A 144,179-nucleotide genomic window follows, 5' to 3' on the forward strand; every position below is an offset into this window, starting at 1 on the left:
GGATTTATCTTGGAAGAGATTAGTGTTTCCTAGAGACTATCATTCTAGGTTTGATGAAACACTTTCTCCCCACCAGTGGCCAGGATCTGAAAAGGATTTATCTTGAAAGAGATGAAAGCTTCAATGCATGGTTTTCTTTTCCACTCCCTTTTCCAAAGCCAAACTATCTTGGGGTTTTCATTTTCCATATCTAACACCTAGCACTGAAAAAAAAAAATCACTGTAAAACTCAGGGCCTTAATATGTACACCTGAGCTTTCACTTTAGTAGCTACATGTGTTCTACGCTTGTCTCTAGATTTGAAAATTTAGAAATGGTCTCTGGCACTGGAGTTTTTTAATCCTTAATTTGGTTGTTATCCTAATGTTCTTGTTTTTTTTTTTTTTTTTAATTCTATTCTTACAGATTTATCTGACATTTTCAAGTGAAATAACAGAGGCAAATGTCTGAAAAACACTAGGAAACAAATGTCTGAGAAATTCTTCTCTTGGAATGGTGAATAAATAAAACAATGTCCAATGAGGATGTTGAAAGAGAAATAAGAGACCAACACTAGGAGGTTTTTGACATTTTTCTCCTTCCACACATATGGTTCACTCTAATTACATCTTAATTAGATCTTTAAAATAATTTAATGCTTGTTTAACCTGATTTTGGTGACCTAACTGTAGCTTAAGTTCACTGAGAAATTGAAAGGCCCTTTAGATTTGGATGTCTGCTTTTTTTTTTTCTTTAAATAAGGTATTATAATTTCATAACTCCAAGACTATAGAACTGTTTGCTTAGGTTTCTCAGGACTTATACTTCAAGCCCAAACACTCTCCACATCTTTGGTGCTAATTTTTATGTTTTCTATTTACCAGTGATTTTTATAGGTAAAAATATCAAAATATTTTTACATTTACAGCTTCAAAGTAGCCCAAGTAAGTATCTATTTAAACTGCAACAACAAATCATTTTCAACCAAAATAGATGTTTTCTCTTCAAAGCAAATAGGCAGGTGTTTTTTAAAAAAATAAATTATGCAATTAGAATTTTATTTAAAACGTGTTGGCTGGGCATCAGAGTCTATTATATATTTTTTCATCTAATCCAAAATTCATCCCCTTTCCTGTTTTTTTTTCTCTTTAAAAATTTTTTTTGGTTATATATGATAGTAGAATGTATTTTGACATATTGTACATACATGGAATATAACTTCCCATTTTTGTGGTTGTACATGATCTGGAGTTACACTGGTTGTGTATTCATGTATGCCCTTTCTTGGTTTATAGGAGATGATCCTTTCCTTCCCTGTTCTGACTTACATGTTTGGTGAGGGAGGATTAAGTGAATCATAAGCAAGTCTCCTGGCTTGCCTGGATTTTACTACTCTGGCTTTGCCATTTTTGGTAAAGATCCACCTCTAATCATGAAGGAATTAAACTTAGATTACTTTAGAGGTGACTAAATTTGTGCAGTCACCCAAAGGTAAGTGGAATGGGAAAGAGAAATACATTTAAGAAGATCACTAATAGGACCAGAAGGAAATAAAATGGTACTAATGGGTTAGAAAATATAACAAATACCTGTTGAATTTATAAAAAAAAAAAAGGTGCCATCTAGTAAATCCATAAAAGATTTTCCTTTACTGAGAACTTCTTGACACCCATTAATAATCATACTTTTTTTTTCTCCCTGTCTTTATCTACAGGTCAAAGTTCCAAACATTGGAGTGTCTGACTCCTCCAAAGGGGCAGAATTGGCATTTTCCTTTGGTAGCTTTCTCCCAAAGGGCAGGGGCTGGAGATGTAGCTCGGCATACAGTGCTTTCCTAGCCTGAGCAAGGCTCTGAGTTTAATCCCCAGCACGGAAGGAAGGAAGGAAGGAAGGAAGGAAGGAAGGAAGGGAGGGAGGGAGGGAGGGAGGGAGGAAATAATGAATCCCAGATACAGATGCCATTGTGACATCAATGTCTGCATCTCTAATACAGTTATTGCCCTTACATGTTGTAGTTTAATCCTGCCAGGGCTTCCATTTAGGCTAAACAAATTCTTGCCACTAATTCAGGAGTATACAACGTTAAAGAAGCCCTGAAGACCCCATGGATCCAGCCCATCAGGAAAGATTTATCCTTCTTTTAAAAGGATATTTCCTTTTATGGTTGGAAAGGATGGTAGGCATTGGAAGAGCTGTTCATGCTGATCTAGCTATGAAGCACTTCACAGAGTATAGGAAGAAAAATTTCACTCTTCTAAGCTACCCTTGTGCTAGGAGTTGAATCCAGGCAAGCATTCAACCACTGAATTTCACCCTAAGCTAAAATAGTCTTGAAAAATGATGACTGAGACCTGAACTTCTCATGGGCATCTGCAAACTTTTAAAGAGGTGAAAATACTCCTTTCAAGTACATCACACCCTGTAGCTTTGGAACTATCCGTTTTCCCAAGTCTGGTTGGTTTGAGTTTTAGCTTAAGGTAATTGCTAATGGAAAACCAGTTTTCAATCTGCCATTTCCCCACCCTTCTCAAATATCTTCCCTGTCACCCTTTATATTTCCAAAGATTAAACAACAAAAAAAGATACAATCATTAGTTTGCTGTATCTATCCCAGAGATTTTAGATTTGTTTTGAATAGGGGGGAATACATGAATTTAGGCCATTGGTTTATGCTGAGGAGTCATTGGGTTATGATAATTTTCTCATAATAATCAGAGAGTAGAGTGAATTTTAACAGGACCATCCAGAGGCTAGTTGGTGGTGGACTGAAGTTGCAAAATCTTTTCTGCTGTTAATCAGATTTTGATATTTTTCTAGTTGCCACCTCTTCCAGAATCTTAAGAGGAAGTTAGCAACCCTCAGATAATTAATGGTCTTAAAAATAACAATCAATTATTGAGAACCCCTTGCTTTAATTCTCCCTTATCTCTGTATTTGTAATTTTTTAAAAACTTTTCTTCAAATTTTAGGTCAAAACTATACTTTAAAATAGGCAGATTCCCAGGATATATAAAGAACTCAAAAACCGTAACACCAAAACAAACAAACAAACAAAAAACCCAACCAATAAATGGACTAAAGAACTGGACAGACAATTCACAGAAGAAGAAATACAACTGATCAACAAACAGATGAAAAAATGTCTGTCATCTCTAGCGATTAGAGAAATACAAATTAAAACTACACTGAGTTTTCATCTCACTCCAGTCAGAATGGCAATTATCAAGAATATAAGCAATAATAAATGTTGGCAAGGGTGGAAAAAGGCACACTCATACATTGCTGGTGGGAATGCAAATTGGTGCAACCACTTTGGAAAGCAGTATGGAGATTCCTCAGAAAACTTGGAATGGAAGCACAATTTGACCCAGTTATCCCACTCCTTGGTTTATACCCAAATGACTTAATATCGGCATACTACAGTGATTTAGCTATATCAATGTTTATAGCAGCTCAACTCACAATAGCTAAACTATGGAACCAACCTAGGCGCTCTTCAACAGATGAATGGATAAAGAAAATATGGTACACCTACACAATGGAATATTACTCAGCCTTAAAGAAGAATGAAATTATGACCTTTGCAGGTAAATGGATGGAGTTGGAGAATGTCATGCTAAGTGAAATAAGCCAACCCCCAAAAAACAAAGGTCAAATGTTTTTTCTGATAAGCTGATGCTGATCCACAGTGGGGATGGGGTAGGGAAGAATGAAGGAATTTTAGATTATGCAGAGGGGAGTGAAGGGAGGGGTGGGGCAGTGGGGATGGGAAAGACAGTAGAATGAGACAGACATTACCCTTTATACATGTATGATTACACTACTTGTGTGACTTAGCACCACATACAGCAAGAGGAATGAGAAGTTATGATCCATTTGTGTACAATGTGTCAAAATGTATTCTACTGTCATGTATAACTCATTAGAATAAATAATAAAATGAATAAAAGCACTACAGTTAACAAAAAAATTCCAACACTTAAAAATAACTAAATATTGAAGAGATGGAAATGCTAATTACCCTGTTTTGATTATTGTACATTTTATACAGGTATTGAATTACCATAGGTACCCCATAAAGATGTACAAATGTCTCAATTTTTTAGAAAACCTTATGTGAACTCATCATCTATAAGAAAACCCTCACCAAGCAACAAGAGAAAGACTCCTAAGGAAATCATTCCTTATGTTTTCTACCTTTCTTTCTCTTCTCTTTTCTAATAGAATTTGTTACGTTCTAATATGTTATTAGTGTATTATATTTATTATCTGTCTCTCCTGTCTCGTGCCTCACATAGAAGAAATACTTTATGAGCCCAAGAATTTTTTTTTGTCAAATTAATTGTTATATCCCCATACTAGAGCAGAGTTCAACATTCAATAGATATTTGTTGGATGGAAAAAAAATAGGATCCAAAATGTGAGGAAATAAAATAATTATCAATTTACATTCACTGAGTCACTAAATCTGTTGTTAATTCAAATGTTTTTAATCTTCAACATGCTCCAGGAAGTTCCACAATAATGTCTAAAGTATTACATTATCCTAGTTTCTCAAGGATTTTTCTCCAGAAGTTTATTAATGAATCAATTGTTAATAAACATGAATATTCTTACATGGAAAAATAAAAAATAATGATAAAGTAGGCAGATTCTAGGTTCTAGTCCAAAATTGGTAATTACACGAGTAGACAATGTCATTATCTGAGGGAAATATAGAGTTCGTCTCTTCTACTTTTAACTTCTCAAAATAATCTTTCTTTCTTTCTTTCTTTCTTTCTTTCTTTGTGGTGCTGGGGATCGAACCCAGGGCCTTAGTGCTTGCAAGCACTCTACCAACTGAGCTATCTCCCCCAGCCCTAACTTCTCAAAATAGTCTTAAATAAAATTTTGAGCTTTGATTCTAAACTTTTTTTTTTAATTGTTTATTTATTTATTTATTTATTGCGGTACTGGGGATTGAACTCAGGGTCTTGTGTTTGTGAGGCAAGCACTCTACCAGCTGAGCTATCTCCCCAGCCCTCTAAACTTTTAAAATGTGTGCAGTTGGAAGATGTTAAAAGTTAATTACTAGTTTTTGACCTTGGTTGATCAGTTGATGGTGGGCTCAGAACTAGTGGTATGTGGGGGCTCTTCTTGGCAGATTGAAGAGTTGTCACTCTAGTTTATAATATTAATAGCTCCTCCCCCAAGTTAATTATTTTAAAATTTGAATTCAAGTTTCAAATTATTACACCAACCAAAGAAATATGTGTGTGTGTACATCTCTACCTATGGGATGTGGGGTTCATATAAGATTTTACAGAGAGGTTTATTTTAAAACAAAACACAACACAGTGAGGGAAGAAAAAGACTTTTTAAAATATCATCAAGTAACTACATGGGAATCATAATCTGGAAAATTGCCTATGGAAATTTGATACAATGCTCATTCACATTCCAGTTGATAAACCTCTTGACTATATAAACAACCTTAAGAATTAGTGACTAAGGCTGAGGTTGTAGCTCAGTGGTAGACCACTGGCCTAGCACATGTGAGACACTGTTTTGGTCCTCGGATTCTCATATAAATAAATAAAATAAAGGTCCATTAGCAACTAAAAACATATTTATTTATTTATTGGGAGGTGGGTACCTGGGATTGAACTCAGGGGCACTCCACCACTAAGCCACATCCCCAGCCCTATTGTGTATTTCATTTAGAGACAGGGTCTCACTGAGTTGCTTAGCACTTTGCTTTTGCTGAAGCTGGCTTCAAACTCGCAATCCTACTGCCTTGGCCTCCCAAGCCGCTGGGATTACAAGCTTTACCACTGTGCCTGCCTAAAAAATAAAATAAAATAAAAGAATTAGTGATTATTACAGCTATTTTACATAATCTCTAATCATCTGTTAAGTGTAACAAAATTTTCTCTTTTGTTCAATCCACATTTTTACTTAAAAATTAAAGATTTCTTAACATTTGGTTCTGTTTTTGATCATTTATACAATTTTACATATATTTATCAAAGAATGCTGGATTTTCTGAATTTTGGGAAACTTTCGATACTACTTTTAGCTTTCTCTTATCCATGCCTGAAATAAGAGCCAAGCAACCCCAAGCCATATTCTCTGGGGAGCAGCTTTTAGAATTCATTTCATCATTAAATAGGATATAAAAGAATAAAGAAAGGATCCAAGTATATTGTTCTTTTGTCTATGTCACAGTCCTAGCCTTAAAGAATCTGAAACTCAAAACGTTGTTGATGTGAATTAATCGGCAGAGATAAGTAAATTTCTGATGAGATAAAGTTTACATAGTGGAAGATGAAACAAATTTATGATCAAAGTTTACGACTCTAAGAACAAAGAGGAAGTGGAAGTAACATTTTGAGAAAGCATAAAGATAAGATTGATATATATATATTGAACCCGGCGCGATCCCGCATGCCTCTACTCCTAGCAACTTGGAGGCTAAGGCAAGAGGCTGGTGAGTTCAAAGCCAACCTCAGCAATTTAGAGAGCCCCTAAGCAATTTAGCAAGACCCTGTCTCTAAATAAAACATAAAAATATATAAAAAGAGCTGGAATGTGGCCCAGGGGTTAAGCGCCCCTATTTCACCATTAATACTATTTGCATAGGGTATAATCCACAGTTTTTGAGTAAAATGAATATACAACTGGGTTATCAGAGGCACTTTGGGGCTGGTCACAAGGGATGCCGAAGTTTTTGAAGCTTAAGAGAAGCTGTCAATTACAAAGAGCAGAATATTCGTGCGTGTTATTCTCCATTCTCCTAACAACTCTATAAAAATACTCATTTATTTACTATTTTTACCTAATTTGATACGAGGCGGGACGGAGGGGGGCACCTCAGTTATGTAAAAGCAACATTTTGTGATCATTTAAGTTGGAAGCCCAGCTTTCAGGGAGCCTCTGGTTCCCTGGAGGACCTGGGGTAAAGAAACAAATTCTGTCGAGTTTAACTCTGGGTATTCTCGGATTGCCAGGCAAATTACACACAGTAGGTAGTTTATTCTCCCCGGTTAAGAAAAGAACGGGAAAGGCGGTCGTTGGGGGAAAGGAATTTTGAAAGTTCTTTTATGAGAACGGCAAATGCTATCGGGAAGTTTTGAAGATTTAAACGTCACTCCAGATCGGATGACAATGCTTTTGGAAGGTAAAAGCACACCTCCCCGCCACCCGAGACGGTTAAGCTCTCCAGCCTTCGGCCGCTGGGCGGTGAGTGGCAGCCTGGCGGGAGGACCCCGGCCCGCCGCGCCGTCCCACAATGCCCCGCTCGCGCCACCCCAAGGGCGGAGAGGAAGGACCGCTGCCGGGGCAGGCGTCCGCCGAGAGCGCCGAGCGCTGCGCATGCGCACTGACCCCGGCGGGCCCTAGCAACCGGAGCAGTGACAGTAGCAACCGCCGGAATGGTGAGTACCCTCCGGGCCTCCTAGCCAAAGCTGAGATGTGGTTGGGACTGGAAAAGGGTGACTGTGGAGCGTCAAGGGCGACGGGGTCCTCGAACAGCGGAAGGGAGTCGATAGCGGATGTTGGCTCCGTGGAGTCCGAGGCCTGAGGCGAAAGGAGAGCCCTGGCAACGGGTGGTCTGGGGTGAAGGCGGCCTGGGGCTGGTTGGAAGTTGGGTTAAGTAGAGGGCCCCCCCTCCGGGCCCCCCGCAGAAGAACAGGGAGGGCGAAAAGCGGGAAGTTCTTGGGAAAAAAGGATTAGAGTGCGAAAGATTTTGGGAAGGGGAATGTGGATGAAGATAGCTTTTTACATAGCAGTAATTTTAATTCCCCACCCCCTGGTGAGACGGAGGGGGCGCGGGCTGGTTACCAGAGGGGTCCGTGTAACGCCGATCCGCAGCAGTATCCATAACCTGTGAGGTACCACAGTGCCCTCCGAATGACTCTAAATGCAGTTATTAGGTAACGCTGATGGAACATACTAGGGCAGTGTAGCTCAGATTTCAGTATGCATAAGTTTGAGCTTGTTGGAATGCATATTGTGAATTTTTAATATGATTGGGTGTTCAGGAATGTGTATTTCAACAGTGCATCTCAAGTGATTCTAAAATTGGGGAGTGTCCCACTACACTTAGAGAAATCATTCTGCCTTCGGCTTAAACTTTACCAGCGGTTTTGTCCAATCAGAGATTTTATGAAGTAATGATTTTGTCTAGTGATGCTTCTCAGCTCCTAAAGTGTGCACTGCTTTGCTTACCTACTTGGTAATTCCAGCTAGTAGTTTGAAAAGGTTTATATGTGATTGTCCTGCTGGATGGAGATGTTGATGAAAAAGTATTGGGACTGGGAGTATAATTCAGGGGTAGAGTTTACCTAGTATGTGTGAATCCTTGGGTTCCTTCCCCAGCACCAGGAGATAGAAAGATAGATAGATAGACATAAATACAGGCCCACATAGTATTTTTAAAAAAAAAATTTAAGTAGCTTAAAAAGATAGTTGTAGCTCGGTGGTCCACGCTTGCCTTGCACGTGTGAGGCACTGGGTTTGTTCCTCAGTACCACATGCAAATAAATAAAATAAAGGTATTGTGTTCAACTAAAACTAAAAAAAATTTTTTTAAAGATAATATTTCACATTAAAACTTCTGACTTCTCTAAAAAATGTTTCAACATTGGACATATTTTTTCACATTTTAGTATTATTGAAATACAGTATCTCATAATTGGCAACATCTTTTCTTTCTTAATGGTACATGAAACAAAGGTGTTAAAATTAGTGGAATTTTGTACTTAAAGAAATACGATGTTAGGATAATTCGTTTCCCCAAATCCCATCAGCCAAGAGTTGTCTGCAGCCAAGTAGAAGTTATGTTCTTTACATGGGCTCTACCCTTACCGGCCCAGGTTTATCAATTAATGATATCCATTTGGTCCTTTAGGAATTTGAGTTTTTGACTCCTACTACCTATTAAGGGAAACCAGTGTTTGGTAAAAACTTTTATTGCCATCGTAGACAACTAGATTGCTTCTCTTTTTACAATGTTGTGAAAGTGTTCTTTATGTGTCTTTTTATGAGCTCATGCATGCAAGGATTTCTCTGGGAAATACAGCTAGGAGTGGATTGCTCAGTCATAGGGTTTATGCATACTTAATTTCCCTAGGCACAGTCACTCTGCTTTCCAGAATGACTGGAACAATTTTTACTTTCTCCAGCGAAGAAATGTTTTTCTCTGCATTCTTACCAACTTTCTCACTTTTATTAATCTGCAAATGTATCTTAGTGTCTAGTTGTTTTACTTTTGAGTTTTTCTGATTTTCAGTGAGTTCAAACACCTCTTAATATTACCTAGGTTTTAGTTTCTGTGAATTGTCTGTTTATATTTTTGACAATTTTTCCATTTTTATTTGTAAAATTTAGGATTTCCTTGTGTATGCTAAATGCTATAATAGTCTTTCATTGCTTTCAAGTGGAAGATATCTTCTCATAATTTTACTGTTAACTTTATCAGTGGTGTTCTGCACTTGCTGATTGTGTTTACTTTAATACTTACCAGTTTATTCTATTGGGTTTCCTTTACAGATTATCATCTCCACATGGTAACAGTTTAATTTCCTCCTTTTAATCATTCCACTTTGTATTTCTTTTGTTATAACATTTATTAAGATCTCTCAAACCATAGTAAACAGTAGCAGTGATAATGTGCATCCTTGATGTTTTTGGGACCTTGAAGGGAATATTTTTAATGTCACCTTTTCAGTTAGGCCCATTTTGGCTACCTTATTTAAAATAAATACCCTCCACATACACATATACTTTCTGATACCCCTTACCAAGCTCAGAGTTTTTTTTTTTAAATCTGATAATTTGTTATCTTCTAATATATTACACAATTTATTTGTAAGTACTTAATTTCCTTTTGTCCCCTTTAGCAGATATAAGTTTCATGAAGGAAGGAATCTTTGTTTAATTCAGCATGTCAAAGACACATAAAAGAATGCTTGGCACGTAGTAGATACTCACAGAATAGTTGCTGAAATAAATGAATTTCTCCAAGTATGGTGTTGCAGATTTTTGCTATATAACTTTTATCAAGTAGGAATTTCCCTTTAATTGTGAGCTAAAATTTAATATCAGATATAGAAATTTATCAAGTGTTTTCTACACTTATTGAAATAAACATGATTTTCCACTTTAACCCATTAATTATTTACACATTGAAATTTTTCTGTTATGCTCTTTGTGCTTTTGAGATAAACTATTCCTCTTGATCATGGTCATTGTACATCATTAACTTTGGAGAGATCTAATATTATCCAGACTTTCCAAATCTGTGTTGAAAAGTAAAGAGGACTCTTTATGTAGTTATGCCATCAAGGTTATACTAGCCTCAAAATAAGTTGGCAGCTTTCCCTCTTTCTCTGGGTTCTGAAGCAACTTGTATAACAAGGAATATTCCTTGAAAGCTTGTTACAGTTCACTTGTAAAACCATCTAGACTTGGAGCTTTAGGGAAGAAGGTTGAGGGTAAATCTCTTTGATTATCATTTTTTAAAATTTTTAGTTATAGATAGACACAATACCTTTATTTTATTTATTTATTTTTATGTGGTGCTCAAACCCAGTGCCTCGCTCATGCTAGGAAAGCACGTTACTACACTAAGCTACAACCCCAGCCCTGTTTATCATTTTAATGTTTGCAATAGTATTGTTCTATTCAAAGTTTCTGATTTTTTCATGTGACAGTTTTCACATTTTTATGTTTTTCTAGAAATGAATACTTCATCTAGGTTTTAAAACTATTGCAAATTTTGCTTATTTTAAAAATCTCTGTGATATCTAGTTATTTCCCCTTATTCATTTTGTATTTTAAATTTCTATGTATCTTATTTTTGCCTAGTCTTGCTTGCAAGAGATTTTAAGAACCAACGTTTAGTTTTGTTACTCTTTCCCCTCCTGTTCTGCTTTTCATTGACTTCTTTCTTTGTATTTCTTCTTTGGGTTTGCAATATGTACTTTAAAAAAATGTCTTAAGTACTTATTAGCTCACTTTTTTTCTATCTCTTGTTTTGTGATAAATGCATTTGAAAATACAGATTTCTTCCCTAGTGCAGTATTCCTCAAATTTGAATTTTTTTTGTCTTTTAGTTTTCCTTTGGATACACAGGTTATTTATTATACAACATGTCTTTACTTTCTAGAAACAGTGGTATCTTCAAAAACTTTTGATATTGCTTTTGATATTGCTTCAAAAACTTTTGATAGTCCTCTTTTTTAATGAACTTCTGTAGTAATTCATTAAGGACATCTTCATGTGCCTTCAAAGTTTTAAATATATTGAATTGAATCTAAGATGTTGATTATAAGGCACACTATTTTATCTTATAGTAATAAAAATACATTGAAATTGAACTATGACAATTTTTTTATCTTTTAGAATTTTTATTTTGTGCTTATTGATGGAATTCTTTTAAAAAGACTTAGACATGTAGATTTTTATCATGTCATCCTTTGCAAACATGAAAAGGAGTATATGTGTATGAAATAAAATTGTTAATATTTTTATAAAATTTTGCCATTGTCATCTGACCACAGCAATTGTAAATTGTTCCTGATTGTAAGATGCACGCAAATTTCAATATTAAAATGTAAAAGAAGATGTAGATTTTGGAATCAGTGAAATAAGATATGTTTTAATATCAAGTGTTGAAAGTTATATATTTTTTGTAAATCAAATGGAAGTGAAATGAATGAGTATTACATAGTGATTTCCTTATTTTTTTAAAGAGGTCTATAAAGAAATCATTAAAAATACCCTCTACCTATGAAGTCTCAAAGAAAGATATTAATCCTTTTAAAGGTAGAAGCCAAGCTAATGATTATTGCATGAAAATTGAATCAATAAATCACACCAATAAAAACAGCCTGTTTGTTCTTCTTCCTCTTCTTTTTTTTCTTTTTCTTTTCTTTTTTATTTCTTTTAAGGCAAAAGCAACAACAATCAAGGAAGCCCTAGCCAGATGGGTAAGTATATGAGTTTTTCCTTCTTTTGGAAGCCATACAAGGAAAGTTTGGATAGTTATTTAAATCCGACCATTCAATACAAGGTATCCTTGTGATATTGGAACTGTTCAGCTATCTTGTCTGTGATAGTGGATACATGAACTTATACAGGTGATAAAATTGTTTGGAAGTAATACAAAGATACAAACACATGTTCACTCATACATGTAAGTGAGTACTAGTAAATTTGGGAAAATCTAAAATTGATATATTGTATCAATAGCAATACCTTAGTTACGATAGCGGTAATATTCTGGTCAAACTATACATGGGATCAATCTATTTTGTTTTGTTTTGCTTTTGTGGTGCTGGGGAATCAAACCCAGGGCCTCGTGCATTCTAGGCAAGTGCTGTTTTATTAAACTGCACCCCTCAAATATCTTAACAGAAATTTCAGTGAAAAAATTCTGACCACTGGAAAGTATGAATATGAAAAGGCTGATTCACTTATTGCTATAAAATGGCTGGAACCTTTGTGTTATAGTCCATTTTCTTTTCCAGTTTTATCAGTCATTTTCAAGTAATAGAGTAGTAAATGCAACGGATTGTCTAGGCTTTAATCAGATGATAGTTTTAGCCTGTTGGAGGTTAGAACAGAGACAGCGGAGGTTAGAACAGAGACAGCCAATATAGATCAATGTAAATCACACATGAACAACTGAAAATACATGCAGTAAAAACACTTAAGTATGTAGTAACATTAGAGGGGAAAATATATTGTAAAAAACATGCCTTATATATAAACCATAAGTGTATCAATCAGCTTTTCATTACTGTGACCAAAATACCTGACAAGAACAACTTGAAAGAAGAAAAGATTATTTTGGGTTTATGGTGTCAAAGATTCAGTTCAAGGTTGGTCAATTCCATTGCACTGGGCCCAAAGTGAGGCAGAACATCATGGCAGAAAGGCATAATGGAAGAAAGCTGCTCAACTCTTGGCAACCAGGAAGCACAGCAGGAGAGCCAGGGACAAAATATAATCCCCAAAGGCATGCTCTAATGAAATGCTTCCTCCAAGCCGCCCTCACTGCCTACATAATCCACCCAGTAGTCTACTGAAATTATTAATCCATAAAATGGATTTAAATCCATTGATATTTACAGTTCTCATAATCTGATCTTTCCCCTCTGAGCATTCCTGAATTAACTAACATGAGCCTTTTAACAGTGAGTATTTTGAATATTAATGTTCTATAGTTTGAATATTATGTCAGCATTTATAGATAGTATTTCCATAGAGTACAAAGATGGCACCTTAATTTCTGTGCCCAGGGACAACTTATTTGTCTGTGCTATGTAGTTTGTTACATAACAAGGTACTCTTTACTCTTGTAGTTTGGCTTTGGAAAAAAGTCTTCTAGAAGATTTGGTGTCTAGGAAAAATAAGCAAAAGTAGATAAAATAATGAAATATTTGAATTCTTATTTTAATGCTTATAAATTTATTTTAATATTTTATTTGTTTGGTTAAATATTTAATAAGATATGTTTTGTTAGAGATAAAAAGTATGAGAAGACTCATATTTGGTTTTCTTGGATTAAATTTTAGGATTTTTATCTTATTTACTTAAAATAACTAGTGATTTGTTTCAGTTTATAGATTCCATTTCTAGTTTACTTTATGGTCATCAGTCTTTGATGTTAAGATTCCATCAACTTCACTTTTTCAATGCTTTTTTCACATTAATTTTTAACATTTAAAAGTGCTCTTAATTGGCACACAATTGTACATATTTATGGGATACAATGTGACATTTTGATATATGTATGTAATGTAGAATCATCGATTCAAGGTAATTAGCATATCCACCACCTCAAACATTTATCATTCATTTGTGCTAAGAATATTCAAAATCCTTTCTTATAGTTATTTTGAAATATATAATAAATTATCATTAGCTATAGTCACCCAACTGTGACTTATTCCTCCTATCTAACTGTAGGTTTGTACCTGTTAACCAAACCTCTCCCTGTACTTCCCTCCCCCTTACTCTTCCCAGCCTCTGGTAACCACTATTCTACTGTGGACTTCTATGAGATCAACTTTTTTAGCTTCCATAAATGGGTGAGGACCTGCAGTATTGTCTTTCTGTTCCTGTAACATTTCACTTAAAATGAATGAGTCCTCCTGGCTCATCTGTGTTGCCACAATGGCAATCTGTCATTTGTTGAAGATCTATAGGGTTTCAGTTTCCTTTCCTCTAACCTACAAATGTGCAACACAAAAATACTGAGTAGATGTATGTTAGATCTCCTTTCAATGGATTGTATATTTTCTGTTGTTGATGTGTGATGAGTTGATTTTTTTTAAACGATCCTCTTTTGTATGTTACATTTCACAAGGTTACAGAAAACACAGGAGGGCAAAGGAAATGGTCCCTGAGCTTCAAGTTATGTCTGAGAGAGAGAACTAACTCTAGGTTAATGAGGTGCTTGGAAAATATCAATAGGCAGCTTGTACTGGTAATTAAATTTTAAATTGTGTGCGTAATACTGAAATTAAATACTAAGATAGGATTTAGTGAATTAGAGTGGAACAGATAGCTTTGATCTCAGCTGTGTAGTAAAGAGAATATCTTTAAAATTTCTTAGTATTTAGGGTTCTAACTCAGGCTGAAATAAGTATAGAAAAAAAGAAGATGAAAGAATCTTACAAGTCTGAATCTGATATTTAAGAAGAGGTCTTTTGGTGACAAGGAATTCTTTTTAGGAAAAAGTTTTTGTTTACTAATTGATAGGCATTAAAAGATTTTTTTAGTTATATGTGACACAATACCTTTATTTAATTAATTTATTTATTTTATGTGGTGCTGAGATTGAACCCAGTGCCTCACATGTGCTAGGCAAGCGCTCTACCACTGAACCACCACCTCAACCCCTGATAGACTTTTTATTTGTACTGGGAATTGAACCCAAGGACCTTACCACTCAGCTATATTTCCAGTCCTTTTTTATTTTTCATTTTGAGACAGGATCTTGCTAAGTTGCTGAGGTCTCATTAAGTCACTGAGGCTGACCTCAAACTTGAAATCCTCCTGCCTCAGCCTCCCAAGTTGCTAGCATTACAGGCATGTGCCTCTGCATCTGGAAATAGGTAGACAAAGGATTTTAAATAAAACAAAAATATAAGTTATTTTCTTTTTTCCTTATTTCCTTTCACTAGGGACCTGACAGTTATCTGATTGAGCCATGTAAAAGCCTGGTTTTTAGGGTCAGCATGTACATGGTCCAGTAAGTGATGAATAATTATAAAATAGTTATTAAAGTTCTAAAAATTGTCTTGAAGTAAACCTTGAAAGTCCTTTGGAAATTTTTCCTCTTTTGTTTTACATCATAACCAGGGATCATTTTGTTCCAAATTAACTTTTCTCATAGGAAGAGAAAACTGGTCAGAGGCCATCTGAAACCAAAGAGATAAAACTTTATGCCCAGATTCCCCCAATAGAGAAGATGGATGCATCCTTGTCCACACTTGCTAATTGCGAGTAAGTTCTCTTTTTTCATCCTTCTAGTGTTGCTATTTAGTTTTCCTTCTTTTTCTTAAACACACTAGAATATATTTGTTTTCTGTGATTTTCATATTTTTGTTTGTTTATTGAAATTCTTGCTTTGGGGAGGCTAACTGTGAAAGATTACTGGATTATAGGATTATTAATGGAATGATACTGAACTGTTCAGTATTTTTCAATACAGTTTTTATATTATGTTTGGAAATAGAAAATTCCTAATTTTTTGGAAGAAACTAAACAACAGAATCAACTATTACTCTGCCATTTGAGTTGACTACTCTTTTTGTAAAATTATCAAAGTTAGAACTGCAATTTTTTACTGATTACCCAAGAGATACCCATTTTAAAAAAAACCTAAAATTACATTTCAAAACATCCAGGAAATATAAAGAACAAAAACTTTTAACATCAACCTAAATTGCAGTATCTTGTGAAACCAATGTTAGCATTTTGATATAGTCTTCTAATTGTTTCCCCCCAGTACTAGGGATTGAACCCAGGGGTCAGGGGTACTCTTCCACTGAGCTATATCCCCCCAGCCCTTCTCATTCTTATTTTGAGACAGGGTCTCACTAAATTGCCAAGACTGGCCTTGAAGTTTTGTTTTTTCTGCATCAGCCTCCTTATTAGCTGGAGTATGTGCCACCACACCAGGCTAATTAAAAAAAAAAAATTCTAATTGGGATCAAATTATACTTATTTTGTAATCCTGTTTCCCATGACTTCAATTATCAGACCTATGTTAATTTCTTTTAACTTATTTTCTAAATATTCTACTCACTGTAGTATGCTGATTTTAAGTCCTTTGGTTATAGGCCAAGGAGTGGGATAGCTGGGTCAAATGGTGGTTCCATACCAAGTTTTCTAAGGAATCTCCACACTGCTTTCCAGAGTGCCTGCACCAATTTGCAACCCCACCAGCAATGTATGAATGTACCTTTTTCCCCTCATCCTCTTCAGCACCTATTGTTGCTTGTATTCTTGATAATCGCCATTCTAATTGGGATAAGATGAAATCTTAGCATAGTTTTGATTTGCATTTCCTTTATTACTAGAGATGTTGAACATGTTTTTATATATCTGTTGATTGCTTGTAGATCTTCTTCTGTTAAGTGTCAGCTCATTTCCTTAGCCCATTTATTGATTGGGTTATTTGTATTCTCAGTGTAAAGTTTTTTGCGTTCTTTATAAATTCTGCAGCATACTACAGTGATGCAGCCACATCAGTGTTGATAGCAGCTCGATTCATAATAGCTAGATACCCTTCAATAGATGAATGGATAAAAAAAAACTGTGGTATATATATACAATGGAATATTATTCAGCCATAAAGAAGAATAAAATTATGGTGTTTGCAGGTAAATGGATGGAGTTAGAGAATATCATGCTAAGTGAAATAAGCCAATCCCAAAAAACCAAAGGCTGAATGTTTTCTCTTGATAAGTGGATGATGATACCTAACAGCGGGGGAGGGGGCATGGGAAGAATGTAGGAAAGATGGATGTGTAGAGGGAAATGAGAGGTGGGCAGGGGGAAGGAAAGATAATGGAATGAGACAAACATCATTACCCTATGTACATGTAACAGTGTGTCTACTTCCTGTACAGCCAGAGTAATGAAAGTTGTACCCCATTTGTGTACAATGAATCAAAAAATAATAAAAAAAGGGAAAAAAGTCCATGTAAAAATAAATAAATAAATATTCTACTCCATTTTTAGCAGGATTGTATGCTAATTTGAGGTAGTTATGCAGTGCCACCTCATGTTTTCAGACCCCAGTGTCTCCTGTCAGGGCCCTGAAGTATCTGAAAAGTTCTTTCTGCCTTCTTCATGGTGTTTCTCTAAGTGGGATTCCTTCACCACATGTACTTTCTGCAGGAGATAAGCTCCATCCCAATTTTATAAAATCAGACTACTAATGAAATCTAAGAATCTCTACAGTAGGCAGTTGGGTGGTTCTTGGACACATAATTGTGAACACATATTTGTGAACACATTTGTAATATTCCTCATATCTATCTTTGGGATTAAAGGGAAAAGCAAATATGTACTTACTGTGTGCAGTTCATTCATTGTGATGAAAACATATGGGCTTACATAAAAATCTACCTGGGATTCTATTTTGGCTTCTAGGATGATCTTTTTTGTCATTAAACCACCCAAAAGGTAAACAAACTAGAGAAGATCTTGTACCCTATGCAAAAACCTTCAGAAACCATTTAGAAAGAGTTAACTTGTTCATATTTTTGCTGACAATCTCTTTGAGAAAGCTGCCTAAAAAGGATTTAAAGAATTATTTTCCAATAATATTCCTAGATTTAAAGGCACTTTGTTTATCATTGGTAGGTCTCAGGAATGGGGGTTAATTAGAATATGTACAGATTTGGTGAAAACTATATAGTAATTACTTTTGCTATTTCAAACAGATAAAAAAATGAATAATTCCTCTTCAAGTCAAATATGAGGGTAAGACACATGTTCTAGCATCAAACTTACCTGGATTTTAATTTTGGACCTGCCACTTTGTGGCCAGGTAATATTGGGGAAATTGCTTAACACCTTTGTATCTCAGTTTCATTTGTAAAATGTGGATAATAATAATATTTATTTCAGAAAATTGTGATTATTAAAATAATACATGTAAATTGCTTAGAATAATAGTGGGCACACATTAAATGTTCAACAAAATTAACCTTTATTATTATATGTTTTGCATGAAATTTCTAAGATACTAAACATTTTAATCATGGAAGAATGTATAACTATGTTCCCTTTAAAAACTTTGTTTTCATATAATTAAAATATATGTAGAAAAATATATGCAAACTATTAAAAGTATGCATCTCTAGGGAGCGTGTACCAATTAGGATTACATATGACATTACATTTTTTTAATAGACATTTCCTAAAGATTTAACACATGAAAAAATGTATCTTTACAAATGCATAAACAGTTCTGTTTTGGTGGGTTGGGTTTTGTTTTGTTTTATTGAAGTTGTATGAAATATATTGTTTTGCAAGATGGTTTTTGAATTCAACTTATATCATGGACATCTTCACAAGTCATTATCTGTCTTTTTTTTTTTTTTTTTTTCCAGTGCTGGGGATTGAACCCAGGGCCTTGTGCTTGCAAGGCAAGCACTCTACCAGCTGAGCTTTCTCCCCAGCCCCTTACAAGTCAATATCTATAGCTCAAAATCATTTTTTTAGTATCAGCATAGTATTTTGTTATCTATTACAAAGTTGACAGACTTTTTTAGGTTTTTTTGCTATTATAATCATATAACAAATAATCTAGTTTGTATATCTTTTGGCATTCATCTTTGTATTCTAGTAGGAATGTATTCCTAGCAGTAAAATACTGGGTCAAAGAACACATGCATTAAAAATTTTAATAGATAACATCAAACTGCCTCAAAAAGATTTTTTAAATTTCCTACGATGAGTGCGTATTAACATTTATAATCAAAGGGGGGGGATAATTTCAAAAACAAATTAATTCCATGACTGAATGTGGGAAAAGAATTCAATGTAAAAAAGCGAATTATTTAAATATTATGTTCTATGGGAACTACTATTGAGGAATAATTTTTAATATACTATTTAAGTTCTTCATGTTAATTCAAGTTTTTTCTTTGTTCTTTTGAAGGAAGCTTTCACTGTCTACAAACTGCATTGAAAAAATTGCCAACCTGAATGGCTTAAGTAAGTGATCCACAGTAACAGATGGTTCTTGAATTTTCTAGTTGTTGGGATAAACATTCCAGAGACACTGTAATTCTAGAGGCTGGCACCTGTTTCTTTGTTTCTTTCTTTCCTTTTTTTGTTTTTGGTTTTTTGGTTTGTTGGATTTTTTGTTGTTGTTGTTTTTTTGTTTTTTTTTTTTGGTTTTTGTTTTGCTTTTGGTGCTGGGGATTGAACCCAGAGGTACTTTACCACTAAGCCACATCCCCAATCCTTTTTTACTTTTATTTTGAGACATGTTCTCACTAAGTTGCATAGGGCCTCCCTAAGATGCTGAGGCTGTCCTCAAACTTGCAATCCTCCTGCTTCAGCCTCCCAGGTCACTGGGATTACAGGCATGAGCTCATCTGGCATGGCACGTGTTTTAGCCACAGTAATTGTCAGATGACAAAATGTAAAACCATGTATCTTAAGTTTGATTATCCAAAGAAAATGACACTTGTACATTTTAATAATCTTTTAACATTTTTATAAAGTCATACTTGAAATACTTTAAATAGAAAATCAGATTTTTGTTGTGTATTTATTTCTTTGTTTAGATTTGTCTTGTGTGTATTTCAAACTTGTTATATTTTAAATGAAATCCCTCACCATCTCTTTTTTCCTCCTGGTTTCTTATTCTTGTTAATGACATCTCCACCTTCTCAGTTCCCAAGGCCTCTGACTCTCAATTAGTTTACAATTGCTGCCACAACTTGATGACTTAAAACAACAGAAAGTTATTTGCTCACAGTTTGGGAGGTCAAAAACCTACAATAAGTTTCATTGGCCCAAATATCATAAGCCACATTCCATAAGAAGCTTTAGGTGGAAATCTTTTTCTTGCCTCCTCCATTTTCTTTTTTTTCCCCCTTCCTTCTCTTCTCTTTTTTCTTTTCTCCCCTCCCTTCCCCACTCTCTCTTTTTTTTTTTTTTTTTTTTAAGTACTGGGATTGAACCCTGGGGTGCTCTACCACTGAGCTACTTTTCAGTCATTTTTATTTTTTGTTTTGAGACAGGATCTTGCTGAGTTGCCCAGGCAACCTGCCCCTCCTAACTCAACCTCCAGAGTAGTTGGGCCTCTTCCATTTTTAAATTTTTCTCTTTTTTCCACATTTTTTTTTTACTGGTACATTATAGTTGTACATAATTTGTACATGCACACAATTTAACAGTATAATTTGGCCAATATCATTCCCTAATATTTTCCCTTTCCCTCCTCTTCTCCCTCTCCCTGGTCCCTTTTCTCTATTCTACTTATGTTCCTTTAATTTTCATGAGATCTGCCACTCTCCACCATTCTTTTCCTTTTTCCTCACTAGTCTCCACATATGAGAGAAAACATATGATCCTTTACCTTCTAAATTAGGCTTATTTTGCTTAACCGAAGGTTCTCAAGTTCCATCCATTTTCCTGCAAATGACATAATTTCATTTTTCTTTATGACCCTCTTTCCATTTTCTTGGCTTCTGACTACATCACTCCAATCTCTGCCATCACACTGACTTCTCCCATTCTGTCTGTGTCAGATCAAATCTCTGCCTCCCTCTTGTGAGGACACATGTGATTGCATTTAGGCCACACCCAGATACTGAGGACAATTTTCCCATCTTAAGGTCCTTAATTTAATCGTATCTACAAAGTACCTTTTTGCCATTTATGGTAACATTCGCAGATCCTAGGGATTAAGGTATAACTATCTTTGGGAGAATCATTATTTAGTTCTTCTCTCTCTCTCATATTCTCTCTTTTCTTCATTTAAAGCATATACCCAATTCATCACTAAGTCCTATTAATTCTACTCTTCGAAGGAACTTTCAAATAATTTGTTGCTTTTCCTTTTCAAGGAGCCACAACTTGAATTTAGAACCTCATTAGCTTCCCCTTAGATCATGTTTATCAAACATTTTTACCACTTTCTGCAGTAAGACATATATATATAAATTTATTATATACTCATATGAATATACATACCAAATATATACATACACATCTAAACTGGAATAGAGTTTACAAAACAATATGAACCCTTATAGCATAGGGTCCAGTATGTATTTTTTTAATTTGATTTTTTTCTTAATGTTGACCACAACCAAGTTGATTTTAGAACTCATTAATGGATCATTTCCCATAGTTAGGAAAAAACTACCTTATGAATTTTGTGATGACTCCTAATCGATCTCCTTTTCTTCTTTCTGTTGTTCATTTAAACTTTATCACCGATACGAGAGTTTTCTTTCTAAAAATATTATTTTTGCCAGATGTGATGGTGCATGCCTGCAATCCCAGCAGCTCAGAAGACTGAGGCAGGAGGATTACAAGTTCAAAGCCAGCCTCAGCAGTTTAGCAAGGTGCTAAGCAACTTAGTGAGACCCTGTCTCAGAATAAAAATATAAAAAGGGCTGGGTATGATATGGTTAAGTACCCCTGGGTTCAGTCCTCAGTACCAAAAATAAATAAAAAATAAAAATATTATTTTTATATCATTTTCCTAGATCCAAGACCTGTTAATGGTTCTCCTTTGCTTAGTGAAAGCCTAATGTCCTTTATTTTTGGGTACCAGGGATTGAACCCAGGGGCATTTAACCACTAAGCCACATCTGAAGTTCTTTTTTGTATTTTATTTAGAGACAGGGTCTTGCTGAGTTGAGTAGGGTCACACTAAGTTGCTGAGGCTGGCTTTGAAATCAGATCCTCCTGCCTCAACCTTTTGAGTTACTGGAATTACAGACATGCACCACCACACCCCACAAAGACCTAACGTCTTAATGTCGAAAGTCATCTAAAAATTTGTACCCCCCAAAAAAAATTTTTAAAAACTTATAGCACTCTATTCACTCCCAACATACCATTCTTTTATTATGACTTTGTGTATTTATTAATGCAGTGCTTTTCATGGAGAGCAGCCCCCTCCTATAATAGGAAAATCCTATAAGAAATAAAGATTAAGAATGCCACATTCAAATGTTACTTCCCTTTCTAAAAAACCTCCGTAATTTCCATCGTCATAATTAGTTCTTCTTTGAGAATATTTATAGTAGTCTACCTTGGCTTATACTAATAGTTATCCACTTCATATAATTCTTGTGAAGATTAAATGAGTTAGGAGGCAGGCATGGTGGTGCATGCCTGAAGTCCCAGCAGCTTGGGAGACTGAGGCAGGAGGATCTCGAGTTCAAAGTCAGCCTCCGCAAAAACGAGGCACTAAGCAACTCGGTGACACCCTGTCTTTAAATAAAATACGAACTAGGGCTGGGGATGTGGCTTAGTAGTTAAGTGCCCCTTAGTTTAATCCCCAGTACCCACTCCCACCAAAATGAGTTAGGATACATGAAGTACTTAGAATTGCGCCTGGTTCAGATGAAATTCTCAATAACTATTAGTCACTATTATAGTTGGGAATATGTTTTACTCTTTAGATAGTGAGCTTCTTGAGGGCATGCATCACATATTATTAATCTTTTCTATTCCAGACCCCTTCCCCAATAATACCTTTCTTTCTCAAAGTTAGCACTCCAGGGGCTATAAAGTTTTAGGGTGCTTGTCTACTCTGTGAAAGACCTTGAGTTCAATCCTGAGCACCACCCCACCAACACAAAAAAAAAAAAAAAAAAGAAGAAAGAAAATCAAAGTTGGCATTCCATATTTTTACAGTACTGGAGGGGGAAGTGTTAACTATTATCTTAGAGTGGACTTAAAATGACTCCCCCATTCTAATTTTTTTGCTGACTTGTTAAAAAATTTAGGAGATTTCATTTTATTTTCTGCCTCAATTTCTTTTAATTTAAGTAATTTGCTTGAGTCTACTTTGAAACATATATTATGATGATTATATGCTTTTCATTTCATAAAAATATGACTATGTTAACAGTGAAAAGGGTGACCTTCTACGTGGGATTGGCAATGGTTTTTGACTCATATTCTAACTTTGGTCATTTGGTGTGTGACTCGCAGGAAAATTATATTAAGACGAATCCCCAGCCAAGCATAGTGGTGCACACTTGTAATCCCAGCAACTTGGGGGACTGAGATAGGAGGATCACAAGTTCAAAACCAGCTTCAGCAACTTGGCAAGGCCCTAAGCAACTTAGTGAAACCCTGCCTCAAAATAAAAAATAGAAAAGGGGCTTGGGGCTGGGCACGGTGGCACGTACCTGTAATCTCAGTGCCTCAGGAGGCTGAGGCAGGAGGATTCCAAGTTCAAAGCCAACCTCAGGAATTTAGTGAGGCTTTAGTCAACTCAGTGAAACTCTGTCTCAAGATAAAAAATAAAAAAGGACTGGGTATGTGGCTCAGTGGTTAAGTGCCCCCAGGTTCAATCCCTGGTATAAATAATTAAATAGATAGGTAGATAGATAGATAGATAGATAGATAGATAGATAGATAGATAGATAGATAGATAAATCCATCCCAAAACTCAGTGGAAAAGGGTACCTTGATCAATTACTGATGTCTGCTATAGACAGAATGAAAGAATATAGGCATTTGTTACACTTGACTCATCTCCCTTTCGTTGTATGTGTAATATAAATAGTACTTCCTTATTCTATGGCTAGGAAATACATTTTATCTGTGACTATGAAGCAAAGAGAAGCCAACATATCCCTATGAAAGACTGAATTTATGTCTCTAGCTTGCCTGTTACCTCCATCCTTTCATGAACACAATAATTTACCTATTATGTTATGGCATAAAGGTCTGAAATACATAGATATCCTATTAACAGGTGGTTTATAGGGAAGAATAACCATAAGGATAATTTATTGTACCAAAACTGTGACTGGAAAACTGTATAACATGACTATATCCACAACTATGACTAAAAAACTATATATTGTAAGTATTAATAATCTCATATTAAAGATTGGAAATTAAGTTTTGTTTTCTTGTATCTTTGGTAAAACAAACAAAAACCTATACTCTTCCAGGTTACAGACAGACAAAACTTGAAAGCACTGTTTTGATTTCCATCAAGACCTTGTATGAAGAAAACAACAGTGTTTTCCTTCTAGTGGTACCTTACTTATGCAGCATATAAAATATGGAAAATACATAATTGTGTTAACATTAGAACATTTAGTCTATTAATTTTGATACCATAATTTACCTTTCACCTTCTTGGCAATACCTAAGATCTTTTGAGCCCTTCATTACCATTTTATGTGCATTTTAAAAAGAGTTTTATATATTAAGTTAAATATCTTGAAGTTGCATTTATTTTCTCCAGTGACCTCATCAATCAGTTTTTGGGGTGGTACTGGGAGTTGAACCCAGAGGCACTTAACCACTGAGCCTCTCATCCCCTGCCCTTTTTTACATTTTGTTTAGACACAGGGTCTTGCTAAGTTGCTTAGGGCCTCACTAAGTTGCTAAGGCCGGCTTTCAACTTGCAGTCCTCCTGCCTCAGCCTGCCTGGTCACTGGGATCACAGGTGTGTGCCACTGCACCCAGCTCTCTTTCCTCTTTGAAGCACTTTCAGTATTGGGTTTCTGTTCCACCATATCCTCCTGATTTTCTTCTGTCTTTCTGGCCTCCCAGTTTCATGTCCCCAGCTTTTAAATATTGCAGTGCTGCCATATTCAGTTCTTGAATCTTTTCTCTTTGTTCTCCTCACTTGCTCCCCAGATTATTTCTTCCAGGGTCATGGCTTTACCACCTATATGCAAATGGCTCCCAGATTTAAATCTCTAGTCCTGAGGTCTTCTCTGTACTCTAGGTTCACACATTTAGTTGCCTGAATTCCACTGAATGTCTAATAGACATCTCATACCTTAACATGAGCAGCTGGGATTATAGGCGTGCACCACCGCACTCAGTGATAATTTCTTTACTCTTTTATATCCCCTATACGACCTATTATTTCTCTCATTTCATGTCCTGTTACTCTCTTCCTTCGTTCTCTCAGGTAGTTTCTTGGGTCTTGTGAACATTTCTGATGTGGTTCTCTTGCAGAGCCTTTTCACTTAAAGTTCTTTGTTTCACTTCCTTTGGGTATTTGTTTAGAAGTGACTCTCTATCAAAATGTCAGCTGCTCCCTACCCTGTCATTTCATTCCTTTTATCTGCATATCTCCTTTTTCCTTCATACTGCTTATACCTTATACACTTTCTTATTTTATTGTCTGCCCAACATTAGCTTCAGGACAGCAGGAATTTTTATTACTTGCTGTAATATTGTGAGTGCTTATCGTTCCTGGCACAGTTTGAAAACTATGTATTGAACCAACACTTTTTTGAATAACATCTTTCTTTTCCTTATTATTATTTTTTATGGTGCTGGGGATGGAACTCAGGGCCTCGTGGATACTAGACATGTGTGCTACCACTGAGCTATATCCCCAGCCCTTAATATGCTTCTGATTCTTCATGAAATAACTAAAGAGAGAATTGTCATTTTCTATATCAAGAAGTTTTAAGGAATAATTTGTTATGTAAATCACAAATTCATAATTACATGGGGTATATTAGTTTGTGAAAGTTTCCAATACAAAGTCCTAGAGACTGTGTGGCTTAAACAACAGAAATTTATTTTTTCTTAATTCCAGAGCCTAGAAGTCTGAGATCAGCGTTTCAACAGAGTTAATATCTTCTGAGGCCTCTTTCTTTGACTTATAGAGGGCTCTTGGCTTGGCTTCTCCCTCTGTCTTCACATGGTTTTCCTCTGTATCTGTGATCCAGTTTCCTCTTCTTATAATGATACCAGTCATATTGGATTGGGGCTTACCTGAATGAACTCATTTTACCTCAGTTATCTCCTTATAGGTCCTATCTCCAAATACATTCTAAGGTAACTGGGAGATAGAAGCTACACATAAGAATTTTGAAGGGGATACAATTTAGTCCATAACATGTTGTCTTATTTCAGTGGTTAAGCCATTTTACATGAATTAGATCCTTCTTAAAATACCTTGTTCTGAAAGTTCAATGCTTCTCAAGAGAGTTTAAAATAATTTATTAAGTTAAATAAATTAAAACCCAAATTGTATGTGCCTGATGTACACACATTATTTATTGTATATGTTCCATAAATTAGGCATTTTACTGAATACTTTAGATAATTGTATCATTTAATATATGTATTCTTATGATACTTACATTCTCACATATTTGGTGAGACTGAGATTCAAAGACGTTTGTGTACCTAGAGAGTTGCAAAGTAATTCAATCTGTGTTCTTACCATTGAATTGTTTACATTACAGAATAGTGCATCCATCAGAATCATCTGCAGTGTCCCAATATAGTTACTGCTAGCCACATAGAGCAATTAAGCACTTGGAATGTGGCCAATGTGACCAAGAAACTAAAATTTTAATTAAATTTTAATTTTAATTAATTTTAATTAAATAGCCATATTTGGGTAGTGACTACCACATTAAATAAGAAGTTTAATTTGTAAGTAATTTTGTATTATTTATACAAAAGTACTCACAGTACTTTCTTGAAACAGAAGTGAGGTTTCCTGTATTTTACTAGAAATCTTTTTTTTTTTTTAATTTGGAAAAATAACATACACACATGGTTTTATTCAGATGGTTCAAAAGAGATTACAATGATACGATGAAAAGTAAGTCTTTTTCTGACCAGAGACTCTCATTTCCTTCCTAAAGGCAACCATTATTTCTATTTTCTTTTTTCTCTTCCCATAGTTATATCAACAACAACAACAACAGCAACAACATCACCAAAAAGCCCAGAAACATCCTTTTAAAAAATAAAAACAGGCATTTTCTTTTTAATCAAAACACAATTTTATTATTTAAAATATTGAAAAGCAAAAGATTTTTAAATACTAAATTTATTTCATTTCTCTTCTAATATTTCATGGAATAAAGGGAAACTTTTTTTTTTTTCTTTTCTCTTTTTGGAGTACTGGGGATTGAACCCAGTGACACTCTACCAATAAGCAACATCCCAACCTTTTTTGTTTTATTTTGAGACAGGGTCTTGCTAAATTGTCCAGACTGACCTTGAACTTGGGATCCTCCTGCCTCAGCCTCTCAAGTAACTGGCATCACAGGCGTGCACCACTGCCCAGCTTGTAAGGGGGAACTATACATAAATAATGTGTTTCTGTTTTCCCTTGTGACTTCTGATACTATATATTCATATATATTTGAAACATATATGCTCCCAAAATTAAAGTTAACCTCTTCTTTACTTTTATCTTTAACATTTTACCAGCCAGCAATTTAATATCAGGCATTCCAAATACCCCATCAGTTTTAATTGTAATATGAGCATGATGTGACGTTATGGTTATTGCAGTGCTTACCTTAGAAAAATTAATGTTACTCTGTACTTGATTACCTATTTTTATTAATAGCCTTTTTGCTCATCAAATGAGGTTATTCATTATATAAAACTTATTAAAGCTTTATTATACTAGATTTACAACAATTGTATAATTTGATTCTCATGAACAAAATGCTTTCTTCTTTTCCACTACAGAAAACTTGAGGATATTGTCTTTAGGAAGAAACAACATAAAGAACTTAAATGGACTGGTAGGTTGCTATTTATTACTTTAAAAAAGGCACACGCTTTTTTTTTATTATAAAAATGTCAATTGCAGAAGCTTTGCAGAGTAAAAAAAACAAGTTAAAAATATCTGTAAACCACTGACAATTTAAACACTGCTAACATTTTTATTTATGTCTTTTTGTCTCTTTTTCTGTCCTTCAGTGGGTATGTAGATAATGAAATTGTACTGTACATATTGTTTTGCAGCTCCCTTTTCACTTAATATGTAGAATTGACTTTCCCATTTCATTTGTTCAACAAATTCATTCAACATATTTCTCAAATGCCTACTTGAAGCCAGGCACTGATTAAGGCATTAGAGGTACAGCAGATTATAAAATGGTCCTTGTTCTCATAGAACTTACATTATATTTGAGGGAGATATACAAAGAGCTAATTGTATAATGTATCAGCTGGTAATGAATAAATAAAAATGAGGCATAAGAGAAGATGGAATGATGCAAGTCCTCTCTGTGGAAGTGAGATATAGACTGTAAAACTACAGAGCTGACCAAGGAGCAAGAACACCAGGCTGAGAAGGCAGTAGGTGTTAACATTCTAATTATACCCTCCCTTTTTATATTTTTATGGTGCTGGGATCAAACCCAGGACCTTGCACATGTTAGGAAATGCTGCACCACTGAGCTACACCCCAGCCCAGCTTGATATTCTGTTTTATTGATGTATCATAATTCATTTAAATCAGTTACTTATTATGTAGTTTATTTCTAATTTGGGGTTGTTATAATCAATTCTGTTATGAGTCTCCTTTTAGCTATATTATTGCACACATCCATGAATAATTCCTTTGATAAATTCCTTGAAATGAAATTGCTGGGTCAAAAGGTATGAATTTCTTTTAAGTGTCTTTTTTTTTGCTGGGGGGCGGATATCAGAGATTGAATTTAGGGGCACTCAACCACTGAGCCACATCCTCAGCTCTATTTTGTATTTTTCTTTGGAGACAGGGTCTCATTGAATTGCTTAGTGCCTCGCCAATGCTAAGGCTAGCTTTGAACTCGAGATCCTCCTGTCTCAGCCTCCCAAGCTGCTGGGATTACAGGCGTGTGCACTGTGCTCGGCTCTTTTAAGGCTTTTGTGATATATATCAAGTTGCCCTTTGTAAAGTTAGTAACAGTTTATATTCCTACCAGTAACGTTTGAGGTTTTCCATTTCCTGGTATCAACATTAGGCATTTATATTTTTTTCTTTTTGACAATATGTTTTATTTTTTTATTTACTGATTATTTCAGCTTCCTTCCAAAGAACAGATGAAACAATATTATGAAAATAGGCAATTTTTGGAAAGATAAAACTTCTTTCTTTTTTTGTATCTGTTCCCCAAAGGATAATATTTTTAGAAAAGTGTTTGTTGTTAAATAATTCATAAACATTCTAAATTTTTTTTTTTTACTTCTGCCCTCTCACCTCTACCAGTAAGTCTAGTTTGTGCTTTATAAGGGACAGTAGTGGGTTGAAACTGCGGTGCTTTCCATCAGTAATCCCTCAAAGTCAGACAGGCCAAAGTGGTCGTTCCCCATGCAGGAACAGTTTACCACCTGAATAGCAGTCAGTTTTCAGAGGTACAATTTTGGAATTTTCTTGGATTTATTAGCCAGTCTCTGAATTATATTTCCACTTCTGTGGGTTTATTTACCCACATAAAGTATTACTAATAATTTTTAAAATGCTCAGAAATTCTTCAGAATTAAATTCTGGAATTAAGTCAAAGAAATTTCTTTCCCCAAACAATAACCAACAGTTGAATTATTTGCTTTCTAATTGGATTGATGAGTAAAATTCTTAATGATCTGTAAAAAAAATAAAATTGTTTTTCTGGAGGGGTTGTTCTAAGTAGATTGGTAAATTTAAGGATATTTACTTTCCATTGTTTAAGTCTTAGGTGGCAAAAATTTCAAATGTAGAGACATTATTCATAGAGGGTAAAATATTAAATTATAGTATAGAAAATTAGAATTTATTGTATTTCAGCCTAAACAGTACCTTGAATTATCAATAAAGGAAGAGTTTGTAATAAATGTATCCCATAATTTTTAGGATCCATATGGTAGATGCTCAGATATTTGCCAGGTATTTCCCCCAGGTATTTGCCAAATCCCAGATTCTCAAGTATTGCTACAGTATGTAATTTCTTCCATGAAATGTAATAAATACCTACAGACAAAAAGTTTTAAAACACAAAGTTTTAGAAATACAGAATTAAAAGCATTATGGAGATAGTCTCTGGCGGAGCCATCACTTGTATAAATTTCTTCACTTTGTATACTCCTATCAATAACACCCAACACTTGGTTCTCTTTCCAGGATGTATCAGGCATATTTGTGGGCTGTGTGTGTGTGTCCAAAAACTTTAATTGTTATGTGTAAACTAAAGAGAAATAAAAATGCATAAGGGTACAGATGCCAGACTTGAAATAGGTTCACATACTAGCTGAATCATGCATCCAGACACATTTTAATAGCTGACTGAGTAAACTACAAATGATTAGTATGTGAAATGTGAAATTTTAAATTGAAGGAAAGTGGTTCATTTCAGACTACTTAAGAAAACTGACTATTAAGACACATTATAAACCCATTTGTATATATGATCTGGCCTTTGCCTTCCTTTCTGGTCTTATTTCATAGAGTTCTTCTAGTTTGTAATCTGTAGCCACAGGCCATATTTCATTTCCTTGACCTTGATAAGTTCATTCCTACCTGGGGAACTTCGTACTTGCTGTTCCCTTTGCCTTTAAAACTCTGTTACCATGAATTTCCACTATTTTGACTCCTCCTTAACCTTAATTTTTCAGCTCAGCTGTCACCTTCTTACAGGTGACCCATCCACCCTACCTCCCTATATCTAAAGAAACTTCTAGAGAGCAACTCTTAGGTCTTACAATTTATTTTTTATCTTATTCATTATTATCTGAAATTCATTGTTCTCTTTTTCTCCCTCTCATATATATAGCCCCACCAATGATCTCATCAGTTTTTTTCATCATTATCTATTATAGTGCTTGACACATATAATAGGCACTCTATAAATGTATATTGACTCAATGTTTTATTAAAATTCTATAACTAGTACTTAAGTTTAAATCTTAATATAAAAACAATATGTGTTCATTATAAAAATAAATAATTCATAAATATATGAAATATAATGTGGAAGTCATTCTTCTTGAATTTCCCTACCACCCCAATTAGGTCTATGAGATAACAGAAATAAAATTGTGAACTTTAAATTTTTTCTGAACACAGAAAAGTAAATAGATATCTGTATGTGCATGTACATATGTGTATATATTTATATATGTTATATTGTTTATAGTACTAATATACAAGATATGTTTTTCTGTAATTTTGCTTTTTTAAAAAATATCTTTTAAAATATTTTTTCTAGTTGTAGATGGACATAATACCTTTATTTATTTATTTATTTTTATTCAGTTTTACATTTTTATCCAACAGTACATCAGGAATATCTTCATGTCAATACATGCAGATTTAATGCATACTTTTTAATAGTTGTATATTTTTCCACAGTATTAATATACAAAAATGTCTTTAACTGTGTTCATGTATCATTTAATGATGGGGATATGTTCTGAGAAATGCATTGTTTAGTTGTGCAAACATCATAAAGTGTATGTATACAAAACCTAGATGGTATAGCCTACTATAAGCTTAAACTATATAGTATATACTGTCATGTATGGTTTGTCATTAACTAAAACATTACTACATGCCACATATCTGTATTCCTTTAATACTGGACATTTAGATTATTTCCAAATTTTTTTTTTTTTTGCTATTACAAATCATGCTGCATTTAACATCTTTGCACATATATCCTTCAACAGTTATTCAAGTGTTTACATAGAGTTTTAAAAGTAGAAACACTAATGATGTTTTGTGCATTTAAATTTTTCTCTTATTTATTTATGCATGCAGTCCTGAGGATTGAACCAGGGAGTGCTTTACCATTGAATTACATCCCTAGTCCTTTTAATTTTTTTATTTTGAGGCAATTTCTTGGTAAATTGCCAAGGTTAGTCTTTAATTTACCACCCTACTGCGTCAGCCTCCCAAGTCACTGGAATTACCGGCATGTGCTACTGAGCCCAGCTTGTTCATTTATATTTTTGATAGGTATCCAAATTATTCCCACATGCTTGTGCTAGTTTATACTTCCATTGGTGGTATACAGATGAGGATTATCTTCTCCACCCTCAGTGTTATTAGGTACTATTTATATGTTTAATATTTGCCAATATGATAGACAAAAATGGATTATTATGGGAGTTTTTCCCATTTTAAAAAATTAATTTTAAATGATACATAAAATTGTATATATTAATGGTGTACCATGTAATGTTTCAATACATGTATACTAAAGAATGGATTTTCTCTATGTAGAAACTTGTAATAAAACTATGCTCCAAAAGGATAAACAAGTAAAGAAAAAAGAAAAGTTACAAATCCTGTGTCCATTTCAGATATATACTCTTCAGGTTTGTCCATAAACACTGCAGAGGTGTTGTTTCAATTTGTATTATCCAGTCAGTTATAACTTTATGTAGGTATTTGAACTTTATATGTATTTCAACTTTGCATTTTATATGTTGATCATTTATGTTTTCTCTTTTGGAAATTGATCAAATATACTTTTTTCCCATTATTCTGCTGGCTTTATTCTGTGCATTCTTTGATATTTCTAATAATTAGCCATTTTGTGAAATATTGTTTGATTTGTCAGTGCAGCTACCATTTTTTAACTTTGTAGCAAGGTCTTTACATGCATTATCTCATTTTCAAATTCACAAGTAGATAATGTAATTATCATTTTAAGATATAGAAACTTGAGTTTTGACAGTGATGTAAAACACCCAAATATAGTGAGCATACATTCTTAAAACACTGTTGCTGAAACAAAGTAGTTTGTCAATAGTTATCATAATCTTAAATGTTTATTTACTTTGTTCCAACTATTCTGTATTTAGGAGTTCTTTATATTCACATATATGGACCAAGGTGGTAGACCAAGAACATGCATTGAGATATAGCTTGGGCAAAATATTGAAACAATCTAAGTGTTCATCAGTAGTGGACTAGCTAAATAAATAAATACTATGCATAGAGGGAAAACTGAGGTAGAACTTACCTGTATATGCTGAAAATGAATAATTTTCAAGATATACTATTAAGTGGGAAAAAAGCAAAGTATATTTACATATACATATATTTGCCTAGAATATTTTTGGTGATAGTTGTTACCTTTAGAGAAGGAGCTGAGGTTATGGGATAAGAAAATAACTTTCCATTTTATATTTGTTTGCACTGATGTGTTTTTTAAAATCTTCTATTACTCTTTGCCTTTAAAAAACAAATTATTACCCCCCTCAAAAAATACAATTAGTATTTGTACATCCGCTTTTATAGCAGCAACATTCACAAAAGCTGAAAGGTAGAAGCAATCCAGTGTCCATTGACAGATGAATGAATAAACCCCCCCAAGGAAAGAAAGATAAGATTATGAAGGAGGGGAGAACAGGAGGAAAGGTGAGGCGCAGCAAAGGGAAGAAGCAGAGGACTTCAGCCAAGATAGTCAAACCCAGGCAATCTGATTGCTGCTTCCACACCGTACTTCAATGCAGTTTTGAAACTATTGAATGTATTTTCTTAGTTTGGCAGTATGAACCTTGCTATCTAGAATTTTAAAGTTTTTATTAGTCAAATTGTTGTGATGTTGGTGTTTTGTATCTTATATAGAAAGTCCTAGCTACTTCTAGATTGTACAAAGTCTTATATTTTCTTTGTCTTGTTCTTTTTCTTCTTGTAGTACTGGGAATCAAACCTGGGGTCTTGTACATACTAGGCAAGAACTTTACCACTGAGCTACATTGCCATCCCTGTTTTAAAAAGTTTTTGCTTTTAATCCATCAGGAGTTTTTTTTCTTTTCTTTTCTTTTTTTTTTTTTTTTTTGAGTTGTAGATGGACAGAATGCCTTTATTTGTTTATTTTATGTGGTGCTGAGGATATAACCCAGTGCCTCACACATGCTAGGCAAGCACTCTGCCACTAAGCTACAGACCCAACCCCTGGAGTTTATTTTTACATGTGTTCAGGCATCAAAACTTTTTTTTTTCTCTCTAAACAATTATCTATTTATTGAAAAGCCTCCTTTGCCCACTATCTGGAAATGCCAACTGCTAAATTCTTGTATGTGCATGGGTAGGTTCCTTGACAGTCAGTTCTGTTTGTTGTTCCTTCTGTATATTTCAACTCCAGTATCATGCTGTTGTAATTTTCTTTAGCTTTAGAATATTTTTGGTATGTATTGGGACAAGTTCTCTTTCCTTTTTCAAAGTGTTTATGGGTTTTCTTCATCATTTACTCTTCAGAGAAATTTGAGAATCAGTTTATCAAGTTCGTGAACATAAATTCCTATTAGAATTCTTAGTAGAAATGAATGAAATTTATAGATTGATTTGAAGAGACTTTATATCTTTGTAATAATGAATCTTCCCTTACATGAAGATTTTTTCTGATTTATTGTTATTCAGTAGAATTTTTATTGGTGCATAGTAATTACACAAAATGTTGGGTTTTGTTGTATCATATTCATATGCACATGACATATTTCAGTCAATTTCATTCTCAGTACCTCCCTTGCCCTTCCCCAATTCTTGTTTTTTTTTTTTTTCCCTACTGTGGTCTCCCTTCTGTTTTCATGAGATCCATTTTTTTCCTTTTTCTCTTTAGCTTTCGCATATGAGAGAAAAATAATGACTTTCCGAGCCTGACTTAATTTCACTTAACATGATGCTTTCCGGTTCCATCAATTTTCCTACAAATGACATAATTTTGTTATTCTTTATGGCCGAATAAAACTTGATTTTTTGTGTTTATTTATATGTGTATATATATATATATATATATATATATATTGCATTTTCTTATGCATTCATCTGTTGTTGAACACCTGGTTGGCTCCATAACTTGACTGTTTTGAATTGTGCTACTATAAATATGGGTATGCATATATCTTTATAGTATATTGACTTTAATTCTTTTGGATAAATACCAAGGAGTGGTATAACTGGATCATTTGGTGGTTCCATTCCTGGTCCTTTGAGAAACTTCATACTGACTTCCACAGTGGCTATACTAATTTACATTCCAACAGTTTGTAAGTAGAGTTCCCCATCCCCTGCATCCTTGACATCATTTACTGGTATTTGTACTTGATGATTACCTTGCTAATTGGATTGAGATGAAATCTCAGTGTAGTTTTGATTTGTATTTCTCTAGCTATGTTTAATATTTTTTCATATAATTGTTGGCCATTTATATTTCTTTTGAGAAGTATCCTTTAGCAGAATTTTATCATTTTAATTCCTATAAATCCTTGTTCATTTATTGAACAAAAATGTATTCCTGGGCAATTTATAGTTTTGTTGCTATGACTAATAAGGTAATTTCTCTGTAACAACCAGCACTACTAATAATGATAACAATAATAATAATAATAATAATAATAATAATAAACTTCAAATGAATAAACAAAGCACTGAAGACATCTTCAAAACTTAGCCTATCTAGAATTCCTATCCTATCTTATTCTGTTCTGTTCTATCTGAAATTGATTTAATTTTTAAGTAAAGCTTGTTGCAGTAAATAAGTAAAGAAAGCAAACTCAGCAAATTGCCAATTTGGAGAATTAATCAAATTGGGAAACTTTTGGATTTCTTTACCTGTACTTGTAAAATTACACTAAATAAGTGGCAGACCCCAGAATTGAACTTAATTTTTTTTTCCTTTTGGTTTTGGTCCTCACACATGCTAAGTGCACCCTCTGCACATGAGCCTGAGCCAGTATGTTTTTAGTCTTTTTTTCTGCTGCCTCACACTTTATAAGTTGGAAACAAGAATGATGGGGATCCAGGACAATGAAAATGTATGTGATAAAATTTAGATGATCTTAAAACTAATTCTTCTCCTCCAAAAGATTTATGTGATACAGTAATTAGATCATTTAGGAAATGTCAGAATACTACTCCAGAGTGCTTGGTTAAATCACAAATTTGTGATATAAGAATGCTAAGATAGGGCTGGGAATATAGCTCGGTTGGTAGAGTGTTTGCCCCACAAGCACAAAGCCCTGGGTTCAAATCCCCAGCACCACAAAAAAAAAAAAAGAATGCTAAGATAGACTGATTTAAAATTTTCTTTTACTTTAAGAGTATTGTTACTTCTACTTGAAAAATTGAAACTAAGATGAAATACAGGGTTTGGGATAACACACAGAGCTTCCTCAGTGCACCCCATTCTCAAGTTTTTCCCCAAGCTCCACCATTATGGAAAATACATTAAGGTATATTTATTCTCTCTATAGTCTTTTTTTTGTTGTTTTCTTTTTTGCTGTCCTAGGGATTGAACCTGGGGTATTATACCACTGAGTTTCATCACCAGCCCCTTTTTTGTACTTTGAGACAGCCTGTGAAGTTGCTGCAGCTGGCCTTGAACTTGCAATCCTCCTTCCTCAGGTTCCTGAGTAGCTAGGATTACAGGCATGCACCACTTACCCAGCTACTCCATAGTCTTTAAAGGGACAGTTGCTGGGGCATAGACCTGGGGTCCACATTGTAGACACTGCCATGAGGATGTGGGTAAATTTGGAGGGGGATAAGAAGGGATGGAGAATCTAATTGATTCTGTCTTCACTTTTTTGGTTTTTTTAAAGGAAAAAATTCACTTTTCTGAAGTCTATAAAAGAAAATCTTTGTGCAACTAGTGATTATATCTATAAAGTTTGAGAGGCAGTGTGATAGAACCTTTTTAAAATTTTTTGTTCTTTTTAATTATACATGACAGTGGAATATATTTTGACATATCATACATACATGGAGTATAACTGCCCGTTCTTGTGGTTGTACATGATGTGAAGTTACACTGGTTGTGTATTCATATATGAACATAGGAAAGTTATGTCTGATTAATTCTACCTTTCCTATTCCCATTCCCCCTCCCTTCCCTTCATTCACCTTTACTTAATCCAATGTACTTCTAATCTTCTTCCTGCCCCCATTGTGTGTTAGCATCCGCATTTCAGAGAGAATGTTCAGCCTTTGGTTTTGGGGATTGACTTATTTTACTTAGCATGATAGTCTCTAGTTCCGTCCATACCAACACATGCCATAATTTTGTTCTTCTTTTTGGCTGAGTACTATTCCATTGTGTACATATACTACATTTTATTTATCCATCTGTTGAAGGGCACCTAGGTTGGTTCCATAGCTTAGCTGTTGTGAATTGAGCTGCTATCAACATTTATGTGGCCACTATATTATGCTGATTTTAAGTACTTTGAGTATATACCAAGGAGTGGAATAACTGGGTCAAATGGTAGTTCCATGTTTTCTAAGGAATCTCCAAATTACTTTCCATAGTGGTTGTGCCACTTTGCAGTCCTACCAGCAATGTATGGGTGTACATTTTTCCCCACATCCTCGCCAACATTTATTGTTACTTGTATTCTTGATAATTGCCTTTCTGACGGGAGTGAGATAAAATCTCAGTATAGTTTTAATTTGCATTGCTCTAATTGCTAGAGATGTTGAACATTTTTTTACATTTTTTTTTTTACTATTCCTGTTTCTTCTGTGAAGTGTCTGTTCAATTCCTTTGCCCATTTAATGATTGAGTTGTTTGGTTTTTGTTGTTTGATCTTTTGAGTCCTTTAACTATCCTAGAGATTAATGTTCTATCTGAGGTGCAGGTGGTAAAGATTTTCTCCCATTCTGTAGGCTCTCTCTTCATGTTCTTGATTGTTTCCTTTGCTGCGAAGAGCTTTTTAGTTTGAATTCATCTCATTCATTGATTCTTGATTTACTTCTTTGCTTTAGGAGTCTTGTTGAGGAAGTTGGTTCCTAAGCTGACATGATGGAAATTTGTGCTGCTTTTTCTTCTAGGAGGTGCAGGGTCTCTGGTCTAATGCCTAAGTCCTTGATCCATTTAGAGTTGAGTTTTGTGCAGGGTGAGAGAGAGGGGTTTAATTTCCTTTTGCTACATATGGATTTTCAGTTTTCCCAGCACCATTTATTGAAGAGGCTATCTTTTCTCCAATATATGTTTATGTGATATAACCTTATACTATAATAGAAAGACCAAGAGTTTAAAGTTGAATTTTATATGCCAAATAGATAAGATGAGTTGATGGATGGGTAGAGTTGATAGGACAAGTATAGCAAATTGCTTACAGTGAATATGTAGTATTGGATATGTGGGCATTTAATATAAAATTCTTTCAACTTTTTTATGTTTATAATTTTCCATAAAAGTGTTAAAAAACCTGAATTTTAGAGCTAGGTGTACTACTTAATATCAGTATAATCTTATAAAAAGCCATGATAAAAATCAAATAATTTGCCTTGTCTTATTTAAATGTTACTAGGACCAAATTAATCTATAGGAGAATATCATGAAACTATATTATGCAATAAAGTGATCAAATATTGCCATTTTTCTCCTTTTGGTGATTTCAGTAAGTTATTCTTGTTAAAGAATATTTTGTAAGTTTTTGCTCAATGAATCAATCAGAAGGAAGAATTCAAATCAGTTTGAAGAGGGGAAGAGAATGTTCTGCTTCATTCCCTCAATGAAAAAAGAACTTCCACACAAGAGTCAGTGTCAGCTGTCCTACAAGTGAACGGGTGGGAACAGGTGGACAGGCAGGTCTTAGTGCTCTTTGAAAGCCATTATCTGTTTCTAAGGAAGGAGGCAGGAAAAAAAATAAGGTTAAAAATAAGCATGTAAATAAGATTGCTTTCTCTTTCAGGAAGCAGTAGGGGACACGTTAGAGGAATTGTGGATCTCCTATAATTTTATTGAGAAGTTGAAAGGGATCCATGTAATGAAGAAATTGAAGATTCTGTATATGTCTAATAACCTGGTGAAAGACTGGGGTAAGCGGAGAGTGACTCTTTGCCAACCTTCTACCTCCTGTTTATAGAAAATACTCAACTGGGAAAAAGGCAAATGGGATTTCTAAGCACAGATATAGTTACAGGAGTTCCTGTATAGGAAATAGCTATTGGAATTCCTAATTTTTAAAGGCAAAAATATCTATTTAAATATTTACTTAAAATGAATATAATTGGGAAGATTGTGGTCCTATTAATCATGAAAAAATTGTTGTCCAAGGGCTGAAGGAACCAATTTAAACAATTCTTGAGTAGAAGACTGATTGGTCTATACCTATATGCTTTGCTTTTTTATTGTATGCTATTCATTTGTCATGTGATAAATCTGTTAGAAGTAATGAACCATGCTAAACTCACGGCACAGTTGAATATGGACATTTATCTCTTCCCTCAAGGAGTTTACCGCTTAGTGGGGAAAAATTATTTATAAGTCAATAATTATAAAACTGACAAATTCTGCAGTAAAGATTTGAATTAGTTGCTTTAAGAACTCAAAAATGAGGGTATAGGTAAAGATAAAAAGGCAGTTGAGCTTGGCCTACACTGATTCAGCACAGCATAGACAAGACTGTCATGAGATCAATTTGTTCTTCTTTTCAGTCTGATCCTCCTCTCCTCCTCTTTTTTTTTTTATAATGTATTTATTTTGATTCATTATATATTTTTTATATAATTTCCTCCTCTTCTTATCTCACCCTTAGGCTAGCATTAAAGATAGAAAGTCTCCTTCATCCCTCCCATCCTATAATGTCTTCAGAGAATAATTTCATTATAGTAAGATTTCCCTAACCTTCTTCAAAATCTTAAACAACTTATTGTCCTGAATAGTCACAAATTGAGGGTTAGTGATTGGAATTCAGTCTTCAAAATTGTAACAGTAAAACTTAACCATTTTAACATGGAAAATGTGCTTTGTACTTGTAGCTGAATTTGTGAAGCTGGCAGAACTGCCGTGCCTTGAAGACCTGGTGTTTGTCGGCAACCCCTTGGAAGAAAAACATTCTGCTGAGGGCAACTGGATTGAAGAGGCAACCAAGAGAGTGCCCAGACTGAAAAAGCTGGATGGTGAGTAGTCCTGGGCTGGTTTGGAAATGCTTTACAGGTATAAAAATGGAATGTTTGGTATGGGACCACGACAAGGAGTCAAACTAAAGAAAATGATAGGTCGTCAGCTAGGCATGGTGGTGCACACCTCTAATCCTATAAGGTAGTCAGGAGATTGAGGTAGGGGATCGAAAATTTGAGACCAGCCTAGGGAACTTAGTGAGATCCTATTTCAAAACATAAATGGCTGGGGATATAGCTAAGTGGTAAAGCACCCCTGGGTTCAGTCCCCCCAGGACCACGAAAAAGAAAATGATAGGTCATCCCTAATCTTCAAGACCATTTCTGTCCATATGAAATTCAGTGGTTCAGTTTTAGGCCAGGGTGAGATGAAAAACTCGCTAGGATATTTACACTGGTATGAGATCAGCCTTAGACTAAAAGCTTATAAGAAAGCTAAGTGTATTCTAAAGTTACAAAAGTATTATTTGTGGAATGATTAGACCTAAGTGATAAGTAGCAGTTTTTTCATAGTTGGGTCAGAGATTTAATGTTCTGTCTTACGTCCCACTACCCAATTTTAGTTTCTGGTCCCTAAGATCCATGTTAATATTAGTTGATATTCCTGACTAACTGGGTCAAGTTCAGACTTCACCACTTAATAGCTTTTGTGACATTGTACTCATTAATTAATCTCACCAAACCTTGTTCATTTATGTTATAAAAACTGGAGAATGGTAATAATACCACTAGCAATCATTTTAGAATATATATCTGGGCTGGGGATATAGCTCAGTTGGTAGAGTGCTTGCCTTGCAAGCACAAGGCCCTGGGTTCAATCCCCAGCACCGCAAAAAAAAAAAAAAAAAAAAAAAAAAAAAAACGAAGAATATATAGTATATAGTATTATAATGAGGACTAAATTAAATAATCAATTTTAAACATTGTGCTTAATACAAAGTAGTATTCAAAAATTATCATTATTGTAATCACTTTAAAAGATTTTAATAATCCCAAAATTCAAATATATGAGAAATATTTCAATATAAATTAACTTCATTTTGACTTTGAACATCTCCTCCCCAATTCACTTAACTGGACCATTCAGAAATTTAGTCTTTCTTTTTTCAAATTTTTATTTATTTATTTTTTTTAATTTCAAACATCTTTTATGTTCTTTTTTGTTGTTTGTGCTATTTAGATATACATGATAACAGACTGCATTTTGAGTCATTGTACACAAATGGGGTACAACTTTTCATTTCTCTGGACGTACACAATGTAGTTACACCATTCATGTAATCTTACATGTGCACAGGGTAATGTAGTCTGTTATTCTTAAGGTCTCTGGACCTGGAATTATGCCATCATAATAGAACAAGGTCATGGGAAGCATGGTCCTATGTAAATTGTCCCCAAAGGTTACTATCAAGATATCTATTTGTCCCAATTCCCAAGGCCCTTTCAGAACTCATTCTGACTGCTCCCTGCCACATCCATGCTTCTCTTGGGTTATGGAAATGCCTTTTTGAGAATGAAAAAAGGATTCACGGCCATAGGATTATCTCCTAAGATAAAACAAACAATACCTTCTGGGTTTATCTCCTTCCAGTGGTGCTATCAGGAAGCAGGGCCAGGATTCCTACTGTACCATAACCCTAAGGGCTTTCTCTCTTCTGCCACCCCCAGAAAATATCTTTCTAGTTTGGGAAAAATCATCATCCCCTCCTTCTCCACATTATTCTCTATCTTCTCACAAATAGTATTTTCTTGGTGTCTTCTGTAGCTTTTCAAAGACAAAACCAGCATATCTTTTTTCCGCTCTCCATACTCCCCATGAACAGACAGGCACAAAGCTGACTAGACTGCCATTTTGTGAATGAAAGGGAAATACCCAGAAGAAAAGAATAAGTAATATCCAACACACAGCAGTGGTAGTGGTGGTGACCACCATCATCATAGGGAGCCTGAGAATGTTTTAGAGGTTCTGATACATGTATAGAGCTTTTGTAGACAATACCAGTTTTCCAAAGTTTCATTACTATCCAGGAGGGTTTGAGCACTCTAGCTGTTCCATCCTCTCACTAGCCTTTGGTATTGTCTGTATTCTTTGCTTTATTTTTTTAAAGATTCCTCAGTTTTGAGTATAAGCAAGAGAAGAGGACCAAAAATAGGCAAATTAGTGATCATGACCATTTCTGTTCTGGTCTCCCCTCTTTGGTTCAGGATAGACCAAGATGATTCCTCTGGGACTGTTCAGAGTGGCCTAAGGTCATTATTTGGTTCCAAAAGCACAACATGGCTTAGTCTATTCAGGATCTACATGAGGGGTTCTGTTTCATTTTTAAGTGAAGGGGTTCATTTCCCTTGTGCAATTCTGAAGGAAATAAAGGCAAATGATTTCAAATTGTTTCTAGAGTCCAACCAGAGTTTTCTTTTTTTCTAAATACATTTGTCCAATGCTCAGTACTCAAACATTTTATTCACCCCAACTTACTGTGGCAGTTGTTCTTAAACAGAACTGCATCCCTGTGGACACTTAAGGACACTTAAGAATCTCTAGGAAGACAGTGAAGGAAAAGTGTACAACTTGATAAGTTTTCAAATGTCTACGAAACCATCACCATCACCATCACCATAGTTTCCCTACTGAACTTGTGGCTCAGCCTCAAAAGTTTCTTTGTGCCTCATTATAATCCTTTGCTCCTGCTCCTGACTGTCACCCCTCCCAAGATAATCACTGATCTATTTCATGTCTCTTTAGATCAGTTTGTGTTTTCTAGAGTTTTATGTTAATAGAACCATACAGAATATTCTTTTTTTTCCCATCTAGATACACACCTAGGGGTAAAATATCAAAGGTAGTAGATTACTTCTCGGGAGATAAAGGAATAATCAGAAAGAAGCTAATAGACTTTTAAGATACTAGTAATGTTTTAATTCCTAAATTCTTTAAATTTTTATACTGTATTTTTGTGAATATTTGCAATTAAAAAATAAAAAGTAGTAGAGTGTGTGCTTAGCATGTGCATGGCCCTGGTTTTGATTCCCAGCACCAAAATAAAAACAAAAAAAAGATAATGTTCTCTCTCTCTCTCTCTCTCTCTCTCTCTCTCTCTCTCTGTGTGTGTGTGTGTGTGTGTGTGTGTGCGTGTGCATGTGTATTTTCCTGGGAACTGAACTGAGGGACTCATAGAGGAGAGGCACTAGAGCTGGTTCCCCCCCCCCCGCCCCCAGAGACACAGACAACAAAGGTTTAGGAAAGCAGACAAATTCAAGGGAAAATAGGGAGAATGTGGCCTATCTCGAGAGTGAGAAACTTTTGAGGTAAAGCAAGGAATACACATTCAAGGGAGAGACAGCCTAGAGCTGGTGCTTAATTTAGGGTGAGGTTTAAATGGGAGGAGAGTTGGAAAGTGCAGAATTTGTTGCCAAGAGTCTAGAGGTGAGCATGCAAGATGAGTTTAAGAGACGGAAAGTTGATCAGTTTAGTTGGTGTAAATGGTAAATGGCTCACGAGTTAAGAATGAATAGTTGACTGGGGTCAGATAGCAACTTTAAATCCTAGAACTTGAAAGGGGTAACCCTTGGCCCACTGAGGGCCTGCAGATATGCTTTGTTTTCTCTGCAGTGGTTCTGTTCTGTTCTGTTCTATTCTGTTTTTTGTTTTTTGTTTTTTTAACTTCAATGTTGTTTAATTGGGGAAATTCACACAAATATTCAGATTTCTGGCAACAGCAAAAGTGCATATATTTGTTAAAAAGAAAAATATGTCTTTGTATTTAACATAGAAAGTTGTTATCTTGTTTCTCTGTAGCTACTTGTAGTCATTTTTATTTGCAACTCTGCATTTAGGGCACCGAATATTCTAAGTGTTTTTTAATCTACTTGTGTATTCTTCTGAGAACCTTTCTAGAGAATTTGAAACTTGAGGTTATTTTATAAAATTATTTTTTATTACAGCACATTTCATATCATCTCAGACCTCTTCAAGAAAATATTTTTATTTAGAATTTTAACAATCTGTTGAAAATGACCAGAAATAATATTCTTTTCCATTTTAGGTACTCCAGTAATTAAAGAGGATGAGGAAGAAGAAAATTAATGCCATATTTTCCACTTTGTGTTAACTTATTTAAATGTAATGAGAACAATAGATAAGTTTTGTATAATTGTCTATTTTAAAGATTTTGTGTGGGGCAAAAGGTTCTTAAGATAAAACAAATCTCTCCCTTCCATCTTTTTTTAAAACCTATTCAGTGTTGCTTCCCCTAACCAGTGACATCAACTTTATATAGTCTAGTTCTCTTTTTCAAAACTATAAATTTTCCATCTTTGTCTTTAGTCCCAGTTATACATTACATGGCCCCATCTACTGAAATTTGTAGACCAGTCATTTTTAATAGCAAAGGAACAAATGTTCTTTATTCAATCTGTTTAGTATTCTTAAGCCAGGCATTTTTAAAAATGTACTTCTGAATCTGTAGAAGGTCCATCTCCTTACAACCCTGAAGCTCGAACGTATCATGCCTTCAGTTTAGAAGGCAGCATTGTGATGGGAAGAGTTCCTCATAGAACTGCAGCACAGCCCTGGAACCAAGACTCCAAAGTCCCAATTGGAAACGCCATGGTGAAAAAGGGAAAATTCATATCTTGGAGGCCTTCTAGCTCATGTTATATTTACTTACTTGTTTTTCCAAAAATGTGTATATTGTCAACTGGAATTTATATACATGACCACTTGCATAATCAGTCATTCTGTGATCAAGGTCAGTGGTTAAAATGGCTCTCATGATCACTTCTTTGACCAGTAATGTGGCCATGTTACTCAGGTAGGCCTGGCCTTAGGCACACTTTTTGGTTTATAGTTCTTTATGTGTTTAAAGCAGTGGTCAGTAGTCCTAGCCTAAATATCGACCATTGATATATGTCAAAATTTGTCCCAGTTAATTGGTATAATGACCCCCATTGTTACAGTTATAAGGGTATAGACTTAAAGATTGAATTTGATATCTCAATAAAATGAAGCTTAGTATGTCAGATATATTTTTTGAGAAGTTCTAGGTTAAACAGCTTATAAAGTGTATTATGTAAGTGACTGTAGAGGGAAAAGAGATGTTTCAGTATGGGATCCCAGGCAAATGGTAGTATGTTTGAGGATTGCCTTCTATGTGAAGCATTGTATGTGACTTAACCTCAAAATTACAAAGCAATAGTTAGATTCAGAAATTAGAAGTTATCATGTAAGAAAAAAATTCTTTCTGGAAAATGCAAGACATTGTCAGTAACCAGATGAAATCCATAGCAGGCCATGACCAAATCACTAGATTACAGAAAAGAAGTCAGGGGCCCCCTGCCAAATTGTGCCTAAAGTCTCTCAACTGGAGACTATTAATTCTTGTTTCCCCATCTACTTATGTGATTTTACTTAGATGAAATCACAATGAAAAAGGGGAGATACTTTTTTTTAAAGTAATTGAATAAGTAGTTCTAGGTTTCAGAAATTTACTGTTACCATTTAAGTAGGAATTACTTGGTTTCTCTAAGAGTCACTCTGATCAAAAAGGGACCACTGCTTTGACAATCAACTCTAAATCCAAACAAGAAGAACACGTCTAACAATTTTTTAGCTCCTTTTAGCTCTTCCTTTCAATTTTATAGGAAGAAACCTTTACTCTGATTGGCTTATACATGCAAAGTCTTTGGCATTTCTTTTATGAACCAGACACAATGAACCTTCATTCTGCTTGGTGATGTTTAAAGCCTATAAGCTGAGAAGGAAAACCATCTTTTTCATTTGTAGTTTGCACTTCACTCAGTAGGCAATCTCGAGGCCATGTTGCTATATTTGGGTGTATTTTCTAAAGGTTACTGTGGAAGTGAACCTAATAGGAAATGGATGACTTTGTATTGAATTTGTGAAATGGCTTACAGTTTTAGTGTTTGGTTTTTGTGAATTCTGTAATACAGGAATTAATTTTCCCTTATCCTTGTCTTTCAATCACTGGTTGATATCATAGAAATGTAAGGTGCTTTTTCCATTTCACACAAAATTCATATTCAGTTCTACTCACCAAGTATTTCAATGACTTTTGTGCATCCCTGTTCCTGGAATTAAAGCCAGAATTCATGCAACTAGAAAATGGAAGTTTGGTTGTATAAAGAAGTTCAGGATATTCTCTCAAATCATTCCTTAAATCATCCCTTACTGAAGCAAATTTAGTTGATATTAAATGCCTTTGGTTTTATGCCTCTGAGATTAGATATTTGACCTATTTGGAACAGATGCTCTCTGTGCTTCTCCATTAATGAATCGTTTAAATTTCTTTAAATGATGATAGAGCTCTGGAATAGTCCAGTATTTTAATTTTTCACAGTAAATTTTATTTTATCCTACCAATGATTTCAACTTTTCTACTTTCCCTAATTCTAAGCTTATGACTTACTTGTCAGATTGTGAAATATTTTTATGTTCTATTTATAGGAGTTTATTCCTTTAAACTAGAGATTCTCAGTCTGGCCACTGTTTCCATTTTGGCCTAGATAATTCATTGTTCTGGGTGGCCTCTACAAGATAGAGACCAGGAGCGCCCCTTCCCAGTTGTGACAAAAAAAAATATGTCTCCAGACATTGCTGTCTGGCCTCTGGGCAAAAAGTGGGAAGACATTCTCCTTTGGTTAAGAACCAGTGCTATTTGCTTCTGGTTCCTTTTGTCAAGGGTCCATTTATTTTTCACTCAAAGCCACGTGCCACTGGAATTGTTATATGAGAGAATATGCTGTATTTAATAATCATGGGGGAAGGAAAAGGCCAGTAATGTTTTCCATTTTTGTAATGCTCATTTTCATAAGTTTCACATAGTATTAGAAACTCAGGGCTGGAAGGTTCAACTTATCTTTTTTCAGCAGGGTTTCAACTTTTATTTCTTAGCATTCTTGCTTATTAAAGACAGTGATTATTAACCTACCTCTCTGTTACTATCAACTGAATCCAACAACTTCACTTTGTCTCTAAAGTTTAATAGTTTGCATATACTTTAGAAAATGGATCATTCATTGCCTAATAATGTGCAAAGTTTTGAGACTATGATCATCATTAAATACAGAAAAATACTATGTAAAAATTTATCATGAAAATTAGCTTGCATAAACATTGATTTTGAGTGTGACCAGAAGAAGGTCTGCTCATGATAACTGGTCAATTACTTGGTATGTTTACTGGATCCGTTCCATGAGAAAAGGTGGTAGAAGACATTTAAATATGGTCCTTGAGTCAGATTTTCCACTTGAATCAGTATTTCTGACACTTTTGGCCAGTGGTCTGAAAGCAGAATAAGGAGGCATGAGAAATGAATCTTGACTATTGGCTGATTCTCAGAGTTGGTAATATGTAAATAGAGTTGGAATCTTCTATCTGGGTATGTCTTAGGAATAAATGGAAAAGCATAGGGCCAGCCCAGAAAGGTTGTATTTAATCAATCACTTTTAAAAATTGGAGAGAAGTGTCAAAGCATTGATCTTGAGTAGTCAGTGCCTCTCTGACTGCAGTCAGATCATTAGTTCACTAAGACCTTATACATTATAAGTATTGGTAAAAGGAGAAAACTGCAAAACTGCTAGTTATCCTTTACCAGAAATTAATGCCTTTGAATTTGGCACACACTTTCTTTAATTGGGGTATTTAATGTATCTCTAAATAATGAAATAAGATTCAGTGTAGCAGAGTTGGTGCTGCTGCAGACACAGCTAACTTGACCACATTCCTTAGTCTTTATTCCAGCATGTCTTACTGCTTTTTGTTTAATTATAAAGTAGGCAAAATTTCAAAAATTAAGAATTATATTTCAAAACCACTGAACTTTTAGAAATATCATATCTGTATCTTTATTCCTACCTACTTGTTAATCAGTGAATATAAAGGAAGAACTAGACTTAGTTTTAATCCTCTTCTAACCTAAGATAAATTGGTAAAACTTTACTCAACACTTGAAGTCCACAATTGGATTCTAGTTTAATATCCCATATTGGGCAGGTTAGAGGGAACTAACCAACCAAATTATGATCTAGCAAATTTAACTTGGGGGTGGGAGAGAATAAACTATTTTTCAATAGATTTGCACTTTAAAATTATGAACTGGATGTTAGTGGAAAGTACTTCCAAAGGGCAGATGGGTAAATACCTAACCTGTACATAGAGAAGAGAATCAAACCTCACCTTTGCTCATTCTAAGTCCACATGAGCAGTTGCTGTCTATCTGTATAGTCAGTCAGGATTTCCCAGTTTCCCTGCTTGGGTCACCTTTCATGTCTGCTATATCTGAGATCATCCCTCTGAGGATATGTCAAGTAGTTCTGCTCAGATAGAAACTTTGTGAGTTATCTTTCCCACATCTAGTTTTTAAAAATTAATTTAGATGTTGACGAAATTAAGTTGTGGCAAAATTTCATGAGTGGGAAGCTCCTTGCTTCTTTGATCAGTAAGGAGTAGCTAGCTGCCTCTGAGGTGCTCCTGCCTCGAGGGATCACTCCTATCAAAAGATGGGTGAATAGGAGGCTAAAGAGACTACAAATAGCCAGCTACTTCTCCCGGTTATCCGTTATGAGTGTGAGCATCATTCCAGACTTCGGCTTCTAGAAGCCACTCCATTCTGAAGAACATTTTGACATCTATTAATACTCCAGTAATAATATTTTATACATAGGAGTTTTGTAGCATGATTTTGACTAAACTTATTGTGTGTTAAATTATTTAGAAATATTGAGTTTCTGAATGTTATTTTGTGAGACTTGTTTTAAAATAGTAATAAATTGTGTTATTTTATAAATAGTGTCTTTGTTATGTGATCATTAATTTTAGCTATTTGGAGCAACAGTGTGAACTTCCTATGATACTCACTTCGGAAGAAATTCAGCCTCTGGATGACATAGTCCAGGCAGCTTGTGGATTGGGTGTGTGGGTGGGTGGGACAGCAAGAAGAATAAGAGGAGGAAAAGGAAGAGAGAGAGTGACTGTCTCATTTCTTCATGCATAATTTTTTTCTAGTCATTTACTACCAGTGATAACCTCCTTTCCCAGGTTAATTAATCTTTCATCATCTCAAATTATTTGGCTCCTGGAACGAGTGCTTCTGGGGAGAGCAAATTACTGCTGCAATTGACAGTTCCTAGCCCTTGCCGTACTTCCAGAAGTGCACAAAGCAAAGCTCAAGATGAGATGCCAAGTCCAACCAGCAACATCAGTAACATTATACGTTTTGCCAGCACATATTCTGTGCTATCAGCCAAAATATAATTTTGATCACAGAATAGATGGTAGCACAGGCTGTATCTCCTATTCCATAGTTCTTTGGTTATGAGGATTTTTGAAAATTTGTTCTAATTAGTTACACATGACAGTAGAATGCATTTTGGCACATCATACATAAATGGAGTATAACTTCTCATTCTTCTGGTTGTATACAATGTAGGCTTACACAGGTCATGTAACCATAAATGCATAGGTAATAATGTCCCATTCATTCTATTATCATTCCTATCCCCATATCCCCTTCTCCTCCCTTTACTGCCCTCTAATGCAAAGTAATGAGGTTCTTGCTGCTCTCCTTTCTTAAAAATTTCTGAGCCTATAGTCCATATCATAAACCACAGCTTATTATTTTTGATTGTTTCTTAGAACAAAGGATGGGCATCTAGGATCCTGACATTATTTTATATGTGTATTGCATTAAATATGTACATGTGCACATGTAGACACAAACAATTGTTACATATAATTAAAAAAAACAGAAGTCAGAACTTTCCTCAAAGAATGTAATTGATTTTGCAGCTATAAAAAGGAGACAGCTATAAAAAGGTGTAGCACGTGGTAAAACAATTGCCTAGAATGTGTGAGGCCCTGGGTGTGAGGCCATGTTTGATCCCCAGCACTTAAGAAAAAAAAAAAAAAAAAAAGTGAGCAATAGTATATAACCCCAATGTACACACAGGCATAGAGGAATGCTCATAACATATTGGGTGAAAAATGAAAAACCTCCACTTTTAAAAATGTAATACATAGGGCTGGGGAGATAGCTCAGTTGGTACAGTGTTTGCCTCACAAGCACAAGGCCCTGGGTTCAATCCCCAGCGCTGCAAAAAAAAAGTAATAAATACATGTGTACAGATTGGGAATGTGGTTGGTTGCCATGTGGTAACAGGATGTGTGTATAAAGGTGTGTGAAAAGGGGGTGGAAGACTGGCATAGTGGTATCCTAGTAGAGTGGAAGACCTGCACAATGAGTACTGAGCAGGAGCAGGGAGGTAATGAAGTGTGATACCAATGGGAATGGTGGGGAAAGGAGTCTGGTAGGTAGGAGCAGGGGGACACACAAGTGCTGTGGGGTAAGTGAAGACATGCGAATCTGTTGAGGGGGATGGGGACATAAAAAGGTGATGTTTGAGAGAGGAGGAGTGACAGGGAGGATCTGGATGTGATGTGGCAAGTGAAGACCTAAGTTCCAGAAAAATCTGGAAAAATACCAATAATTCCATGCCATATGAATGTCATGTGAGTCAGCTATAATTTTAAAACCTTATTAAGGGAAACCCCACAGAACACAACATTTGCATTGTTACTTCTGAATTTATTAAGAATCTCGTGGACGGACACCACACCTGCAGTCACGGGAACCCCTACAGCCAAATAAACATGTTTTTAAGCCTTTTATTTTTTATATCTTCTAGGTATAAAATGGCTGCTGTAAAAATTCACTTTCCATGGGTGTGATGACTTATAGTTATTTCTTCAAACAATTTTAATTGTAAAGTGACTTTAAAAGGGAGAAAAAACATTACCAGATAACCTCCTAAATTTCATTTCAGAATTTTCTAGAATTCTGTGTTAATACATTACTTATAACTATTAACCTTCTAACATTTGCCTTGAAGAAAACATGTAAAACCATGCTATTTGAGGTCACATAGTAATCAAGGTTAGACTTTTATGATATAGGGCAAAGTTTTCATAAAAAAATACGTATACCTTAGTTACACTGAAAATTTTTATGCATGTCAGAAAAAATGAGAAATCCATAGAATTTTTAAATTATTTTATTTGTATACATCTATTTGATAACTTCAACTTGGAACACTTAGAATCAGCATGAACAAGAATTATTTCATAACAAAGACCAGAAGTGGAGGAATGGGTTATTCATACCAACCTCCCCATGCGATTTATCTCATATGGTGAAAAACTGATTTACACAGCTCCGTTACTGCAGTATTTTCCAAACACCCCATTTTGTAGTCTCAGAATACTTTTCAATTAAACTGATCTGATGCCAAAAGATGAGAAATAAGAAATCTGCATTGTAAAGCTGAGCAATATCAATGAATAAATTCACATTTCTTTCCATTAATATAAATCAGGAGCAATTTGCAGTAAACACAAACTATTCACGATATTAGTAACAAATATAACAGTTCACATTTTTACTGAACACTTCCCATGAGCCAGGCCTTGCACTAAACATCTGAACATGCAATTTCACATTGATCTCGATAGGAAGTGTCACAGGTTCACGTTTTTTCACAACTGACGATGATGCCACGATGACAGCTTGCACCAAGCATTGTGTCCAAGCCTTTCCCTGGCATTTGAGCCAGCATGACCCACTTGTATCATTGCTGCAGCTCACAGTGCTCGCTTGCACAATTTTACGGATGTTACATGGGTATGCAGGCCTGACTCCCCCACCCGCCCCACCCACCCCCGGGGGGAAAAACAAAAATGTCTAAGTCTTCACTACTCAGAGACACGCCTGAAGACCGCACAGGTATAACGAAAGCAGCTGTGATCTAGGTCTGCACTACAGCCCCTCTCCTGAGACTCAGAAGTGCCCCTCCAGGCCTAACTGCAGTAGAGCGGCCTCAGCCTCCTCCTCCTCCTCCTTGGCCTCCTCCTCGCGGATCTGCACCAGCAACTGGAAGAGGTTAGGGGCCGGCCCTTCCGCAGCCCCGGTCAGCCACAGCTGCCTCCGGATGGCCCCGCTGTGGTTGGCCCCGGCAATGACCTGCTCCAGGCGGGCCTGGTTCACGTTATCTTTATCAATGGCCCCCTTCTCCACCACCTTCTGCAGCAGAGGCTCCAGACGAATGACATAAGCAGATAACTTTTCTCCGGGGTTCTGGTAAGTGTTCAGAAATCTGACCTGCGCATCCCTAGAGCTCTCCACGCTTCCAAACACCTGCTCAAGAGCCTTCAGGCATTCCGCGGTGGTTATGGCAGGGTTGTTGGTCTTGAGGATGCGAATGACATCAGCGGCGGGGCCTCTCAGACTCTCCATCAACCGCCGCCTCTTTTCTACATCAGACACCTGCCACTCCTCTATCACCTCATTAGTGTGCTCCAGCCACGGATCAAAGGTCTCCTCTCCAGGCCCCGGGATGTCCCTCCCCGAGAACAGCGTCAGCTTCTTGTACCATATGGACTCAACAAGAGGCTGAATAACATTATCCAAAATGTAGTTGAGCATCTCTGCCGGCATTTCTGGGCCTGGGGCGGGAACAGGGTTCTGAAACCCAAGGACACGGGCAACATCTTGCACGGTCCACCCTTCTCTAGCTAGAAAAAGGTGCAACCTTTCTAAAAACTCAGCATCGGAAGTGGGGGGCTTAAAGACCACCTTCCAAACTCCTCCTTTACCCGGCATCTCCCTGGGGATCGCGGCGTAATCAACCGCACCAGTGAGCTCTAACAAGGCTGCTTTCGCATTTTCTTCCCTCCAGAACATTCTCCCAAGTACTCGATAGGGTACCTGAGGCATCGCAGCCTGGAGGGTCTCTTCGATTTCAGCCTCATCACAGTTTACTGGGATCCCCCAGACCAGCAGGGCTCTCTGGGAGTTCACGTCCATCCCCCTGCACCAGTCTTCCAACAGTGTCATCGCCATTTCCCCAACTACCAAGGGCGCCAATTCTACAAATATGGATTAGACTGGCTCACCGTACTCTGCGATTCAGAACAATGCGACACACCCTCCAAGCAGGTCAGAGGGCGACAAGCTTCACGCAATCACAATTAACAATGGCACCAAAGTCCTGCTCTCTCCCCTTTTCAGCCCCCAAAGTCAGACGGCGGGTCCGCGCAGCTGGGTCTCGGGCGCTCAGTCAGTCACGCGGCGATCGCCATCTTGCGTCTCGGGCTGGGGTCCGCAGCCTGCAGCCGGGGCGTCGCGTCGTTGCAGTGCAGAAGGCGAGAAGCGAGGGCGGGAGTCGAAGGCACGAGCCTCAGGGCCGGAGATCGCCTGGTGCGCTCGCAGGGCGTGGCCGCTCCTCCTGCAGCCGGGGCGGCTGGGCGCTCACTGCAGCTCCCGAAGTCAACCGGACGTTCGCGGTCGAAGCCTGGCCTTCAGGCGGACCAGGAGCCGTTCCTTGGTAGACAGCGGGAGAGACAATCCGCGGTTGCAGCGGTGGCAGCCGGGTCAGCCGGAGAGTGGCGACTTCGCGGGCACGGGGCCCCCCCTGGGCCGCGAGGACTGAGGACCGAAGCAGCAGAGGCGCGGGAAGGACAGAGGAAAGAGACTGGAGGCAGCGGAGGCAAGGGCGGCCAGAGGTGGCCCAGTGCCGGGGCCACAGCAGCTGCAACGGCTCTGGCGCAGCGCGGGAGGTGGTGCGTCCTCCCCGCAACCTGCCGCGGCGTTACTGCCGCAGTGGAAGGCGGGGCCCGCCAGCTAACGCCTTGCGCCCCGCCCCCATCGCCCCCGCGGCGGTGCTCCCGCCAGTGTAGTCATGGCAACCGTGTCCAGACGACGCGAGACCCTAGCGCTCCCGCAGGTCGAATGGTTACTATGGTGCCAGCTAGGGGCTCTGGCATTCCATTCTCTGATGGCGCATTTCCTTTTTCATATTTTCAAGATTCTTTTTACAGTAAACAAATACTGCTAAGCGCCGTGTTTAAAAAGTAATAATATGATTTTGGAGTGGAATTAGATGCTAATGTTTTTAAAATGCTTGTATCACGGTGGACTTGTCTTCTCAGGTTGCTCATTCATCCTATGCAGTCTGCTTGCTGCATATAAAAATATTCTTCATCACCCCAGCTTCCAAGTACCCGCTAGCAACATTCTGCATCCTTATATTTCGTTTCATCCCAATGAAACGAAAACGTTGTAGTATGCCACCTTTATGTTGATGTGTTAATCATTAACTTAAGGCTTCTTGTCTAAATTTTTGTAAAAAGATCCAGCTTTCTGTCTACTCATCCATCATGGTAGCCAGGTAAACCGTGTTATTTCTCCTGTCCTGGCCTTTTGGACAATGCACTGGCAAAACAGAATACTTATGGCTCAAAAATGTTGAGTGATCTCCATTCAAACAAAACAAGCCTACTTACATCAACCCCAGATGGTGCAAGTGCCCCTAAAACAAACAAACAAACAAACAACCAGCATTCAACTCTGAATTTTTAAAACCTTATTTAATAAAAGGTTTAAAGATACAGAAGAACATTCAAAAGTAAATAAGTTACATAGGTACATTACAATCACATCAGCAAGATTCTCTTTAGTGTATTAATTTTTTATAAAAAGCACACAAAAAATAAAATCTTCAGTCTGGTCTATCACAACTGTACAGCAAAAGAGGTAATATTTATATATATATATGTACACTATTTTAATATGTAACAGTCTTTTTAAAAAAGGGTGCCACAGGCAGCAAACACACAAAAGGCAGTGTCTGATCATTTTTGTTTCAAAATAAAAGGAATATACTTATTTATATGCTACTAAAATTTTTGTACAATAATTACAAACTATCAAGGCTATTCCTGTGCTCTGTCCCCTCCAACAAGGCCTTCAATTTAGAGACAAATAAGGAAAAGGTGAAATAGCTGCAAATTGTTAGAGGCAAATATTAACACAGCCAAATATGGGGTGGACACAAATGTTTTATAAAAATATGCATACTTCCTATAAACCTAAGGAGTTAGGCTTGCCAGTCTGGTAATAAATAACATCCCAGAAAAGGGAGCCCCATTGAAAACATTTAAACAGCTGAGGCTTGAATATGTGTTGTATTCCTCCTTCATCTTAACATCTGGCACGTGAGAAGAAAGAGGAGAGGTCACTGAGGCATTTAAATATAGGCGATCCCTTTAAACATAAGCAGCACAAGACCTCTGTGCCAGGGGTGGAGGTTGGATGGCAGAGGGGCAGGTGTGTACCTTAGCTGTGAGGGGGGCTGCTGAAGGCATGGATGACAGTAATGATGGCACTGTCTCCTTGGATGGGTAAGAGACCTCAGAAATGGTCTGGAACACAGGCACTAGGTCAGTTTCACGCCCTTAGCTGAATGCTGATGGAAGCTGGGAGATGGATCTGGAGAGATGGTATGGGGAGGACACTTACAAAATTGGAGGTGTTTGTCACTTAAACTTCTTAAAGCAAAGCTCTGAATAGGAGGGGAAAACAGCAACAAAAGATAAGCCTAACATGTTCACAGGGAGAAAGCACCATTAAGGGTATACCTATGCCAGCTTCTATGTTTGACCAACTTTATTGACAGGTCATTCACCACAACTGCATCTGCCCTCTAAACATTTCTATTTTCACACTGCATTCTAGTTACAAATGTATACTGAAGCATGGACCCTCCTGAAATAGAGAGTCTGGTAGGATTAATACCAAGAGATACCATCTTGATTTTCCCTGGCTACATTTGCCTGTTCTCATTTCTGTGAGCTTAGAATAGAATCACTTTCTTATTAAAAGAGACTTCCAAGTACTAGATGTTTCCACTGAACAGAAGTCTCATGTGACTGAAGGTTTCTGTTGTTGAATGTTCATATAGGGGCCTGAAACCAAGTATGGTTTAAAAAGAACAAACCATGGAAAACTTAAGTAGCACTTTGGGGCTAAGCTATGAAGGCACTCATTATAGAAGTGATTTAGAAGAGAGCCTTACTTTGCTGCCCTCCTGCTTCTAGAGGGTACACCAGATTTTTGCAATCTTGGGACTTTTAGTAAACTAATGAGGAAACTGGAGATCTAGGTAGTTGTCCAGGAGTCTGAGGGAAAATAATTTTGTTACTCCTGTAGCTGGGGTTCTATAGAACCATATTAACATATGAATGATGTGAAAAATACCTGATAGTGCATAGTTAAAGCAAAACTCCCTCCTCTCCATTTCTAGTTACTGGTGTGATGACTTTAGCCTATCTCCTAAAGAGGCGCAGAATGAATCCTGTTTAGATCTTTCCTAGTATGTTATTCTGTGATACACACATTCACTTGGAATTTCTTTTGCACAACTGAAGTTGGGTAATGAGATCAGAAAAATAACTTAGGCCCCCTATGGGAATGGCAAGTGAAGGAGCCTCCAGAACCTTCTGGTCTTTTCACTTCAGTGATTCCATGCCAAATATGGCTTCTTCAAACCAGAATACAGGCCTGGTAAACAATACTAGAATTCTGACCTCCTGCCAGCTCCCTCAGGCAATTTGAAAGTACAGAAGGGTAAGCAACAAGAACTGCCTTTGATCTCCCTCACTCCTGCCTGTCTCTGTGTGGCTTTGGTGACACCCTCCTCTTTTCCACCCTCTCTCAATGCTACTATCATTTCTATTGGCAAAAGCTTCCAGGGCAACAAGATGAAGAACCCTAGGGCCTTGGGGTGGAGATAGGGATGTCAAGAAGGTGCCATGTTTTGGGATAAATGCACTTGGGCCTCTTCAACGCATGAGGCCCCTGGTCCCTGAGAGGATGTCAAAAATTAAATATTAAGAATAAATAAATAGCTCCCAAATGACACAAGTCAAGGAATGAAGGCTCCTGTTCAATCTAGTTAGGAGACCTCCCCCTCCCAGGGAAGGATCCAGAAATCTCCAGAGTGCAGGACTAGGGGCTGGGCTGTGGACATCAACACTGGGTGGGGTGCAGCGGGGTTAGGTGGCAACTGCTGAGGACAGGAGAGGCAAGCTGGGAGCTGGCACCAAGGAGGAGCAGGCTGGGCCTCTCCAGACCTGCTTGAGGCTAAGCTCCTGCAGCAGCCTCCAGGGCCCCAAGGTATTTGGCAAAAAGGAGAAAAGCAGGAAGAGCCAGGCTTGTCGGAAGGCCCTGGGGCCTAGCCCTGCAGCTTCCAGGCTCTGTACAATTCCCTTCCCCAAGCTGAGGGCAGGGACAGGACGTTGGCTCCTTTCCCAAATGTTTGAGAAAACTTTGCAGACCCCGCAGGGCTGCTGGCAAGCAGCAGAGGGATAGTACCTGTCCGCAGCTTTGCTCCGGGAGGAGGCAACCTGAAGACAGGGTCACTGGAGCAGCTCAGGCCTGGGCACTGCTGTGCAAGGTGTCAGGCCACCACACTCCCTCCAAGGAAGTCCCTTTATCTGGGGTTTGAGACAAGGCAGCCTTCCAGGTCCTCTGGGGAGGGGAAATAATGCTGCAACGGGGGTGAGCTTGTGCTTGGCTCCGCGGTGGCTTCCTGGAGACCGAGGAGGAGGGGGAGGCAAAGAGGAGGCAAGAGACTGTGCGGCAGCAGAGGCAGCAGAGATGTGAGGCAGCTGCAGAGCCGCCCCCGGGGACCCGACTCTCACAGCTGCAGGGAAGCGGGACAACTTCCGACAGACTGAATGCAAAGAGAACTGGATCCTGCAGCCCTTAACACTGCTCCTGGGGCCTTTATAAAGAAAGAGCCATTTATTTCACTGTCTCATTTGTATTGTTGACACAAGTCCACGTGACCCTCTCCTCGATCCCTCTGGAGGTTTGAGGGCGCAGGAGGCCCGGGCCCAGGAAGAGGGGCTGGTGGCCGCTCAGCCCTTCTCGCCCGCGCCGCTCTCCTCCCGCAGCGCCTGCTGGTGCGGAGCGGCGGCGGCGGCGGCCGCGGCCTCCTTCTCCCTCAGCCTGAGCGCCGCAGCCTTCTTCTCCTGCTCCGCGTGGCTCTTCATGTGCGCGCTGCGGCTCTTCACCTTGTAAAACACCCTGCAAGGCGGAGGGGCTCAGGTAAGGGGACAGTCCTTCCCGCGGCTCCCCAGGAGAGGGCTGTGGCGCACCCTGCTTCCGGGACTTGCGGCCGCATCGTCCCCACCCATGGCGCCACTCTCAGCTGGACCACTCCTCAGTAGCTCCCCCTGAAAGCTGCTCAGTGACGTCACTGCCCTGGAAACTCGCTGAGCCAATCAGAGGACAAGCCGAAAGCTCCCAGAAGCTTCCCCCAACCCACTTCTGCCCCGCCCCCTCGGCTCATCACCTGGCCAGGTCCCCATGTGGCTGCGCTGGCCATCTTACCTGCCACATTTTTTACAAGGGAAAGTGTTCTCCTGATTCTGCGTCTTATTAAATGTCTCTGTTTTTTTCTTCTTTTCCGAAAAAGACAATGCCCTTCGTGACTTCCCTGGCCCCTCCCTTGGCTTCTCCGAAGCCTGGCCACCGGCAGACTCAGGGGCGTTGGACTCGTGGCTCCGGAGGATGAGAACGTCATTGGCCTGGAGAGAAGTCAAAGAGTTGAGTGATGTGGGGGAAGCACAGATCTGTAATTTTGGTATCTCAGGGAACAGAAGGCCCTTAAAGTTCATATACTCCTGCCAAATAGTTCCTAGTACCCCCTTGAGTCTTTCCAGTGACAGGACACTTACCGCCTCCCCAGGAGCCCACGGGTCTTGGGTGGCCTCTAGCTCTATTGTTTACAAAATTCCTGGTATAGTAATTCCATATGGTAGTTCTTAGTTGCTAAGAACTTCTTGATGCTTCTGACTGGGGATCTTGGTATCTCAATTAATGAAGCCTGTGTTCATGGTTTCTGTCATTTAGTTCATTCATGCCTTTATGCCATAAAAGATATGCAGGCCCGGATGATGTGCCAGGTGCTGGGGACACAGAAGTTGACAGGAGCCCCTGCCCTCAGAGAGCTCCTAGGCTAATGGAAGGGACAGATATGTAGCTTGCTGGCTGAGGACAACAGGGCATGGCAAACAATGAACAGAAGGGAAGAACAGAAGAGAAGACAGGTGTCAGAGAGCACAGGACATGTGGTGCAGACCTGGAGGAGGTGCTGCTGCTCTGGGTCCTGGGTGGGGAACCCCAAATGGCCATCTGAAGTGATAATATGTGCCCTGGGTAGACCCTCAGAGGACAGTATTCACAAAATCAGCAGAATTCAACAGGGCATAGACAGAGCACAGTTCCTGGTGCAGGAAGAGCCAAGCTCAGAAAGGAGTAAACAGTTGTGTTTAGTTGGTGGTATCCTGCAAAGATACATGCACAAAAAAATCCCCATCCCTTCTGCTTTGGGAGAGCTTTCTCTAACAAGGGCAGCTCTGGCCTTATGTCTTGCTCTTGGCCTGTGGCATGGTGGACAAAGCATTACACTAGAAGTTCAAGGACCTGGAGTGTGACCTCAGGCAAGTCACTTGGATCTCTGAATCTGAGTCTCCCATCTGCAGGGTGAGGCTCAAGGCTTTGTGGGGTTATTGTGAGACATTAGTGAGACAATGGAAATGGAAACACTTTGCAGAGAACACCTGTGAAGGGCAGTAATTGTTACTGCCCTTGTCTCAGCTCCATTTCAGACATGTTTGTCAGGCGGGTGGCCCTCTAGGGGGAACCCTGTTGAGCTACAGATCATGAATGCTTTCTCAGTGTCCCACCAACCTAAGGGTTCTCACAAAGCCATTTCCCCCAAATCTCAGATACAGAAACAGTATAATGTAAAAATAGCAGAACAGAGGCAGGACACATACTAGCTGTATTATCTTGGGCCTCACCTTCCTCATTTATAAAACAGGATTAATAATAGTCCCCACCCTGCAGGGTTATAAGGATTAAATGAAGAGACAGCACAAAGTACTCTGTGCACTTGCTGTTGCTATGATGATGAGGATTACCACCGTGTTCCTGCTCTGCCCTCCTTCCCACACCCCCAGGCCCAGCTCCAGCCCTCCTGGCCCTGGGCTCAGGGAGTGGACATGGAGTCACACTTACCGCCTCATTGGCCTGTAGTGTCTGCGTGGCTTTGACGGCAGCTGCCCGCCGGCTGCGCTCTCGCCCCTCTTCCTGCTCCCCCTTCTCATGGATTTCTGGTACCTCTTCCTCCCCCTCCTTCCTGGGCTCCTTCACCTCCCTCTTGGGCTCCAGCCTCTCTTCACTTGGGGACTCTCTTCTGGGAGGAAGCACCCTTGGGAATTTCTGGGAAGTCTAAGGAGGACAAGAATGAGCTCAGTTACACTACAGTAGTGCACTGATTCTGACCTAGCCAGGGATCACGAGTCCCTACTTGTCCTGCTGGTCTGGCCTGGTCTAGCCCAGTGCCCCCTCCTGTGCTAGACTCTGTCACAGGTCACAGCCCTCCCATGACTAGTCTGCCTGCCGACAGAAGTGGGTCTTGATACCTGGGAGCCCTCAGGGTGAAACTGAGCCCTTGAGATTGAGCCGGAGACAGGACATGCCAATACCCACAGGCCATCTGACCTCCTGGACAGACACCCAGAAGACACATCCTTGGACACAGTGGTCTGGTGAGTCAGGCAGGAGCCATAAGCTCCAATCCCAAACTATCTTTGTAACACTTTCTATATCTCCACTCCCTTTCCATCTGCAAAATGGGGACCAAACCACTCCTTGACTTAGAACAGCGTGTTACCCCGTGTGCACTTGTAACCTCAAGATGATACAGGTGAATACACAGACATAAAATTAAATAACATTCCCTTTTCAATTCTTTTTCAATCCTGGTTAGGTCAAGGACAAAGTCTGCAGTTGGTGTTAATGTGTCGCTTTACACTTCTCTAGACCTGACAATCTCATTCACAGAGTTCAGGCCCCGGTGTCAGAACCCTGGCAGGTGACAGCATCTAGCTAAAATTCAGTAAGTATTTGGTTTTCATATGTTTATTTTTACCAGTACCTTCTATTTATGGGAAGCGGTACTGGTTTTCTATTTATGATTATGATAGAAAGCTTCCCTTTTATTTGAGCAAAAAATTACTTGAGTTAAAGAAAATATTGAGTAACAGCACAAGTGGTATGTGGACATGACAAAATAGCAATGGTGACACACAGTAGGATGCAGATAGAGCAGAAATCATAAAGGGTGTGCAAGAGCTACTAATGTTCTGGAAACATTGTTAGAGGTCTGCTATGTAGAGACACTAAGTGCTAGTGGTATAAATACCATGGAAAAATTCAGTGTTCCATCGATAGCATGTGTCATTACTATGGCCCCAGCATTCTAGAGAGGAGAACCCTAAGGTCCAGGGCCTGGGACATCAGCTCCTGGGGGCTGTCAGGGACCCTGCTTTCCTCTGTCCATCCTCCACTCTCTCCCTAGAGAGCTTGACCTCAAACTCCCAGTTCAGTCCTGGTCCCAGACCCAGACCCAGACACAGACAGGTCCTAGGCAGCCAAGGCTGGGAAAGGAGTCACCTTAATATCCACTTCAACCTCCTCCTGGGCCGACCTCTCATCGCTTGCATCCACGTCCCCAAAAGTGAGAGTTCCATTGCGGCCAATTTTCACCTGCTTCTTGTAGGTGTAGTAAAACTCCACACACTGGGCCACAGTCTTGGTCTGGATCTGGTTTGAAGTCAAAATTGAGGTCAGAGTCTGCTGGTTTGGCTTACCTGCACGGGGAGAATCCAGCCTTTCTCATACCTGCAAGTCCCCCTTCACCTTAGGCCAAAAACTAAACCCAGGAAATACAAGCATTTCTCCAATGCCTGCTCTGCAACAAACCCCTGACCAGTGCGATTAACCATGCTTCAGCACTATTTGTAACAAATAAAGTTATAAATAATAGGACAACACCGGAACCACTGGAGAATTTGACTGTGGCTTGCATATTAGAGAGTATCATTATGTCTGTAGAAATTCCTTGTGAGTATTTATGATACTGTGGTTTTATTGGAAAATAATTTTCAGGAGATACATCTGAAATTTGCTGAGTATTGTGAAGGATATTCATAACCTATAGCTTACTTTTTAACAAAAAGTAAGGGGGATTGAGCAGGGGATTGAAAAGGGGCTCTTTACCATAAACAAGCTACATTTGGTTGGAGACAGGGTCTTGCTCTATTGCCCAGGCTGACCTTGCACTTGTGATCCTCCTGCCTTAGCTTCCCAAGTCACTGGGATTATGGGCGTGTGCCACCCATGCCTGGCTGAGTAATTTAATTTTAGTGATTAGCAAAAATAGATAAAGGAATAGAAAATAGTTATGCATGTATGTGGTATATATGTTTATATGTAGACACAGAGGGAGAAAGCAAATGGGGCCAATGCTAACAACTAATAAATCCAAGTGGGGCATTAATGGATGCTTATTGTACTGTTCTTTCATTTTTTTCTATCAAAAGCCTGGGCCTGGGCATCATCCACATCCAAGCCAGCCCCAATTCAGCAACACAGACCCCCTTCATCGATTCAGATAAACTATTTCACTCCTCTCCAGGGAGCAATGACTGACAAGTGAGGTAGAGAAATGCCCCACTGTCCTGTGTGGGGCTGGACTTGAGGAAAACTAACCAGTAAGCCCTGGAAAATCTGAAGAGAATCAGAAGGCCCAAGTTTTGCTCCTAACTCACCACCAAAAGGCAGTGTGACCGCAGGCAAGTCATTCACCTTTCTAATTTATTTTTCACGTGTAAATAGTTAAGTGGGGTGAGACTAAACAATCTCCAGGAACCTCCCAAACTCTGAAATTCTAACTTTCCCATTTCATAAATGATTCGGCCACTGAGTTTGGATTTTGGACTGCTTTCCCCTTAGGGGCTATTTTGTCTAGCATTCCCCCAAGATCCCAGACTGTTCAGTCACTATGGAGCTGGAAGCTTCTGTCTAGAGAGCCCAGGGGGCCAGCAGGGGCCTCTGGGCCTGAAGATGAAACAGACGTGCTTCAGCTCACAGGAATGGCTAAGTCACACATTTATCAATTAGACTGTTTATACTTTTCCTGACAATTCTCTCTGATCATTTGTGTGATTATTGATCTGCTCTTTTCAACAGGCATTAGGGGTTAATGAATTTCAGGGGCACGTGCTTCCTGGCAATATTGCCCAATTAGGGGTCAGAGTGTTATAAAGCACAGCCAATGATGGTCCTCTTAATAGGGCCCTGGTAGCACTCATCAGCCCTTTGTCCAATCCCCAGGGCCATCCCTGACATGATCCTCCAACCTAAGAGGAACAGCACAGTCTTGGACACTCTTTTCTCTTGCCAATCCAAACAACCCACTCTCTCCACGACCCAGATTTTGTGAGAGGAGACCGAAAAAGACATAATTCCTTGGATTAGCGAAGCACTCTACTCTTCCAGAAGAACATGGACAAAATAATCTAGGGAACCTAGGCATGGTCAGCCGAATTACTGGAAGGAAGCCCAGGGTCAGACAGGAAGTAGGCAGAGGACCCCAGGTCAACGACACAAGCACTTGCTGGTTCTTAGTTCCCCACCCAGTAGAGTGGCTTCCTTCCCATATTCTCTTGGGGAATGGCTCACTTCTGCTAGCAACCTTCATTCCCATCTGGTCTCCCTCCTATTTTAAGTCTAACACCAGGCCCTCCTCTGGACTGAGACCCCAGAGCATGGCCACACCACCCCAAGGTAAGAAAGAGGATGTAGAACCAACAAAGCAGAGAGGCCAGATCTTCTCCCCTTGTATTGCTCATAAAATTGTCTCCAAGGCTACTTAATGGCATTGATCTGACTACTTTTTAAAGAGGACATCAGCAACTAAAGGCCCCCAATGGTAGAAAGAGTCTCAAAATCAGGCAGGCCACTCCTGGCCTTAACCAACCCTACAATACAGCCCCAGCTTACCAGCTTCTGCACTAGAAAGAAATCCTTCTTGTAGATGGCAATGCCCTTGTTGAACAGCTTCCTCTCAGCCATCTTCCACTGGTCAGAGCCTGAAGGGCGAAGAGGGAGCCAGTGGTGAGGTGGGCAGGACCGCAAGCACCATGGGGTGACTAACCAACCGAAAAGCGAGGGGCCATCCACATACAGTCTCTGCAGGCATTCAGAGCGGCCTCCATATCCTGCTGGCCACTTGCTACCAGTTGCCTGGAGCTTTGCTCATGAAATGAGAACATTGTGATGAGGACTAAGTGACAAAATGCAGGTGAGACCCTTAGTGCTCTGCCCGGTGCAGATAAAAGTGACACTAATAGGAATCAATAACAATGGCTGCTAGAGTTACACATGGTTTGGCCAGTGTCCCTCTTAAAGTACAATGCCAGAATGAGACATGTACTCCAAGGGCCATCGGAGTTCCAGGTACCTGAGGCCACGTTAGATGACACTCCCTATTCCTGTCCCTTGTACCGGTGACTTGGGCCTTTTTGCCAGGATGGGTTTCCACCAGCCCAACCTCTTCAACTTTCCCTCTAGGGCATAAGAAGCCACTCAAGAGCTACCCTGGCTTTGGTATCAGTTCCTTTCCTTTGGTTAACCCTCTCCACTTCCCTACCCCCACCCCTGGTAGTGACTCAGCACTAAGCAGGGCCCCGGGGAAGCTGGAGACCCCTGGAGGTTCCTGGTCATGTTCCCCCGCCCCCGAGCGAGGCCCACCTGTGTAGTGATAAGTTGCCAGTGGGTGGTTGTGGGGCCGCAGGGGCTTCTTCAATAGCAGCTTATTCAGCGTCTCCTGGAGGGGAAGTGAGGTTATGGTCAGGACCCTGGCAGCAGTCTCAGTGATGGACTGAGAATCCTAGGCCTGGCAAAATGTAAAAGGCCACCTGAGGCCTCTGAGTAGCGTGGGGCTTACTCTTGTCCCCCTTAACCATGGAGGGGCAAGAGGTACCGGAGGGTGGTGAAGTCATGGAGTTGGGGCTCCTCAGGGCCCCTTCAGGGAACTGTGGCTTCCAAGGCAAGCAACATGGACAGAGAAGGCCCTCAGGGGCAGTCCTGCCTGAGAGTGGGGACCCACTGACCTAGAATCAGGGGATTGGGGTGGACAAGAGGACCCTGCCCACCCAAATCTTGAGTTTGGAAGTGGGGGTGACTTGAGCCAACCCCCTACCACCGTTTCCTCTATCAGAGCCTCCAGCTTGCCTCAAATCAGCATTCCAGAAGACCCAGCCTCTGGGCAGCAGACTCAGATCCGTGCCAACCTCCCTGAGGGACCTTCCCTGGACCAATGGTGCTGTCTTACCAGGATGTCTCCCCTGGACTCGTGCAGGTAATGCAGGGCCAGTTCCTGGTTGGTGCCGGCACCAGGGAAAATGCTGGAGCAGGCAGCCGTCAGCAGGTCTTCCACTGGATTCATGGAAGGTGGGGAGGAGGAGAGGAAATCACGCTCAGGGCTGGGCCTGACCAGGCCTGGCCTAGGCCCATCTGCCCACCAACCTGCCTCAGCCTGTTTACTCCCGGGTCCCTCCTCACCTTGCCTCTGCTTCTCCCGGCTGCTCTCTAGGTCCTCCCAGGGCTGCCACACCAAGTCAGCCTTGTGGGGGTCTGCAGCTGCCAGGGCACGGTCCCTTATCAAGGGGATTTCTGCTTGGAACCGGGTGCCCACGTTAATCCGTCTGCAGGGGTGGACAGGGCATGGAGTTAGTCTTACCTCACAGGAACAGGGAACCAGACTTTCTCCCTGGGAATGGGAAGAAGACAGCAGCTGACAGAGATGGAGTGCAGCCAGCCTTCAGCTGGGTGTAGGGAACCTGGCTTCTAGGAGACTGTGAGGCTAGCTTGGCACCTGGTACAACCAGGAGGACAAGGGAAAGAGGCTCAGAAGGAGAGAGACTGCTCCATATTGGCAAACAGGAAGAGTCTCTTGGACTCCTATGCAGCTCTCCAGAGACAAATTCAAGATGAGCTGGACTTTTCCTTTCTTTGTTACTTCTATGCAAAAGCAGGGTGAGAACAGCAGAGCTCAGGACCAATTGCAAAAGCCCAAGAGGTGCTTGGCCCTGTAAAGATCCCACAGAACTGTCCTCTTGCTCCCAGAGCCCACCTGCATGCACTGGGCCCACCTCGCCACCCTCACACCATGGGCCCAAGACCAGACTGCACTTACGGCTCGATGCTCACTGGGGTGGCCTCCCCCATCACAGAAAGCACAGGTGGGGTGACTTCAGAGCTGTCTATGGGACAAAGAGTAGATTGGTATATGACACCCTCCTCCCTTCAGCAAAGCACCCCAGCCCTGGGTTGCTGCCCTGCACACAAAGAAGTCACAGCACTGACTCACTGAATTCACTTCAAACTCAGGCACCTTGAGTCCTGGCTCTGCAGCCTGCTAAATGTGATGACTCAACCCTTTACTAAACATTTGGGGCCTCAATTTGCACACCTGCAGAAAAGGGGCCATTTCTATCTATCTCCTAGAATGAAGGTGAAGATTGAATGAAAGAAGGCAGAGAGCCTGGCACTCAGTAAACACGAGCTAGTATTGTTACCCCCACTACTGGCACTACACAGGCCAAGTTCCTGTTCCCAGGAGCTCCCACGCTACAGGAGTAACTTCAACATCAAACTACGGTTTTCTAGTAGAGGCCGAAAGTTTGGGCACACTAGAGAGGTGGTAAATAGGATTGCAGTTTTATAATTATCTTCTCACTTCCTTTCTGAATTTTCTGCCTCAGTTTCTCCCAAGCTAATCTTCTTAAGGCACTGGATCAAGACACACCCTTGCTCAAAAAAAAAAAAAAAAAAAAAAAAAAAAAAGGAGGGAGAGAGAGAGAGACCAAAAAACAAAAACCAAAAAACCATGCAACATGAGATAAAACCTGAACTCGTCAGCTCAGCGCTCAAGGCAGTTTCTTTTTCGTCTATACCTCCCACTAGCCCCTTGCCTGGACCCTCAATATTAGCAGCCTGCTTACCTTGTGGCCCCTCACTCCCTGCACAGCCCCACCTACAGGTCTAGCAGCAGTCATTTGGTCTGCTGGTGAGCCCCTCCCCGTCCCTCCCCCTCCTGAGTTCAAGCTCAGCTCTAGCCCCACCCCCTCCCGAATGCTTTCCTCACCCTACCAGGCCTCTGCAGACCTGGAGCTTAATGTCAGCTTCATTCACTGGCTGCTGATCCACACCGCCAGGAACCTCTGTTTTTCTGCCTCCTGGGCTTTCAATGTCAACTCCCTAATGATCCTGCCCAATCTAGAACAGACCATGGTGTCCCATACATTCTTGGAACCCTCACAGGACCCAATTCAAGGCTTTACACCCAAGTGCTCGGAAAAACTTGTGGACAAACTGACCTCTTCTTGGCTGCCAGTCTGCTCTCTGCAGTGACTTTCTGCACAACCCAGCCAGGCAGAGAAACTTCCCTGGGAAGCTAGAAGGACAGTCACTGGCCCGTGTGGGGCAAGTCGCTTCTCACCCATGGACACCAGGGGGCACCAGAGAACTACACCATGGGTGAAGTCTGTGTCAGGTTAAATAGGTGAAGGTATCCAGGTACTATTCTCGCTTAATCCTCTCCACCACTCCAAGGGAGAGGATTATCCTTTTTTTTTTTTTTCCTAAGAGGAAATGGCTCCCTTTGTGGGAAACACCTTTCAGCCATACACCACCTAGGCCTAGGCCAGCCAAACTTTTTCAAAATGTCTACTCTTGGCAGAAATAACTACCAGGCGCAGGAGACCAGATCTTCCACATAACATCACAAACAAACTCAATAACCAGACCTCATGTTATGGGTATTACCTGTGCTAAAGCATCTGATCCTCACCATAACCCTACGAGATAGCTATTAGGATGAATCATAAGAAACTGCTATTTGTGGATCCAAAAACAGCTGAATATTGGCAATTTCATCATTAACCAAGTACTATTAATACCCATTTTAATGCTGAAGAACCCAAGACCCAGGAAGTTTAAATGACTTGCACATAGAGATGTATTAGTCAGTGGTTGAATTGGGATGAATCCAAGCAGTGGGAAGGACCAACTCCCCCAACCCACCCCCTGTTCTTGGAACAGGACAACCTCCTTCTGTCTCAGAAAGAGTCCCTTCTCCCACAGCATCCAGCTCAATCCCCAGCAGCTCCATAAGCTGAACTGCCTCCCTGGCCCAGTGTCCTTCCCCCAACATTCCCCAGGGCCATGGCCACCACAGGAGTGGTTCAGGATAGTCACTTACTGGACCGGAGCAGGGTACGGTGGGCACTCTTTGGTGTGATGGGAGGAGGAGCTGGGATGCTGCTGGTTGATATGATGGCATTGAAGTAGAGGCCAGAGCCTTCCCGCACGGGGCTAAGGATGGGGGGTGGCGTGTAGGGGGGCAGCTCGAAGCTCCGCTCAGGGGGATGATCGGCCAGGCGGACAGGAGAGCGCAGGTGGCTCTGGTATGGGGTGATGTTGGAGTAGACGGAAGGAGCGATGAAAGTGCCCGCCTTGGTGGGGATGATCAGGGGCTCTGGTCTCGGCCGCTGCTTTGGTTTCCTTACAGAAGTCTCCCCCTCCAACTTGGCATTCAGGTCCTCAGCCTGGAGAAGGAAACAACCAAGGGAGCTCAGCCTCTGTGGTCCAGGAAAATTGAAGCCTTGACCCCAGCCTGCCAGTCTCACTGTGAGAACTGTCTGCCCACCACATCCACCAAGGCATGCCTGAAAAGGGGAGCAGGTTCAATAGCCTTTCTCACTGTCCCCTCTGGGGCACAGGTCAAACTTCTCCTGGAAAAAGGACCCAGAGTAAATATTTTAGTTCTTGTGGGCCATGTGCAGTCTCTGTTACAGATTTTTCTTCTTTCTTTCTCTCTCTTTTAAATAATCCTGTAAAAATGTGGAAACCATTCTTAGCTCAGGTTTAGCTCCAGGCCATAATTCCTAACCCGTATGGGAAAGTATGTGATAGGGCAGAAGAGCAGAGGAGGGAAGGGTCCAGACAGCAGAACTGGACTGATTGGATTGGGATCTATCACCACTTGAAATTACACATTCTCCATGTATATCTTCATTTTAAACATGGGAACAGTAAGTGCCTGCCTAACGTAGCTATGAAGGAACAGGTCTGCCTTTTCCCTACAGGTGGATGCCATTAGTGGGAGAAGCATCCAAGGAGCTAAGAAACTGAGCAAACCTGTTAACAAATTCAAAAAGCTAACAGAGCTGGGCACAGCGATGCATGCCTATAATCCCAGGGGTTCAGGAGGCTGAGGCAGGAGGATCTGATTTCAAAGCCAGCCTCAGCAACTTAGCAAGGCCCTAAGAATTCAGAGACCCTGTCTCTAAATAAAGTATTAAAAAGGGCTGGAGATGTGGCTCAGTGGTTGAGTGCCCCTGGGTTCAATCCCCGGTACAAAAAAAAAAAAAAAAAAAAGCAGCAGCTAACAGAATAAAAACAGGCCTGCCATGGAAGGAGAGTCTGGTAAACACTCAGGCTTGGGTTAGGAATCCATAGCGCTATGTCTCAGAATAAAGGTGAATCAGAAACAGGCTAGTCTTGGAAAAGTCAAACTTTAAATCATCCCATCTCAATCTCTGATAAAATAAAAATGATTCAGGATTGATAATACTCTTTGCTACTTATCTTCCTAAGACTACTCGTCTTTGGAAGAGGAAAGCATTATTATTCAATGTCTTTTAATTACCTCACCACATTTAAAGAGAGAGAGGGAAACAGAGAGAGAGAAAGAGAGAGAGAGAGAGATTCACATTTGAGGGGAATTAATTGGTGGGACACAGACATACAGACACATATACAATGTTTTTTTCAGGTCAGTTCAGAACTTGGCCATGAAGTCATGGCTTCTTATCTGTGATACAAAATGTCTGTTAAGGATGAGTTACTCTAGAAGATGGGGAGATGTTACAGAAAGCTTTAAAATGTTGTCTGAGGTGGGGAGATAGTAAATAAACAATACTGAATGATACTGAATGAAGAAAATCTAAATTTTTACAGAAAAAAAAAAAATGCATTGGAGTTAGTTCTCAGTTTTTCAGAACATCCAGTACTAGGACCATGGGGAAAGAGCCAGTATTACAAGTAGCTTTATGTGGGGGCTGGTGCAGACTCCTGGAACCAGCCCTCACACAGTCCTAACCTACCTCTGGGAAAGAAACAATTAGAGGGATACGGGTCAAGTCTTGTGAAACTAAAGCCACACTCCTCAGTCATCCAATGATTTTCTTTATACAGGTTATGAGGTTATGGTTTGGATGTGGTTTGGATGTGTGAGGCTTGGTCCCCAGTGTGGCAGTGTTAAGCGGTGTAAGCTTTAAGAGGTAGGGCCTAGAGCAAGGTAACTGTGTGGAAGGAGCATCGCTATTGGAAAAGACATACTGGTCTTGCAGAATGAGTTTGTTCTTTTAAGTGCCATTTGTTCTAAAAGAGCAGGCCTGGTCCCTGAATCTCTCTTGCTTCCTGTCTCACTATGGGACTGCCCTCTGCCTCTTGCAAAGGCCTCACCATGATGCCATCTATCATGCTGTGATGCAGTCAAAGGGGGCCCTCACCAGAGGCTGAATGGATGGGGCTGCCCAACCTTGGATTTTAAGCCTGTGATGAGCTAAATAAGGCTTTTTTTTCTTTATAAATACCCAGTTTCAGGTATTTTGTTATACCAACAGAAAATGGACTAATATACCTGACATTCAATAAAAAATAACCTAATACACAAGAAAACAAGGTGGGATTTAAAATCAAGAAGTAAAAGGTAATAGCAACAGATCAACATCAATGGAGTTATCAGATATAAAATTAAAGAAAACTAGACTAAATTTTTGCAACAAAATAAAAGGTAAGCTTGAGAATTTTACCGAGGAACTAGAAACTATGAAAATGAACTAAACAGAAATTTAGTAATTAAAAAAGTAAAACTAAAAATAAGAACTCAGTGAATGGATTTAACAATATATTAAACACAGCTAAAGGTGAAGTGAAAGATCACAATAAACAGATTATAGGGCTGGGGTCGTTGCTCAGTGGTGGAGTACTTGCCTCATGTGTGAAGCCTGGGTTCGATCCTCAGCACCAAGTAAAAATAAATAAATTAAATAAAGCTATTGTGTCCATCTACAATTAAAACTTATTTTTAAAAAATAGAATATATAGGAAAGGGCACAACAGAGATAAAATAGGAGATATGGTAAAAAGGACTAACAAACATGTAACTGAAGATCCAGAAAGAGAAGAGAGAAAACAGAGAAGAAATATTCAAGAAGTACTAGAAAGTTTATACAGGAAAAACACATACCTAGGTATAACATAGCAAAACCCATAATTTACTACCAGGCAAAGTTATCCTTCAAAAATGAAGAGAAAACCCCAACTTTCAGATAGTCACAGATAAGTAACTTTCATCATGGAGACTGGGGATATAGCTCAGTCGAACAGCACTATCCTAGTGTGGATGAGGCCCTGGGTTCGATCCCAAAAACCACCCAAAAAAAAAAAAAAAAAAAATCATCATTAGCAGACTCAAACTGAAGGAAACATAAGGGATGTTCTTCAAGCAGCATATAAATGATTGGAGATGGAAGCTTAGAGAAATAAGAAGAAATGAAAGCAACAAAGGACAAGTATTGGGGGTAAATCTAAAACGAATAACAAATGAATACAGTGGTAATGCTATCATGTCCTTGGGTATTAAAAATACAGTGAACAAAAGTGCCTGTCAATAATTCTACAGGTTGGGAATTGGTGGGAAATGGAATCAAGGCATTTTAAGATCTTTATTGTACAGAAAGAGATAAAAGTACTAATTTACATTAGATTCCAATAAGTCGAGGATGCAGGTTTTAATCTCAAGCAGTGTTCTCAATCAGAGAATTAAGCCTCAGAGTCATAAGGCACTCAGTGAAGGTAATAAGGAACGTCTTTCCTGCATCTAGGATGGTACTCGCCATGTATGGTTCCTCAGAGTTGAAAAAACAGTCACTCAAATCCCTTTCTGTAGGACTCAGTTCTACAGCAGAAATTCAGGGAAGAAGTCTGCTAGAATAATCACTCAAAGAGAAATAATTATGCATCTAAGTAATAATGAACAAAGCTGAGAAATGGAATAACAACGCTAATGGATCCAAGTGAGGCTGGGGGAGGAACATAGCATAGGAAAGGCGGGATGGGATAAACAGAAAGCTAACAGTAGATGGCAGAAGACAAACCGGGTATATCAGTTCATACCGGAAAGGCAAACTCTATCTGTGGAAGCTAAAAAAGTAGAACTCGTATAGAGGCAGACAGTAGAACGGTGGTTACCACAAGCTAGGCTTGGGGGAGATGTTGATCAAAGGAAATGACTTCAGGAAGACAGCAGGAGTAAGTTCAGTAGATCTACTAAATGACATGGTGACTTTCACTAGTAACACTGCATGTGTACTTGGAAATTGCTAAGAGAGCAGATTTTAAATGTTCTCAGCACCAAAAAAATACAAATAAGTATGTGAGCTAATGGATATGTTAATTAGCCTGATTTAGCTATTCCACAATATATACCTATATCAAATATCATGTTGTATGGTATATACACAACTTTATTGGGAAATAAATAAATAGAAACATGTAGATTGTACCTGTGTTCTAATTAAAGGACAAAAGTTATTAGACAAGAAAATAACAAACCCCATTGTACACCACTTGAAAACCATTCCCTTAAATCAAGGATAAAGAAAAGATTAAGGTAAAGATACACACACCCTGCTGGGTTGGGATTGTGGCTGAGTAGTAGAGCACTCGCCTAGCATGTGTGAGGCACTGGGTTTGATCCTCAGCACTACATAAAAATAAATAAATAAACTAAAGGTATTGTGTCCATCTACAACTAAAAAAAGAATTAAAAAAAAATACACCCTGCAGAAACTAACCAAAAGAAAGCCAGCTGATCACATAGATTTTAAAAGATAAAATATTATTAATGATAAAAAGAAAACTTTCATGATGATAAAGGTGTCTAATCCAGTTCTGGATGAGAATGCACCTTCTAATACTGCATCAAAATATATCACACAAATAATGACAGAAGTAAAAGAAGACACAAACAAAACCTCAATTTCAGTGGGAGATTTCAAAATACTTGTGTCAGTCCTAACAGAATAAGCAAGCATCTCTATATCCCAAAACCCAGTATGGGCCTTGACCCACAGTAGGGCCAGTCAAAATTTGCTGACCTGAAGCAAAGAAAAAAACAAAAACAAAAACAAAGCGATTATCAAGAATACAAGCAACAATAGGTGTTGGCGAGGATGTGGTGAAAAAGGAACACTCATACATTGCTGGTGGGGTTGCAAATTAGTGCAACCACTCTGGAAAGCAGTGTGGAGATTCCTCAGAAAGCTTGGAATGGAAACACCATTTGACCCAGCTATCCCACTCCTTGGCCTATACCCAAAGGACTTAAAATCAGCATACTACAGAGATACAGCCACATCAATGTTCATTGCTGCTCAATTCACCATAGCCAGATTGTGGAACCAACCTAGATGCCCTTCAGTTGATGAATGGATAAAGAAACTGTGGCATATTTATACAATGGAATATTACTCCGCAATGAAGAATGATAAAATTATGGCATTTGTAGGCAAATGGTCGAAATTGGAGAATATCATGCTAAGTGAGATAAGCCAATCTCAAAAAACTAAAGGACGAATGATCTCGCTGATAAGCGGATGAGGACATATAATGGGGGGTGGGACGGGCTAGCATTAGGTTTAGGGTTAGGTTTAGAGTTAGGCTAAGGAGAGCAGTAAGAATGAAGGAAAGAAGGACTGTATAGAGGGAAAAGAGGGGTGGGAGGGGTGGGAGGGGTGGGGGGGAGGGGAAAAATATAATAAACATCATTACCCTATGTAAACGTAAAAAAATAAATAAATAAATAAAAAAAAAAAAAAAAAAAAAAAACAAAGAAAACACCACACATCCTCGATTTTCCCAGGCAATTTCAATTTCAAGTATAAAACTATCTCATGCCCTGTATGTGCACCGTCCAGAAGTGTGGTTTAGAAAATAAAAACAGTATCTCCACGGGTCCCTCAAAGCCCTTCAACACCTCCATGTTCTCTGTTTCTCGTAGGGGTCCTGTGCCCCTGGAGCACTCAGACACTGGAGGGATACCCAGGAGCCTCATACCTGAGCTGGAGCATCCATTCCAGGGTTGCGGGTGGACCGCCTGCGGGTGACAATGACTGATGGCTTGTGCTCACTGGGGTTCTGTTCAGAACCCTTGCCATCCTCAGCAACACCTCTAGCCTGAGCCACCTCGGTTGGGTCCACAGCTCGCACAGGCACGGATACTGGGATGATGAGGGGTACCATCCCACTGTCTTCTCGCAATCGCTTGGCAGCTAAGGAAGGCTCAGAAAACTCTACCCCACACTTGGCAGTTGAGGCCAGTACGCTTTTCCGCTTTTCCTCAGAGCCGTTGGTTTCCTGAAGAAGAGGGTAAGGAACAGCAGTGAGGTTCAGAAGATCAGCCCTGATTTACTGATCCAGGACTCTCTCAACCATTTAATCCAGAGACTCATACACTCACAATGACTCTCACTGGTCTATGACAACTTGGCTTCTTCCCGATAACCTCTTCTCTCTCCCACCACATGTAAATACTCTCCATAACCTCTCTCTGTCAGGTCCTGCCATCCTGGCCTGTAGTAGGGAGCCCCAGACAGCCATCTCAGGCCACAAGTGGCTTACACATGTGTTTCACTAGCCAGCATAGAGTATGACACACGACTTAGCATCTAAATATTCAAAAACATCTCTGCAAAGCAGAGTAAGGAACCCAGAACAAGGCTAGGAGTGGTTTTTCATTGTTGTTGTTGTTTTGGTACTGGGGGTTGAACTCAGGGGCACTCAACCACTGAGCCACATCCCCAGCCCTATTTTGTATTTTATTTGGAGACAGGGTCTCAATGAGTTGCTTAGCACCTTGCTTTTGCTGTGACTGGCTTTGAACTCACAATCCTCCTGCCTTAGGCTCTGGAGCCACTGGGATTACAGGTGTGCAACACTGTGCCCAGCGCTAGGGACGGTTTTGTTCTGTTGTTTCAATACTGGGTATTGAAGCCAGGGACATTCTACCACTGAGCTACGTCTCCAGCGCCTCCTGCACCTCCCCTGCCTTTTTTTTTTCTTTTTTTGAGGCAGGGTCTCACTAAATTGCCCAGGCTTCCTTTGAACTTGCCATCCTCCTGTGTCAGCCTTCCAAACAGCTGAGATTACTGGCATGCACAAGGGGTAGTCTTTGCATCTATTTCTCCACAGGCAGCTGGCTGTCCCTAGACACAGAGCAAATTCTGAAGCCTTCTACTTCTCAGGCCCTAAGGCATTGTTGGAGGCCTCTAGTGAAGGTAGGGGCAAACACTGGCTTTGGGGGTCAGATACTAGACTTCTATTCCAGCTATGTGACCTTGGGAAATCCCACTTTGGGCTCAGCATTCCCAAGTAGAAAGCAGGGAGAGCTGACAGCGCCCTTCTCATTGGGTTTGATGATAAATTATATGTGATCAGGTGAAACAACAAAAAAGCAACAACAAAAAAATCCCAAGCATAACACACATGCTCAAATTCTGTTCATTCTTTCTCCCTATTGTTATTATCTTTTGCTTTTTTTAAAAATCAACCTTATTTTAGTATAGTTTACATACAAGCAAATGAACCTGTTTTAAGTAACTGTTCAATGACGTTTGACAGATGCAATCACATGTAAGCACCACCACATTCTTGTCTTTTAGCACACTGGACCTCGAAATGGTCTCACCTCCTGACCCCAATCCTTCATATGAACCTCGGCTTCCCTTCAGGTATGAATTCTTGTGTAGTGGTCCTTTGCGTGACCTTTAGTGAACTGAAAAAGCTGCCCTTTTGGGCCTTAGTGTCACTTGCTATCCCCTCCCCGTTACCAGATCTGTCACCCAATGCTCATCTCACCTTTGCGTTCTGCAGTGAGGCCAGCTCCACCGCCTTCTGGGCCAGGGTGAGCAGATTGGCCTCCTGGGACGCCCGGCGCCTCCGTCTTGTGCTCTGGATCACCCCACCCCGTAGCACCTGTCCACAGTCCCCTGTGCCTCCTGCCCTTATGCCCTCCTCGTTGCCCATGGCAGGAACCTCGCGCTCCCGACCATTAGGTGCCAGTCTTTCCCCATCAGGCAGCAGCTGGGCCTCCCTGAGTTCCAGCGGGAATCCCAGAGCTTCAGGATGGGGCTGCCCCAGGGAGCTGGGTGGAGGTTGCTGCAGGGGCCATTGATGTAGGAACAGATTGCCAGTGGGCTCCTGCCCAGGTTGGGTACCAGCCCCGTCCAGGGAGGTGGGAGGCAGAATCCCCTCCTTGGAGAGGCGGCGGGATCGGCGGGGGAAGGCGATCTGGGGCTGAGGTAGCATGGGCTGCGGGGCTGCCTCCTGCAGGAGGGCCTTTCGCAGTTCTGGGTTCATATCCGGGTTGTGGGGAAAGGGGTAGGGGGCCATGCTGTGGTGAGCCAGGTGAGACTGTCCCAGTGGCCCAGCCGTCGGTAGGCCAAAGTCCTGGGGCTGCTGCGTGGGTGGCTGCTGCATGGAGTAGAAGTTCTCGAAGAGCTGCATCTGTGGCAGGGCTGCCTGCTGCTGCTGCTGCTGCTGCTGCTGCTGTTGCTGCTGCTGCTGCTGCTGCTGCTGCTTCTGTGGGGGGAAGGCAGCAGCTGGGTTGGGGGGTGGCGGGCCCTGCCGGAAGACCTGCCGGTTCACCTGGTGTCCAAATGCCAGCTGGAAGGGTTGCAGGGGCAGCGTCTGGTTTGGGGGTTTCTTGGCATGGAAAGAGTTCAGGGGTGCCTGGGGCCGCCCCACTTCCAACTGCACCTTCTGGGGCATCATGGGACGCACTGCGTTTCCATAGCGGTCCACCTGTGGGCCCCCCACTTTCTCCCGCTTCAGTGCCTCAGGGTGGTTATAGTAGGTAGAAACCCCCACGCTGGGATGAGGGCTCCCTTTGTGTCCACTGTAGAGGGACAGACGGTTCCACGTAGAGTGGGGTGGAGGCTGGCCTGGCTGCTGCTGCCAGCCACTGTCACTGACACCCCCACCCCCTCCATGCTCTGGGCCGCGCCCTGGGGCCATCACAGAGTTGGGCCACTTTACTGAGCCCACCTGCTGGGACAACATGGCTGTTGTGTTCGGATCAGGCCCATATACCACAGAGTTCAGCAGGGCCAGGCTGTTAGGAGGGGGCAGCTCGACAGGCTGAGAGGTGGAGGCAGCCCCCGCTGGACTCTCGTGCTCACCGTATTGCTCCTCCTTCACTCTGATGGACTGCTGCGGAGCCTGCAGGGGTGCTGGCTGCTCCTTGGCAGCTGGCTCCTGGTCCCCAAAGAGGCAACGTTTCCGCTTGTTTTGAGCCTTAGGCTGGGCCTGGAGGTTCATGGTGTGGCCAATGGAGCCCGGCAGTGAGACCTACTTCACCAGTTGCCCATTCCCTGGGGAAAGGTCCTGCTAGAAGACTGGCCTTAGTCCAGAAGCCAGTGAGGGCAGAGCAGGGGCTGATGATACTGGATGATGTGCTCAGGCACAGGGAGAGACCTGCTGGCAACTCCTTTCTCTTCCAGAAAGTCTCTTGGGCTCATCTACTCTTCCCAGATCATGATGCTCCACAGGGTGCTAGAGCCTGCAGAAGGAAGAGTGACAATGTCAGTCACAGGGTCCCTAGATGTCAGCACAAGAGTGAGAAGGAGGCCTCCAAGGTCTCTAGTCCCATGTCACAGAGCAGCACTGGTAAGACGGCAGATCAGCAGCCTCCCCCAAGGTACTCTTGTCCCACCACCTCCTAGTTAAGCTCCAGGGCTGCTGCATTTGATTGTATAATGTGTGCCCTGCACAAAGGCACATGTTGAAGGACCAGATGGGGCTGATATCCAGCCTAAGCCCTTGAGGCAAGCTGGGAGAAGGGCAACAAAGGCCAAACAGGGCTCCTTTGCCCTCTTAACCCAGGCCTCAGCCCACTGCGCAGGGGCAGCCAGGTCTGATCCTCCTTGCTTATCTACACAGTAGCCTCCTTCCAGATCCAAGGGGATCTTTATCCAGCCAATACATCCTCTGACACTCCAAGCACATCCCAGACATAGGAAGTGCGTGTGTGGGGGTCATTTCCAGCACAGCCACACCTCCTGTGCAGTCCCACCAGGCCTTCAGAGTCCAGCACCCAGGCCAGGCTCACAGCCCTTCAAATAAGAGGCATGTAGGTGAGGCCCCACCCCTGGGAAGAGCTGCTGGGTGGGGCTCTGGCTGCAGGAGTCTTTCTCAACTAGCACAAAACCTGTTTTGCAGCCCTGGCTGGCTGGACGCCTGATCCAGTCTAGAAGCTGGTCAACATGGTTGGCTGTCCCTGCCACACATGGCTGAAGAGCCCCTGGCACTCTGAGCAAAGAATAGTCTCATATATGAGAGGTTTAGATTGCTGGAACTTAGATGCAAAAGGTTTCTCCATGATATCATAACTGAAGTACTCAGTTTTCTCTTTTTGTTTGCTAACATTTTTCTTTTCCTTTCTTTCTTTTTCTTTTTCTTTTTTGGTGCTGAGGATCAACCCAGGGCTCCATGCATGTGCTTAGCATTGGATTACATGCCTCAGCCCTCTATAACTTGATTTTTTAAAGGGTTGCTCTATTAATCCTGCTGCTACAGAACAGAATCCAGACCTGTATTTTACAATTTATGTAACTGCTTGCATGTATTTTTAAAAACTCTGAGAGATTTTTTTTTTCCTTGCCGGGGAATTTGGTGGGGGTAGGAGCTACATGCTCACCTCTTCCCCAAGGAAGATTCTGATCCTGGGTTATTCAGGCTGGGAGGGGAAAGGAGGGGCAGAAAGCTTAGGTTGCTCTGGAGAATAAATCTGCAGGTCCAGGTGACCTCAGGCCCTGTGTGCTCCAGGTCATCATTAGCAGCCCAGGCAATTCCCAGGAAACCAGCAGAGGGCAGGGGCTGGGCGGGTCCAAAGCCCTGCCTACACCCAGTGCTGCCCCCTCCCTGAGGCCAGCCGTGGTGCTATCGCTCCTCTGCACGTTTCCGCAGCTCCGGCCCTGGTTCCCGGGACCTGCCTGCCTGCTTGGCGTGACTCACTGGAGGCCCCCTCCCTGTCTTTCACTTTCGCCCTGCATCCAGAAGGGGAGTAACTTCCCTCTGGATTTCCTTCCTTGGCTCCTGAACCCTGAAGGCAATAAGAGAGACCCTCTCCAAGTGCATCTCCTTTGTCTTCATTTAGGGAAGTTGCAGAGGGAATAAGGTGGGGACTGGGGGTACCCAAGTCACCCTAACCCCCAGCAGGAGCGAGAAGATTTGGACAAGAAAGGAAAGTTGAGAGACGGAGAAATGACCTTTTAAACAAACCCTGCTCTTGCTTTTAAACCCTCTTTCCCTGACAGCCAACCCAACTCAGAGCAGAGATCCAAAAGCCAGTCCCCAAACTGAAAGTCACCCTGGTGCCCTTGTGAAGCTGCAGGGTGGGATTGTCCAGCTCTGCCTCTCCCAGGGAGCCTCAGGTCCAGGGAACTAGAAGTCTGTGTACAGAAGTAAGGCAGAGGAAGGAAGAACGTTTGAGAGGGGAGGAGCAGAGGGGCAGCCAGCAGGCCCAGGGGCACCCAGCAGGCCCACGTGTCCCCGTGCCTTGGGGGTGCGGTATTCACATGCACTCATGCCTCCCCCTATCACAGACCTGTCGCCTAGCGAGCCACAGCACAGGCTTGGGGGTTGGGGCCTGGAGCAAGGGAAGGCCCACGTGGCAGGCAGGCCTGGGTGCGCGTGCCAGTGTGTGCCTGATAGAGGGGCCCAGGCAGGGGCAGATGTGGGGGAACAGGGTGGAGCCTGTGCAGGGAGCTCCAGAAATCTGCTAGGAGGGCCTGCAGAGGGGCTACGCTCAGCTGCTACTCACATTCTACACATAGAGGGGGCCACTGTTGGGGACACTGCAGTAGGTTTCTGAGGCTGAGACAGATGCCTGGCTTAGAACAAATCAAGGAGCCTGGTTTGGGGAAGTTGAATCACCCCCAAAAGCTTCCTGCTGCAGAGGCCTCCCTGTCACCCCCACTGGAGAGCAGAGTGCCAGGGGCACAGACAGATGGATCTGGGGCCCCCAAAGAAGAAAGGTCAGCCTCTGGGGGGATGGGGAGAGGAGTGAAAAATGCCTGGGAACCTGGGAGGCAGAAGGGAAGGGACCACCCAGGAGGAAGCAGAGCACTAAGTAACAGTAGCAATAACAACAAAACAAGGTAGGGCTTATGCCACTGGGGTCCTAAGTACCTGGCATTCTTTGAATGCCCACAACTGCCTTATAAGGTTGGTGTTGCTATTTTAACTTCCATTTTGCAGGTGAGGAAGATGAGGCTCAGAGAAGCGAAGTAACTTGCCTGTGGTCACACATAATTATGTCTCAGGACCAGGACTTAAAGCCAAATCTACCAGACTCCAAGACCAAGCTCTTATTCCTCCATGAAGGCCCAGTTCCTTTCCCAGCACACTCCCCACCACCTTCAGAGTGAGGATCTGCTGACACAGATACTCCTCTTTAGCACTGCAGAGTCTCTTACTCTTGCCTGACCCCTTTGCAGGTAAGCCTCTCCCATTCTCCCCAAAGACAGCTGAGACCCTCAATCTTGCAGAAGGCAGGGAAGGGACCTCCCAGCCTACCTGGGTCAGAACTGAGCCACCTCTTCCCATTTCTTCTGCCCCATTCCTACTCCTCAGGCCCTCAGGAGGAGCTTGCAGGGAGGAAGAGGAAGGAAGCCATACTCGGCAAAAGCTGCCAACCTATGAGGCAAGTCCCAGAGGTGCAGGGAAGAGGGCATAAGAAGGAACCCCAGTAGGCAGCTCACCCTGGGACCAGCTGCAGGGCCTCTGACAACGGATGCAGGAACACTGTAAAAGGAAACCCACAGCTACCATGGGGCCCCAGACTCTGCAACCCACTCTATCAGTCTGTGGGACTGTCACGCTCTCTTCACTTGTCCCTTCCTCCAGACTCTTCTCTGCTGCAACCAATCCTTGACCAGACCCACAGGTCCCACTGGGCTGAAGACAAGGCAAGAGCCGGCCCCAGTGGCCTGGAACCTATCTTCGGGAAGATCTATAGTGAGAAGCACTCTCTCTGCAGAAGAAAGCAGTGTGTGCCACAAAAGAAAGCAGTCCTGATCTCACATGTGGGTCTTGCAGACATTTGAGGGGAAGGTGCTATAAGGGCCTGTGGGTGCTCTGTGCTGATGGTCAGCATGCTTTACAGGGACAGCAGCTCTAACACAAAGGTTTCTCAAGTGCCATCAGCAGCCCGGCTCATGTCCAGCATTGGCTGGCCCACCCAGGAGAGACTGGTGAGTCCTCACCATAGGGCAGAGGACCAGGCCATAGTCACTGAGGGGACCCAGTCACTCACCAGCCACCCGGAGCAATCAGTGCTTCATCTAAGAAATAAGACTGCTATGAGTCAAGGCAACAGGCAGAGAGGAGGTGCCCAGCAGCCGCAGGGGCTCCACTCTGACTTGGGCCAGAGCCAAAAGGATTACCCCCTAGGCCCTCGGAGGCTAATCTCCAAGCTTCTGCTGTCAAATCTGGGCTACCCCCAGCCCTGCAAGCTCAGCACAAGGAAGTAGGGGAGTTAGGGCTCATGTGTCTCCCACCTAAGGGGAAGAGAGGCCCAAACAAGGCATCCAACAAGGCACTGAACTTCAGGTGAGTCACTTTTCTGAGCATCAGACACTGTCTTGGGACAAAGTCTAAACTCCCTACCCTGCCCACAAGTCCCTGCAGACTTTGGCTCCTAACACTTCTCCAGACATGTCACGCTTGAGTCACACAGTCAGGGCCACCAACGTGCTATTCCCACTTTGCTTCCAGGTCTCTGGTCAGGCTGAACCTCTGTCTGTAAGACCTTTCCACCCGTCTCATTTGGCCAAGTCCTACTCACCCTTCAGGGCTCAGACACTGCTTCCTCTGGGAAGCTTTCCTGACCCCAGGCTGAGACAGGAGCTGCTATGTGAGCTCATCACACCACCTAACCCCACCCCCATGTGCTCAGCACACTAAATCCTAGGTTCCTGTTTCCTCGTCCCCAGGAGACAGTGGACTCCACGGCAGACCCTTGTGCCTTGACGCTGGTTTATAACTGGCTCATGGGATGCTCATTCAAGACTGCACCCAAGGTGAGTCAGAGCGTGCCTGGGCAGAGGCACTACTCACAGCCAGGTGTCTGGCATGACCCCTGCCTGGTCCCAAGGCCAGTCCCACACCTGATGCACACTCTCCAGGGGCTGAATGATGTAAAAAGGTCCAGTCTCAAGACCCTACCCCAACCTCACAGTCCATGCCCTCTCCAGTAAAGTGAACACAAATCCTTTTCCCATGTCTTGCCCAGCAGCTACTTGCTCCTGGTCTGTCACTTTCTGTCCCACACTCTGTGCAGGTTACTTGGGAAAACGCCACAAAGCTTCCCACCCTTGCCTAAACCATGCCAGGAACAGGAGTCTGGGAGTCTGTTTACCTGGTGCCCTGACATGACTAGCCTGGGCCTCAGAACACCAAGGTCCAGCTAGGACAACACGGGAGGGTCATGACAAGGGCCCAAGATGGCCCAGCTGGCCCCCTAGTCCAGGCTCTCGTTCTCAAAGGCTCTCTCCCAGCTATCCAAGGTCCCTGGCTACAGCCAGACTGGGTCAATGGTCTTGGGCCAGCTAGAGTTGCCCAGGTCCTAAATAAACTTTCCCTCTAGACATAGTGGCTGTCTGAGGGCCATTTGCCCTCTGCCCCACCACAACTGGGAATTCACATACAGTCTAAAAGCTCCCATTTCTCCAAACCACTGGACATATGCGCCCTGTTCTCAAGGGGCTTGCAAACCAATAAGGAAGGAGGCTCAAAGGCAAGGGGCGTGGACCTGCCTCCCACAAGTGTCACTGCCCCTAGGAGCAGGAGGGAACACACAGGAGGCCTATGACCTGCCTACTCCCATCCACACAGTCCCTGGATCACCCCATCCTTGTACTGAACTTGTGCTCGGAGATGCACGGTGCAGGCCAACAGGGGAAGTAGGACTCTCCAGGGCCTCAGCCATCAAACTGGTCAGGCTCGGAAGTTTGGCCAGGGTTCTAGCTGGCTATAGTTTGAGCTTTGACAGTAAAAATGCCAACACTGAGATGCTTTTAAAGGATTATGTGTGAGAGGGGAAACTTCTGCCTCATGAGACACTCAGGGCTCCATCCAGGCACCCACCTTTATCATCTCCAACCCCCACTGCCCCCAAGCACCCACGGGATATCCAGAGAGGCCAGGATAACTAGGTCGCTTTTACAAGGGGAAGCTGAAGCAGAAAAAAGTGCAGGCATGGGCGAAGCTGGCAGAGGAACGAGCCTCCAGGTTCAGCTTGAGGGACTGACTGGCTACCTCCTTCCTAGTCAAGGGTCACCAAGGACCACAGGCAGCCCAGGAAACCTCTCCCAGCCGGATTCAAGGCTCAGCAGAAAAAAAGTGGAAGGCTGGCCCGTGTAGGTGCTCTCTATGACATAGTGCAGCAAGTGTCTTTGCTACCGTGTCTTCGTGTGACTAAACCCTGGTGAGGGCTTCTTGGGCACTGCTGGGGCCTCTATTCTGTGCCCACACCCTCTGTTCCCTGTGGGGTTATGCCACCAGAGGCTGCTCCAGTTTCCCCCTCTCCTTCTGGAAAGGCTTGGCTTCCTTGCAGGTCCAAGGCAGGCTCTCTGGAGTTCATGCCTGAGTGCCCCGGTGCCAACCTCGGCCCTGGACCTAGATACAGAGGAGGCCAGTCACAGGGGCCTCCCTTAACATGGCCCCGCCCTGTCCCTTCCCCTACCACACACCCTGCCCTGCTGAGGCCCCTTCATTCATTCAATAAGCATTTGCTGGGCGCTGGCTGCAGGCCACGCTCTAGGGAGACGCAGGAGACAAGGCACAGTTTCTGCCCATGCTAAGCTCCCAGACAAGTGAGCAGAGAGAGACACAAAAACACACATTAACTATAATGCAAGGTGTCTTGTTCAGGGGGCTGGAGGTGAATACAAAGAACGGGTGACTGATGGGGAGCCCCTGGACTAGCCCCTGGACTTCGAGCCTCTAGGAAGCTGTTCTCTCTGCCCCAAACCTATTCTAACGATCAGCCTTCTTTCAAGGCCCGCCTCCTCCGGGCAGCCCTCCAGCACATACTGTTGTCGTTCTGAATCTTCGTGCTATTCCACCACTATCCCATAATGCTTCTTCAATATTCTTCTGTTTCGGCCTCAAGGCTAGAAGCAGCCGGGGCGCCCAATGGAGAGGACAGTGGACTGCTTGTTAGAGAATCAGGTGTCTGGTCCAGGAGGGACTTAAGAGCCAGGAATGGGGCATAGAAATGCCTCTGTAACAAGGAACTGCCACAAGAAACAGTAACCATCAGCACTAACTGCACGCTCAAGGTATTGAGTTGCTTCCTTATATAACCACTTATTCCCAACTGAGAAATGAGGAGAGGTTGGCTCTGAGAAGTAACTCATCCCAGGTCACAGAGCTCACAATAAGGAGCCAGGATTTGAATCCAAACCTGCTGACTCTCTGTCACACTCTGCTGCCCATCCAGGTCTGTGTTGAGCGGTGGTTCTCAAACGTCAATGTAAGCAGGTAGATCCACCCAGACAGGGTGTTTCATGGGTCTGGTGGCAGGGGGATGGGGAGCAGGAGGGGAAATCTGTACGACTTCATAAGTAGCTCAGGTGTGGCCCAGGCACCAAACATCCCACAGAACAGCCCCCCAAAACACAGGAAGGGATCAAGGGCCAGGAGCAAATATAGTGAAGTTTCCCAGGACCCACCACTCACCATTCCCCAAAAGGAACTACCGCCAGAATGCTGTGCATTGCCCAGAAGATATGAGGGGTCCCACAGAGCCCCCGCTAGTCTGAGAGATGACTGGACTGGGGCCCAGCCAAGTGCCCATGTTCATGGACCACTTACTACTAAGTGCCAGGCACTGTTCTAAGTGCATTGTGTGACAATTTAAAAATCTCATTCAAGCCTTACTTTGTCTTAGTTTACAGCCTAGAATGGTATATTCAAAAATATCTACTCATACAAAAGACGACGGTATTAAGGAACAGTGGATAAAAAGACATAAGATATGGAAATCAAGTAGCAAAATGGCAGACAAATATCTTACCTTGTCAATAGCTACTTTAAATGTAAATGTATGAAACACGCCAATTAAAAAGCAGTGTTTAGCCCAGGCACTGCGGTACATGCCTGTAACTGCAGTGGCTCAGGAGGCTGAGGCAGGAGGATCTCGAGTTCAAAGCCAGCCTCAGCAATGGCAAGGCACTGAGCAACTCAGTGAGACCCTGTCTCTAAATACAATACAAAATAGGGCTGGGGATGTGGCTCAGTGGTTGAGTGCCCCTAGTTCAATCCCCAATAACCCCCCCAAAAAAGAAAAAGAGGCAGTGGTTGGCAGAATTTTTAAAAAGATGATCCAATTATGTACAGTTTACAAGATACACACTTTATATTCAAAGACATAAACAGGTTGAAAGTAGAGGGAAAAAAAAGAGATACCATACAAACAGTAGCCATATCAGATATACCAATATTTGACAAAATAGACCTTACGACAAAAAGTGTTACTAGAGACAAAGAAGACTTATTCTGTAATGATAAAATTTATCTATCCATCAAGAGGCAATCACAATTATAAACACGTATGCACCTAACAACTAGAGCTCTAAAACACATGAAGCAAAAACTATCAGAATTGCAGGGAGAAACAAGCAATTCAACAATAATGATTGGAGACTTCAATACTCCTCTTTCAACAATGGACAATACAACTAAACAAAAGATCAACAAGGAAAAGAATACTGTAACATTTATAACAAATTAGATTTAAAAGACATCTATAGAATATTTCGCCCAACAGCAGAATACACTCTTCTCAAGAGCACATGGAACATAAAATTACAAATCAATCCGTAAAACAGGTTTTAAAAGACTGAAATCATACAAAATATGTTCTTTGATTAAAATGAACTGAAATTGGAAATCCAGTAACAAATTTGGGAGACTTACAGAAAAAAAACTTTAGAAATAACTGTCCAAGTTTGCCCAGATCAAAAAGGCCACTCCTTCCTCAGCCCATGTTCTCCACATCTGTTGCGCAGCAGATCTCAGACATTTGCAAACATGTGGGTCGCCCCTTGCCCATCCCTCACACCAAACACATTGATCCTGACCCCAAGGTTGGTCTCAGAATCAAAACAGCTGTGCAATAATGAGGCCTTTGGGGTTGCAGCAGCTTGTTAGGCAGCCCTGCTTTTCCTTGGGAAAATGGCCTCAGGCAAATATCTGTGGCCAGTCTGCAGGACGAAAAGGCAGATTCTTCCCAAAAGAAAGGAAATTCACAGAGCACTTCCCTGAGCTGGGCACTTTACATATCCTAATGTGTAAACCTTACAAGCCTCCCATTGTCTCCCTGCTACAGACAGAAACTGAGATGCTGCTGTTACAAGTCAGAAGCAAGATCCTTCCAAGTCCCCACTCTTTTCAGCACCCTATACTTGTGGGCCCAGAGGGAATGCTACACTTGAGAACCCACCAAGCCAGCATGGACTCTGCCCTTTTGTTCCCTCCCAGGGTGGCTGTATATAATGTTCTTCTCAAGAAATAATCCCAGCCCCAGTCTGCCAGAAGCAGGTTCCCTTCCAGATTAGGGGTACTGGTAAAAGCCCCTGGAAGCTAGAAGAGTGTAGAGATGGGGGAGGAGGGCTGCAGGGAGGGGTTGGAAGCTGCAGGGTCAGCAGAATCTCACTCTGAAATAAAGGCCTCCTACCACGTGGAAAAGGTGGCTCGGGCCTCTCTGCCGAGCCAGCTGGCAAAGCAAGGTCTAGTTGGGAAAGGATGAACAGATTCCAAATATCAAAGGATGCTGGAGTTCACCCAGTCCAATTGCTCATTCTGCACAGCAGTCCAGAGAAGGAAAGAAATTTGCCTTAGGACACACAGCCAGGAGAACAGTAGGTCCCCAGAATCAAGGATTCTAATATAATGCTTCATACCTCCATTTAGGCAGGCCCCAGCTCTTGGCAAGGCACTGGGCAAAACTTGGAGCCCAAGTTAATCCCAACATCACATAAACAAGGTTTCATCAATACCTCTTAAATTTCTTGAGCGTGCCACTCTGCAGGCCCAGCGCTGAGCACTCTACACAGGCTACCCTTCGCACACTACACCTGCACACAAGCTAAGTATATTGCTCTCCCCCTTTCTCCACAAGGAACCTGGAAAAATCCCAGGGGTCAAATCATTTGCCTTAGGTCACAGTAGTACAGAGGCAAGGCCAGAACTGGAGCCCAGGACTGCTTGTCTCCAGAGCTCTTTCTGCAAACTCCCTCCCCGTTTCAGGCTTTGCCTCCTGCCCGGATGCCACACGAAGTGATCTGGGACATAGGACAGGAGCACCAGGTAGACAGCAGAAGCCTCCGGACTGCTTGTGCCCTCCCTGAAGAGTGGCTTCAGCTGGCCTGAAAACTACTGTGATGTCCTGTAAGTGTGGCTGGTCGGCAAAGGTCGCTGCAAGAGGCCCAGCTGCAGGTGACTCACACCCCTGGGTCAGACTGGAAGACCCAACATCTTCTTCCCCAGGAGGAAGCCACACCCCTCCCACACCCTTCAACCCTGTACCTACGGTTGGCCAACAGCTCTTTAAAAATAAAGCCTCGACTCTCCCTTGCTTGTCAGATGTCCCAAATCTCCATGGGGCCTGGGGTTCCTTTCTTTCCCCTGGCCCCCTGCAGTCTGAATCCAATCAGCTCCATGCTAGTGGCCCCTCCCCAGCACACTGGGCATCAGCTCCAGCCATAACCACCCATGCCTCTGCATGGGGCTCCAGGGTGTGGGGGCTTTTTCTCCCAAGAACATAAATTCTTAAATAAAAGCTGTTCATGGCACATCCTGAGTAGGGGAGACAAGCAGGGCCCACGCACTCCAAAGACCATGGTAGAAATCCCTGTTTCATGGCCTATGAACCCTGAGAGGTAAGGTGACCATGACTCCGTGGATGACTCCTGGGGTAGAGCTGTGATCAGGGCTTCCAGGTGGATGTCCTCACACTTGGCACACCCCAGACCTGGCACTGCCAGGCCCTTAACATTTGTTTGGCTCATCTCCGTCCCCAGCAGGGAGGTGCAGCTAGGGGTCTGGTGTATGGGGTCAAGGCTGACGAGCCTCCCTCAGTCTAGGCTCTCCTGAAGTTCAGCTCCAGAAAAGGCCCACCTAGGACTGGGGCTGAGGAACATGCTGGGGTTGGTGTCTGCTGGTTTGGGGTGAGTGAAGAATGGAGGTAATACTGCTAATGAGTAAGAAGCACAAACACCTGCTGCCAGCAGTGAAGGGCTCCCAGCGCAGCTGACGGGAGTCTCCTAGAAGGGCTGCGGAGTGGGCACAGAGAGCTGCCTGTCTTACTCACCCGACTATCAAGTCAGCATCAGCCCTTTCTCAGGCCCCGGTCAAGATGCAGGCCCTCTGCCAAATGCTTGCACATTCCTTGCATTTCTCCAATCTCTGAGCAGCTGCTGTAGGGCCTTTTCTCCTGTGTTGATTTATTCTTTATTGTTCCTGAAATACACCCAGAGGCCTTTGGCACAGTACACCAGGCACCGGCAGAGCATTCAGCCTAAGCACCAAGTACACACCAACCAGGCTCTCTGGGACCTGGGCCAAGCCAGCAGGAATGACAGGCCTGGGGTCAAACTCAGCAGCCAGAAAAAGAGACCCAAGATTCCACTTGCCCCCAACCCATGGTCCCCAGAGATGTTCTCAGGACTACAGAGGCTGGGATGTGTTTAGGGAGAAGCAGACACATGGAAGGTCTCTGGAAGGCCTAAACCAAGCCTTTCCCCTCCTCCCGTGCAGGAATGACTGACCCAAATTCCTACTATCAGCAATGCATTCCAACGGTAAGGCATTGTTCCTTGTGCACATTAAAATAGTCAGGAGAAATGTGGAGCTGTGTGGTAAGAGGGTTAGACAGAATGCCTGCTGGCTTCTCCCATCCCCAACCCCTGCAAGCCTCAGGTTCCTTGTTGGTGAGTGAGCATAACAGCTTTGACTTATAGGTATTGTGGGATTAAATGATCTAATACGTAGATGAAGTGCCTGGCACAAACTGAGCACTCAATAAATGTGATTTCCTCCCCCACCCCTTGCTGAACAGGGGTAGTTCAGGTATGATTATTAGTCTATAACAAGTTGGGGGAAATGAATGGTTTGTTTCATCCAGGACTGTCCAGGTAGGCACAGGACAAGGAGTCAAGGAGTCCCTGCAACAGTGTTGGGCTCTACAGACCCCGGAGACAGGGCTGGCAAGAAGTCCAGAGCACACACAGCACAGGCCTCCTCTGGACTCAGCTGTGCCAGCAGGGCCTACAGGGACACAAGGGGGTAAGAGTATTTCCCACATAATACCTGGCGGAGCTTCCAGGCCCACAAGGAGGAGCCACCACCCTCTTGGGTTCACTCTAAGAAAACCAATAAAAAGGAAGGCTCCATCGCCTGAGGGAGGCTGAGGAAGGGTGGCCACAGGAAGTAGGAGCAGGCACGGCAGAGACACTGGGCCTGCAGAAGGCAACCTGCCAAAGGCCACCACAATGAATGTTCCACAAGTGGAAGTGCCTGCCTGATTATTTTTGGCACCTCTTCTCCCCAGAGCCAGCAAGGAAAGGCAGCTGCCAGCAACCTGGAAATGCTGTTTATGCTCAAGTGTGCAAGCTTGCTGCAGGAACAGAATGAACACTAACAGCTACCATGCAGAGGCACCTCTGCCCGCTTTATTCCTCTCCCGACTGTCCATGCAAGGCCCAATCTGCGCGTGGCATAGCTGACGTAGTGTGGGTACTTCTGCTTTCACTCAGATCTAGCCTTCCAACCACAGACATCGCGCGGGCACGCACGCACACGCGCGCGCGCGCACACACACACACTCACAGACAAATAAATAACTACAGAGCCAACTGAGGGCTGGGCCACACCCAGGAGCCCAGACAGTATTCCTCTGGGCTCTTCTGCACTGAAGCAACCCTCTCAACTTCCAAACTGGGAGGGGCAGTGACCCTGGACAGGACACAGGCGCAGACCCTCTTCCTGCTCCCTGGGGTGGAAGCGGAGCCTGTATGGAAACCTCCAGCAATTCACAGCCTCTAGGCTTCCTCATTTGAAAGTGGAGTGGGACTAGATGTCCCAGAGTGTTTTCCAGCTCTGCAGTGACTTCTAGGGGCTGAGTAGTTCAGGACTATGACCTATGGCCATAAGTGGCTTCAGACGGAACAAGGTCAGGTGAGAAGCCAGGTGCTTGTCCCAGGACCTGCCAATAGGCTGGGAAGAGGAGGTTGAAGGGCCAGCCCTCCTGCACTCTAGTTACCACGAAAGCCCCTTCTGAGCTCAGGAGCCTTCCCGTCCAGAGAACTGGCAAATTTGGGCCACAGTGGGCTGGACTGAGGCCTTTGTCTGCCCAACTAGTGGGAAAATCTGGGGAGCAAAATCCCTCAATGCATTCCTTCCTCTCTGGACTCCATTTCCCCAGAGAAGTTGCATGACCTGAGGGAACCCCCTTCTGGCTGCAAGCCCAAGGTGCTTCCCTCTCTCCAGGTTTGGCTAGCTGGCCCTGGCTGCCACCCTCCCCCTCCTGGAGACTCCTGCAGGAAGAAGCAGTGCCTGGAAAAAACGCTCTCACCACGAGTGAGCTCCTTGCGGCTGGGGAGAAAGGCAGAGGGAACAAGGAGCACCTTCCTAGCTCGCCACAGCACGAGGCTGCGTTCCAGGAAGAGCAGAAGAAGCGAGGCTGCTAGGGAAGCCTCGGGCTGGGTCCACACCTCCCCATCGGCCCCCACAAACCACAGCAGCAAACGCTTCCCGAAGGGAGACCCCCACCTCCACCCAGCAAAACCTCAGCTCTTCTCTGACAAGTGGCAACTTTCTTATATAATCCTTGATGCTGCCCTTGTCCTTGATCTATTTCAACCAGTGAAAGGGCCAAGGTGGTCCTTGGAGGCATGACTCCAAACCTCTATCCAGGTCACACTGGGAGGCTCAGGTGAAGCAAAGACAAGGGGACTTTTTCCTTGGCTGAGAAAGCAGGCTTCCTCCCGCCCACGCCCACGTGAGCAGTTCAGCCTAGGGCCTGGGCGGGTAGGTTCCCCAGAGCACATACTGATCTCTGGGAAGCTGAGCCCTTAACCCTTGTCTGCAGGGACAGAGTCCCTTGCTAAGACACAAATGCACCAGTGACTGGGCCCAACTAGCAGGTAGTGGATCACATAGTTGTGCCCAGGGCCGTGGGAGTTAGAAAACAAGCTTCATTTGCATAAGTGCGGGGCACTGCTTTCCTACCACAAACAGGACATCCTTCATATCCTCTTCCCTGATAGGAGCAAAAAGCAAACAGCAGCTGGACCTGGAATTAGTGAAATGATAGCTACCATCTGCTAAGTACCTACTATGTCTCTCTTCATGCATGATCTTGCTTAGTCTTCACAGTAACCCCATGAAATATGATTATCCTTCCCATTTTACGGGGAAGGAAACTGAGGCTCGGAAAGTGAAGCAATGCCCAGAGCCACACTGCAAACGAAAAAGGTGAAGCACAACCTGAACCTGACCAGGCCTCATTCCCCTGTATTCACCAGACTTTTCTTCAGTGTCCCTGCCAGGGTGACTGACCGGCCACACACCATCCAGGAATGGTGTTCTGAGTGTGAGGGTGGAAGTGGGTGTTGACAAGTTTTGCTTGATGGCTCTGGAATCTGAATTGATGCCCCCACTAACTGCTATTGCTCCCAAGTGTGTGACTGTAAGAGTAAGTGTGCGTGTGTTGGGGTGGAGGGAGGGTGATCTGGATTCCAAAGAGCAGTTTCCAACACTAAAGTTATGCTGTAATGCTTCTGATTCATAAAATGAGCTCACAGTCTCACAGTATCCTGAAGGTTGCTCTGAATGCAAATGCAGATCCCTTACTAAGAACTGGGATTTCAGCATGCTCCACCTAGCCCCAGCCCAGCAAGCCATTTCCTTCAGCCCCACACATTCAGAGTCCTAATAGCAAAAGCAATACCTCCAACCACATGAAACCACTGGCTGCATTTCTGCAGCCTGCAGTGAATCAGGGAAAGGAGCTGCCGCAGCTGTTCCTACACCAAGGCATGTGCACACACACACAGGAGGGTGCCAACCTGGCCTGGCAGAAGGAAATGTCCAGGTTAGCAGATACCAGGGCAGGAAGCTCCACGACTCTTTCACTCTTTTCCCTTCAGTCAGGATGATCAAGAGGCTGTAGAAGGCCAGCTGCAGGGCATTGCCAGGAAACTGGGTTCACTAACACCACAATCACTCATAGTAGACTGATCCCTTTGAAACTAATGACACTAATGAGTATAAGGAGGTTCCATCAGTAGGGACTCATTGTGCCTTCCACATGCCAAATCCACATATTTTTTTTGCAGTATTTGGGATTAAACCCCATTCAGGGCCTGGTGCATGCTAGGCAAGCACTCTACCACTGAGTTATATCTTCAGCCCTTTTTATTTTGAGACATGGTCTTGCTAAATTGCTGAGGCTGGTCTCAAACTTTTGATCCTCCTACCTCAGCCTCCCGGGTGGCTGAGATTACAGGTGTACACCTCTGTTCACTCATTCAACTAACAGGCACTACACACTTACTAGATGCCAGGCACTGGCGAACAACAAAGAACTTACACTGGAACAGAGACAACATTTTCCAAACACTCAGAGCTCTCACAGCAACTCTGCAGAGGAGATATAAAAACCAGCCTGAGTCTATGTTTTTGACTACCACACTGCAGTATGTGCATAAATAACTATGTAAGATGACAGAGTTAAGACCTTCTTTCTGAACACTCATTGTCATAAGACCTAAGAAGGCTAAGACCTTCAGAAGTGGCCTTTGAAACAGAACTAGAAGGAAAAGCAGGAGTTTCCCAGCCAGTTGTGGCCATTCCCTCCTCACCATGAATGACGTTTTCTTCTAGGAGACCCAACTACAGGAGAGGGACTATCAAGGCTAAAAATTCCTTGCCCAGACCCATTCACCTTCCAGGACACACACCATGCACACAGCCCCAATCATCCTCCCATGCCCCACTTGTTCCAGAAGTCCCAGCTCCACTGAACAACCTTTCTGGACCCTGAAGTCACAGAACGCCCTTAGCTAGCCATAACTGCATGTTGTCTTTTTTCCTTCCATTTATTAAAAGCAGGAGCCCACAGGGTCAAACATTGGGGCTATTTTTAAATCCCATGTTTAAAAGTTAAGCTCTCATCCCAGTGGGCACTCCAAAGGCACTCTTTGCTGGAGTAGGCTGACAGGGCCAGGGAGAGTGGGGGCTCTGCCTGACACTGGAGAGGGCACACTGGAAGTGCGCAAGCCTGTCCCAGAGCAAGCTCTATGACCTGGGGGGTATCCTCCAGGTTCCTTACCTCCTTGTGTTCTGGGCACTACACAGACCAGAGAAACCAGCCAAAGGCCAATCCAATTAGAGTGGAGACTGGACCGGGGCCATGCAATGAGACGTTTATCCCAGTAATTGAATGTTTAGACCCTTATTATTCACTGTACACAGCAGGAGAAAAAGAGGCCCATAAATTCTCAACCTGGGAAGGTCCGTCCTTTCCTTTTGGTTCTGAAGCCACTTAACACCTGTAGGAAGGGTGCATTTCTCTGATTCTAAAGTGTCAAGTATCACACCTTCCCTGGGAGCCTGTGGAGGAAGATCAGTGGTCTCTCCCCTCAGTCCAGGCTCCCAAGGGATGAGTGGCTTCTCCTCCGAGCTGCAATTCTTCCACCTTCACTAGATCTGTCTCAGTTCTTAAGTTACAGGGTAGTTGAGACCTCCAGGCCAGGCTCCCTCTGCTGGAAGAAGCCAGACACCCTCTCCCCACCCCAGCCACAGCTGCCAACAGGGATCCCTGCACACGCGTGCCACAGCAGTCTCCACGGTCAGCCAGGGCCAGCCAGCACTCCTCCATTCCCCAGCGGGTTCCACATGCTGGCGTCCAACGCGGGATGGTAGAGGCAGGAAGTAGCCACCGAAGTTGTGGCCAACAGAGTTTTAAAAGTAACTTCCCCTTTCATCCTTCCAGTAGCTCACGCTAAAGGATGAGCTGGTATGCTCAGTGGCCTCCTCTTTGGGTGGCAGGCACCTCCTCCAGGTCTGCCTCAGGGCTGAGCCTTGAGAGCCCTAAGGCGCACCAGGCTCCTCAACCTCCAGTCAGCCCTTACCCGGAGTGGGATGGGGCCCAGGAGGGCAACCTGGAGCATACGCGCCTGTCTGTGTAAACGGTTTTTATTTTTATTTTTATTTTATTTATGGGGGGGGGGGGTGCGGTGATTAACTCCATGAAGCCAGCCATATGCAGGGCCCAGGGAACCTGGGCTCCAGCGTTCCCGACAAGCATCACGGAACACAGCACCCGGGCAGGCGCCGCGCGGGCTCGGAGGGCCGCTGCGGCGCGGGCATGCGGGGGCGGGCAAGACCGATGACAGGTCTGAGGTGCGCCAGCAGCGCCAGGGTGCGCGGGGTGAGGCGGCTCTGCGCTCGCCCGCCTGCCCGCCCGCGCTCAACGGTCCAGTCTAGTCTAGGCCTCTAGTACACTTGCCCCAGGTCCCTTCCTCCCCTGCACCTATGTCCCCCAAAGTCCCGACGCCGACACAGTGCCCAAGCCCACTTTCCCGAGCACGCTGATAGGGAAAAGGGCTCCAGCGCCAAGTTTCCGCAGCTCGGAAGCCCCTAGCCGCGCCTCCCGGGCCTGGGCTCCGTCACGCCAGCCGGTCCCTAAGGACACCACGTTTCGCTCGGGCAGGGGAGGAGCAGCCGTGTTCCCGAGCCGCCGCCGCCGCCGGCTGGGAGGCTTGGAGGGTTTTCCTGCCGGGGCCGCGCCCGGGTGGGCGGGGGCCGCGCGCGAGCTGCGTAGCTGCACAAACACGGCGGGGTTGCGCTGCACACGCAGCTGCGGGCGCAGGGTGCGGGCCGCGCGGGAGTGGGCTGCGGGCGGCCCACGCACGTTCACGCGCACCAGCTCCCACCGCCGCCCAGGCCTCAGAAGTTGGCGCGTGGCGGCCCCCGTGTCCCCGCGCCCTGGCTCCCCGCCGCGCCTGCAGAGCTGCAGCCAGTGGAGCGAGCGGCCACCGTTTGCGTGCCGCCGGGGGTCTCCTCGCTGCCCCCACCAAGTGCAGGCCTCGGCCGCCTGCTGTGTAGCCCACTTACCCCGCTCCTGCCGAGCTCCGGCCTCTGCTGTCCCCCTTCCGCCGTGGGCCACCGCCTTCTGTCGCCTCCGGGACTACGGCCGCTTGCACGCACTCCCCGATTTTAAAAACAAACAGGCGCCGTCGCCTCCCCGCGGTGTTCGCGGGTCTTCCACCAGCCAGCGCCTCCCGAAGCTGGGAAGTTTGCTGGCAGGGCCCGGGCGGGACGCGTGGGTTGTCACCCCCCGCTTGCGGCGCAGGAGCCTCGGCGCGCCCCGCGCCGTGCTGTCCGCCTCACAAGCGCTCTTCCCTCCCTCGGTGTCACCCCCAGTCCTGCGATGCAGTGTCAGGATTGCACGGCTCTGACTCATCGGTTGAGCTCACAGCTTGAAAAAGAGAGAGAGAGAGAGAGAGAGAGAGAGAGAGAGAGAGAGAGAGAGAGAGAGAGAGGCAACAGCGAAGGAGGACTCTGGCGTGCTACAAAGGATTGCACAACTCGAGGCTGGGAGCGCGGAGCGCCCAGCGGCCGGCCGGCGCGCGCCGCACCGCGGCGAGCAGGAACCAGCTCTACCACTTCATCAGCACAACTGTCTCCAGGCTGCCTCTCCACCAGCAGGCCCAGCGCCGCCCACTTCCTGCGACCAAATAAGGCCGAGGAAGGCGTCTTTAAACCTCCGGCGGCTGCCGGGGCTGGGGATTTCCAACAGACCTCACCTCCACTCCGGAGTCGGAGTCGGTCGCCACCCTCCCCCAGCCCAGGCCGGCGCCCCCATGGCTTTGCTGGAACCAACAGGCCACGCGGCTCGTTCCTTGCACACCAAGGTCAGGAAGAGTCGGTGACGAAATGTTTGGAAACCCAACGAGCCTGCCAGGAAACTGTGTGTGATGTTGGGGAGGGCACAAGTCGCTTTCTTCCACAAAAGAAAACTCTGGCTTTGAATATCCTCTCCAAGGCACTTCATTAACAGCCTCCCCGAGTTTCACTTTCTGGCCCACCGGCCTCAACCGGACTCTCAGTGGTATCAAGGTTATGGATAAATGGGCCCCAACCCACATAAAGGACTCACAGGGCCATTACTTAAGTGATGAAAAGCTCCTGGGTTGAATTCTAGGCCAGGGTTGGGGAACTTTTCTCCCCGTGCGCACATTTCCCCCTACCTTCCCTAAATAATCCCGCTGGTAATTTCCTGGCCCAAGTCCTGTTGCTTCTTTGCCTGACTGGAGGGAAGATGGAAAACAATTGCTACAGATCAGGAGGTCTTGCGGGGCCAGAGGAAACTCAGGGGAAAGTGCCCTGTTTTTCCTTCCATGATTTTTGTGTTTTGTTATTTTTTTAAGGAGATGAGTCAAAAAAAGTTTCCTTTGAAGGAAAAACCACCAAAGGATGAATATACTGTATCTTGGTAGCTACTTTCCCCTGTGGCCCATCCTAAGAGTCAGGTGTCTCCCTTGTCTTCTCAGAAGAGCAGAATATGATTCTCACACACACCCTGAGCCTACAGGACCCAGGCTTTTCACACTCCCCACCCGCCACACTCCCACCCCTTCCACCCCTTCCAGAGAGTGGATGACAATGTGGGGACCTTCTACCTAGAAACCCTACAAAACCTACACTTGTTCCTAAGTGGCATGACTTTCCCTCCTCCTCTACAAGCTTTGCTAGCTGGAGCACCTGTTGTGCATCTGGAAGTCACACCTCACTCAGAGGGAAAGGGCTTATTTGTCCCATGTTATGACAGATATGTCAAAGTAATGACCACTTAAAATAGTCTTATCTACAAAATACCAGTAATTTTGCCAAGGGACTAGACCAGATGACCTCTTAAAATGCCTTTGAATTTAAGATCCATGTTTCTGCATTTGTAAAAAGTGAATGGAGGAGCCAGGGAAACCACTTTCTACACAGAAAAGCCCAGGTTCCCAGATTTAGCAGCCATGATGACAGTATTGCTCCTGACAAGTCTCAGCATTTCCTGTACAGCTGTATGTGAGAGAGCTGTATCCCTCTCATTCTGTGAATGAGGACTCAGGTTCAGAAATGTTATGTGCCTTGCACAAGGTCACAAGGCAAGACAGTTATCTGTCACCTCTCTGCTCTTCTTCCAATCTCCTGCAGGGTAAGGCAGCAAGCAATTGAGGGACTAAGGTACTCAGGCATGTAGCCTCCCCACCTCCCACCCCCAGGAGAGGCTAGACTCTCAGAGACTCAGTGTAAAAGCCTTTTTGCTTTTTCCATTTGCCAGTTTCTTCCCTCCCACTAGCAACCCATCCAAGTGAAGGAAACAAAAGCAAAACCACTTGGTCTCCAGTGCCCACTCCCGCCAGTTTCTTCTGCAAACCTACAGCCATCCTGACTGTAGCCAGCCTCCCCTGCGGGCCCACCCCTGCAACTGACCTGGGGCCAGCCAGAGCAGCCCAGGGACATTCCCAACTAACCAGAAAACCCAGCTGGGAGCACATTCTTAGAAGAGCCTGCCACCATAGAGCCAGGGCCTGGCCTCCAGGGAAGATTTGGGAGCCTCTCCAAAGGGCACTCCTCAGCTTTGTCCTAGGTCCTAAGGACTTCCTCCCTGTCCCACACTGGCTTGCCTGGCCCAGGAGCAGCATGGGCAATGGATGCAAGAGACACTGAAAAGTCAATGACCCTGGAGGAACCCTGCTCACCTTGAAGCCGCACAACCTTTCACCTAGACTAAACTTCCAAATTTGGGCCATCTCAGAAGAGGAAAGGGGGCACATGGTGTGCAGGAAAGGAGGGCTTGAGACTTCTAACAGCCCCCACTTGGCAGGAGGAGAAATCTACTGCCACAGCAGGCAGAAGAAGAGGATGTGCAAAGAAAGCTGCGGCCTTTCCGGGAAAGACCTGCAGGTCAGTCTTGCTGCAGATATGACAGTGCAGAATCACTGACATGTGAAGTGAAAGTTTTGGTTTTAGAAGCTCTAGCCCCTCCTCCACCTTCTTGGAGCAACCAAGAAGGTGACCTTTTGTGGTTGGGGGTGGGGAGGTCTTCCTCAGACCTTACCCATAGAGTGATATTTTCCTTACCATCCCCCTGTTCACACACTGCAGGAAAGAGAGGAGTATGGAGCTCCAGTTCCTGGGAGGTAATTGCTGAGAAAGAAACACTCCAGGAAGCAGAGGACCTTGGACAAGCTTCCAAACTCCAGGTCCCAATGAGGGTAGAGTTTTATTTCAGAGGCTTCCTGGCACCACATTGGCTCCCTGCTCTGGATTCTGTTCAGAGTGGCCGAGAACTGCCCTGTGTGGTCATCCCCCATGTCCAGACCATTAAAATCTTCCAAAGGTTAATTTTATGGTATATGAATTATATCTCAATAAAGCTGTTATATGGAAGAAAAATAAAAGCTTCCAAGGAAGCCAAGATCTCAACACCCCACCCATCTGTCCCAGGCCTGCATCCCTATCTTTTTCCACTGTCTCTTCTCTGCTAGGATCTTAACATTTAGGCCAGCACATGTAGTGTGTTCAGTGATCAACCTTTACCAGAGTGTGAGGAATCGGGGGTACGAATACTGTTGGGGCATCACGAAATGCCAGGCTTCATGTCGTGTTCCCACTGTCAATTCCCTTTGCAAAATAAAGGTCCTACCTCTAGGACCTCATGACCTGCAGTTACAATGAAGAAAGATAAAGTTGTAGAAATAATAGGGAACCAGGACTGAGGTTGGACTCTAACTAAAATAAACCTGCTGCTTGATCTTCGGAAAGTTGCCCATAACCTTCTCTGAGCTTCACTTTTTTTGGCTCACAACTGATGCGCCATGTTGGTTGCATGAACAAGGAGCGAGTGCCCAAGTTCAAGGGACCTGACAGGATCAAATGGACAAAAGACTGTTTTACAACTGCAGCATGCTACGTAGACATAAGGGCTCACAACTGTTATCCTTACTATTTTACCCTAAAGCTCCTTCTCCCAAAACAAGCTTCTCCATTTCAAGAACCTTGTTCCAAGCAAGATTTTTCCCCCCTGAAAAGAACCTACTAGCCTCAGGGTGACCCTCTGCTGGGATCTGCCCAGGGAAATCTTTTCCAACATCTGAATAGTGTCCTATTTGAGGTATCCCTCCAAGGCTGCCCTCCTGACCCTGCCCTTTGTGTCCTTTCCACGACTTTTTTCCACAGGGCTAATGCCCCTTCAACACCTGCACCTTCCCCTTCTTTCTTACCAGATCCTTTCTGAGGAAGCAGAGAGCTCAAAACCACCCCAGTCATTAAGTTAAGTCACTGTGTGCTGAGATGTCACTGTACTCTCTAATATCCTTTAAAACCCGGGGGGACCCCTCTCAATTCACACTTCCTTCACCTGTTCTGGGGCAGGGCCATGCCTGCCACACCAGCCCACAGCTGTCTGCATCTCGACCCTCCCACCTGCCCCTCCCTGGCCTCCTTCCCCTACAGGCCTGGGCCAGGTTCTGAGTGCCTTTGTCAGGCCTGAGAGGGAGCTTCTGTAGATGTTCCCAGTTGCTGCTGTCAGTCTGGGAGAGATGTCTGGCTTGGTGTAGGGAGAAGGACAAAACAGGTGTGGCTGCCAGGGAGGGCACAGAACAGAAACACTCTTCTTCACAGAGGGAGAGCTGCCAGCTTCCCTGAGTCTCTACGTCAGCACAGTTCGACATCCCCTGCAGAAGGAGCCCTGGACCCTTGCTAGCTGTCCTCTGGAGCCTGGCTTCCCTACTTTGTGGCAGTGGTCCAAGAGAAATGGGATCCCCAGAGGTCAAACACATGCAGTGGGGCAGGCTTTAAAGCATTATTCTTAAATGAAAAAAAAAAAAAAAAAAAAACTGATGTTGTACACTGGAATCTAAAATTCATCTTCAAGGGAGCATACAGGTTAAAAGCACAGGCTAAGACCTGAGTACAAACCTTGGCTTGTACTAATGTGGTGACTTGAAGCAAGGTACATAACCACTCAGTTTTCTCATCTGCAAAATGAAGATGATAAAAGCTTAAAAGTGTCTGGTACACGTTAAGTCTTTGATACGTGTTGGCTATCCTTTTCCCCCATCTCCTAAATGATTTCCTTGCTTCCGGTCTCTATGTCCACACTGCCACGAGTGCTCACTTCTCTTCTCAGTAGCTCCCATCATCTGCATAAAGCTGGGTCTGTAATCACACAACACCCAGCTCTGCCCCAGCCCCAGCCTGACACTTGCTCTCACCCTCGTCTTTACTCAGACTCCTCCTCCCTCTTCCTTGAGCTGCAGTTAAACCCACACCCAGGTCTCCCAGCAGACTGAAGCGTCATAGCAGTTCTTCCAGGAATCCTTCCTTGACTCCTCCAAGCAGAGGAAGGCTGCTGGAGTACTTCCTGTTGGATCCCTTTATCAGGCTGGTGTCTCATCCCCCACCAACTGTGAGCACACAGCTGTCCCCTTCTCCAAGGAAGCCCTTAGTGGGACCAATTCTGTGTTGGGTAATCCCTGCTGTGGGACTCTCTGTGGGCTCCAGCAACACATCCTTCCTTGTTTAACTGCTTTTCCTGTTCTATGTTGCCTTCTTCCTACTGAGGGCACTTCCTAAATAAACCCCAGGACCCACACACCCTTTCAGCCTCTGCTCCTAAGAATCAGAAGAGCCACTCTCTCCCCTAAACTCCCATGGCATCCTGGTTATCTTCACTCCATTGTCTACATATTATTCTGTTCTGCTTGCTGTACCATGTTGGGGTGAGCATACCATTGCCAGGGATTAGAGGTCTTCAAGGGCATAGTCTGGATCTTCCTCCCCTTGCTATCTGTAGCGATGCTTGTGATAAATGCACAAATGAAACTATGTGAAAATTTTAAATAGTCAATAAAATAGAATAGATCATTATTATTTTTATTCCTATTCAGTTTCATTGATTTCAAAAGGTACATTTCCACCATTTTAATACCTTGGAAATCAAGATGCTTCTTCAAATGGACAGCATATATGATTTTTTTGTTTTCTTTTTTCTTTTTCTTTTGTGTGTGTGTGTGTGTGTGTGTGAGAGAGAGAGAGAGAGAGAGAGAGAGAGGGGTCTCGGGTCTTGCTATGTTGCCCAGGTTGGTTTTGAACTTCTGGGTTCAAGTGGTCCTCCTGCCTCAGCCTCACAAGTAGCTGGGACTACAGGAGTGTGCCACCTCACCCAGCTTGCATGTATGGCTTAATTAGCAACATTTTCTCTTTCTTAGCTGTACATAAAATAATGATGCACATTAAATCAATGGCTTCTTAGGTTCAATAGTATATGGTGTGATTAATTCTTATTACAACTGACACTTGGTCTCCTGGTTCTAGGGCCTACTGTGCAAGGTCCTATAGTGACACCCCATTATCTGAGCTCAGTAGCTGTTTAGCACTGAAACTTTCATAAAGTGACCTCTAGAAATGCCCATGAAACCAGGTCTATAGGATAACCTCTGAATTGAGAATTGTGTGAGCAAGGTTCTAAGCCTGGTTCTTCCTCTAATTTTTCAGATGACCCTATACAGGACATATCTAACTTCTGTCAAGCTTCTGCTACATACATGACATGATGCAGGCCCACTGGATCCACCCAGCACCCTGGGAGGAAGCCATTATCCCCTTTTTATAGTTAAGGAAGCCGAGGTTCAAAAAGGTTAAATGGCTTTCCTAAGGTCATACAGATGGAATTCAACCCTTGGACCCTGATTCCCTCTCTCTACTACATGACAGAGAATACCCCTCTAAGCCTGTGTTTCCCCAATAAAGAAGTTAAATAAAACAAGGGGTCAGAGACTGCAGCCTGACAAGCCATTCTCCCTCATGGGTATATTTTTTCCACCCATACGTTATGCTTTATTTTGATTGAATTTATTACCAACTTTTTTTAATCAGGAGATTTAAACTTTTTAAGGCTTTTAAAACTCAGAATTTCTGGTTTATCATGAAAAAAAAAAATTGGAACAGACCACAGAGAACCTTCCTTCTGCAAGGGGTGTAGCACTTAGCTGCAACTCACACATTCCAATTTTCTGCCGGTCCCACCCCTTCCTAGGCCATGGGTCACTGTCATTTATCATCACACTTGTGCCAGGCTTTGTCATTTCGTTTTCTCTGTTCCCCACTGGCCTCTGAATGCATGCCCCCAGACTAGATGAACTCCAATGCCCTCTCCAGCTCTAGCAGCTGTGGGTCCTCCTCAGACTCTTCCTGAGCAGCTCCCTCCAAGTTTGCCTTATGAAACCCCAGGAATCATGCACACAAAACCCCTGCCTCTCTTCAACCTCCTGCCCTACAGCTCCCATTCCAGGGACCCCCAGCATGTGTCACTCATACCCCCAGCAGTCAGAGAGCTGAGGGCCAGAGTTGCTGGGGTGGTGAACCAGACAGGTGTGCAGATGAATTAGCCCTGAGGGGTAGGGGGACCCTGAAAGGGAGGGAAGGAGGAAGAACTCTGTTTCCCAACAGGAAAGTGGTTCACAGAGATAAATGTAAGCAGGAGGCTCTGTAGTTGCAGGAGATGAACAGGGTTTGACACATGAGGAAACACAAACAGTAAATCATCAAGAGAAAAATGTACAGTCTCAGCAGTAATTTAGGATATGCAAATTAGTACACCATTAAGGCCCCATTATGGCCCGAGTCAACGTGAAAATAAGTAAATAAATAAGACAAGAATGCTGCCGTTGGCAAGGCTATGAGGGAACAGCTGCACATATGTTGCTGTGCTACCATAAACTGTTTAAATCTTTCTAGAATGTGATGTGTTGCCAGAGTCGAAGGCTATGATCATGTAATTACAGTGGGGGACTGTCTCCAATGAAAATAATCTAAAATATCACCACAAGAGTTTTTGCAAAAGATGCTCATAGTGACTGTAAATAGAACCAAAATATATACATATAAATCCATGCAGAGTCTTGTATGGTATGATATGGTAACGGAACAAACTATGAATGAGCTCGATACATGGACCAATCCCATGAAACTACTTGATGAAATCATGTGAAGTGACAAAATCAACACAAAGAAGAAATATGTGGAGGAGGACTTACAAAGCTTTATGTTAACACTTCACAGGGACATTAGAAGCAATCAGAAGAGAATTCCAAGCAGTATAAATTGTTAGGGTGTAATGTTTATTCTGTCAAGTTGATGAAAATAGTTTAAATAACAATAAGAACTATGATGACCACGATGATGATCATGATCATGACCCTGGTGCAAGTGCCACTGAAAAGGAGTTCATCCCCATAAAAACACTCCAGGACACAGTCCCAAGGGCAGGAAGGCCCAGGCCCCTGGCTGGATGAGAACAGGAGAAGGAATGCAAACTGGAAGAGGATGGTTTATGACTAGGCAGGAGAAAGACCCAGAGGACTCTGAGAGACACCTCTCACAGAAGAAACAAAGTTACCCAAATAAACCCACACCATTAACCTCTAACATCCTGGGTGCTAACTCTTACTGCTGCCTCTGCGCTCTCAATTTTACTAATATATTTCAGCAACTTCTGAGGTGGTACCAGGGCTCTTTGTGGGCTAGCCTAGGAACCCAACCACCATTTATAGCATTGTTTCTATGGAAATGTGTTACAAGCTTCAAAAAAATTGAGCTGCTGACAACTCTGGGGCACACATGTGGTCTCTAAATTAGGGAACTGAGACAAACCGGGTCCTAAGCTCAGGAAGACACCCTGTTGCTTAGATTCTGTGGCAGTTAATATTTCAGTCACCAGCAATGATCAGTACTGAGCTAGATGCACTGTAGGGTAAGGCTGGAATCAGGGCATCTAGGAACAAACATAACATTCTAGGGAAGCATATGGATAGCCAGCACTCCCACTCCAAACACACACACAAGCATTGCTTATCCTAGAAGACATGAAACAGGTCTGGTACCCCTCGTGAGCATCCCAGCCAGCCCTGAGCCCATGCTCTTTCCAGTTCCTCTCTGACCCTGACAAACCTCCAGCCACAAGGTCCTATTTCAGTCTGATCATAGAAGGGAAAAACTCCAAATATTTACAGTCCTAGAACCTGGTTTTAGCAGATATATACTTTAGAGGTAACCAGGGCCCCAGTTGGGCCTAGTTCCCCCCACATGCATTCTGTCATAGTGGCCTCTGTTCTGTCAAGCTCCAACCTGCCCACTCAAGGTATGCCCAGGATTCTCCAACCCCCACCCACCTCAGGACTCCAAACAACACCCAGGAGTCTCCATTTCCTGTCCTGGTCACACTCCCAAGCTGGTCTCAGGGAAAGTCTGAGAAAGAATTCTCCAATTCACAAGCCAAGAAATTTCTCTACTCTAAAGAAAAGGCTATGCACAAGAGGCTAACACAAGGGGGAGTGGTGAGTGAGAAGACCATTCATCAGGCACCTGAAGCTCAGAGATGTCACTGATGAGAAGTTGGTCAGAAGAAGATTGGCCACACAGCCACAGGGCCATCTGCAGCTGCAAGTCCCAGAAGAGCTCATGGTAGGATGGGGAGTCAGTAGGCCCTGCCTGTTAAGCCAGAGGTGGACCTGATGAATGTGGGACTTCAAGAGGCTAGCACTAAAGAGCAACTCTACATTCAATATTAAAATATGTGCAAGAATGGAAACACCCAAGACACTACCTCATTAGGGCCCCACCTGGGTGAGGCTGGCTGCAGGAGGTCAGTTTGCAAAGCACACCCTCCTGCTGCCTGTTGGGAACTGCAGAAGAGAGAATCAACTCCCTCTTGCTGTGTCTGGGGCCACAGTGAGTGGGTGGCTCAGAGCCTCAAGGGTTACATGCTCACCCAGCTGGTTCCCTGGAAACCCTGGTGTGAACAATATTCTGGGGCTCTGAGGCCACCTGGGGTTGCCTGCACCTGCATAGGAGGCAGAGTCCATGCCGTGAACCCCGAGGTTATATGGTTGGTCAGCCTGTGCAGCCAGGCCAATCTGATTCCTCCAGCCCCTACATGCAGCAATGCTGGCTGATAAAACAGAGCAGCTCCATCTTCCTGGAGGTGACAGATGGGAGGCTTGGGGTCCCTCCCTGGGCCTCCTTCCCACCCAGATCCAAACACTTTGCTGTTAAGGCCTTGTCTTTAAAAAAGAAAAAGTGTGTACATATATACAACAATTTCAAACACACAAATGCTCTATGCATAACCTCTTCACCTAAATCCAGTATTTACATTATGCTAATTTATACTATTGCCTGTGTACACAGTATTTATTCACTCACCTAGTATATGCATAGGCAATTTTGTGTTTTACTTATTTTCACCAAAATTCAAAATTTTCCCATGAATTAACATCATCTTTATATTAATGTAACATTTACCCAATACCCCACTGAATCCAAGTATCAAGAATCACACAGTCATCTTGAACACTGAGGCTGTTAACAGTTTTGGGTTGTTCTTGTTTTTTATTTTGTTTTGTTTTGTTAGCTACTTTGCACTTAACACGATGCCACAAATACCTCTATGCTTATAGCTCTATTCCTTTTTAGAACTAGTTCCTTAGAATTCCAAGAATAACATTAATAAGTAAATTAATATTTTCTTACATTTTAAAATACATATTGTTCTGTGTGAATTAGCTGGATTGTCTATTTTCCAAAGTAATTTTCCTGACATCACCTCTCAATCCCACCAATTAAGGTCTACTTTTTTATTTTCAGGGCTGGGGATCAAACCCCAGGATCTCTCTCACACACACAGGTGTTCTTTTCTTCTCTTCTTTTCTTTTCTTTTTTCTTTTTTTTTTTTCTTTTCTTTTCTACCAGGGATTGAACTCAGGGGCACTTGACCACTGAGCCACATCCCCAGCTCTATTTTGAATTTTATTTAGAGAAAGGGTCTCACTGAGTTGCTTAGCACCTCACTTTTCTGAGGCTGACTTTGAACTGGTGGTCCTCCTGCCTCAGGCTCCCGAGCCACTGGGATTACAGGCTTTGCACCTGGCAAAGGTGTACTCTATTTTTGGTGGTGCTGAGATTGAACCCAGGGTCTTCTGCATGTGAGGCAAGCACTCTACCAACTGAGCTGTATCCCCAGCCCCACAGGTATACTCTTAAAATGCACTTTTCCCAACTCCCCAATATGATGGACATCGGGAGGTAACATCCTATGATTGAATGGATCCCCGAAGTAGCACAGTTGATTTTCTGTGGAGAGATGAAGCAGGAGGATAGAAAGATGTGAGTAGGAAGATAGAGGACTGAGATGAGTAGGGAGGAGAAAGCAGGCCACATGGAGACAAAGATGAAGGCAGATTCCACACTGTCCCTCCCAAAATGAGCCAACACCTCCTTGAACATTAAATACACACTTCCCACAGCCCAGGCTCCCCTGAGCTGATCTTCCAGGGGCCAAGAACAAAGATATGGGAGGCGAGGGGGTATGGGGGTAGGAATGATAGCAGAATGAATGGGACATTATTACCCTATGTGCATACATGATTACATGATGGGTGTAACTCTACATCATGTACAACCAGAAGAATGAGAAGTTATACTCCATTTATGTACGGTGTGTCAAAATGCAGTACTATCATATATAGTTAATTAGAATAAATAGAGCAATTTTTTTTAAAAAAAGAACAAAGATACACATTGATGGGCTTCTAAAAGAAACTCTGTACTCCACCACTGAGTTACTTCCCCAGTCACGAAGTTGCCCAGGTTGGCTTTGAACTTGCAACCCTCCTGCCTAAGTCTCGCAAGTAGCTGGGAATGCAGGTGTGCCAAAGAAAAGTCTTTCTGGAAAGATAGTCCAGTTCATCAGTCATGGTGGGAAAGATGCTCCCCACAGCATTCTCTAAGTAGTATACAGACCTGATGAACCGCCTCTGCGAGAACTGCAGGTCCCACTATGAGGCCCAACAGAGAAACCACGTGCCAGGCTCTGTTTACAGGTTTGCAAAATTTCCAAGTGGGAAAGGACTCATGTCATCTTACTCCTCATTTCATAAACTGAGACCTCACAGTCCAGCTTTGGGGTTCCTGCTGTACCCCGAAGTCACTCTCAGGAGAATCTGTTCCTCTCCACCCTGCAACAGGAAGAGCTGCGGCCCATTTGACAGCCTCGTGACCTGTTGAACAGGGCTTTCTTTTGAAAGAGCACCAGTCTCTCCTTCCATGGTCAGCTGACTTTTCTTCTCTGTAGAAAGCCAGTAGGTAGTGCTGGGCATAAAAACCAAGGTGTCCTCCAAGGGCAGGTGGTATTCATCCTTCTTCCAGGAGAAGGAAAGTCTTTGCCACCTTTAAACCAGCCCCTCAACACAGGCAGCTTCTCAGGGTGTCCTGTCAGAGTTCTCAGAGTGAGCAAGGCATTTCTGGGCTTTGTGTCCGCACAGCCCCTTCCCACCTTCACCAAGATCTTTTTGGCAGGCTCAAGGAAAGCACAGAGCCACCAAGGTGGCAGCTGCACCATGCTAAAGGGAAGCTGGGGGTGATCATGCAGTAAACTTGCTTACCAAGCACACCTGCCCACCCGAGCACAGGTCCATTGCATGCCTCATCCCTCCCAGTCCCTACTGTGGGACACTCTGACAGTGCCAAGCATAATAATGGGCAGGTAAGGAACCAGATGAACCTGCGGCTGCCTCTAGCATCTTACAGTGGGTAAGATGAATGGCACAAACACCAAGGTGGTGGCTCAGGAGGGCAGCCCGGAAGTAGGTGACTTCTGAACGGGCCTTGTGGGCATCTGCCAAGAGGAAAGGGCTGGGAGGGCATTCCATGCAGAGGCAACACCCAGAGGAGTGAAAGTACTTCCAAGGAGCTGGATGGAACCTAAAGGGCTGCGCTCGGTCGGAGATGGGAACAGGTAAAGAGGCAGGGAAGGTGGGCTGGGGCTCTAATGAGGGCCTTGGGTGCTATTCTGAGGAAGGTGGAGTTTCTCACAGTTCTCAAAGGTTGTTCTCAAATGAGTAACATGAACTGGGCACAGTGGGGTGCACCTGTACCTCCCAAGTACTACTTGGAGGCTGAGGTGGGATGATCGCTTGAGTTTAAGAGTTCTAGACCAGCCCAGGCAACACAGCAAAACCCATCTCAAAAAAGAAAAAGAAAAAAGAAAAAAGAGACACGACTAAAGCTGTGTTTTGGTAAAATAACTCACGTTCTTTGAGACTTCATTCCCACTTTTATTTCCACAATTTCAGTTCGTCTGGACACCAATGGGTATGTTCAGGATAAATTAGACCAAAGCCAATACTGTCTGGGAATGTCCAGTCCCCTCCCCTTCTAGGGGCCATTCTGACCAACATAAGAATCACTTCCACGCTGGGTCTGCAAGAACCGAGCCTACGATACACTCAGCATTGTGCCGCAGTGGCTTTCCACTTGGATGTATCAGAGGAAAAGTCCTGACCCACTGGCAGTCACCACAAGAGTCTGTGAGTTTGACACTGCATCTTTCTTTCTTTCTTTCTTTCTTTCTTTCTTTCTTTCTTTCTTTGTCTCTTTCTTTTTTCTTTTTCTTTTTTTTTTTTTTTTAAGGAAATTGATTCCTTTGTCTAAGGTTATTGGAATTGAATGATCACAATTCCAGTCAAGCTGCCCTTGTTTCAAAGAGCTATAACCAGACCATCTGAGGACAAGGAAGGGGCTGGAGCTCACCTGTCTTTCGATGACAAAACTGGGCAAGGATATGACAGTTGATGCCAAGAGCCCCAGGCAAACAAAGCCTGAGCTCCTTTAGCTCTCTCTGGCAGGAGACTGGGTGAGAACATCTTAACTAGGTGGACATCTTCAGAACTAAAGAGGTGCCTGCTGCTGTTGTGTGAACAACTTGAGCACCAGGGACCTCAACTTTTTCATAGACTAAACCAGAAGCCAAAATTCCAACCTCTAGACTGAAAAGCAAGGTTATTACCCACCAAACACCCCATAACCCTGTGAGTCTTGCCCAACCCTGGAAGAGGAACTGAAAAGGAACCCTGTTGGAGAAATAGAAGTCCTAACAAGGCAGCAGTGAAGTTTTCCAAGTGGAATCAAACGTGCAGGGGAAGATCCTGATGTGGATGATCCTTTTCCACTGGAATAGTTCAGATTCCAGAGGAGAAATCCAATTGCTAATGAGATGCTCAGATCTCTAGAGCATATAAAAATCCTAAAGCTCAGCTAGAGGCTCAGGATTTGGAAAGACGTTCAAAAAGATTAAGATCATGATATCAATGTTTTCAGTGGTCCAAGGGGGACATCCTGTCTTTTCCTCCTGCACCCAGCACTGCCCAGTCATTCCAGTCTGAGGAACAGAATGGGCTCCAGGTTCTACAGAGGACACCTATCCGCCTAACAGATGCAACCCTCTCCAGGTTCATGCAACTGACATTGAGTCCTGATGGGAAGCAGAGTTCTACCTGCCAGTGAGAAAGCTACAATCTCCATAGCCTTGTTTTTCAGGAACAACAGCAAGAAATAGGCCTATGAACCTTGAACCTACGTCAGCTGGACGTTTAACCTGGGCTTTGCCCCTAGAGTAAGTGGCACAAAAAGGCCTGGAGAGTTCAGAACACATTCTGGAGGGAATGGTAGCCTCCAAGTCTGTTCACAGCAGTGAGCCCAAGTCAGTGTCTCCACCATCTTGGCTTTGGTTCTGGTCACTCAACTTCCCACAAGTCCTGATTGATTTTGGAGACCTGTTCTTCACAGCCTTCTAGGACATTCACTGAGCCACCAGATATCCTTCCAATAAACTCCCTTTCTCCTCAAGTTAGCCAGACTCAGCTTCTGCTATTTGTAGACCTAAGACCTGGACCACCTCAGCATTTCCTTCAACCTGCACATGGGTTCCTCTGGCCTCTGGAACAACACTGTGCTCAAGTTTCCATCTTTTCCTCTGTGAGTAGGGTCTACCTAAAATGCCCCCACCAAGTATACCCAAGAGGCTAAGGCAGGAGGAGGGCAAGTTTGAGATCAGTCTGAGCAACTTAGCAAGTCTCTGTCTCAAAAATTAAAAAAAAAAGGTCTGGGGATACAGCTCAGTAGCTCAGTGGTAGAGTGTCCCTGTATTCAATCCCCAGCACACCCCCCCAAAAAAAAATTTAAAAAAAGAGAGGGGAGGGAGGAAAAAATCTGATCCACCTCCTGGGTGTCTGAAGAAGAAGTAGACAGACTCACACTAGTAGGCCCCTTGTAATGCAGAAGCAGTAACTGAGCACAGATAATATGAAAGGTACAAGTCTGTCCTGGGCCTTTACTGACATTCTGTTCTCCAGGGTACTGGCAGAAGTGACCCATCCCTCCTCTGAGCCTGGGAAATCCCTGAACACTTTCACATTGATTTCTGTAGCACTTAACCGCCCTTGGCTTTTGTGCATGACTGTCCCCCTCAGACTGTGGGCACCTGAAAGGGGGAGACTGAACCTTCTTTATTTTTGTATTTCCCAGTACCAAGCACAGAGCCAAGTACACAGTAGGAACTCAATAAATGCATGTAACATGAGTAAGTGAAAGAACAAAGAAGGTGAAGGAAAGCACCTTGTAAAGCACGGGGGGGGCGGGGGGGGGTTAGGTTAGCCCTGCTATGACTATAGCCAGTTTTCTTTTTCTCCATAACTACAGAAGTCAGATCCTAAAAGCCATTTGCTAGGTCAGCACAGCCTCCCTGGAGAGATGGTGGAAGAAATCCTGAACCTTCCCACCACTTCTACTGCAAGCATAAAAGGGACTAGAGAGTTAGTTGTTAGCTTCCGAGTTACCCTAGGGTGTCTGAAGAGGCAGTAGACACATTCACACTGATAGGCCCCTTATAATGCAATAGGGGAGGCTGGAGAGGGCACACAGTGGGTCAGGGCCTTAGATCAAGGTGCCCACTATACAAGGGCACTACCCTCTCCCAGTCCCACACCAAGACAGGGCAACCCAAGCATGAGCGTTCATCTGCAATCTTGGGTGAACAAAAGTTTAAAACCCACTCCATGGTCTCTTCTCTATTACATCTTGCTCACCTATTCTAAGGACCTTTCTTGCTTAACCTCTTATGGTAATTTCCTAACTTGCAGCCCGATGATCTTCTCATGAGGCACTTGACAATGGAATCTCTCAGTATGTTCATTCAACTGATACAAATTCAATCTTAGCAGAAGAAAAGAAGAAAAAGCAAGGGAAGGAAGTGGACACAACAACAGAATAGAACAAGGAAAAGCCGTATAAACCTGCTGTCTCAATCAGAAGTTAGCCCATGGGCTAAGAGCCCCGAGTCTACTGCCGGGGGGATATCACAGAATAAACAGTTCTGTGTGTTGAGTGAGGCTGTGGCACTTAAACACATGCCTATTTCATATGACGTGGCCCCCACTTCTGGCACTCAACCTTAGAAACAACTTCGTTTTTTAAATTATGATTATTATTATTTGGTACCAGGGATTGAACCCAGGGGCATTTAACCAATGAGCCATATCCCCAGTCCTTTTTATTTTTATTTTGAGACAAGATCTCACTAAGTTACCTAAGGCCACACTAAGTTGCTGAGACCGGCTTTGAACTTGCAATCCTCCTGCCTCAACCTCCTGAGTTGCTGGGATTACAGGCATGCACCACTGCACCTGTGAAACTACAACTTCTAAGACTAGAGGAACATGTTAAGATAAACTTAAGTATCAAGAGCCAGTATGGCTGCTGCCTACCTGGTGTCTTCTTAAAGGACTTTCAAGGTTAATCTTGATTATAGTTTCATTTTTCCACTCACATGCTGACTCCACCATATTCCATGCTCCCACTGACAGATCCACCCTTAGTCAGCTCTTCCCTTTGGGTCTGACCTGTGTCAGAAACTAGGCTGCACACCTTGTGGGGTGCATGTGGGAGCTCTGTGCCAGACTCAGTGGTGACAGCTCCATGGCTATAGCATAAAGGCCTGGCAAGAACAGACGGCCCCACACTTCCTGCTATTCCAGGAGTGCCACCTCTGTGTTCCTGGGCCTTCTCCTTGCATCTCATGGGAAATGGGAGAATTAATCTCCTTGGCATTGTGCAATCTGTGATCCACAGTTAGAAAACACTAAGTGATCTTATTGTTAACTTTGGACTCAGACTTAAAAGAATCAGGTTAGAAGGCTTTGGAGACCAGATAGGTTGACAGCAACTAGGATCATTTAAGAGCTAGGGTGTAGGTTACTGATTCAGTACAAAGTTTAACTTATGGAAGTCCAGGTTTGAGCCCAGCATTGCAAAAAATGGGAAAAAAATCAAGTAAGAATGTAATAAGACAATATGATGGTAAGACTATTGAATATGCATCCTACTCTCAAAGACCTCTCTTCCACACCTGGCTTTTTATTTTTTTATTTATTTTTTTTTCTTTTAAGTATTTCCTTCTAAATATTTGTGTACTGTCTAAGGAAACTGAAAGTTGATTATTTTGTGAAACTGTAGATTCTGGAAAATACCGAATTGTTAAATTCACTTAATAATATATAACTTCTCAGAAATAGTTTTCTATGGAAATTCCAGTTTCACCCTATAATGGTCATGAAAAATTTTTAATTAAAAGTGAATTCAACATATTAACTTCAACATTATATTTAGTTGCATAGAACTGGAAATATACCAAATGTTCTTCAGTAAGAGTCTAGTAAAATAAATTATATCATTTTTTATAGTGGAATACAATTTAGCCATTGGGAAAAAATGAGGTAGCTTTGTACATATTGATATAGAACAATCTCCAAGATACCTTAGAGTATCATTTGTTAGCATTTGTTTATGTATGCATGTTTTCTTCTATCTGCTAGAATTACATCTGGAAGGATGGCTAAAGAATGTCCAACTGTAATTGCCTGTGAGGGGAACACTAGAAATTGAAGAAATGGAGACTCTCTCATGTTTTAAAATAAGCATTTATTTTTCTAATCCTATTGCACTTGCATATGTATATACATATATAGTAATCTCTTGTCTATGTTGAGATTATTTTTGAGTTTTTCCTTCCACTGTATAACATACCTGTTGAATTCTAAACCATGTGTGTATTAGTGTTGCAAATAAAAAAGACAAAACTGAGAAAGAATCTACTAGATTTTATTTTTATTATTTTTTAAATGTTTTTAGTTATAGGTGGACACAATACTTTTATGTTATTTATTTTTTATGTGGTGCTGAGAATCGAATCCAGTGCCTCACACATGCTAGGCAAGCACTCTACCACTGAGCCACAACCCCAGCCCCAAGATTTATTTTTAAATAAGACCAAAAAATTTAAAGAATCTAGCTTACGGGGTGCATTTCATGGTATGTCAGTTATATCTCGATTAAAAAAGAAAGAATGCAGCTTACAAAACAAGGTTGTGATGAATCGCTTGAGAACTGGGTGGAGGCAATGGAATCCTCCTCATGAAGCCCAATGTCAGGAGTTAGCCAAGATCTCCCCAAGATTCAGTTTTATAGTTTAGCCTAGTTTTATAGTTTCAAACCTGATTGGGTAAAGCAAGCCTACAGTCAGTTGGGAAGCAGCTCTTTGCTCTCCTCTCGAGTCCTGCCAGAAAGCTGGTCCTACCTCCTTCTATATCAGTCGGGTTCCCAAAGACAGTCAGACCAACCCAGGCAACAGACCCCCTCACCTCAGAACCGGCACCAAGGCATAGAAGGTCATTACGAGGCAGGTCAACCAGGCCAAATCAGGATAAGGAGCCAGTGCCACAACTGGACAGATAGTGTCTGACACCCAGGGGAAAGAGGTGCTTGGAATGGAGAAAAACTAATGAAGTGCAAAGCCAAGAGGAGCCAGAGACAGGCTGGCAGGCAGGCGGAAGCAGGCTTAGGTCAATGTTCGGAATTAAGATCAGAAACCATGGTTCTTGGTGCTTGGCTCGTGTGTGGACAAAATTTGACAACTACTACCATTTGTATCAACGTCAAATGTTTACTGGAACTTCCTATGAGTAGAGCACCAGGTCTGGGGATACAAAGATATATAAGATAAGGGCTTCCAGTTAGTTAAAAAGTAATGACTTTTACCCAACTACAGGCACATTTAAGGAGCTGAACAAGGGTATGTGCAAAGCCACAAGCCAAAGGAGAAGCTGAAAATCCTTAGACCAGGATTCAAGGTTTTCTTCAACACAAGGGCCCCATGGGTGTTACTGGAGTCACAGGGAAATTCTTAAGAAAAGGAACTTGAACAGGACTGGAAGGGGAGTAGGGCTGACCCAAGTGGAAGAGAAGAAGAGGGAGCCATGGTGGCCTCCAGGGAAGCATGGTAGGTAGGAATGCTTGCCACTGGTGGTTTGGACTAACACCCTGAGTGGGTCACTGGGTCAGGACTGTGAATTAGGGCAGGAGAGCAGTGGAGGCCAGACCCGGGCATGGAAGGCCCTGACCACCAGTCTAGGATTTTGATTCTTACCATGCAGACAGTGGGGAGCCATTGAAGGTTGCTGAGCAAGAGGGTGACCCTTGCAAACAGGCATTTTAAGTGAGATTACAGAGCAGCCATTTATCAGGAGCTTATTCAAAGCCCTGTGTGTATTTCAAGTGGCACTTCAGACGAAAAGTTGTAACGCTTTTGCCCTGTGTCATGTAGACCAGAAAGGAAAGTTTAAGAGTCTCACAAAGAGATGCTTCAGTGAGAAAGAGAAATGAAGGGGAGGCAGGGCACTTTAAAGAAGGAACCAGATCTGCAGAACTGCTAGTCACGGCATCTGGAAAACTGCTGCACTTTCTTACGGGTCTGGAATGCCCTCTTCGGCTGGGGGTGCTCAGTTTTTGAGGTGAGTTTTGATGTCAAAACACTGGGTTATGGTGCAGGGAGTGATACAGCCAGGAGGCAGATCAACAGAAATATAAATATCAGATCTGGACAGCAAAAAAGTCTCCATTCTAAGAGCACCCTCTCCCATGGGGTTTCTCCATCTGCCTCCCTCAGTAGCACCTTGGGGTTTTCTGCTGGAGTTGCTGAAATCCAGTATTTCTCCTCTTGGAACACTAAAATTATTTTGAAACCTGTCAAGTTTTGAATTAGAGCTTTTACATTACTGTTCCCAACTGTGCATAGCAAGGCAGCAGGCAGAGCTGCTCAGAGGCCAGGCACTGGGCAGCAACTTCACGCCATAAATCAGCATTTATGTAAAGTGGGAGAGGAAGTCAGGATTAAGTTTCTGGTCTTAAACTGGGCTGTGTACCATCGCAATGCAAAAGCAAAGCCAAGCAAGTCCAGGAAAGGGCCTGAGTTTTGCACAAGATTCAGCCAGGCTGAAGATGTGAACAGGGCAACTGTTCCAGGTGGACCTACCACTCCAAGGAACCCCACTTCTTTCTTTCTCTGAACCTTGCAAGAGGACCCTTCCATCCACTCTCAGCCACTCTAGGGCCTTTGGGCACTTTTAATCTCTGCAAGGTTCTATGTGAACACAAAGGATTGCAAACTCAAAGCTTTCTTTCTTTTGGGCTCCTTTCCTGGCCCTCAAGCCAAGTGCTGGGCACCATTAGGCTCTCACTAAAACAATTCCAGTCAGGTGATGCAGCTGACCAGGACCTTGACAGTCAAATTCAGTAAAAAACCAAATGTCCCTAGAACAGGGGGTTGTGCAACCTGTGGTGACTCCTACTGCAGTGGGGCTTTTGCTCTAAACCTTTTTGTGGCTACTGTGACCAGACATCCCAGGCTTTCCAGAACTGTCCTGATTTTACATGTTCGTCCTGGAGTCTCTGGAAGCACATAGGTACCTGCCAGGGACTGTGCCCTAATGTTTTGGTTTGACAAATGGTCACTATGCACATGACACACAGCTGGCATTAGCCTGCAAAACAGCATTTTCCTTCCAGGTGAAGTTCAGCTGTTTGCTTGGGAAGAAGGCCAGGCATGGAGGCGCTCCAGGGTCATCGGTGCCTGCCACACTGAGCAGACAGGCTGCCCATGCACTGCAGTGGGGTGGTGTCACTGAGTCACACACCAACCCAGCAGGGCTGAGCACTGCCCTGTGAGTCTTCTGCCTAGGACAGGGTGTGAGCTGGTTGAGATTTGGGATGAGAGAAGAATGGGCCTGCACAAATCCAGTACATGATTTTTTGGCCATGTAGTAGAGGAACTGTGTGATCCCTCTCCTACAGTTGGCCACCTCTGAGGCCCTCAAGAAAACAAACTGCCTTCTTTCTACACATGCAGGCTTGGCTCCCTACCTGCAGGCAGCATCTTAGGACCCCCCCCCACCACCACCACCACTACCTGGTCTGTACTGCGGGCTTTACTTTGGAAGTAGACCTGAGGGATCCACTGGAAAAAATGTGCAGTGAGTTACTCCTATGCGCCCCTTCAGGTCCCAGACACCATTACAGACACAGTCCCAAAACCCCAGCATGTTTTCTTTGAATTAGGACCCACCTATTAAGTTTCTGCAGGTGACACCTCAAGGCTCAAAGTCAAGCTGGCCAACTCAGACACACATGATTTGACAGGTCTTCCTTGCAGCCAGCCCCAGTCCAGCCACCCATACAATTCTGCTAATTCAAACCACCTTCCCATTTGGGGAGGTTGATAGCCATCACCTATCTTCTTTACCCGCTGACATCATCCCACATTTTCTCCAGACACAAATCAGGGTACAGCTCCTGGCACAGTTTCCAGGCTACCTAAGTTAGAAGAGGAGGGATCCTGCCCTCATGAGTTCACTCCAACTCTCAGGCCTTTGGCAAGTTGTCAAAGGTTAAGGGAGAGGCAAGGAAACAAATCACCTAGCTAAGGTTAAAGGGCAAAAAGAACTTAGAGACTGCAGCTCAGGCCCAGATCTGTCCTGGGCATTTGCAATGCAAATCTGCGTTTTGTTCACTACCACCAAGGTCTTGCACAATAGCCTATGTTATAAACATCCACGCCAACAATGCCTGACTGTGCAATCACGCTGTAATTACAGGCCGGCAGGAAGCTGCTGCTTGGAACTGCCCTAACCTCTAGACATCCCATCTCAGAGTCTCCACGGCTCGGACACACATTCCTGCACACATCCCCGAGTCCCCGCCAGGCCGCTGCTGCTACAGTTGCAGGCACAAACCAGGGAGCCCGGGGGGCCAACCGCCAGGCCCGCCAAGCCTGGAGTTACTCCTCAGGGATGTCATAAACTTCTCAGCTGTTCTTTAAAAGACCCTGCGCCACGAGGCTACCAAGGGCGGCGGGAACCACCATCAAAGTTTCCAGGCACATTCCTGCAGCACTAGCAGTTTTAGAAAACAGAAAAGAACGAGATGCCACAGAGTCCACTGGAAGCGGCTTTCTGGGTTTTATATAGAAAACACTCACATATGTACGTGGGTGTGCTGACAGTTTTTATGGGTAAATTGCAAAGTGTTAGGCCTTAGCGATTACCGTCAGGTTCGGGACATGGTGGAGGAAGAGAGAAGGGTGGGGGAGTCAGGAGGGATTTGTTTCAAAGCGATTGGGGGGCAATTCGGGTTTTGTTTTGTGGAAATGCGGTTTGCCCAAACTTCTGAGTTGCTCTACTCACGGGAGGGCCAAGCAAATAAAAGTGGGGGGAAAGTTCCTTTAACTTCCTTCCTGCAACCTTGTCAAGGGCTGCGAAAAGGAAGAGAACGTTTCCCTGGGAAACGCCGGGAGTGAAATGGGGTGGCTGCGCCAGCTTACAGGGATGGGGCACCGGACCGAGGAGTCGCCCCAGATGTAGGCCCCGGGAAACCCCTTCCTTGCACCCCCTGTTCTCTCAAAAGGCTCCTGGATCCCGCCCGGCTGCAACCCTCGCTGTTTTACGTCCTGTAGCAAAGCAGCGACTCCAGGGGTGCAGCCCGAGGCCCTGATCTCCGCCGCCCAGCTCCTCCCCTGCAGCGCCCCTCGGTACCCCGGCGCCCGGCCCGCCACATCCCCGCCCGCGTCTCGAAGCCTGAGCCCCGGAACATTTCCAAGCCCCACATCTGCGCCCCGGCGGCGGGAAGGGGCGCGGAGCCCGCGGCTCACCTGTGCGCTGGATCCCGGAGCCGCTCGGAGGGCACGGGGCGCGGGGTTCCAGCAAGCGCGGCCCGCAGACTCAAACTTTGTTGCTCTCGGGACGGCGCAGTCGTCACTTCCTCGCTGAGCGGGCGGCGCAGCCTGGGCTGTGACCCAGCAGCTCGCGCGGCGGCGCGCCGGGCCCTGCAGCCTCCCGCCCCGCCCGCGACCGGGATCTGCGCGCCCCGGGCCGGAGAGCTGGCTCTCGGCTCTGCGATCCCTGGGTCGCGCGGGGAGCCGAAGGTCTGAGCGACCTTCCACCGAGTGCAGCTGCTGGAGAAGCCTCCCTCCACCGAGTCCTTTCTGAGTCGTGGAAGTGTGGTCGGAGGAACCGCGCCGAGGTGACCTGCTCTCAGGCTGGTTTGGAAGGTGGTGTGGGGGTTCAGGGACCTAGAGACTGAGTTCAAGGGACCCCAGAGAACTAAAGTTCCCAACACACACACACACACACACACACACACACACACACACACACGTGAGGGAGGGAAAGGAAAAAAGTTTTTTGGTTTGGTGTTGGGGTTAGAAAGGTCATGTGAGAAAGCAGTGTGCTCTGTGTTTTCCTAAATAATGCCTGAACTGGCCCTCCAACAAGGGTCTTCTGTCCGTACATTCGCTCAAAAGGTCTGTGCGATTGTCCTGTCACTTGCATGCGCAGGACTTTTTCAAGTATTAGGTTGCAGGGGCTATTTTAGCGCCCAAGTTGGGTCTGCAAAATGGTGGTTCTGTCCTTAGTCCTCCCCCGAGGTTTTCCGCCTATTCCTTTGCACTGGAGTCTCATAAGATCTCCGTGAGGCCTGATGCGTTCAAGGTTTCGTCGCTGGCCAAAAGTGACTTAGAAGGTAAGGTGGAATCCTGTGAAGTAGAGCTTCGGGCAATAGTAATTTTAAAATTTATCGTTGCCCAAAATAAATTTGCTCACCTTATTAAAAACTACAATAGAAAGCCACTCTTTGGGTTTCTGATAAATAGCAACAAAGTAGTTAAACAACAGTATTCAAGGAAAAATTCGTAATCCTCTAAAGCTGGATAGAAACTGGGGTTAGCCTTTGCTGTGGTTTACAAAAAAGCAGTCAAAACTGCAGTGGAGGACTTTTCCCAACAGAAACATTCCCTTCATTGTAGCTTGTCCTGGAAAATAGCGATCTGTGAACGGTGGCTCAAAAGCCTCAATTAGTGAGGGCTGGACAATTTTCCCTTTTTCCCCATGTAGGCCAGATAAAACCTCCCTTCCAAAGCTTCATCTTTTTACTAAAGCACAGAAAATCATAGACTTGAGTGAAATCTTTGTCGAGAAATGTAGATGGAAAAAAAAGTAGATGGTAAAACTGATGGAAAATAACATCTGGGAAATGATTCCCAGATCTGTATTAATACTTCATAGGAAGCCCCAGAGTCACTGAAAGATTGGGAGCATGAAGATCCAAGCTCTCCTAGCAACATGAATCCTCCACACTGAAACTGTTAAGGCCCTAGTTCTGCTTTTTAGTGAAACATCAACAACACGTTATAAACACAAGGCATATTCTATAGGAAAAATAATATTGTGTTAAGAAATAAGTTACAGTGGAGCACACCTGTAACCCCAGCTACTCAGGAACCTGGGCAATGTAGCAAGACCTCTTCTCAAAATAAAAAATAAAAAAGGACTGGAGATGTAGGTCGTGGTAAGGCACTCCTGGTTCAATCCCTAGTATGGAAAGAAGGAAGGAAGGAAGGAAGGAAAGAGAATGAAAGGAAGGAAGGAAGGAAGGAAGGAAGGAAGGAAGGAAGGGGGAGAGAGACAGAGAAGAAAAGGAAGAAATAAAATGCATCATTAGACTCAGTAATTATAATTCTCTCAATTTCATTATATCACATTTCACATTACTGTGGGGGAGGGGATGAAGGAGGAATTGCCCATTTCAGTTTTGTAATAGAAGAAAGTCCTTAGTGCATTTTGCTTAAGGCAACCAATAAGGTGAGTGATGGCCTCCAGGCATCTAAAAATAGTCATATAATATTCCATATTTTCTAAAACAAGAGCAGAATATTTCTTAGCTCATTGTTGTGATTCCAAATTCTCAGTCACAATTTCATGAATATTCAGTATTTCTGCATGCCCAGGAGTAATTAGCAGATGGTGTAAATGTGTGAAGGTGCACATAGGCATTGCTTTCTCTACATAAGGTGGCATTTGCTGGGTTCCAGAGCACTGTGTGGAGGATGTGGTAGACAACCTGTAAGACAGCTCCTTACCAATGATCTCTGCCTCCTGGGGTTCACACTCTTGTGTTATCCCCTGTCCTTGAGTGTAGACTCATTGACTTGATTCTAACATATAGAATATGGCAGAAGTGATGTGATGTCACTTCTGAAATTAGGTTATTAAAAGGTCTATGGGATCCATCTTAGGCGCTCTGTCTTTCACTCTCTCAGACACTCACTGGGGGAGCCAACTTCCATGTCCTAAGGTAGCCCTGTAGGCCTGCCAATGACCACTCAAGTGAGCTTGGAAAGGGATCCTGTCCCTCCCCCATGCTAATCAAGCTCTCCAATGAGACCTTCAGCCCCCAGCCAACAACTTGACTACAACCTAACCCCATCTACGTTGCCTGGGTTCCTGACCCACAGAAACTGTATGATAATAAATGTTTGTTGTCTTAAGCTGCTGCATTCTGAGATAATTGTTACACAGACACACATAACTAATACAGAGGTCAACAGAGAAGTTCATCAGGGACCAATGACAACCTCACATGACCTTCCTGATCCCTCATAGAAAATAGAACATAGAGAAAAATAAAGACCCTGATCCAGATTTAAGTGTAATACATAAATTCCAAGAACAGAAGCCTTAGCCCTCACTTCTTTTGCAGGACAAGGGTTATCCTTGAATTTAAACTAGGTCAGAGGGTGTGGACTGCTGCTCAGTCCCAGGCAACTCTGGTATTGGGTGTCACCTACCTGAGAGCACATGCACATGTCTTTGTGTCACAAGAATTGACATCTGTGAGGCATCCTCCTTCTCTTCCTCAGGGCATGTACCCTGATCCCTGAGGCCTTGACATAACCAGTGGCCATGAAGTCAGGCCTTGGTTCTGAAAGGAGCACTTGAGAGAAGGGCCTATGACTCTGGCAGCCAGAAGGGGTAGGTGATTTTAATGGGAGATCTAAAAACCAGAAAGAAAAGCTTGTGGTCCTGCAGTTGAAGAGCAAGTAGCAGACTCTCTCCAGTAAGAACCACCACTGTGCTGCTTCCAAGGCTAGAAAGAACATGCTGTCCACATGATGGTGTCTTTCTCTGCATCACTTCCTCTCTGACTGGAGCAAATTATTTACTTTTAAAACACAAAACAAAGTTTTAGGAAGCAGAAGAGATGTCATACTCCTTCAGTTGTGACCATGGCAAGCATCTGCTTGTGATTGTCCCCACAGCCCCTTCTCCTCAGCCAATCCTGTAGAAGCTGGCAATCATAGAGGTCATTTCTGTTTTTCCTCCAGAGACACTAGGTTCCAATTTTTCTCATGTGCAGTGACTGCAGCTGCTGTGTTGCCATGCCGTCATCTGGTTGCTATGACTTGTGAGGTTGTGAATGTGCCAAAACGTGAATCTATTAATTTAACAGGAACTGGGCTCAGCACATATATTCCTTGTTAGGTCATTTGCTTTGCTACCTAAACCACATCCAATGTGTTCAGCAGTGGGCACGTTTCCTAGAGTCTGGCTTTACAAAAACGTCAAATGCTCTGAATTTTGAGTCTGCACAGTTTTACATGATTAAATTACTATGAAGAATATAAAAGCATTCTAGCATAGGGATGCATACAGATCAGTTCAGGGAAAAATCAAGGGGCCATACATGGTCAAAGTCTCTAGTCCTCATTCTTCATGCATTTAGATCCTCTCTGCAGGAGGGGTATGCAATAATATCCTAGGAACCCCTCCCTGAGCCCTGGTTGCATCTAGTCTGAGCTCTCTGACACCAGATGAGGTGGTGTGTGCTGTAATAAAAGTAATCATGGTCCTTTTCCCTTGGGTCGAACACATAGGCATTTTTCATTCATCAATTCAGCTAACTCACTGAGTGTCTACTACTGAGTGTGCTAGGGATGCAAAGATGAAAGGGACAAAGTGTCTCCCTAGTGGGACAGAATGACACTTAAATTACAATGTAACAGGAGAAGTACTAGAATCATTCTTTGCCTAGGGCTCCATGAGCTCTCAGAGAAGGGAGCAAGTAAAGTCTGGGAAGAAAACCCAGTGTTTTTCTCAAAAAAAAAAAAAAAAAATGTGTGTGTGCATGTGTGCTATATAAAATCATCAGGATGTGTTGCATTAAGTAATAATAAGCATTGTACCATGTAATGTTTGTTTCAGTTGTATGCAATACACATGCATATTTTCATGCGGTCAGAATATAAAATATACAGCCTCAGCAACTTAACGAGACTGAAGGCAACCTAGGGAGACCGTACATCAAAATAAAAAATAAAAAGGACTAAATGCCTGTGGGGCCAATCCCTGGTACCAAAAATAATGATAACAGAATGTAAATCCTACATTCAAACGAAGAAGTGTGAGCATTCTGGGTTTAGAGTGATAAATAACTACCCCACACTGAGCGCCTCGGGTGGGCCAGGTATCAGGGTGTCATCCCACTGTCTTTTTTTTTTTTTTTTTTTTTTTGCAGTTGTCAATGGATTTTTTTTTTTTTTTTTTTTTTTTTTATACATGGTGCTGAGTGAGTATCGAACCCAGGGCCTCACACATGCCAGGCAAGTGCTCTACCACTGAGCCACAACTCCAGCCCCCCACTGTATTGTTGAAGAGACTAACCATGATTTAGAGATTTTTAAAAATCTTTCCAAAATTTCTCTCCTCAATCAAAGGTGGTTCCAAATGCTGAGCTCCTTGAGTCCTCTCTTGACGGAGTAGAGGCCCTTTCCACTCAAACAGCAAGGCCAGCTCTAAGGAAGAGAAAGATCCACCCTCTTTCTATTCTTTCAGGTGATGGGAAGGGGAAAGAGGAGAGGGAGGAGGGTCAGAAGCGCAACATGCTTTTCGGTCCTCCCCAGGTCTTGTAGGGAAGATGGAAAGGCTCATGACCTAATGAGTGTTACTCCAATCACAGAGGGGACTCTTACCCAGCTCCCCACTGAGGATTCTGGAAGGAGGATGATACCAAGGGAGTGCCATGTCAGAGTGAACCTGGCAGTCAAACTTGAGTGGGCAGAGGGAAACTGAGGCTTAGCTCTCTTCAGTCCTCTCTGTGAGCTTAGGGGAAGGTCAGGGGAGTCTGCACCAGTGAGAATAGAGGGGAGATAAGCACTAAGTTGCAAGGGTGAGAAGCTGGGGCATGGCAGAAGGGGTTAGTTTTGCTGAAGAATGGACCACAGGCTTACACACCATAGCAGCAGAACCATAAAGAACAAGCAGAAACCTAGTGTAGTGGCACACACCTGTAATCTCAGCAACTCAGGAGGCTGAGGCAGGAGGATGGAAAGTTTGAGTTCAGCCTCAGCAACTTAGCAAAGTCATAAGCAACTTAGTGAGACCCTGTCTCAAAATAAAATAATAAAAAGGGTTGGGGATGTGGCTCAGTGGTTAAGCACCCCTTGGTTCAATCCCTGGTATCCCCCATTCCTCCCACCCAAAAAAAAAGAACAAGCAGAAACCAAGGTGACAAGGTACTTTGGTTGGTGAGTAGGAGCAAGAATTCTGCACTGCCCACAGATTATTTGGCTTCAAGTTCTACCTCTACCACATACAGTGTGACCTTGGACAAGTTACTTATCTTTTCTGTGCTTCAGTTTCTTTATAAAATGAAGATGATGATAAAAATTGAACATACTTAAGGTCATTACAGAATTAAATTAATTTGAAAACTCTTACATGTAAGTGTTCCATATGCATCAGTTAAATAAATAAATTATTCATCAACCAAAAGGACTCTACATGAATATTACGTGATTCCAAGACTCCCAAATTGAAATTTTGGTTAAAAAATCTACTAACCATCAGCTCATGAGAAGGACCAGGTCAGCTTAGACTGAACATTTAAGATGTAACATAAATTATAAGATTTGACCCCTCTACAGAGTCCATCTGGGAGGACAGACTTCATGCAAGTGTTTATATGAATTTGCCACTGATTGTCCAAATGTCATTCAGGAGGGGACTGTGGTAGGCACAATAATGGTCCTCCTCAAAATGCCCATGTCCTAATGAATACATGAATATGTTAAGTTATATGGCAAAGGGTAAGTTAACATTGCAGAAGAAGTTAAAACTGCTAGTTTGCTGACATTAAAATAAAGAGATTTTCCTGGATTATCAAGGTGAGCCCAATGTAATCACAAGGGTTCCTAAGAGTGGACTTGGGAGGCCAGAAGAAGAATTAGAGTCAGAGGGAGAAGTGATCATTGGAGAATGAATGGTCAGGGAGCAGCAATGTCACTGTCTTTGAAGATGGAAAATAGGGGACGTGAACCAAGAAATGTGGAAGCTAGGAAAGGCAAGGTAACAGATTCTCTCCCAGAGCCTCAGAAAGGAGCAGTCTTGCCAACATCTTGATTTTAGCTTGGGGATCCCATGTTGGACTTCTGACCTACAAAACCATAAATTTTTAAAAATCTGGTGTGTGTGTGTTTGTGTGTTGTGTTACTGGGGACCAAACCTATGTTGTTTTAAGATACCAAATTTCTGGCAGTTTGTTATGGTAGCCATAGGAAAAAAATTAGCAAAGGGACATTTACTAAATGTGGTGTTTTCTGGGAAGTACTTAAACTACGTATTAGAAGTCTTAGAAACTCGATGGCATGAGTCCCAAACTCTGAGATAGTATCTTGGAAGTGCAACCTGCATAGACTCCCCTGGCTTAGGAACGAACTCTACTTCCCACCCCATGTCTTGGAGCTTCTTCTCAGATTTGTTAGTCTAGCAGGCCATTATGTGGAGATCAAGCGCAGAAATGGCTAACAAAAGTAAACCAGATTCAACTGTCAAAAAAGCTACTGTGAACCAGGCATGGCGACACATGCCTATAATTGCACCAGCTTGGGAGACTGAGGCAGGAAGATCACAAATTCAAAGCCAGCCTAAGCAACTTAGTGAGACCCTATCTCAAAATTTTAAAATTAAATAAATAAATAAATAAATAAATAAAGGGCCGGAGATATGACCAGTGATTAAGCACCTGGGGTTTAATTGTTTGTACCAAAAATAAATTTTAAAAACTGATGTGAACACTGTGCACTTGATGATCATTTGATGATTCCAGGACCTCAGCTAGGCTGCACAATCACCCAGAGTTTATAAATAAATCCTTTTTTCCCCACAATGAATAGAAAAACACAAAGTTCCCCTGCAGTCCCCTCCAAAAACAAACAAACAAACAAACCCAATCATCAAGGCAATGTGCTCAGAATTCCTGGTATCCAAGTTGGCCAGCAATGCCAGTCTCCGTCTGTCACCCGGCATAGCTTGCTTTTTCCTGTTTGAGACAGGTGACTTTTTATTGTCAGGCTCAGCTCAAAGGTCAGAGGTCACCATGCAGTGAGAAGGAAGTCTTTTCACAATCTTCTGCCAGTAATAAATATTGGTCCTGGGACATCAGTCTTACCTTAATGTAGGAGGTGTTATTTGGATTCACCACCAAGAGATTACTAAGCATCATGCAGTTGCTTTAGGGCCCATGACTTCTTTTGGGAAAAAGGAAATCCTCCTATCCTAGGTGTGGTAATGTCTGGGGATTCCAGGAAAGCATCAGGTCTTTGGCAGTATATGGTGTCCGTAAGGAGCTACAGCTCTATAAGGATCTTTGTGAATTGAAATTCTTCCCGGGAGCTCCAAGGACCTGTGGGTAAAAACTGTAGTGTGTGGGTTGCTCAGACAAGGCAAAAGACACCATATATACCTAATTTATCCCCTTGTACTTCCTAATTCCAAAAAGAGTTCCCATCAAGCAATGAGATGGAAGAGTCACTTTACACAGTCATCTCTAACTACACTTTCATTATATTTCCATTTAGAGCAGCCCACCATGTCAGCTGCAGCATCTGTGGCCACATCCCTCTTTTAGAATCACAGTCTAACCCTAACCCATTTGAATGGCCTTTGCCCTGTAATGTTGCACTTTGCCTGGTTTCCTGACATAATTTTTGCCCTTTACCCCCAGTTAGAGGGTGGGGTCACTAACTCACCTGCTAAGATCTTATTGCCTGCATCTATTCAATGAGATGTGGTTGCAGAGTCTGAGGACTGATGGAATGCTAAAGCCTCCTTCCATAGGGCTGGGGTTGTAGCTCAGTGGTAGAGCACTTGCCTCACATGTGGGAGGCACTGGTTTCAATCCTCAGCACCACATAAAATATAAGTAAATAAAATAAAGGTATTTAAAAAATCCCTCTGTAGACCATATCCCAGGCCCTGCTATGGTGCCAGGGATATCTTTGAGCTCCTATCCTAAGCTACATCCTCCTCCAGGCAGAGGAATACATCCAATGCCTTAAACTTGAGAGCCAAGACCCAACCAAATTCTGGGTCTTGGTTATAGATACAAAATATCTGCTTTGGAAATGGAGCCCATATCACAAATAAAAACTGACTTCATGGCCCACATAGTTGTGGTTTCAAATGACAGAGTAGACCAAGTCAGGAGTCTTGTTGACTGCATCATGGTGACTGGCAAACCTTTCCATATTTACCAGGTATTGATGGGTATGATGTAAGAGATGAGTGTTCATCCTACCACCAACTGCAGTGTGGCCACCTTCGGCTCTCCTAGCATGTGCTATTCCTAGGAAGCAGATAATATTTGGAAGGTTACATTCTTTTCCCATCTGTGAAGTTCTGAACTTCTAGGGATTTCTAACGGTCATGCAAAGGAATGACTTGAATTGTCTAAGCCCAGTCAAGACAGTGAATTGGAGGCTACATACATTGAAAAGTGAGACACGTGCCAAAACCCACAAAAAAGCCTTCACGTGCTCTTTCCATAACTGAACCAATAAGAAGCAATATAGAAAAGGATAGAACAGTGAGTTTGGCTTCAATGTCCCGGTCTTCCCCATTCCTTGACTTCTGACGTAGCAGAGGACTATGAGTTCACTTTCCACATAGGTACTAGACACTTGGGAGACAGTTCTCCATGGTCTCTCAAATGTCTGTGGTCTTTGCAAGTAGCCACTGACTACCCTTTGCTCCAGACTGTCTTTTTAAGGAAGCTTCCTTCCCAGAGCAAAGTGCAGGTATGAGTCAGGCACCTTGGCACACGCCTGTAATCCCTGTGGCTTGGGAGGCTGAGACAGGAGGATTGCAAGTTCAAAGCCAACCTCAGCAACTCAATTAGGGCCTAAGCAACTTAGTGAGACTTTCTCAAATTAAAAAATATGAAAGGCCTGGGATGCAGCTCAGTGTAAAGCACCTGGGTTCAATCCCTGGTACCAAAAAAGAAAAAAGAAAACGTGCAGGTGTGATTACTGTCCATTATTTAAGATTCTGACTCTAGGCCGGGCACTGTGGCTCACATCTCTAATCCCAGCAGTTTGGGAGGCTGAGGCAGGAGGATGATGAGTTCAAAGCCAGCCTCAGCAAGTTAGAGAGGCCCTGAGCAACTTACTGAGACCCTGTCTCTAAATAAAAAAATAAAAAGGGCTAGGGATGTGACTCAGTAGTTAAGTGCCCCTGGGTTCAATCCTTGTATCAAGGGGGACAGGAGGGACAGGTGTGGGATTCTGGCTCTAAGCTCAGGGTTCCTCTCTTGTGATATGCCTCTCTGTGTGTTGAGGTATCACCTGGTTCTATTAAGACTGGGAATTGGGACTCAGGGAGCAAGCACAAAAAAATGTCAATACTGGTTACTGCTATCTCTGTGAGTAAAAAAGACCTTTGGTTCTAATAAACCCAGAAGTCTTGTGCCTTCCACCAGCTCCCTTAAAGCTGGTAGACCCACTTGTTAGCTTACAAGCAGAGTAAAATCTCAGACCCTACACAACTCTTGACAACCTCTCATTTCTTTCTCACATAACACATCTCTCCAATCCACCAACTAATTCCCCTCACACCTGTGATCCTGAAAGCCACCTTGGTAATTTAGGCCAACGGGAAACTACTCATACAGAAGTGAAGACAGATCAAATTAAAGAGCAAGATTGAAAGTAGGGCAGGACCTGGTGACAGGGCTGAGATATCAGGAAGTTTGGTTTAAGCCTGAGACCAGAGAAGGATCATTGTAATTCTGGGCTGTTAATAGCTATATTGTCGGGTTGGATGTTTCAGGCAACTGACTGACAGGCAATTCTAAACATGTTTAGGTGAACAAACTTGCTGGTGTAAAATGAAATGAGTGGGATTAGATTGTTTCTGAGGCTCCTGTGAGCCTTAAATTTGTGCTTTATAAATCTGTAACAGGGCTGCCTACCGTACACATTAAGTACTTGACCTAATTTAAAATAATGATTGCAAAAGAGGACCATGATACAGTGCAAAGAACACAGCATTTGAAGTTAAGAAGCCTGAATTCTAAGCCCAGTTTGCTACTAGCTGACTGCATGATACTTGGAGTACAAAGATATGGAATGTATACCCAAGATAACTCTAGATGGCTCAGTGATGTGGCATCAACTTACATGGGAAAAAGTTAATTTCTCTTCAATTATCTTTTTTTTTTTCTGATTATGTCCAAGAGAGTCTGAGCTTAGTGTTGGTTTCTTTAACAACTTGTTTCCCCCCAGTGCTGTGGCTGAAATCCAGGCCCTCATTCATGGTAGGCAAGTGCTCTGCCACTGAATTATACCCTGGACTTTTTTCATTTTTATTTTATTTTAATTAATTAATGTATTTATTTTTGAGACAGGGTCTTGCTAAGTTGCTTAGTCTGGGCTCAAACTTGGGATCTTCTTTCCTCAGTAGCTGGGATTCCAAGCAAGTACCACTGTGCCCTGCTTTCTAATAACTCTTTGATACCTGCTAACCTCCCCTTTTGGCAAAGAGAGAAAAGTCTGAGGTTCAAACGCTTTACAGGCAGCACTAACTATAGAGCACTTAATAACATTGTCTGCCCTCATTGCTTTATTTATTTTTATTTTGTCTTCCATTTATGGCAAATAATACAAGGTCTCCATTTATGGGAATGACAAAATTTTCTTTGAAAGCACGTTAATTATGAAAATTTTCCAAAATCGTGATGATGGTTGTACAATTCTCCAAATATACTAAAAAAAAATGAGTTGTGCACTTCCTATGGGTGAATTGGATGGTGTGTGAATTTTATCTCAATGAAGGCATTTTAAAAAGTAAATTAGGGACTGTGGGTGTGGCTCAGTGTGTGTGAAGCATTTGCTTAATGTGCTGGAGGACATGGGTTTGATCCCCAACAGCAAAAAATGAAAAAGTAAATTACCTTCTGCTGGACTTTTTTCCTACCGGCTACTTGCCTGTTCAGACTTTGGCCAATTGCCAAGAATTGGAATAGTGCTGACCCTTGACCCCCTGAGGCTCAGCAGGGTGTCTTGGTCCCCACCAATTTTTCTGGTTTGACAGTGAGTCCCCCTACAGGAAAGTAATCAAACCTAAGCTTCTTCTCTCAAGCCACTGCCAGTTCCCACCTCAGGCCACCACCTTCTGTTGACCAGACAACTGAAGTGACCTCCACTCTTGTTCTCTCCATGCCTTCTCCAAGTCTAGTTCAAAGTAAGTTTCCTGAAGTAAATCCTGAGTGCGAAACCCTCCCACTCATCCTTCAGTGTCCCCCCACTGTCCTGTGCATGCAGTCTTGCCCTCTCAGCCTGGATTTGAAGCACCTTTGTGACCTGGGGCCTACTGAACCCACCAGCCAATCTACTCTTACCTCCTCTGTGCCAGTCATGTGACATGATTTACAAGTCTCTGAAGGCTTCTAGATGTTCTCAACACACAGTACATGCTCACTAAATAGTAATCAAGGCACTGAGCCCTCCTGCCACCAGCCCTTGTCCCCAGTCTATGTTTTCCTCCCCTCTATTCTTCCAACTAATTTTGACTGATCCTTTTAGATTCTGCTTACATGTCACCTCCTAGAGGAAGACTTCCTTGCCCTCCCTCTTAGGTGCACCTTTATGTACTTATGTACTTGAATAGTATCCTGGGCCTTCCTCTATCATCACAAGGCAGAACTACAGCAAAGTAGCAGAGCATGGTGGCACATACCTATAATCCCTGCTACTTGGGAGGCTGAGGGAGGAGGATCATGAGTTCAAGTCCAGCCTCAATGACTTAGCAAGGCCCCATCTCAAAATTAAAAATGTTAAAAAGGGATGAGGATATGTCCTCAGGATGGGGGGGGGGGGCGGGAGGGAAGGGTGGGGGGGGGGGAGAGAGAACTACAGCAGAGTAAAGCTAGAAGCAAGGGGGCCTAGAGTCAAACCAGATTTAAATTCTAGGTATGCACTTGCCCTATCTGTGTGACCTCAGGCAAGTCACTTAACCTCTCTGTGCCTCCATTTCCTCATCCGTAGATGGAGATAATAATAATACCTATTAACAGGGTGCCTGTAATGATTACATGAAACAATGTTGGTCAATGTCAGCTCTGAGTCTGGCATATAGTGAACACTCGATAAATGTTAGCTATTATTATTTCAGCGCACATCACAATCTATTGTAAATACCAGTTCCTTGCTTTGTCTTCCTCAAGGGCAGGGAGTGTGTCTCATTCACCAGCAAATCTCTAGGTGCCACACATGGTACCTGACACCTGTGGTGCTGAGTATTAATCTTTGAAGAGATGAATAGAATAAACAAATGTCTTGCACCTTAATTTAGCTTGGCAGATGTGGCCAGATCCTGAAGTCCTTTCTGGATTCCTAACACCAATTTTGCTTACTCTGGTCTAGCAAGATCACTACCCGAATCTTGTTGATGGCATTCTGATTTTGGATTTAAATTTCTGGTCTCACTACAAGACAGAAACACCCCCGGGTAGTACAGAAGGGAAATCTCTTTTTGCACAGTTGTTAGAAATGTCCTCTCAGCACCGCCACCTCCCTTTGCTCTAATTAGTCATGTTGAGGTGTGGGCAACACCCAAACAGAGCAGGTCATTCGTGCTTCCAACAAGGGTTTCCTGGGCTCGGCCCTGTTGGGTGCTGAGGATGCCCCAGAGGGAAGGGGAGGGGAGGGGACTGGAGGGGAGGGGATGAACCCTGCTGTCTGGGTGCTTCCTGCAGAGTGTCTGGGTCCACGTCTAGCTGACCAGACAAGGAGGCAGGCATTTCCAGTCCTGGGTGCACACAGCAGATGTCAGGATCTGACTGGGTCACGGGACACTGGGAGCCAGTGCATGCTCCAGTCAAAGGTGAGGGCAGGAGGTGAGCAGTATTGACAAGAGGCAGAGCTGAGGCTGGCTGAGATCAGAGTCCATCAGTTGATGTCCTCCAGGGTCTAGCACCTCAGAGAGAAGACTTCTTTTTCTTTTTCTTTTTTTTTTTTTTTTTTTTGGTACTGGAGATTGAACCCAGGGTTGCTTAAACACTGAGCCACATCCCCATTCCTTTTATGTTTTATTTTTTTATACAAATGTTTTATTACATAAATGTAAAATGTATACAAAATAAAGTGTTTTATGTTTTCTTTGATACGGGGTCTCCCTAAGTCCCTAGGACCTCACTAAGTTGCTGAGGTTGGTCTCAAACTTGCCATCCTCCTGCCTTCGCCTCCCAAGTCGCTGGGAGAGAGAAGACTTCTAAAAGAGCAGGCCCGGTGTGGGGACTGACGTCAGCCTCACTTATTTGTGTGTGGCTTTCCTCTCTCTGGGAAAGAGCTAAAAGGTAGAGAAAAAGTCACTCAGGACTTCCCACCACAGAAAACGAGGGCGAAGAAAACAGCGGCAGTCACAGGCCAATATTCCCGAGCAGCCTTGGGCCTCCTGTCAAGACCTGCCTCAGGAAGGTGTGGCTGTGGGGCTGGAAGGCCGGGCCTGTTTCCGGGGCTGGCTGCTGGCAACAGGACAATGGCAAATACAAAGGACTGGGGCACAAGGCCCAGAATCTGCTACTAAACCAACTGAGTGTCCTTGTACAAGTCATTTCAGCTCTTGTGCCTCCATTTCTTCACTTAGAAAAAAAGTGTTAGGATAGTGCTAGGTGTTTGCAACATTCTAACATGAAGACCTCTTTTAAAAAGTAAAACCGTTCAGCTGGGTGCAGTGGTACAAGCCTGTAATCCCAGCGGCTTGGGAGGCTGAGGCAGGAGGCAGGGGAATCGTGAGTTCAAAACCAGCTTCAGCAATTCAGCGAGGCCCTAAGCAACTTAGCGAGACCCTGTCTTTAAATAAAATATGGAAAGGGCTGGAGATGTGACTCAGTGGTTAAGCACCCCTGGGTTCAATCCCTGGTACCAAAAGAAGAATAAAACAATTCAGGCTGGGGATGTAGCTTAGTGGGTAGAGTGCTCACCTAGCACATGCAAAGCCCTGGGTTCTACCCCACAAAAAAAAAAAAAAAAAAGTTGTTTTTTCTTTCCTAAAGTGCACATGATTGCAGCGGTAATTTTGGTGTCCGCTGATTTAAACACATACACACACACACACACACACACACACACGCAAAATAATGAAAACCAATAATTTGTGTTCTGCCTTTCTTTAATCAATAGGAACACCTACCGTCATTTACAAACGTTTGGGGTGTAACATCCTTTAAGACTCAGAGTCACAACCTCCTTGCAAAGATCCTGCCCAAATTCAACCAGCTAAGCTTTCATCTTCCTTAGAACTTACAGAAATGAGTTACCTGCGCCTCTGGTTTGAAAAACACAGGGACGCCAGAGTACTGAGCCAGTACTTTTTAAACTTGTACTTAATATAATAAGTACTTATTATTACTTATATATCAATGATGTAACTATGATGAAGCAAACTTAAAAGCAGGGGTGATAGGTGATGTTTGTCACTTTTTGGCTACCCAGCTTTGGAATCCCTTTCCGGACCTGTGGAGGGCCCCATCTCTTGAGTCTCAGTGGAAGTTGGAGCCCATTGCTTAGCTCTCACCATGAAGGCTGAAAACACCAAACACTTACTTCCCAGCCTCTTTTATCCACAGGGCTTGGATGTGTGATCTGGGTTCAGCCAATCAGGGGCACTGCCCTGGACTCTAACCAGGAGCCCATGCCAACTGCAGAGCCCAGTAAAGACCCCTTTTCTGGTGAAAGTGGCCATAGCTGTCAGAACCTTCTACAGCTTCCAGGGGGAACAGTAAAAAGATCATCCTGCAGGCTCTGGCGTGGTCTTGGCACAAGTTTCCCTAGGTTCTGAGACTGAGCAAGACTCTCTGGAGAACTTCTGCACCACAGTTTTGGCCTTGCACCTAGCTGTAGCTCAGCAGCGTTTGTCCTCACTCATGGCCTGAGCCTGGCTTTTCAGCCTTCCCAGAAATTCTTTCCATAAATTCCTCTTTGGCTTAAATCATCCAAGGCCAATTCTTGCTGCATGTTTAAGTCAGAGCTCTGACCAATTCAGTCTTATTATCAGCCTCAACATCCAACTTATTTTTGTATTTTACTTGGGTACACATAGTTCCAAGAAAATTTTGATCATACAGATGGATGGTTATAAATAATATTAGCACCCACTCTATGCCAGGCCCTATTCTCATCATTGTGCATGTATTAACTCACTTAAATCCTTGGAGGCGGGTTTATCATTAAAAACCACCCCCAGCTATTTTGAGGTACTGGGGATTGAACTCAGGGGTGCTCTACCACTGAGCTACATCCCCAGCCCTTTTTTTATTTTGAGACATGTTCTCACTAAGTTGCCCAGGCTGACCTCAGCTTGCAATCCTCCTGCCTGGGCCTCCCAGGTAGCTAAGATTATAGGCCTATGCCACCATGCCTAGCTAATATTTCCCTTAAAATGAGAAATTTAAGATATGGAGGAGTAAGTAATTTGCCCAAAATCAAGATCAAGGGCTTAAATCGAGAATCAAGACAGTTCACTCCAATGTTTGCACTCTTAACTCCTGTTAATGACTGTCAATGGCTTTCCCCACCATGGTTTCTCTCTCTCTCTCTCTCTCTCTCTCTCTCTCTCTCTCTCTCTCTCTCTTCTCCCTCTTTTGTAGTTCTAGGGGTAGAACCCAGGGCCTCCCATGTGTTCAAGAAGTGCTCTACCACTGAGGGACATCCCCAACTCCACAGTGTTAGAATAGTTATTAGAGGTTAGAATAGTTCTCAGAAGAACCAATCTAGAACCTGGAAAGAGAAGTAGCAGAAATTTTTGTAGCAAAGTTGAATGATGAGTAACTATCAAATTATCCAACAACTGCCCTTCATCCTCATCATAAACATAAAAATCAAGCAATAAACAACTAAAACTTACAACCCAAACTTGTACTAAAGGAACAAGACTACCGATCACTCTTCCAGTGGTATTTACTGCAGCAGGCCTGGCTGTTTATAGAGCCTGGTACGAATTGGTGCAGGAAATGATCAGCTCTCCACTGCTCTGCCCTTCATAAGCAACGTGCCCAGGCCGGCGCAGCCCGGCAACATGCACACGACACACCCACTCTCAGGCCAGTCCGGGCTTAGGGACAGCAGGAGGAACTTGTTTCAACATCTGCACAAAATTGAGTTGAAAGAAAAGAAAGAAGGAGGGAGAAAGTCCTCAAAACAAAACATAGACTGATAGGGGTTTGTCAAAAGGGCACAGAACCCCGCTGGCACAGGAGCATTGCAAGTTCAAGGTCAACCTGGGAAACTTAGTTAGAATCTGTCTTAAAATAAAATAAAATGGGCTGGTACATAGCTCAGTGGTAAAGCACTTGCCTAGCATGTGCAAGACCTCTGGGTTCAATACTCAGTACTGCAAAATAAGCAGGTGGGAGCACAGGAATCAATGAGAAGAGCTCCCAATGACCAAAGCAGGAACAATTTGAGCCACAAAATAAAGTAGTACTGAAATACAACCCAAAGTCTTAAATAGATACTGTGAGCCCATACATACATAAAAGTTTAAAAGAATAAAAACAAGTACTTTTTAGCCAGGTGAACAAGGTCAGCATCAACACTCATAAATCATGTTAATACGTATCTTTGATATGTCATGGAAATGACACTTTGTTTCTGTGCTCTAACCCCCAAATCCCACAACTGCAATCTATTCATAAGAAAAAACAAGACAAATCCTATTAGAGAGCTGTTCTACAAAATATCCACTAATACTGCTCAAACCTACAAGGCGATCAAGGACAAAGAAAGGGCTGGGGATGTAGTTTAATGGTAGAGTGCTTTCTAGCATGCACAAGGTCCTGGGTTCAATCCCCAGTACTGCCAAAAAAAAAGAGGAAAGTAAAAGTCAGCTAAGAGCAAGAGCAAGAGGAGCCTAAGGAGACATGATACCAAAATGTAATATGGTATCCTAAACAAAATTCTCATACCAAAAAAGGTCATTAGATAAAAGCTGAGGAAATCTGAATTAACTATGGACTGTAATAATGTATCAATATGTCCATCAATTGCAACAAATGTGCCATATCAACATAAAATGGTAATAACGTGGAAAAGTGGTTGCTGGGGTAGGGAAGGGTAAAAATGGAACTCTGAATGATTCACTCAATTTCTTGTAAACCCAAAATTTTTCTTAAAAGTAAACTCTATTAATTAAAATAACTATAAAACTGACTGCCTTTCAAAATATTAATTTTTCTGCTGATGCAAGTTATACCACTAAGATCTTGATGCACTAAAAAGGAGTGTTTAGCTAGGCACAGTGGTGTATGTCTATAGTCCCAGTAACTCAGGTGACCGAAGCAGGGGATCACAAGTTCAAGGCCAGCCTCAACAACTTAGTAAGATTCTGTCTCATATTAAAAAATAAAAATAAAAATAATAAATAAAATAAAATTTAAAGGTCTAGGAATGTAGCTTACTGGTAAAATACCCCTTTTTTTTCTACAAAAAGTATTTAATGCATTCATATTGTTATGAACTAAACACCTTACAGCTTTTTTAATAACTAAATATATCTTAATGAGATTCTAATCCTCCCATTGGTACCCTGAATCACCTCAGAGTAGCTGTGCACAGTTTGAAAACCACTGAGCAGCTTGATAGAAGAGAAATCAAAGATAATGTGCTTAAGTCTCCATCCCTAAAACTCTCTGGATCTCTGAGATGGAGGGGAACTCCATACCTTGACAGAGTGCTTAAAACCACCTCACCAGTTCCCCTCCTCCCCACCTTGACCCAGACACTGTGAGCAACTGTGTGAGGCCAAGGCTGCAGTTGTCTTTGTCCCGCATCTGCCTATCAAGCCCAGTGCTCCGGAGCAGTGGGAAGACCAGAAGGCTGGAATTAAGTGGGGCAACAGATGGTTTGGACATGTCATGCAGTTGATGCTCAGCTGCACTATCCAGCCTGCCAAGCTGTGTACATTTCAAACGTTTGAGGTTCAACCAAAAGAGACAAGTAATGATTTTAAATCACTTGCTGAAACACATGGCTAATCCTTGGGTAGCCAGAGAAGAGTGCTTTAAAGCCCCACTTAAATCCAACGGGGGGAACAAGGAAACCCTATGTGCTTTCTGAGCTTTGAACCTAGATCTGGCCATCCTGGGGGCTCTTGAGCATTTGTCCAGGATCCTGAACTGTGTCCCTGCTTTAGGAAAGAGTTCAGTGTTTCAGTCTATGTGTTTATTTGAGGTGAAGGTGAAAAGGGGACTGTTCAAACAGAACGTTCCAATCCTGAGAAAGTACACACCCTGGCTTTCGCCTCTTGGTCTGAAACTGGGAGACCCCTCAGTCAACCTGCTCCATGAGTTCTGTCACTCTTTTCCCCATCCTGATTCGCTCCTCCTTGTTTCTTGTGTGGATTCTGTCACCAGTCTTCACCAGTTGCTTCTCTGTCCTGTGTCCTTAGGCTGTCCTGCTACACAGGGAATCTCCCATCTTGAAGATTTCCTTTCCTTGTCTCTACAGCTCCTTCTTTCTTGGTTTTAATGATGACCTGCTTTTCCTTCCACCTCTTTAGCCTTCTCTTCTCAGTTTCCTTGGCAGGTTTCTCCCCTTCACCTGGCCTGTACCTAGTGGGGTGCCGCAGGGCTGGATACTGAAATAGTATCTAACCTCTGTCTAAAGCTCTCAAGGTGAGTGCATCCATCTCAGACCTCTAATGACCACTGCAGTGCAGACGGTTCCCGATTTTATATCTCCTTTCCCGAGCCCAGATTCATCCATCCAACTGCTTTCCTCACAACTCCACGTGGCTAACAGACACCTCAAATATGTGTTCAAAATGGAGCTCTTGATTCTCTTTATCCTCAGAACCTTCCCCTCTTCCCTCCCTACCTCCCCTTCAGCATCTTTTTCCATCAATTTACTCAGGCCAAATTCTAGAACTCATCTTTTCTTCTTCATTTTCTCACATCCTGCACACACAATCCATCTCCATGTTCATTTAATTCTACTTCCAATATATCTCGTGACTACCCTATTTTACTTCCCACACCTTCATAGTCTAAGACAACATCAATTTTCACTTGGACCAATAATGTAGCTAGTCTCTTAACTGAGTTTCCTGCTTTACATTGGTCTATCCTAAATTCATCCGCCAGCAGTGAGAATGAACATTTTAGAATGTAATTTATTGACATTTGGCCATTCTTTCATTAGAGCAATATCTGTTGTCTACTATGTATCAGGCAGTGAAGTCCTTATATTTAAAGGCCTTCTGGTTCTGGTGGGAAACAGACAAGCAACATAGTTAAAATAAATTTATAGTGTGTTAGAAAATAATAGGTGACAGAGAAAAAATAGGTTAGGGTAAGGGGATCCCAGGGAGCATAAGTATGTGGGTGTTTTTGCAGGAGTTGTTATAACTTTAAGTAGCGAAATTAGAAATATTTGATCTCTAAATATCACTTCCCGTGAAAGGAGTTCCTAGTAGAAATGTCTGATTCCAAGTCTGAGTTTAGAAATGCATAAGATGATTCCAGAACATCTTGTTACATCAGAAATTAAAGAAACTAACCAAAGTCCACGGTGGTGGCATCAAAAGGATTTAGATGTCAAGTTCAAGAGGCTCCCACTGGTCAAAGATAGAATAATTTGTGTGTCTAAAAGAACACGCATGCCTGTAATCCCAGTGACTTGGGAGGATGAGATGGAGGACTAAGATTCAAAGTCAGCCTCAACAATGGCACTATGTAACTTGTTGACACCCTGTCTCTAAATAAAATACAAAAAAGGGCTGGGGATGTAGCTTAGTGGTTGAGTGCCCCTGAATTCAATCCCCAGTACCAAAAAAAAAAAAAAAAAAAAAAAAAAAACCAAAAAACAATGATTGCTATGGATCAAAAGAGATACATGTCAAAATCCCTGAGTTCATAATAATACTTTTAAAGTAAAGAATTCAACTCATTGATCACCTTTGAAGGATGCTAGGGATGATAATCAATGAAGGAAAAAAATTAAGCATGTATCCTACTTTCCCTGTATGAGAAAAACCAGGGAAATCAAACAGTCGATGAGGAAAAGTTTCTCTTTATAGACATATTCTGACTAAAAAATAAAGGGGGGAGATGAAATTTAAAAATTATGATTTATAACGTCTAGAGAAATAATCCGTCTAGGCTACCATCATCAATAGCTGTTAAAATCACAAAAAAGAGAGACACCAGATATTATTTGACTCCTCCTGGGTGGTCAGAATACATCTTGTGCAGTAGCTAAGGTTCCCAGATGAAACAGAGAGTGCCCAGTTAAATCTGAATTTCAAATAAATATCAAATAATTTTAGTATAAGTATATCCCAGATATTCCATGAGATATACTAAGAATTACTTTTTGTTCAGCTGAGATTCAAATTTAACTGGGCATCCTGTATTTTTATATACTAAACCTAGACCCTAGAAATCATCTGGCAAAAACAGTCAGACCTAAATCTGCTTCAGTCCCCAAATTTAACAAAATATAGGCAATCAAGAAATTATGCAAAGCACCACAGCAATGTGATCAGCAAGCTTCAGACTGTGGAAAGCTTTGTCCTGTGGGATAAACCACCCATCCTTCTCAATAAATGGCAAAGTAGTTTGTTTTCTTGGGGTTTTTTGTTTATTGTTTTTTTTATTTTAGTTTTTGGTACTGGGGACTGAACCCAGGGGCACTTTACCACTGAGCCCCACCCCCTTTTATTATTATTATTATTATTATTATCATCATCATCATCATCATCATCATTATTATTTATTTTGAGACAGAGCCTCAATAAATTGCTGAGGCTGGCTGCAACTTGTTATCCTCTCTTAGCCTCTCTAGCCTCTGGGATTACAGACATGCACCACCATACCCAGCGAAGTAGTCTGTTTTCTGTTACCAATAACACAGTACCACATATTGGGTGAGTTTTAAAGAAAAGAGATTTATTTGAACCCACATCTGGTCCAAGGTCCAGGGGCTATAGCTGGCAGAGTCCTGAGGTTGCCCAGGGCATCACATGGCAGAGACAGGGAGCGTGTATGTGTCTGATGCATCCTGGTTTTTTACCTCTTCTTAGCCATCTGTGTTCACCGATGGAGGTGCTGCCCTGATGGCTTTAATCCTCCCTGAAGGCCCCACCTCTAAACACTTGGTTAAGTTTCCACCCTCTTAACATCTCACAATGGAGATTCAATTTTAACACATGAAACTGGGAGACCCACTCAGATCATCCAAATCATTGAAGAAAGAGGGGGGAGTGTGTGTGTGTGTGTGTGAGTGTGTGTGTGTGTGTGGTGTTGTTTGGATTCTGATTCAGAATATCAAAGGTAGATGTGACCATTGTGAAATCTAGCCTGCCTTAGGAGGTCTATGGTCCTCTGGCTCCAGGCCTCCTTTCTGCTCTCACTGGCTCCTTCCTTACACGCTATAGTCCAGCAACATCAGGCCACATCAAATCCCTAGAGGTGATCTTGAGATATGCCTGGAGTCAAATCTTGTTTTACAAAACCAGTTGCAAAGATGGGCACAGTGGTGAATGCCTGTAATCCCAGTTACTTGGGAGGCTGAGACAGGAGGATCTCAAGTTCAAAGTCAGCCTCAGCGACTTAGCAAGGCTGACTAAGCAACTTTGTGAGAACTTGTCTCGAAATTAAAAAAAAAAAAAAGCTGGGGATGTAGTTCAGCGGTAGAGTACTCCTGGGTTAAATCTCCAGTACCAAACAACAACAACAGACACTCACAAAAAAGAAAAAAAAAAAAAAAAAAAAAAAAAAAAAAAAACCCACATAGCAAAAGAAGGCAACGTGGAGAGGAGGAGAAAACTCAGACCCTGCTTTCAGGGGGACAAGATGAGAATGGAGATGCAGCAACTGCAATATGAGAGAAACTTTGAAAAGTAGCAAAAGCGTTTTAAGGCAATATTAGGGAGCTTTGGTGGTGATATGCCCCCAACCCTGTCTGTTCATGGAATACCTTTGGAGCAGAGTGACTGATACTGTGACAGATCTCCAAGATATATAGCAGAGTGGCTCAAGAAGTCATGGTTACCTTCAGGCCATATCCTGCCAGATTCTGTTTATATCTGTTTCCCCATTGCAAGAGACTCCAGGGCAGAGATTGTTTTCAACTTTAGATTTCCCACTGTCTATAAAGTACCTGTCACTTTCATACACAGGGAATGAATGGAGTCCCCTTCATCCTTTGCAGAGAATGGTCTTCTGACATAACACACGTCATTATTAGCTATGGGACTGCCTCCTGAAACGTTGAACCTCACCCTGGCCACCTCCACGCACTGAGAAGCAATGCTTCAGACTTAGAAACACACTCGCCGTGCAGAAGCACGGGCACCACTTTCTCAGGCATCCTTGAGATACTCACTTCCCCCTGTGAATGGAAAGCCCGGGCTGCTTCCTGTTTTCACTTGCAGCTCAGCTCTGTGACTGTCTGCGGTGTGTCTTGTGATGTGTTACAGCAGCTGTGATGGGGCTCACAACACTATTATATGACAGCCTTGGAAGGAGAACCCTGCACAATCAGGAAAAAGACCAAGGGCAACCCAGAGTCACTCTGGAGAGAAACAGCTGTTTTGGAAGGTCTCAGCCCTGCACTAGTCACCATCTGTCTACTCAAGAGAAAGAAAGAGGAGATGAACGCTACAGCTGCCTTCACCCTGCTTCTCTGTCTAGAGGGAAGGAAACACAAAGAAGGCGAGAGAAAGGTGACCACGTGAGAACTTTGGTTTCCGTTAAAAGAGTCTCCTTATATGACCATGATGCAATAGGTCATGATGGCTCTGAAGGACACTGGACTATGCAAAAACTCTCAAAGGTGGTTGTCCCCACTGAGGATATGCTATAAGATGGGTGGACATTATTCAAGGAAAAGACCCATAAAGGCCAAGAGAGCATCAGCCCCAGATGGAAGGAGCAGGAAGGGCAGGGGCCATTGACACACAATTAGGTGTACTGTATGGGTTTGTTTAATGAATGAATAAATGAATGAGAAAGATTATCATACACGTGGAAATGTACGTTCTGCAACGTCTATTAAAAATTAGAAAAAAAAGAATCCCAATTTCCCTATTATTTCAATCTCACATAGGTCCCTCAAGTGACATTTCCAGATCCTTCTTAAGAAGCTGAGTCCATCGGCTGGGGCTGTAGCTCAGGTAGAGCACTTGCCTAGCATGTGTGAGGCACTGGGTTCAATCCTCAGCACTGCATAAAAGTAAACAAGTAAAATAAAGATATTATGTTCATCTACAACTTAAAAAAATTGGAAAGAAGAAGAAGAAGAAGAAGAAGAAGAAGAAGAAGAAGAAGCTGAGTCCAGCTAGGCACAGTGTTGCAGAACTGTAATCCCAGTTGCTCAGGAGGCTGAGGCAGGAGGATCCCAAGACCAAAGCTAGCCTCAGCAATTTAGTGAGGCCATAAGCAACTTAGTAAGCCTCTGTTTCAAAAATATAAACTAAAAAAGAGCTAGAGATGTGGCTCAGTGGTTGAGTGCCCCTGAGTTCAATCTCCACAGTACTCCTCAAAATAGGTTGAGTCCACTTAACTCATTTAGTGTCTAGAACAGCACTGAGACCCAGGCTTTTCATTTGTTTTGTGGTACTGGGAATTGAACCCAGGGCCTTGCACATGCTGAGCATGTGCTCTATCACTGAGTTATACCCACAGTTCTTTTTAATTTTTATTTTGAGATAGAATCTCACTAAGTTGCCCACACTGGCCTCAAACTTGTGGTTCTCCTGCCTCAGCCTTCTGAGTAGCTGGGATTACAGGTGTGCATCACCCACCTAGCTTGAAAATAATGGAAACAAATGGGAATTCCCCATTTCTGAAAAAGACTATAGACTGTGTTTGGGGCAAGCTGATAAAGCCTCAGCTTTGGGAGACTGTATTGTTTTCCCTGGGTAAAAGAGTTCCACCAACCGGGTGACACAGAACAATTGAAATGTACTGCCTAACAGCTCTAGGAGTTAGACATCCAAAATCCTGGTGTGAGCAGGGCCATGCAGCCTTTGGTAAGCAGAGAGGAATCCTTCTTTGCCTCTTCCTAGCTGCTGGTGGTTTGCCTTGGCTTTTGGCTTCGGTTCCCACATGGCATTCTCCACATGTGTCTCTGTCTTCTCATGTCTGACTTCTTGCAACACAAGGGTTAGGGTTCATTCTACTCCAGTATGACCTCATTTCAATTAATTACATCTATGATGACCTATTTCTTTCTTTGTTTTCTTCTTTTTTTTTTTTTTAATGGGAAAACTCTTCTTTATTTGCTCGTGGAAGGTGTACTGAGCATCTACTGGGATTGAACAGTAGGCGTACTAAGCAGGAATCCAGAATGCTCTGGATATAGCAGTATTCTCCAACCCCATTCCCTCACCACCTTTCACCTCTCACCGGTCCCCATCTCCAAGTGACAACAAATAAAAGGACCCAGTTCTCTTTCATATCTTAACACTGTCAACTTCTGATGATGTATCTTAATGATTAAAAAACAAGTCTTTATTTTTATAGACACTGTTCTGTTAATGGAGAAAAAGATAAGACACTACAGATATTAAAGTTTCATTAATCAGATTAAAAGATAAGAAGCCAAAGAAAGAAAGAAAGAAAGAAAGAAAGAAAGAAAGAAAGAAAGAAAGAAAGAAAGAAAGAAAGGAAATTCCATAGGTTACTATTGATAGCTAATAAAAAATACCTTGCCTGTTTTCTCTGGACGTCATCACTCTACTTTATACAATTAAAGAACTCAGGAAATGTGACAAACTATAATGACCAGCTCCTTCCTTAAATAAAAAGGAAAGAAAAAAGAAAAAGAAAGGTACAAGAATACAAACATTACCAAGTTTCAATAAACATCTACAAAAGCTATGGAAAAATCCCTGGTTCTTTATGGGTCTTGTACAAGAAACTATTTTTTTATTAACAATTACCAGGTGTTATGTTTTATGTATGAGGTATCCCCCAAGAGCTCATGTGTGAGATAACACAAAAAAGTTTTGAGGTGAAATGATCAAGTTATGAAAACCTTAATCTAATCACTGCATTAATCCACTTGAATGGACTAACTGGGTGGTAAGTGTAGACAGGTAGGGTCTGGTGGAGGAGGTAAGTCACTGGGGCCTGCCTTTGGGGTATATATTTGTGTCCCTAGTTAGCAGAGTTCTCTGCTTCCTTATGAACATGTCCTGAGCTGCTTTCCTCCACCAGTCTTCCGCCATGATTTTTTTGCCTCATCTTGGGTCCAGAGCAATGGAGCCTCTGTCTTTGGACAGATCTCTGAAACCAGGAGTGCTGAATAAACTTTAACTCCTCTAAAATTGTCTTGTGCAATGACCTATTTCTAAATAAGGTCAAGTTCTGAGGTACAGAGGGGTCACAATTGAATTCATAACCAGAGGTATTTTTGAACCACATTACAAATTAAAACTCTCATGTCCCAATGGACCAGAGAACCAAAGTGTTACCTCCTCGGTCACTGCATTCTGCCCTGCCTAGTGATCCTTCTCCATGCTCTGGTACCTACTTTCACCATAGCACCTACTTTAGAGTATCTGTTTGTCTTTCTCCTCAGGCTGCAAGTCACAACTCTTGCTCTCCTTTTTAATGCCTACTGCTCTAGCACAGAGTAGGCCCACAGCTTACTGAATAAATTGTCACAAATCACTTTGAGTCAGTAGATGACAACTTCCACAATCAGTTTCCTTAAAACACATACAATTTCTTCTTAATGCTCTCAATAACTCTCTCCTTGCATGTGCCTAGTTCCAGGCAGCCTATAAAATTGGCTATATGATGCTGGTCAAGCATATATGAGGCCCTAGGTTCAATCCCCAGCAACACACACACACATACACACACACACACTCACACTCACACACACACGAGCTATATATGCCTTTTTTTTTTTTTTTTTTTTTTTTTGATACCGGGGATTGAACCCAGGAGTGCTTAACCACTGAGCCAAATCCCCAGTCCTTTTTTGTATTTTATTTAGAGACAGGGTC

The 144,179-nt window shown here is 43.0% G+C and overlaps 3 protein-coding genes across 6 annotated transcripts; 1 reads left to right on the plus strand and 2 right to left on the minus strand.

The window, feature by feature from the left end:
* Positions 1 to 7,296: 7,296 nt before the first annotated feature.
* Dnal1 (dynein axonemal light chain 1) lies at positions 7,297 to 48,600 on the plus strand. Its single transcript, XM_047541258.1, has 8 exons — positions 7,297 to 7,394; positions 11,913 to 11,951; positions 15,368 to 15,477; positions 19,151 to 19,206; positions 27,673 to 27,728; positions 38,593 to 38,719; positions 39,662 to 39,802; positions 43,846 to 48,600. The coding sequence occupies exons 1-8, from the start codon at positions 7,392 to 7,394 to the stop codon at positions 43,884 to 43,886; spliced, it is 573 nt and encodes a 190-aa protein (XP_047397214.1). The 5' UTR covers positions 7,297 to 7,391; the 3' UTR covers positions 43,887 to 48,600.
* Positions 48,601 to 50,426: 1,826 nt separating this feature from the next.
* On the minus strand, positions 50,427 to 53,481 carry Pnma1 (PNMA family member 1). Its single transcript, XM_047539999.1, has one exon. It carries the CDS (start codon positions 52,711 to 52,713, stop codon positions 51,652 to 51,654), a length of 1,062 nt encoding a protein of 353 aa, XP_047395955.1. The 5' UTR covers positions 52,714 to 53,481; the 3' UTR covers positions 50,427 to 51,651.
* Positions 53,482 to 54,226: 745 nt separating this feature from the next.
* Mideas (mitotic deacetylase associated SANT domain protein) lies at positions 54,227 to 117,816 on the minus strand. 4 transcript variants are annotated; one of them, XM_047538326.1, is made up of 13 exons: positions 117,704 to 117,816; positions 75,559 to 77,260; positions 73,759 to 74,058; positions 67,835 to 68,180; positions 65,768 to 65,834; positions 65,134 to 65,276; positions 64,904 to 65,007; positions 64,321 to 64,396; positions 63,571 to 63,659; positions 61,180 to 61,329; positions 59,740 to 59,952; positions 58,048 to 58,244; positions 54,227 to 57,741 (listed from the first exon to the last, which is right to left on the minus strand). In XM_047538326.1, exons 2-13 carry the CDS (start codon positions 77,017 to 77,019, stop codon positions 57,573 to 57,575), a joined length of 3,315 nt encoding a protein of 1,104 aa, XP_047394282.1. In that variant the 5' UTR covers positions 77,020 to 77,260; positions 117,704 to 117,816; the 3' UTR covers positions 54,227 to 57,572. The 4 variants fall into 4 exon arrangements, with proteins under 4 accessions (XP_047394282.1, XP_047394279.1, XP_047394285.1 ...); XM_047538323.1 differs by lacking the exon at positions 117,704 to 117,816 and adding an exon at positions 94,888 to 95,244; XM_047538329.1 differs by lacking the exon at positions 117,704 to 117,816 and adding an exon at positions 88,079 to 88,211.
* Positions 117,817 to 144,179: the final 26,363 nt, after the last annotated feature.

Source organism: Sciurus carolinensis, chromosome 2 (genome assembly GCF_902686445.1).
Source record: "Sciurus carolinensis chromosome 2, mSciCar1.2, whole genome shotgun sequence".
NCBI classification, from domain to species: Eukaryota; Metazoa; Chordata; class Mammalia; order Rodentia; family Sciuridae; genus Sciurus; species Sciurus carolinensis.

What these genes read in the sequence shown, in the direction of transcription:
- Mideas (XM_047538326.1), bottom strand. Translation starts at nt 77,019, where the DNA reads ATGAACCTCCAGGCCCAGCCTAAGGCTCAAAACAAGCGGAAACGTTGC. An exon ending in GAATGGATGCTCCAGCTCAG is followed by an intron (nt 68,181 to 73,758) that starts GTATGAGGCTCC and finishes TTCCTTCTCCAG; the next exon opens with GCTGAGGACCTGAATGCCAA. An exon ending in CACTACAGGCCAATGAGGCG is followed by an intron (nt 58,245 to 59,739) that starts GTAAGTGTGACT and finishes ACTTCTCTCCAG; the next exon opens with GCCAATGACGTTCTCATCCT.
- Pnma1 (XM_047539999.1), bottom strand. Translation starts at nt 52,713, where the DNA reads ATGGCGATGACACTGTTGGAAGACTGGTGCAGGGGGATGGACGTGAAC.
- Dnal1 (XM_047541258.1), top strand. An exon ending in TGCCAACCTGAATGGCTTAA is followed by an intron (nt 19,207 to 27,672) that starts GTAAGTGATCCA and finishes TTTCCACTACAG; the next exon opens with AAAACTTGAGGATATTGTCT. An exon ending in TAAAGAACTTAAATGGACTG is followed by an intron (nt 27,729 to 38,592) that starts GTAGGTTGCTAT and finishes TTTCTCTTTCAG; the next exon opens with GAAGCAGTAGGGGACACGTT.